Below are 129941 nucleotides of genomic sequence, written 5' to 3' on the forward strand. Positions count from 1 at the left end.
AGTTTGACAAAAAATTCATAGTGATTCAATCATGCATATGTGCTCTAAGGCTGTAAAAAAAAAGTTTATTTAGAATCAATCATGCATATATGTGTTCTAAGTTTGACAAAAAAATTTCATAGTGATTTAATCATGTATATATGTGTTCTAAGGCTGTTAAAAAAATTTTTAGTGATTCGATCATGCATATATGTGTTCCAAGGCTTTCAAAAAAATTTCAAACTTGCACATATGTATTCTAAGGCCCTAAAAAAAATCATAGTGATTCAATCTTGCATATATATGTTCGTAGGTTGTAAAAAAAAACTCATAGTGATTCAATCATGCATATATGTGTTGTAAGTCGGTCAAAAAAAAATTATGTTGATTCAATCATGCATATATGGGTTGTAATGTTGCCAAATAATTTTATAGTGACTCAATCATGCATATATGTGTTCTAACGCTGTCAATATTTTTTTATATTGATTCAATCATGAATATATGTGTTCTAAGCTTGTCAAAAAACATTATAGTGATTCACTCATGCATATATGTGCTCTATTGCTGTCAAAAAAAATATCTTAGACATTGAATCATGCATATATTTGTGATTAAATATATGTGTTCTAAGGTTGTGAAAAAAAATCATAGTGATTCAATCATGCATATATGTGTTCTAAGGCTACCAAAAAAATTTTCATAGTGACTCAATCTTGCATATATGTATTCTAAGGCTCTCATAAAAAAAAATCATAGTGATTCAATCATGCAAAAAAGTGTTATAAGGCTGTCAAAAAAATATCATAGTGGTTCAATATTGAATATATGTGTTCTGAGGTTGTAAAAAAAAAAAAATAATAGTGATTCAATCATGCATAAATATGTTCTAAGCTTTTGAAGAAAAAAAATTATAGTGATTCAATCATGCATATATGTGTTTTACCGCTGTAGAAAAATGTTATAGTGATTTAATTATGCATATATGTGTTCTAAGTTTGTAAAAAAAAATTATAGTGATTGAATCATGCATATATGTGCTCTACGGTTGTCAAAAAAATTCTAGTGATTCAATCTTGCATATATTTGTTCTAATGTTGTCAAAAAAAAATCATAGTGATTCAATCAAGCATATATGTCTTCTAAGGTTGTCAAAAAAAATTCATAGTGATTTAATCATGCATATATATGTTCTAAGTTTGTCAAAAAAACTTCATAGTGATTCAATCATGCATATATGTGAGCTAATGCTTTCAAATAGAGAACTGACAATAATGATCTCAAAAGGCAAGTGGAGGTGTCGGGAACGCGAAAGATTTGCTGGAGAAGAAGTTCACTGGAGGTGTATGGCGATTTGTGGTTATCGTTGAATAACGATTTGTGGCATCGCAGCACAGTGATTGACAGTCCTACGCTGCGATGCCACACATCGCAGCACACTTGAACAATCCTTGCGTTCGGCTTTTCGCATGCCGCCTTTTTTTGATAACCGTCGCCAAATTAAATGCTTGCGTTCGAAGCATTAAAAAATACGTCTTTCCATGCCGCTCATTAAGTTTTAAATATCCAGCGATGGCAACAAATCCTTTCCTTATCTATTGATTATTTGCATCGTTGTAATCAACGATGGCAAACAATCGCTGTATTTGTCTTCGCCAATACTTTGCGCGCTATTCTTTCGAGGCGAAGACAAATACAGCGATTGCGAAGACAAAGATCTCTGTAATAGTAATTTTAATTTTTAATCATTGCATTTTTGGAAAAATGAGAAGCTTGACTTCCGAACAAAGATCTACGTTTACAAACAAATCTTTTCAACTTGTGCACTCGGATTTATGCTGCGATGCCACAGATCGCTGTCCGACTCAAAGCACGAAGTATCCAGCGATGGCAACAAATCCTTTCCTTATCTATTGATTATTTGCATCGCTGTAATCAGCGATGGCAAACAATCGTTGTATTTGTCTTCGCCAATACTTTGCGCGCTATTCTTTCGAGGTGAAGACAAATACAGCGATTGCGAAGACAAAGATCTCTGTAATAGTAATTTCAATTGTAATCATTGCATTTTTGGAAAAATGAGAACCTTGACTTTCGAACAAAGATCTACGTTTACAAACAAATCTTTTCAACTTGTGCACTCGGATTTATGCTGCGATGCCACAGATCGCTGTCCGACTCAAAGCACGAAGTATCCAGCGATGGCAACAAATCCTTTCCTTATCTATTGATTATTTGCATCGCTGTAGTCAGCGATGGCAAACAATCGCTGTATTTGTCTTCGCCAATACTTTGCACGGTATTCTTTCGAGGCGAAGACAAATACAGCGATTGCGAAGACAAAGATCTCTGTAATAGTAATTTCAATTGTAATCATTGCATTTTTGGAAAAATGAGAAGCTTGACTTTCGAACAAAGATCTACGTTTACAAACAAATCTTTTCAACTTGTGCACTCAGATTTATGCTGCGATGCCACAGATCGCTCTCCGACTCAAAGCACGAAGTATCCAGCGATGACAAGAAATCCTTTCCTTATCTATTGATTATTTGCATCGCTGTAATCAGCGATGGCAAACAATCGTTGTATTTGTCTTCGCCAATACTTTGTGCGCTATTCTTTCGAGGCGAAGACACCCGTAGTATCTAAGGGAGGATTAGCTTACTATGTTATTTTTTTTATGATTATTCAAGATTTTGTTGGATATACTACCTTAAACATAAGCATGAAGTCTTTGCATCGTTTAAGACATATCATATGATGATTAAAAATCAATTTAATGATAATTTAAAAATCTTTAGAGTTGATTCCGGAGGAGAGTATCTTTCAAATGATTTTAAAAACTATCTTGAAAACCATAGAATAGTTCATCATAGATCTTTTCCAAAAACATCACAACAAAACAGTCTAGCTGAAAGAAAACACAGGTATATTATTGAAACAACTAGAACTTTACTCATTTCTCAAAACATTCCAAAAAGTTTTTGGGCCGAGGCGGCTCTTACATCCGTTTATCTTATAAATCACATTTCTTCAAAAAATCTAAACAAAACTTCAGCTTTTAAAATTTTATACCAAAAGGAACCCGACTAAAATAGGTTAAGAATCTTTGGATGTAAATGTTTTGTCCTTACCGACAAAAATGACAAACTCTCACCAAAAGTCATTCCTAATGCATTTCTTGGATATTCTGAAACTCAAAAAAGATTTAGATGCTATGATGTTAAGAACGACAAACTATACGTTTCTAGGAATGTGACTTTCTTAGATAACGTTAGTGGTTTTGAGAAGGATGAATCCCATAAAGAGAATATGGATTACTCTTTCTTGTTTAAGTTACTATCTAGAAATGATGATATTTTTATTGATGATGAACTCAATTAGTTTAGTAAAAAAAAAAATATAGATGAAGACAACCATCCTTCTTATCAACCTACTAATCCTCCCATAGAGAAAAGTTTATTTATTACCGAGACCCAAAGTCGGAAAGATGTAATAATAAAGAATTAAAAAGTAAAAGAATTTCACGTTATCGCAACTCATTATACAATTACAACAAATGTATAGCGTGATAAAAAATAAAATCTAGGATTTATTCCGAGTCACTGGACGAATCTGATGAAATTTCATAGACTTGTCTCTCACTTTTTATTGGTGGACCGTCTATCCTGGGTGGCCTCCACGTTGCGACACCTTGCCTAAGAAGACTGGTCATCATGTCTACCACTGCATTCAATTGGGTCACCATAGTACTTACTTCTGTCCTTAATTTCTTATTCTCCCTCTCAATAAGTTCGAACCTTGCGGCAGAGACAGTCTTCTCCTTTGGAGCAAGAGTTCGGTCTTCCTCGTGATTTGTTACTGATGGACTAGTCGTATTAACCTGACCGAGGCGACGTTTTGGTTGTAGAGGCTGGGCTACAACATGAGAAGGGACAGTTGGGAGGCATGGGTTGACAATTTTCTCAATCTTCCGATTTCGCCGCATTGGTTCCCAATAGCTTTCGAAATAGAAGGGATCAAATTATCGCCATTCATGATCATACGGTACGACACAGACACCACCTGAGTTTCAATTCAATAATTCGTCCCTGTACCGATCGCTCCAATTCACGTGCCTGCCTCCACCATTATTCATCTTCCTTCTCACCTCCAAAGGCTTATTTGGGATAGACTGCCCCAAGCCAGATTGTAGGAGAACTCGACTACCTTGCTGCATCTCGGCTTCAAAATTGCAGAATAGCCACAAATCGCGGCCAGACAATCTGGCAGCCTCCGCAACAATGTCTTCATCATCGTCCTCCCCATCTCCATAAGGTCTCCACAAAACCTGTACATTGGTAATTCTTTTTAATAACGAATGACAAATATATTAAAATTTATTTACGCATGATATGGAAACAACGATATGCACTACGGAAGACAATCCTGCAACGATGTATACTTAAGAATGCTGAACATTACAACGACTTATAATACTCAATGGTAAATGCTGACGCGATTGTAAACAATTTTAGAACATTTACCTCGTTTAATTGCAGCCCATCCAAAATGGACTTAGCATTATAAACTGCGACGTTTATTCTGGCCCAGCGACCGATCTTTGGAAAACCACAAATCGGAGGGTCACACCGTGGACGCAATGGGATAATATGTTCCAACGCCCAGGCCTAACAAAAAAAATATTATTAGCAACGCCACAGACTGCAATGAGATTTGTCTACAAATACTAAGTATGTAATCAACAAATACCTGAACAAATGGCCAAAATCCGCCAACTGTTTTCGTACCATTACTCGCACGGTGGAGTTGACTGTACAAGTGTGCGAGCATAGCGGCACCCCAGGCATAGTTGTCGACTTTGTCTAAGTCTGCCAGGTACTGCAGCCACATGGAACTTATTCTCGAACCAGAACAATCGGAAAATAATGTAAGAGCAAAAAAATATAGAAGGAAGCCGCGCAACTCTTGGTCAACTGTTTCAGATGCACAAGTAGCGGAGTGGCCTTCCCATTTATTACGGAAAACTGAGACCTTCATTGATGTGGAATTGCTTCCACCAGAAATACATTGACTTCATTCGTCTATCGACATTCCTAAAAGGGCAGTGCAGTTTTCCCTTGCGTTATAGTTTGAATGCCGTAATAGGACAACACTGTCAGCGCACTTAAGGCCAGTGATCCTCGCCACATCTTCTAGAGTCATGGTGATCTCAAAAGAATCAAACCGGAATGTGTTAGTCTTATCATTCCACTTATTTACCAGGTGAGTCATGGTATTCCAGCAAGTTTCAAAATATTGCTGGTCCAAAAGGCCACCGAAGTGCATATTTCGTAGTCGGTTTTTCTGATATGCACTCAGTTGACCATACCAAGACAGAACTACAGGCCATTGACAGCGACCTCAGAGCTTTTCACCTGGTGCTCTACTTCTCCTGTGACCTCCCTGTAACACAAAATAACATATTATTCCTACAAATTATAAATTACTTCCATTTGTACTTATAAATACTATTCTACTAACCGCTATAAATAATATCGGTTGCAGACATACTATCGCAGTAATCGCTATAAATATCAATACCTAACACAGTAATCGCTATACCAAAATCGCTAAACATATTATTAAATCTTCGCAGACAGGTCAAATATATTTACCTTGGTCGCTATTTTCTGTTGTTCTCGCTCCAACCTGGGACTTTCTGGTGGGTCCACTGCCTCGAACTGGCTTTCAATCTCCATCTCTACCGGCTCTACCGTCGCCTTTCTTTCTCTCGCCTTCCTTTCTCTCGCCTTCCTTTTCTCATCCTCCTTCTGCTTCCTTTCTCTGTCCCTATTCTCCTCCTCCTCCTCCTTCTGCTTCCTTTCTCTCTCCTTTTTCGCCTGCTCCTTCTGATTCCTTTCTCTCTCGTGTTTCTCCTCGTCCTTCCTTTCTCTCTCCCTTTTCTCCTCCTCTTCCTTCCTTTCTCTCTCCCTTTTGTCCTCCTCCTCCTTCTGCTTCCTTTCTCTCTCCCTTTTCTCCTCCTCCTCCTTCTCCTTCCTTTCTCTCTGCCTTTTCTCCTCCTCCTCCTTCTGCTTCCTTTCTCTCTGCCTTTTCTCCTCCTCCTCCTTCTGCTTCCTTTCTCTCTGCCTTTTCTCCTCCTCCTTCTCCTTCCTTTCTCTCTCTCTTTTCTCCTCCTGCATCCTTTCTCTCTCCTTTTTCGCACCCTCCTCCTTCTCCTTCCTTTTTCTCTCCTTTATCTCCTCCTCCTTCTGCTTCTTTTCTCTCTCCTTTTTCTCCTCCTCCTCCTTCTCCTTCATTTCTCTCTCCCTTTTCTCCTCCTCCTCCTTCTGCTTCCTTTCTCTCTGCCTTTTCTCCTCCTCCTTCTCCTTCCTTTCTCTCTCCCTTTTCTCCTCCTCCTCCTTCTGCTTCCTTTCTCTCTGCCTTTTCTCCTCCTCCTTCTCCTTCTTTTCTCTCTCCCTTTTCTCCTCCTGCATCCTTTCTCTCTCCTTTTTCGCATCCTCCTCCTTCTCCTTCCTTTCTCTCTCCTTTATCTCCTCCTTCCTTTCTCTCTGCCTTTTCTCCTCCTCCTTCTGCTTCCTTTGTCTCTCTCTTTTCGCCTCTTCCTCCTGCTTCTTCCTTTCCCTTTCCTTTTCTTCCTCCTCCTTCTCCTTCAGCCGCCTTTCTTTCTCCTCGATTTCTCATTTCCTTCTTTGCAGCAGTTCTTCCACCTGCTTCTTCCTTTCCCTTTCCCTTTCCTTTTCTTCCTCCTTCTCCTTCCGCCGCCTTTCTTTCTCTTGCAGTTGTTGTTTCCTTCTTTCCTGCAATTCTTCCTCCTGCTTCTTCCTTTCTCTTTCCTTCTCTACCTCCTCCTCCATCTCCTTCCGTTGCCTTTCCTTCTTTTCCTCATTCTCCTTCTGCTGCCTTTGCATTTCCTTAGCTTCCTCGAACTCCAACTCCCTCCTTCGCCTTTCCTTTTCTTCCTCAAACTGAGGAATATTCTGTTCCTTCTCTTCCTCCTTATTCATTTGCCTTTGCCTCTCCTCCGCCTCCTTCTGTCGCATTGCTCTACTCTCCAAGTTTCTCCAATGAGCCTCCGCCATCATATTGCTAACATCCATTTCCCACTCCTCCGCATTCTTCTTCCTCTTTTCCCTCGCATGTGCGTCAATCCTCAGCCTTCTTCTCAAATTCTCAGCAATATTTCTTGCCTTTGCCTTCTCTTCGTCATCCTTGTTCTGCATCTTCCGTTCTTCAGAGTTCTTCCTTTGGTCTGCAGCCTCGATATCTGATGGATAATCCTCCGCAAAATATGATTCCAAGGCTTTTTCTCTGTCTTCATCGTTCTTAATCTTAAGTATATTTTGGTATCTTTCAAAAACTTTAGATAGATGGGACTGACGGATCACTTCTCTAATAGACAACCCACAGAACGACGGGGTATCTCTAATCTGATGAGGCGCAGACATTGCTAACCTGCACAACACAATACACAATCATCATCATTAGAAATCGTCGGAATATTTGGGTTCATAATACAAATCCTTGTATAAGAACCAATCTTTAGATTGAAGAAAGAAAACTTACACGAAACTCACCAAAACGATGGGAATTTGGATATTCCAACTGTAGAGTAAGCAACAGTAACAACTAATACGCAACAGAACGTGGCAACGATGCTGCGACTGCGCGTAAGACGGAAACAGATGCTCTGGTAAAAAGGAAAGGATGCTCCGGCAACTCGAGATGAAAGCAAAGAATCTCCGGTAGAGTGCTTAGAGCGGAAAAGGATTTTTTTGAACTATTTGTATCATACAACATAACGCTTGCTACATACGCAAACTATGCGGAACGTTTTCCCGCGATATCGATGGAGGGCAGTTTTGTCATTTTCATGAACCGACGATTCATTTTTCTAGAAAGAGGGCATTTATGTCCGTCCGAGGAAGAGAAACCGACGATTCAGTTTTCTAGAAGAAGGGCATTTATTTCTGTAAATTTTCAGCGATATCTATTGTAATTTCATTCCCCATTTTAACTTCAACGATACATTACAATCACCTGCGGAACGTTTTCCCGCGATATCGATGAAGGGCAGTTTTGTCATTTTCACGAACCGATGATTCAATTTTCTAGAAGGAGGGCATTTATGTCCGTCCGAGGAAGAGGAACCGACGATTCAGTTTTCTAGAAGGAGGGCATTTATTTCTGTAAATTTTCAGCGATATCTATTGTAATTTCATTCTCCATTTTAACTTCAACGACACATTACAACCACCTGCGGAACGTTTTCTCGCGATATCGATGGAGGGCAGTTTTGTCATTTTTACGAACCGACGATTCAGTTTTCTAGAGGGAGGGCATTTATGTCCGTCCGAGGAAGAGGAAGCGAATGGCGGTAAAGGTTACTTGAGTCTTTGCTGCGGCACCAAATTATGATGCAATATGATGGCGACCCACATGGGGATACATGCCGGTCTGCATCTTATACGTGGCCCGGTTTGGAACCCCCGAACATGAGATCTCAGTACCGGCTCTGTAAATAATTCTGCAAATCGCTATAGCGATTTGTAGTGTCTTCCGCAAATCGCTATAGCGATTTGTAGTGTTATTCAGTAAGCAAATCGCTGTAAATCCCGACCCGAATTAGGACCAACTTGTCAGGGCCATATCTCCCTAACCGGAGGTCATATTCCAAATCCGTAAAAAGTGGTGTCTTCGTTATTGAGTCTAGTTTATTTCTGTAAATTTTCAGCGATTTCTATTGTCAGTTCATTCCCCATTTTAACTTCAACGATACATTACAACCACAATCATCAAAAGAAAGATTGCCCAAGCCTTGCCGGATTCTGCACTGTTGCTTTAGAAATTGTTGGGGTCCTCTCGAGCGAGCTCTCCAAGCAATGGGAGTCCCATCATCGCCAAATCTTCCAAGGTGATCGTCATCTCTCCCCACGGAAACACAAAGGTGTTGGTCTCCCAGCACCATGCTTCAAACAGAGCCCTTATCACGTTGGCCTGGCACTTTATGTTCCCTAAGGATGCCTTCAAAGCCCCGTAGATCCCAACCTTGTTCCAACCTCCTCCGAACTTGGGTTCCAGTCGCCGGAACCAGTCGGACAGCCCGGGCAGCGGCCTCATTGAACCTTCTAACCTGCAATTTCCGAACCAATCTGCCCTGCCGGACTTGATTTCGGCTTCGAGGGGTGGCATTTCCATCGACGTCTCAAACGCCGCAACCTCCTCTTCTTCTTCCACCTCTCCAACGATTGGCTGCAACAGTTGGGCTTCACCCTTCCAAACAGCTATGCTCAGAGCAACATGTCAACGTCCCACTGATAGGCAAAACAACATTTCAAAGGTTATTTATCATAATGCCAGCTTTAGTTGAATCTGTTTTGATTGCAATGTTTGAAGCATCTCTTTCTTGCTTTGATTGTTTGTGTTTGTTGCTTGCTGCTTAAGTGCTTCTCAGTAAGCAGAATCTGGCCCTCATGCTCATCTTGATTGGATTACTGAGATTCCACCAGTAAGATCCGTAGTCCTTCTTGCTGCTAACTCTTTACATTTGCAGGTTGTTTCTTCAAATGATTATAATAATGACAAATATGCGAAGGAGTTCAGTATCAGTGTTTCTAATGCGCTTGCTACTTGTCCTGCTCGGGTTTTGCCAACTCCTCATGTGAGTTGATCATATGTAATTTATTGTTTTGTTCATTATTCTGATCAACTCACACGAGGAGTTGGCAAAACCCGAGCAAGACAAGTAGCAAGCGCATTAGAAACACTGATACTGAACTCCTTCGCATATTTGTCATTATTATAATCATTTGAAGAAACAACCTGCAAATGTAAAGAGTTAGTAGCAAGAAGGACTACGGATCTTACTGGTGGAATCTCAACCCTCTCTCGCTCTCTCTCCCTTCTATTTATGCTTCTGTGCACATCCATCAGAAGATCCTACATTGCTCCATCAAGCACCGACTGACCTGCACATTGACTGTTGTGGGTCCTTACTGACGAGCTGCCTCTAAATTTATTCGAATCTGGGTCCTTACTGCACTTGAAGTTGAGTCGTTGTATTTTTTGTTATTCGGTGGGTGGTGAGGCCCTCCTCTACTCTCTCAAGACTTTTAGCTTGGGCAATCTTTCTTTTGATGATTGTGGATAACAATCACAATCATCAAAAGAAAGATTGCCCAAGCTAAGAGTCTTGAGAGAGTAGAGGAGGGCCTCACCACCCACCGAATAACAAAAAATACAACGACTCAACTTAAAGTGCAGTAAGGACCCAGAGTCGAATAAATTTAGAGGCAGCTCATCAGTAAGGACCCACAACAGTCAATGTGCAGGTCAGTTGGTGCTTGATGGAGCAATGTAGGATCTTCTGATGGATGTGCACAGAAGCATAAATAGAAGGGAGAGAGAGCGAGAGAGGGTTGATGAGCCCCCGAACCCCCTCATGTAAGGGCAAAAGGCCATGAACACGCTGGGAGGAGCCCTCAGACCCCCTTTCTGTAAGGGTAAAAGCTCTGAATCAGACTCCATAACTCTTCAAGTTGAATGATGCTACCCACACTGGGAGGAGCTCTCAGACCCCCCTTTCTGTAAGGGTAAAAACTCTAAATCAGACTCCACAACTCTTCAAGTTGAATGATGCTACCCACGCTGAGAGGAGCCCCCAGACCCTCCTCCTGTAAGGGTAAAAACTCTGAATCAGGCTCCACAACAGTAAATGTGCAGGTCAGTCGGTGCTTGATGGAGCAATGTATGATCTTCTAATGGATGTGCACAAAAGCAGAAATAGAAGGGAGAGAGAGAGAGAGAGTTGAATGATGCTACCCACGCTGGGATGAGCCCCCAAACCCTCCTCCTGTAAGGGTAAAAACTTTGAATCAGGCTCCACAACAGTCAATGTGCAGGTCAGTCGGTGCTTGATGGAGCAATGTATGATCTTCTAATGGATGTGCACAGAAGCAGAAATAGAAGGGAGAGAGAGAGAGTGAGAGGGTTGATGGCACTGGTTGGAATGTTTGTGAATCATTGCTTTCTTCCATGATGCCTAACGACAGCAGTAATGAAGAGAAGACACTGGAATGTTTTGTAACACTGGAACGTTGATAATGGGAGCACTGTTACAGCAGATGGCGCAGGCGAACGTCTCCACTTTAAATGGTTAACATCAAACTTTCTGGAATTTCTGCTTTTTTGTCCTTTTCCCCACCCGTCGTTTCACAACTTTTGAATGGAGGATATTTTTGTCATTTCCTCGAACCGTCATTTCAGGGCAAGAAAAGCAAGTAAGGGTGATTAAGTCTTTGCAACATCACCAGAGTCCGATGCAAAGTTATGTCAACATACACGGGAATACGAGCCCCATGTGCTTGTATACGTGGTGCTCATTCAAAGCCCCGAACACAGACGTGGGATTCAGTGAATCATCGGGGGGGGGGGGGGGGGGGGGGGAACATATAACCTGCTTCGGTCATGGGGTGGCGAAATCTGACCCGACCTGCCAACCCACTTCTTAGCTGGGTTAGGGTTTGGCTTAAATGGGTTCATGTCGTAAACGGGTCGACCCGCCTAATCCATTTATTAAACGGGTCGTGTTCGTGTTAGGGGTATGCCAACCTGCCAACCCGTTTGACCTGTTTAATAAACGGGTTAGGCGGGCAGGTCAACCCGTTTACACGAACCCGTCAACCCGCAACCCGTTGGACAGGCGGGCGGGTCAACCAAATTTTTTTTTTGTTTCTAATTGTGTTATTCGGGTTAGACAGGTTATTCGGGTTACTCGGGTCGGTTATCGTGTCTATGTTATCGGGTCGACCCATTTAATAAGCGGGTCGCCATGTCGTGTAATCGTCTTGTGTCGACCCGACCCGTTTATTAAACGGGTTAACCGTGTCATATCGGGTTACCCATTTAATAAATGGGTCGTGTTCGTGTTTGCCACATCCGACCCGTTTAATAAACGGGTCGTGTCCGTGTTGAGGTATTCTGACCCACCAACCTGCCAACCCGACCCGATTGCCACCCCTAGTCATGCTCATCACAATATTCCTTTCTGTTATGAGCTTTATCTTTACATATTGTCACAGATTTCTCTTGATATCTTATTGCCTTAGCTTCTGGGTTCTTCTCTCTTCGTTGTCCTGCTGAACTGTTCGCTTTATCATCATGGATGAGTTGTTAATTGTTTTCTTTATCTTCGTATTGATGCGAACTGGGTTTGGATCCTCTTGATCCACTTGCACTGGTATCAGCTCCATATTCTCTAACAATTATGATCTATATCCGAAAATAATGTGTCAATTTGGGATGTGCCACATTAAAATCTACATCTCAGATCCTTACAATAGGCTAAGAATAATGTGCCTGATTCGAATTAGACCCAATATGTAGAGTTGAATCCAGATCCAAAATATATGTGCTATTGTTGTATTTGGTAAAAAATAATAATTTAGTTTTTTGACATGTAAAAATAATAATAATATCAGATTGAGCTTTGATTAGAATCTGAATTATATCTAACTTAAAATACTGATTTGAAGAAAGAAATTTGATTTAGCTATTCCCGATCCGATCTGAATCTACACTCAGATCTTATCCTAAGGATTTGAATCTAGTCTGAATTTGAAAGAAACTCGCTTTAAATATCTGCACTGGGATCTTATTGTAAGCATCCGAATCCAAGAATAAAGTGTCAAATTCGGATGGTGGTATCCAATTATATCCGATCCATTTGCAGGCTTTTAGTCCTCTAGACACATGTCACAGGGACACGCCATTTTGGTGGTGTGTCTTCAATTTCACAAGCAGACACGCTCAGACACATGGACACGAATACTGACAATGATCAATATTTTAATAATATTTTAGTATTTTTTATGTTTTTCATATTATTATTTTAGTGAAAATAATTTTCAAATATTAAAAATTAGTTTTTTATTGATTAAAAAAATAAAAATTCCGTTTCCTCTTGTCCGACTTAAAAAAAAATCGAATATACGAGTCGAATCCCAGTCACGCGTCCCGTGACATACTCACCCTCCCCATAATAAAATAAATAGTAAGAGAGAGAAAGACAGAGAGAGAGAGAGAGAGAATGGCCGCGTCGGCGATGGTTCTGGATCCGAAGGCGCCGTCGGAGAAGCCGCCGACAGTGCTTTCCGATGGGGCAACGCGGGCGCATGGCGGCCACTCGGGGGAGGGTGGGGAGGAGGACGACCTGTACGCGCGGCTGAAGGCGCTGGATCGGCAGCTGGAGTTCATCGACATACAGGAGGAGTACGTGAAGGACGAGCAGAAGAACCTGAAGCGGGAGCTGCTGCGGGCGCAGGAGGAGGTCAAGCGCATCCAGTCCGTCCCCCTCGTCATCGGCCAGTTCATGGAGATGGTCGACCAGAGCAACGGCATCGTGGGGTCGACCACGGGGTCCAACTACTACGTCCGCATCCTCAGCACCATCAACCGGGAGCTCCTCAAGCCCTCCGCCTCCGTCGCCCTCCACCGCCACTCCAACGCCCTCGTCGACGTCCTCCCGCCCGAGGCAGACTCCTCCATCTCCCTTCTCAGCCAGTCCGAGAAGCCCGACGTCACCTACAACGTAAGCTCCTTCCCCTGCAGAAACCATAATTCCCTTTTCTCTCTGCATCTTCTTGATTCTTGATGGTTTTTTTTTTCCTTTTTGAGCTGCGGTTCTTTTTTGTGGTGTTGGAATTGTGGTTGAAATAGCGAACCCTAGAGTTTTTTGGTGGAGAAGGCTAGGGTTGGTGGGATTTGGTAACCCTAGTTTTTGTTTTCATTTTTTTTACTCTTTGTCTAAAGGAAGGGTGACCGTGTGTCGGTAATCAAATCCGCCTTAATTTTGTTGGGGAATGAGGGGAGAGTTTTTTGAGTTTTAGGGTTTGGAAACATAATTTTGTTGTTCTGAAGATGTCATTGTTGTGTATTTTGCCCTAATTTTTTTCTCTGAAGATTGTCTTTCTGTGAGCTATGAATTGTCATTTTTATTGTTCAATTGATCTGAATTCTAGTAAATGGAGGATTTTTTTTCTTTTTAATGGGGGATTGATAAGATTGGAGATCGCAAAATCTAGATTCATTTTTGGGAGTGTTAGAATGGCGGGAATGAGAAACAATAATTGGTTGTGAAGATCGGAGTGTTAGGGATCACAGAATATATTTATATTGAGATGGAGGTATCAGAAGTTGGAAATTTCGTCTTTGGATGATCATGATGCTAGAAATTGCAGTGTCTAATTTTGTTGTTGGAAAATTTGCAAAATAGGCATTTCGCAGCCCCAGTTTTGTTGTTGGGAAGACTATGAGGATAGAAATCACAAACTCTAATGTGTTGTTGGAGCAACCCAAATGTTAGAAACCACAAGCCTGGATTACTTGCGGGAATTACATGGGAACTCCCTTGTTTTCCTGTCATGATTTTGGGAGGATGCGAGAAATTGCAAATATAAATTTTCTTCTTTAAATGATAACAATGTACGGAAAATTAGAAGCTGAGGGCACTGTCTTCTTATTATTGGGAAGACTAGCGCACTTTGCGATTGCAGGGATCATTGGTAAGAGTAGACTGTTAAAAAGTTGCGAACATAAACTTTGTTGCTGGGAAGACTAGAGAGTTGGAGAGTGCAGCCAGAAACCTTTAATTTTCTTATTCAATAGTAACATTAGGAGTTGTTGTCGTAGCTTTGTTGGAAAAAATATGATGTTTTTAAACTGCATATTGTGTCTTCTTGCTGTCAAGCATTTACTGTAGGAACTGAGACCTTAATTACATATTTGCAGGTATTTATCTTCTGGTTATGTGCAGGTTGGCACAAGGAGGATCTTTGTGTAGTGCCGTCTTTGTATTATTTGTTCAAGAGCCTAGCTACTCTTTATCTCAGATGGTTTTTGTTAGAATGATTTTTTTACTGTTGTGTGGGGGTACTTGAGTTTTCAATATGCTACCTGCTTGTAGTCTGGTCCTAGTGCTTGCAAATATCGTTAGAACCTTATTTGGATTCCTTTTCTGGATTCCGATTCTTGTAACTGTTTAGTGTATGCAAATGTTTGATTTTCTTTTCTTTTCTGGACTTGACAAGGCTTGTTATATTTGTACAGGATATTGGTGGGTATGACATACAAAAGCAAGAAATCCGGGAAGCTGTTGAATTGCCATTGACACACCATGAGTTATATAAGCAAATAGGCATAGATCCTCCTCGAGGTGTCTTGCTGTATGGGCCTCCTGGTACGGGTAAGACTATGCTTGCCAAGGCTGTTGCAAACCACACAACTGCAGCCTTTATACGTATAGTTGGTTCAGAATTTGTTCAGAAGTACTTGGGTGAGGTATGCCTGTTTGTGCTGCTTGTATTTACTCTTTATGTGCTCTTTCTCTCTGAAGTTATAGATTCTGGAATAAATACATTTTGCGTGGAACTACCCTCTGATACTTTCAATTGTTTATCTTACAACTGTGGGGACATGCATTATCTCATAAAGCTATTTGTATCTACCCTGGGTTTTCAATCTAAATGTATTGCAAATAAATTAGACATGCCATCTTTTATGGTTACCTAGCTCATAATTGCAATGCATGTCATGTTTAGAGTGCATTATTATTGTTAAGGAAGCTAATATTTCTTCTTTGTATGTGACCAGGGCAGTCTGTTTTTATTTCCATGTGCATGTCAACACCTTGTGTGACTTGACCCAATGCTCTGCATAATTTTGGTTCATGTATCTCCATATTTTCCTGTTGTTGTATGATTATATCATGGTAAATGAGCTTGGGTTTCACTCTGCAGAATATCTGGCTTGAAATTTCATGTAAAATTATCCCCTCAAGGGAAACTATATTTCAATCTCTTGATCAATATAAATTCAATAACCCGTTAATGTATTTTTCATTTTTCATCAATTCTTTACTGATGTTGCTATTGTATTTAGGGCCCAAGAATGGTCCGTGATGTCTTCCGGCTTGCAAAAGAGAATGCCCCTGCTATTATCTTCATTGATGAGGTGGATGCTATTGCAACTGCCCGGTTTGATGCACAGACGGGGGCTGATAGAGAAGTTCAACGAATTCTTATGGAACTGCTAAATCAGGTGCACCATAGATAAAAAGCTCATATGATATTGGCATGCAAGATATGTTGAAACTGCACTTAACACAACCATAACATATTCATAAATGTGCACTTTGATGATGCTTACATCTGTATATCCATTCATATGTGCGCTTACTCATGTTATGTCTACATTTCGAATGCTGCATGCAACTGGATGTTGCATCTGATTTAAATATTTCTTCAGATGGATGGGTTTGACCAGACAGTGAATGTAAAGGTTATCATGGCAACGAATAGGGCAGATACACTAGATCCAGCCCTTCTTCGTCCTGGCAGGCTTGACCGAAAAATTGAATTCCCTTTGCCCGATAGACGTCAAAAGAGACTTGTTTTCCAGGTCAGTCTTGACTTTTAAATAGATATTGTCTATTGATTGCCTTATTTTTCAGTCAAAACAAGAGGGCTCTGCCTGTCTATCATGTTACCGACATGTTTGTTTTCTCGTGCCATGCTTCTTTTAACTTTGTCATTGGACAACATCTTTGTGTTTTTATTGGTGCAAATATCTTTCTACAATCGTGGAACCCAAGGTTGTAAGTATCGAATCGTTACCCATATCGGTCCGGCCCAAAATAAGATATGTATTGTAAAAAAGCATAAATGTTTAATAATTTTTTTTTTCAAAAATTCTAAAAAATCATGAAAAACAGAAAAATAGCAAAAATTCTAAAAAAATCATTACACATGAAGCAATGGTGAATTGCACAAAATACAACCATAAATTCACATATGAAGCATTTATGACTCTATGAGTTGCATAAGACATCATCAAACATCAACTATCTCATAAGAACAATGCAAATTATTAAATATCTTGCAATTAAGAACATGTCACAAGACTCATACTTTCATATTACATAAAAAAAATATTATGGCAATAGTTGCACTCAATTTTCAATTGGTTTTCATTTGTTACTTGAGTATCCCATTGCCATGCCAGATCATCTGATTTTCAATTGGAAAAGTGTGGAGCGTGCTTTCTACCTTGATATAAATCCCTAATTTCGTGATGAAATTGTTTTGGAGGGTAGTTTTATAATTTTACTTATAATAGAGATTTTTTTTATCTTAGCCCACTTCCTTGAGTGAAAAAATGGTGGAAATTCACTCTGACTTGAGCAAACTGCAAAAACCTTCTTCCTTGCGCGTGGATCGGTCCCCAAATCGCTCTCATGGCTCTTAGGGTGCATGGATACCCCTCTAATGGTCTCTGACTCTATGCACAAATGAGAAAGTGGGCCCTCAAGAGGTCTTTAAAACAAAAAAAAGTTTCGGCCTTTTTTGAAGTATACCTCATAAGATAAGGCATGATAAAGGGTTGTATCGTACGATACATATAATTCGAGTGTGTATCGTATCTCTTTTGCTCATAATAATGATATGTATCATAATGTATCGTACAATACTTACAATATTGGTGGAACCTAAGTGCACACAAATAGTTCTCACAATTTGCAAATTAAAAGCTCATTTGTGTTACTCCTAGGCTATGTCATACAGACACGGCTACCAAGATGACATACCCATGTCGACACGGCCCGACATAGGTACCGGACATGGGACGGGTACGTGCTGGTCCATATTGGGTCGGGTCCAACCATGACCCAACCCATTTTTTTTTTGTTTGACCTCGGGTGAAAGGCAGGCATGAAGAAGAAAATGGAGGAAGAAGTAAGAAAAAGAAGAAGAAAGAAGAAATAAGAAAGAAGAAGAAGAAGAAGAAAGAGGAGAAGGAAAAAGAAGAAAAAAAAAGAAAGAGGAGAAGGAAGAAGAAAGAGGAAGAGGAGGAGAAGGCAGAAGTAGAGAGAGAGGGCATATCGGTTCTTCTTCAACCTTCTCTTCCTCTTCTTCTTCCAATCTGCCTGAGAGAGAGAGAGAGAGAGAGAGAGAGAGAGAGAGAGAGAGAGAGAGAGAGAGAGAGAGAGAGCACCTTTTTATTAAAAAAGAAAATTTTCATTTTCCTCCCCCTTCTTTTCAAAAATTACAGTCAACCCCTTACAGACTTTTTTTAAAACTTTTTATATGGACCCTAATATAAATCCACGCCCGATTCAGACCCTAATATATATATAGCAGTGTCCCCGTACCCTCATTTTTTTAAATTGTCGTGCTGCATCCGTACCTGAACCCATGTGACATAGCTCCTAAGGTTCCCATATGTATAGACATGTTTTTTATATTGTTAGACTCTCATCCACTTAATTACTGCCATCTAAAGATCTTAGATTCTTACTTCATGTTCTGAACTTATGATTGGGTTATGTTAGTGTTCATTATAATTATGAACATTACTTCATGTTCTGAACTTATGATTGGATCATGTTAGCGTTCATTGTAATTATGAACATCCTCTAGTTAAATGAGTTTCTTCTAATAAAATGTTGCTCTTTGTTTGCTCATATGGTTTCATGTGAATGTACTAAAATTTAGAATTTTTCAATACATAACTTACCCTGCATTACTTGACATTGTTATCCAGGTTTGTACAGCTAAGATGAACCTAAGTGATGAGGTTGATTTAGAAGATTATGTTTCTCGGCCAGATAAAATTAGTGCTGCAGAGGTATTCTTCTATATGATAACCTTGTGATTTGAGTAGTAAATTTCTCATATTCTTTGTGTTTGCTTTACCCTGAGAGATGATAAAATTGCATGTAGTTGTAATTACTAATTGGAGTAACAAGAAATTCTGTTATTACTTACATGCGATGTTGCAAAAAGCATATCAGTTGGCATAGCAGGAGGGTCTAAGATATGGGTATAATGAAGCATATAATAACATATTGTAAGATCTGCCTACAAAAGATTTCTTAAATTCAAAGAAATAAAAATATTGAAAAATCAAGAATATAAAAATTCAGAGCACAAAAATACAGACATACATATAATAATAATAATATTGTACACTTATAATGTCATTAAAGTTCATAATTACATAGAGTTTTGTAATCTAACACATTAAGCCTAGAGCCACTAGAAGCCTAGACTTCTTCATTGTAATTATGAATCAAATGATAAATGATATCTAGTGGTGGTGATGTGTTGGCTCGTGTTTGTGCATTTCTTTTATCTTCTACTTTTAGACTGGCAAGAAGCTCACCACACATATTTTCTGGATTACGAGGGTAGAGACATGGTTGTGCAGAGTTGGCTCAACCTAAAATGTGACATTTGATAGATACAATGTTGTGAAAAGCGTTGAGGCGTAGTGAGCGCTCCACCAAAATCTAAGGCGAGGCTTAAAGAGTAAGCCTCAATTTTTTTTTGAAAACTTAAAAAAAACTATAAAAAATATCTAAAATTATAAATAAATAAAAAAAATGCTTTATTGATGAAGCAACAACTAACAAGAAATAAATAATCTCAAATAAATACTGAAAAAATATGAGATTAACATGTAAAAGTAACATTAATGCAACAACTTGATCTACGTATCTAAGAAATAAACTATGAGCATTCATTCAATAAAAAATTAACAATTAACAACCAAATGCATATTAGCATTAACAACATCATGTCATAATTAAAAAATGCATATTAGCATTAACAACCAAATGTTAATATATTTGTCCAAAACTCTTCAAAATGAGAGTGTTAACATTTACAAGTGCAAATGAAAGACCTTAAAAAAACACATAAATGCCTATAACCCTATGATATGAATTAGGGCTTAGGCTCTTCTTGTGTCTCGTCATCATCAATGTCTAAGTCTTCAATGTCATCATCTGAGGAATCCATATAAATAGGTTCTCCTTCATCCTCATTCTTTGACTCTTCATCATCTGCACTTTCTTCTTCCACATCTTCAGTCACTTCTTTCGCTTTCTTTTTTTCTTTAATAAAAAAATATTTATTTTATCTAATTAAAAAAATATATTTATATTCATAGCAAGGTAAAAGAAATATAACTTTACCTGAATCTCTTGAAGACCTGTCTTGCCTAGAACCACTTTGTGAATCATGATGTGAAGTGACTTTTTCAATAGACACATGCTCAATGGTATTTATGTCGAAGTTCAGATCTAACCATGAATCCTCCAACCAATTGGGATCACTAGGCAACACTGGACTTTCCTTCTCTACAATTCACTCATTGTCTGAGTGTATATGATTTAGACATATAGGGTCTTTAGTAGCCCTCCTCCTCATATTTTTCTTTCTTAATTTCATATTTTACATTACAAAAACCAATGCATTCATCTTCTCTTGTAAGTCTATTCTTTCATTTTGTATGCACCTATAATTCCAAATAATTGATAATCAATTATAAAATAATTAAACTTATACAAATGTATTTCAAAAATAAAATACAAAGTCACAAACTAATGAGAAAGTACTTCAATTTCTCTCACAGCCCGATGCACTACACGCCAAACTTAGAATTCAAATTGCAAAATTCATCAATTCAGGATTTTCGTACTCAAATGAACTCCACTAATCAACTACCTTCAAATAAAACAATAAAAAAATGATAAAAACATTAAGAATGTCACAATTGACAAAAAAATAATAAAACATAAACAAAATATTAACAAATAACAACATAATTTTAAACTTACCAGGACTTTTTAATTTTCTTATTGTAACGACTGTCTCTCTACCAAACAACTCATTTGCCTTTTTAAATGCATCGATTTGTGTTGTAATTTTTAACCGAACATTTGCATCAGAAACAAATTTTTTAACACAATCGAAAAGCCACTCATAATTTCTCCATCCGGGGTTAAGTTGTCAGCATAATGAAAATGATGATTTAAATAATAGGCAGTTGAATGCAAGGGCTTATGAAGTTGCAAGTCCCATCGTCTATCAATGATGTCCCAAATAAGTTTATATTTTCTTTCAAGATTGTCAAGGTTTGAAGCAATTTTCTCATTTGCTCTATTCATTGCCTCGTAAAAAAATTTCATAGCAGTCTTATCTGTATCTACTAATCGCAACACTTTCATGAAAGACAATGTAGTTTTAATTGCATATGATATGACAACCCAAAACTTATGATCATTAAGAACAATATAAGAAATGTTCTTAGCATCAGATTTCTTATAGTAATTAGATGATCTAAAATTTGAAGACAAGAACATTGACTTCAACTCTTTTTTGTAACATCTAATACTATGAAGCGTGAGATATGTTGTGGCAAAACGAGTAACGGTTGAACGTAGAAGTTCTTTCTTCTTTGTGAGCTTTCTCATCAAATTTAATACCCATGCATGACTATAGATATAACTTGAATTTTTTTTTACTTTTCTATTGTATTTTTAAAAATTGATATCTTTTCAATATCTTCTAACATCAGATCCAAGCAATGTGCCGCACATGGTGTTCAAAAATATATTTTTTCTATTGTTAACATATTTTCAGCTGCCACATAATTTGTTGCATTATCTGTAATGAATCTCACCACATTCATTTCACCAATTTTTTTAACAACTTCTTCAAATAACTTACACAAATTTGCAACAGTTTTTTTCATAGTTTTTTTCATGTCATTGATGTCAACAAACTTTAAAAATATTGTTCCTGATGAGCTATTTACAAGAAAATTAATTAAATTTCTTTCTTTTCCATCTGTCAAACCATCTGTCATTCCTTTTTAAAATATTTTAAAATTTCATGAGTATAATCTACCTCGTCTTTTAAAATCCACGTTTTGATCTCGTGGTAAAAAGGTGGTTTGAACCCTCGCCCCTAATTTGCAATAGCTTTTACCATTGAATCAAACTATGGACTCTTGCAAAGATTGAATGATAGGGCATTGGAATAAAAAAATCTATAAATGCCACGACTTACATTTTTTTTTTCGCCTCTTTTGAAAGCAGTGTTTATTGTGGTTTTTCATGCCTCTTTGTTCACAACGAGGTCCATGGGACCAATTGTTGTTTTGCAACACTACATGATTCTCTTGTTTCTTTTACTTCTGATCCGTTAGATGATTTTGAAAAAACCTTTTAACATCAAGTGGAATCGCTTCACACAAGCTTACACCATGTTTCGTGTTAGCTAAGTGATGTTTCAGCCTATAGATGCTTCATGTAGTCTCTTTATGACAATAATTGCAAATTATATGTCCTACGAGTTTAGGATCTTTAGTGAGATTTGGAATTTTAGCTTCATGATCCCATCTTACATCTCTTTCCATTGTTTAATTGCAAAAATGCATATAAGAAAATATATATTAACACAAAAATTTATAAAAACTCAAAGAGTTAAAAAAACGGAGACAATGCTTTATATAATCCAATGAATTCATATTCATATTCAATAAGAATCAACATATATAACTTGAAAACTAATTATATAACTTGGAAACTAATTATATAGCTGTGAAAAAAACTGATCATACATATTTTTTATACAAGGGCTACATAAATTCTATATAAGCCATCTAGAAGAACCTATACAAGAATTAAAAGAGTTGAACACCAATTATTCATGCTCGGTTCGGCCACAAATTGATCATGGCTCGGGTCATCAAGCTCGTTTGATGGGTCCAAATGAGCTTCATCCGAGAAACAAATTATATAGCCCAAATGCGCTTCAGTTCGCACAAGCTTGCACCAAGAGAGTTAAACCATGAGCAGGCCGGTTGGATTACCAGCTCTACTTGCTCCAACATGGTATAAGAACCTAAAGCCTCATCTACTTTTCAATTTTCATCAAGTTTTGGATGTTGCAGAATCATCAGATTAACTTTGAGCCAAAAGAACCCAAACATATATATGAAAAATCAGGACACAGGCATACATATTAAAATTTGAATATATGCATATATAGAAAAATATTAAAATCTGAATATTTACCAAGATGCTACATATTAAAATCTATTTGAATTCATACTTTAATAACAAAAATAACAAAAATGAAACAACAAGCCCTTCAAACACTATCCGCTGCTTACAATTTCTTGAGAATAGTTGGAAGAGGATTCACACACACAATACCCATTCAAGAAAAATGCTTCAACATTCACAAAAATAATCAAGAAGCATGAAATTCTTCTTCTTCTTCTTCTTGATGAGAGAGGTGGGAGAGACGAGAGAGGTAGGAGTGATCGAGAGAGACGAGAGAGGTGGGAGTGACTGAGAGAGAAGAGAGAAATGGGAGAGACGAGAGAGACCAAAGAGGTGGGAGAGAGCGAGTGAGAAGACAGAGGGCTCCCAACACTAATTAGGGTCGGGGGACCCTCTAATTCTTCCCTAATTTTTGGTCAAATGAGGGCTTTGACCCCCATTTTACCAAAAAACTTGAAGCGCGTATGCCTCACCTTGAGGTTCACCTCGCCCCGAGGCGTATGCCTCAAAGTGTGTGAGGCGTACGCCTCAGGGCATTTACGTTTTTTTTTGCAGTGCCTCAAGGCACAAAGGTCCTCGCCTTGAGGTGAGGCACGCTTTTTGCGCCTTGAGGCGAGGACCTTTGTGCCTTGAGGCACTGCAAAAAAAGTAAATGCCTGGATAGATATAATCCATCGTGAATTTCACATTTACAAAAATGATATTTCAGTAATTCTCACTGAAAATAGGTTCGTTGTATAGTCACGTTGAGCCATTTTTGTTTTGGTCTATCAATAGATTTAATTGCCGCAAAACAAGGGTTAGCAGAATGAGAAAAAGCTTATTGAAAAGAAAATAAGAGTTGGGACGAGAGAGAGAGAGAGAGATTTAAAAAAAAACTCCTTAAAATATAGTAGATCAAACTTCTTACTTCACACATTTGAGTTTTAGAGCACCCAAGAATTGGATGAAGGTAGGCCTCTCTAGTTTTAGGGTTTGTTTTCTTATAATTGTACAAAAAAACCTCCCTAGCGGGCAGGTGATGGTAGATTTCTCAAAATGACACCTTTTAGGCTTTTTTTTTGTGCAAATCCCTAAATTTTTACGGTGGTCTGAATAAAAAATAGTAGAGGGAAAAGGATTTTGGAGGTTTGGATGTGAAAATTGGGTTGACTCAACCCCTTTTGCCTTAAAAAAAGAACCCCATAAGTGGTTGGGCACCAGTTTTTTTATTTGCATGGAACTTTAATTTCTATGGTACTTGTCATGCAACCCTATGTTTGTTATATTACGTTTCAGGACCCTAAATCGTATCAAGTCAGGGCTCTATACACTAGTACAGTATATTGTATCGTATGATACAACATTCTTTTTACACCATAGATTACATGAGTTTATGTAATATGTGTGCCCATTTCGTTTCTTCTCCTGGGTCATGCATATGTACTACTTATGGGCATTTGCATGCCCACACATTTTCAAATTTAGCTGGTAAACAAGTTTCTCTAGGATCTGAGTACTATTACCAAGTAATGCTCGTTTCACCCTTGCATTCTGGTTAATTAGGGGTTTAAACTTTTCCTTTTGATAATTCTGTGTACACCTTGGGACTCTACCCTCGTTCATATGATTGTTATTCCTTATCTTTAAATAGTAGCCTAAAAGTAACAACCTGAGGTGGGACTGCATATTGCACAAAAAACATTATGATAATCATTGTTATTGGTATTTATAAAACTGATTGGATTTAGTGAGAGATATCCTTGTTGCAACTGAGTGTACAAAAGTGTATCACTGATTCCAGTTCACATCATTTGATTGAGAATGATTTAATGGTTTTTAAACTTCGTCCACGAGGAAAATTAGGCAACTGTTTCTGATGGATGATTTATTGCACTTGATGGAGAGAGAAAGTTGTGTTAATATCAAACCGATGATCAAAGACCAATAAGATCATTTTTTGCTATATATTCTTGTTGGCTTGAAAAGGAACTTGATTATCTCCAATCATATAGTTGCTAGCCCTTTTTAAAGGTTGTGGCTGCTGGAACTTATGTTGTAAAAACTAGTTTTCAAGAGCAGCATGGTATAATGAACTTGTCATTTGGTCTCAACCTGTTATGATCCCGCGCCGATCATTTTATTATATTAGGTGGTTGAACGGCTCCTCACATGCCATGTGAGATAGTAGATTTAGGACTTGGTTTGAAAATCTACTATTAATGGGTTTGGGGAAACAAGAGCACCGTATGGTAGAGTGCCTTTGGTATTAAGAAAGTTGTCTGACCCATTCACATCCTTACTATTAAGAGGAACCATGTGGGGTCATGTTCACTGGGCTTTTTTTCTTTGTTTTAAGTGTCAGCAAATTGGGACAATCTTACTATTATTTTGTTATTTTATTTAATTAATGGAAAGTAGCTCCAAAGTTTGAAGTTCCCCAACCTTAGATCTCTCTCTCTCTCTCTCTCATGTGCAAGGTATTCTTCATGTTTGCTATTTTTTATATAAATTGTCTTGGGATGAACTTATTATTGTTCCAAACCCTAATGAGCCCGTGTCATTTTTATAACTGATGCCCTCGTTTAAAGTCTAGCTGTGATGACCTTTTTGCAAGTTCTGATGTTAAGCATTGATTCCTGTCTTTGCACAGATGATATATGTCAAGTGTGCATGTGCACGTGCACACGCTGGTTTGTGTGTGATTCGGTCGATTGTGGTTATGTGTGTGTAATAGTTAATGTCCAGTGTCTGGTGAACAAGTTAACCGATTAATTCTGCCCTCTAACAATCTCTGAAATGCCGTTGTGTTACCTTTAACTGTTACCTAAAGTCTGCCTGATAATTATTCATAAAGTATAATTTACGTTTAATGGTTGCACTTAGAAATGAGAGAAGTTTTCTCGTTAATGGTGCTTATGTCTTTATATAATTACTACGAAAACCTTGATGTGTCAACCTGAATGGTATCACACAAATCATTGGGAACCAAATAATTTGGTGATTTTATATATCTATTTTTTTATGATTTTATTTACTTATTGCATATTCACTTAATTCTTTTTCTTTTTGCAATGAATTACATTACATTTCAATTTCAATTTACTTTCATTATTTTATGTTCCTAATTATAGTGATGAGAATTGTTATTTTACACATACATACATACATGTGTGTACACCTGTGTCCCCTTGTCCTAATTTATTGAAAAATATCAAAATGTGCCAAGTGAATCTGCATTGTGTCCCACTCTGGGGTGTCTTGGCCGTTTTCAATTGATTTTGATGGCTAATGATCTTGTGAGTTTGCTGCAGATTGCTGCGATCTGTCAGGAAGCTGGAATGCATGCTGTGCGGAAGAACCGGTATGTGATTCTACCAAAGGATTTTGAGAAAGGTTACAGGACAAATGTCAAGAAGCCAGACACGGACTTTGATTTCTATAAGTAGACCGAGGCCTTGGTTTTCTGAAAGAAACAAAAGCAAAACAAAGGCTGAAGGCCTTTAGGATCCCTTTTGAGATAAAATATTCAGGGAATGAAATATTCACTGTAGTCCAAACAATTTGGTCCTGTTTGTTGATATTTGTCATTGCTAATTATTTGTTATAATGCTAGCACTGTACTTCTCTAGATCCTGATCTCTGATTCTCGTTAGGCTTGCATTTGCAGATTCCAAAATTAGAACATTTGCACATTCAAAGGGAATACGATTCTACCTTGCTTAGTGGTAGTGCTGGTAAACGAGCCGAACGAGCTCGCTTTTATGACGAGCCAAGCCAAGTTTGCACTCATAATGAGCCCAAGTTAATCGATGCTTAGAGAAAAAAGACACTGGTTGAGCTGGAATAAATAGGATTACAAAGAAATGAATTGTTTGAGAACCAACATTTATAAGATTTTACCACTGAACCTATGTTTGTAAACCAAATAGCTCAATCATATGATGTAAAATATATTTTTTGCGTAATGAGTTTGTATGAGTCAAGCAGACCTGAGTACCAATTGTTTCATTTTCAGCTTGGCGAGCTTATTTTACTGGCTTGAAAGAGCTCTTTACAAGTGGAACATGAGGCGAGCCAGTTTTCCAGTCTTAGTGATAGAGGGTGGATCAGGTGCCATGTGATTGTATACTTTGAGTGTGCTACTGCACCTAATCACCCACCATACAGCCTGTCAACTGCGGGCCCTAACAGGATTTGCTGGGTGATCAGATACAGCCGCACACCAAAAGTGTGCAATCACATTGCACCGGATCTTTACGGCATGCTATGCCCAATGTAATCAAACTAAAGCGAGTGTTCTTCATTGAAAACAAAAAGAGCCTAAAACGAGTATTGATATCCAATGTGAACGCCGGGAGGCCTTTGATGTGAAGTTGGACAAGCCTCGTGCCCCCCCAACAAAAACCATCCGTTGGTAACCAAATAGCACCCATTCAGCATAAACTAGAAAACCCAAGAAACACCATCAGTTGGTAACCAAGTAGAAACTATTCAGCATAACTACAAAACCATATAATATATGAAGAATTCAACCTATTGCAGTGGGCCTTGTTGGTAGGGGTGTCAATGGGTCGGGTTTGGATCCAGGTTAAACCAGACACAAACCTCATTTGAGATGACAGTACCGGGTCTAATCAGACCCATCATAAGAAAAACCATACCTGCATCCTATAAGGATTACAAGAGCTAGACCCATACCATACCCAGTAAAATAATATAAATGACTGTATTGTACCAGTAATTTGATGTGATTCTCTAAAAACCAAAAAAAAAATTGATATTCACTCGATGTTCAAAATTGCAAATATCCGACATTGTTAGGACATTTTTACTCTTCGCAACTGTGAATTTAGGCATTTTTACGATAAAATTGTACCGCTCGTTGAATATGTTCAACACCCACTTAAATCCATAATCACAAGTTTTTTATGCGAATTTAGACCTCATGAACTCACAAAAAGATATTTGTAAAATCTTGGTGAAACTAAAACCACAAAAATCACAAATATTCTAGTCTTTCGCATATATTTCATATTTTGCATAAATATATTCATGAAACTCTATTTACCACTTACTACTAATTTCTCAAATATCTTACTTTTCACATATAATTTCCAAAATCGCATAAATTTATGTGTGAATCTACACTTACCACTTACAACGAAATTCACAAATAGCTTACTTTTCGCATGTATGACACAATATCATATAAATTTATAACAATGTTCAATTTTGCAAACCCCACTAAATTAATAAATATCTTACTTATTCACATATACTACACGTTCTCGCATAATATAATTTGTGAATCACCTTATATCACAAATATCTTACATAACTATTTGTGAAAGCATGAACATATGCGATATTGCTTATTTGTTGTGAAATATTTTCTTGAATCATATATAAATTTGCTATGTTCCCTAACCTTATTATTTTCACACAATTTAGGGTTCTTTTTTTGTCTTTTGTTCCCAACTAGTGGTCCCCAACATGCTTCCCTTCCGGCAATTATTTTCGTCAAATATTTCTGGCAACTATTTTTTATAACTATTCATTCGAGGTATTTCATCATTGAACCATCGACAACATATTTTTTCGGTAAGCACAGTGTGTTCTTTTGTTTAACGATTTAATCAAATATTGTTCCATTTTGTTTAACAATTGAATCAAACATTGTTTCATTTTATTTAACGGTTGAATGAAACAATGCTCAATTTTGTTTTTTTAAATGCTTTTTGAAACGCAAATATGTTGTTTATTTTTTGCAATGCTTGTTCAATATTTTCTGTATTGTTGTTATAGGGAAATTTGAATATGTTTATTAATACAATATGGCCAATAAGAAGAAGACTGTGTTGAAGGGGACTACACCCATATTATCTAAAAATTTTCAAGCACATTAACAAAAGCCAATGAAGAACTATGAACTAGGTTGTCTTGATAATTTGGAAGCATGACTTAGTATGCATAATTGAATAGAGAGGGAGTCACATCCATTGCCAAAAATGTGGGTTGCCGACGTTTTTCATAAAAAATGCACCATCGATAATCATATACAGTTGCATTCAAGCAGTGATCTTAAAAAAAACTAAATTGTCATACAGAAAGTGACCCGTATCAAAGGCAGAATGTACAAAAAAATTAAGCAGTTATAAGCACAATCTTGTCTCCCATCCAAGAAACATCTAAGGAGGGGGAGGGTGACCCATTGACTGGCTATAAGGTTATTGCTAACCTCAATGCCCAGAAAAATGAAGCTGAAGATGCGGCCACCTATAGTGGCAGTGGTGAAAGGGCAGAGAAAGTACCTGACTAATGGCTTGATGTTAGTGTAGACCCTTCTCAAGAAGTAGATGTGAGGGTCATGTGGCTGGGTCGGATGTGAACAAAGGAGTCCGATGCTGCTCTTTATGCACAAGAGAAAGTGCATGCTCCAAGGAAGAGGTCACAGCGAAAAAGAAGGTTTGGTGCTCGTAAATAGATAAAAATTCATTAATATAATTGTCTGATTTCATTGATTAAATTATATATATATATATTGCTACTATACATGAATGCAATTGATTGGTTTGTCATATATATATGCAAAACCTAAAAATTTATTGAAATTGATTGATTTGAGTAAAATTAATTTGGATTGCAGGATTCTTAGCCAATTGATTCAAAAGAGCTAATATCCTGCATGCATTGGTTCTACTAAAACCAAGCACACCAATGGTTTTTAACACTAACAGAAGAAGCATAAGAGTTGTTGGATCGAATGTATTTTCGTAAATTCTTCAAGATCACATTATGAAACATCAGTCACCTCCTCTTAGAGGTCGTTGTGCAGTTTTAAAATCTGGCAACCAACACATTCTAGTTCAGAGGTCTTAATATGATAATCACGTTGGACGACATGACATGAATAACTGGACTGAAGTGTTCTGGGGAGCCAATTAGTGAACAATGGTAAGAAAATTTTAAGTAGTTATATGATATTTATTTGCAAGTAGATGATGATGCGTTCGAAGCAGATAAGATCAACTTTTCATGGCTTAGGAGCAATTATGATTCCAGTAAGGCGAGGAAGATGAAGGCCTAACTATCGTGTATTGAAGGGAAGGATGGTAGTAGGGTGGACAAGAGGATAAGAGAATTCTTATAATACTTCATTGGCTCATGCTTATTCATCGACACTGATGGAAAGTCGATTCATGCTTCATACATCAAATAGTTGAAAGACCTGGATCACATCGATCAATACGCGTGAGGAGCAACCACACTTGCATACCTGTATGCAAGTTTGAGTAGCACAAGGAGCAAAAAAAAATCTTGTCAGGATGTTGGTGTTGTTGAAAGTATTTATTCCTTCATTATACCTAAACTTTTGTTTTATAGTTATTCCTATACTTACATATTATGCTTTGATACATATTGTGTATTAATAATTGTTATGCACGTTTGGATATGAGAGCACATATCTATTGAAATGCCCCAAATATGTGACGTTACCCATGAATTTTTATGTGCCGTAATGTGAAGTCAGTTATGCAACAAAGAGCGTCATAATCGAAAATTGGTGGGTCCTCGCATGTCACATGCCGACTGCGCTATATCACTTCATAGGCTGACTAGGGAAAATGTAAGTATTGTTGTTAATATTTCATATATTTTTAAATAAATGCATGTTTGTAGACCCAACCATAAAGAAAATGTAGGTAAATTGATGCTCATATGAAGGCATGTTAGAGGAGAAAGAGGAGGAGAATGACAATATGGTTGTGGAGGCAAAGCACATCGCTAGAAAAGATATTTGAATGCACAACATGAATGAAGTTGAACGCCAAATGGTCAGCTGAGTCGTTCAACAATTTGAATTTGTTTAGCAACCAACTAGTCGCCCTCGCGCAATTAACGAATTTCTATTGCATGTATAATACCATGAAGGATCGAACAAAGGATTACTCCACGATATTTCTCTGCGAACTTCAAGACTAGCGTGAGGGCAATGAAGACATTGGCTTGTCGTCGATGAAATGTACCACCAATGAAGATTTTGTAGTTGCCCAGCTGGTTGCATGTTCTTCAATGGCAAAGAGAACCTTACAGAGAGAGAAGAAAGTTGAAGAGAAGGAGAGAAAGACCACAAGTGGATCAGAGGGAGAGTTGACTCTTGCACTTGAAGAAATCTACATGCTAAAGATTATGGTACATCCTTAAAAAGATATGAACGTACTCAAGCTGACCTTATAGAGAATACAAATAAGGTCATTGAGGAGCTACAATCGCGACAATCACATCTTTCTCAACCGTAGAAATTCATTTGATTGTTTTTTGTATATATTTAAAGATCAACATTGTAAGTCATTGAATTACTCATTGATTTGTATATAATGTCATTTGAATGTTTTTATGAGTAAATTTTATATGATGTTTGTTTTTCATTGATTTGTATATAATGTTATTTGACTATTTTTATGAATTAATTTCTATATAAAGTCATTTGTTTGTCATTGATTTGTATATAATGTCGTTGATTGAATGTTTAAATGATTTGAATATAAAACTGAAACCACTGTTGAATGTTTAAATGGTTTTAATGTAAAACTGAAACCATTGTTGAATGTTTAAACTGAAATCACTATTGAATGTTTAAATGATTTGAATATTCAAACTGAAACTGTTGAATGATTTGTATATAATGTCATTTTTTATATGTTTTCAAATTATTTGAATGCTTAAATGATTTGAATATTTATTTGCTTATATTCACTGTTACTTTGTTTTTTATATACGAAAATCCATAGTGGGTTTATACATAATTCAAGAATTTTGTAAAAAATAAAACTTTTTGCATATTTATCATAATTTTGCAAATATATAAGTATGATATTTATGATATCTAGATATTCACAAATAACTTTACGCGAGAGTGTTCAATATATGTGATAAGTGAAATTAGTGGTAGGAGTTTCGTAAATATATTTGTGCAAAATATGAAATATATGCGAAAGAGTAACATATTTGCGATTTTGGTGGTTTCAGTTTCACCAAGATTTTGCAAATATCATTTTGAGAGTTCACGAGGTCTAAATTCACATAAAAAACCTGTGATTCTGGATTTAAAGGTTGATTAGACATATTCGATGGACGATATAATTTTATCATAAAATGCCTAAATTCGCAGATGTGAAGGGTAAAAGTATCCTAATGATGTTGAATATTTGTGATTTTGGACATCGAGAGAATATAAAAAATTTCATAATTTTTAAAGAACCACATCAAATTAACCAAATAGTTCAGTCATTTTCCATTTTTTTTTATCATTTTTACATTGAAAATTTGTGGATCTTAATCAAAACTCCGGTCGGGCCCGGGTCTGGTATCAAATTTCACAAACCATACCCGGATCCATATATTAATTGGACCCTTAGGGTTCGACCCGGATTCTAATGACACTCTATGTTGGGTAGGGATCTCAGCAGTTCACATTCGGGTAGGATGTCCAACCAAATCCAAATCTGATTTTGTTGGTAGGGTTTTCAGCAAATAAAAGAGTATCCAATTAATAATTAGATCTGGATTTTGTTTGAGCTTATGCTTTCAAATCCTAGTCCATATGCAAATCTGATTATGTGTGAAAATCTATCCAATTAGCTATTGTTAGCTAGTCGGATCCAGATTTGGTGCTACCCTTTTCCACCTGAGTTTGTACCCTACTATAAATCCAATTAACCAGAATTTTTGTTTTTTTGATAGGCAAGCTGGGGTTAGGCAGACCTCTATCAGTTATACATCGAGACCATTAGGATTAGAACTTGCAACATCCCAACACAAGGTGACGTGCACTAACTGCTCCTACCAGACAAGCTGAGCGCCCCCAGTCCATTAGTCGGGATCTGACTAGGTTGTATTCAGTACCCTACATCCAAAACCAATCCAACACATTTGCATCCCCATTGTTGAGAAAGGAAAAATATTAAAACCTGTTTTTGGGTATCTATACATTAACTAACAAAGACAAAAACTTGAGTAAAGTGATAAATATAAGCGACCTTTTATTTTCGGTGGATGAATATCAAATGTTGGTTATTTTGTAAGACCAGGAAACGAGATGGGATCAGATGATATTGAAAATCATAAATCATCATTGATGGTGATTTTCAATATCCACCATCCATCCTAGCGGATTAAGGGCTGGATGCCAAATTCTCCATTCAAAAGACTTTTGGGGGATTTGGAAGCGGGTGCAGAACACTTGAAATCAGCATTAATGGTGATTTTCAATATGACCTGATACAAAACCCTTGAAAACAGGGCAATTGTGGGTTTTCTATAACATGGAATCTTTATGGAGTTAGAGTGGGAGGATTAGGTCTTGACTAATATTCAGTCCATGTTAGGGAAGATACCATAGTTACTGAAAGCTTCTTGCTAAGGGAGGGAAACTCGCTTTCCCGGAAGGTCGGTTCTGAAGCGGGGAAACTCTTCGCTGAAAAGGATGGGAAGCTTTGGGAAACCCGCTTCCAAAATATGAGAAACTTGAATCCTTTTAGTGGAAAGCTTGCTTCCTCTTTGTTTCCCAAATTGATTCACTTTCAGTTTCTTAATGCTTTCCTCTGGTTTCTTGTCACTTCTCACTAGCTTATCCCTTATTTTCTGCATTAAACAAGCTTTGTGTGTAGGTTTCCTGCATTAAACAAGCTTTGTGTGAATGGAGGAGAACGATTCATGTGGAAGACCCAGAATGATTTTCTTTGTTGGTTCATATCGCCGACCCCAATTGTTTTGGGATGAAGGCGTAGTAGTTGTTGTTGTTGTTGAAACAAGCTTTGTGTGTAGGTTTTTGTATCTATTTATTTGCATCATTTTTTTTTTTGCTTGCTTCATATTGTTTTCTTTTCTGTGTTTTCTTTTCATTTTTTATGTGCTTGCATAATCACTTCACAACCGTATCCGGCTTCCAGCTTCATACTACTGTTTAGTACTAGTTTTGCTGCTTTAGTTTCAGGCATTGCTTCTGGTATCCATTTTGTTTCCTAGTAACTATGGTCCAGACTTGGGGCATGATGAGATTAGTAAAATATTGTCTATGTTTATATTATCACATTTCATAGTGATAAATTCTTGGTATTAGCTCTTTTTAAATTGCTTAACACATTATGCTTTTCTTCATTTTGTATATTTTCATAATTTTTAAGATTTTCTATGTATGCCGATACTTTTCTGGCATTTTTGTCAAAATAATGTAAATTCATCTCAAGATGCAGAAAAAAAATCCAGATACCAGGACTTGTGAGATCCCTCTAACTTCGAACAGGGCTTCATTCATCCATGCCTCATTATGGTCATTAAATAAGCTTTGAGTCGACTTGGACCCTAAGGTGTCACCGGTGAATAAGTAAACAGAAAAAGAAGAAAGAGTCGCTCTGGACCCTAACCAACCCTCCCTATGTGTTCCTAATCTAGAATGAACATAACTACATAAGGAGACATTAGTGGAAAAAATAAAGACCAAAAGAAAAATAAAATCGAAAACAAAGACCGTTTTTTCTCATATCAGAGCCAGGTTTCGATCCTGGGACCTGTGGGTTATGGGCCCACCACGCTTCCGCTGCGCCACTCTGATTTGTTGCGTAATGTATTCGACGTAAATTTAAAAGTAATAATTACATATGGGTAGCCAACTATGCCCTCGTAAGTAATTACCGGACAAGTGCATCCATACCCTTGCGTAAACTAAACTGTGTTCTCTTCTCCCTGAACTAACCTTATCTCCAGCGTCTAATTGGCACGTGCAGCACACGTGAGAGACATGTAGTAGTGGCATGAATGGGTCGGTTCGGGTTGGATTCTTGGAGACATTGGCCCATTTTGGAAGAGTTTTCAGATTAAACCTGAAGTGAAGTATGTTGATATGGTATGATTTTAGTCTTTAGACCCTTGCAGGTTTCATGTGAGGCAGTAAGAATCATCTTCATAAAAGAATCTGCAAGTCTCCTTCAGGATCCGTATCTTTTTTTTCATATGCTTCTTGAAAATTTTATGATACTTTTTTTTCTTAATTGGATATTTTTTTATGAGGAACCCTCGCCGAAACCCGGGTGGGGTCCCACGACCACCCTGCTACACTCGCCATGCAATCCATAAAATAATCTCACAAGCATAAGGCTACACTCACCAATTCATAAAATAATCTCTACTCTACACATATAGGCTAGGGGTGTGAACGGGTCGGTTTTACATGGACCCGACCCAGACCAAACCCTATAGAGTCCAAGTATGGTGACAAATAAGAAAACCCAATTAAGACTCGGGTCCTGACCCAAAGGTCCGATTAATACATAGACCCAGGTATAATTTGTAAAATCTTATACTAGATCCGGGCCCGACCCGAGTTCCGATTAAGACCTGCAATTTTTCAATGTAAAAATGATAAAAAATATTATTTTACCGGGTCTGAATATGGTTTCTCTTATAGTAGACCCGGGTCTAGACCTGATACCATATCCAAACATCTGGTTCAAGTATGGTCAGAGGCGAAGCAGTTATTTTTTTTTTTAAAGCCCAGTCCTAGCCCAGCCCTGATTCCATATGAAATAGATTTTTATCCATTTTTTTAGCCCAGCCCTGATTCCATATGAAATAGATTTTTATCCATTTTTTTAGCCCAGTCCAGTCCTAGCCCAGCCCTGACTGCAGCAAATAGTTTGATTTGTCCATATGAAATAGTTTTTTATTAATAATTGTAGCCATTTTTTAATTTTTCTCAAAAAAATAAATAAATCGGGGGCGCTGCCCCCGAACTCCCGACTATCACACCATTTTTTTTTGCTACACACCTGTTTGCCCCCCCCCCCCCCTGAATCCTAGCTACGCCACTGAGTATGGTTTCACCTGGGTCCAAACCAAACCCAACCCGTTGACTGCACCCCTACATATAGCTAGCTTTACTACATCATAGTCTTTTTCCACAAGAGGTCGCTAGTAAAACGGGCAGGATAGGCTCCGCGTGGTTGGTTGGAACTGTCAGTGCAGATCTTCTTGTGGTGGGACGTTGCGGATTCAAAACCCAGTGGTACGTTGAATAATAACTGGTGGCGGTCTGCCTAAACTTTAAAAAAAAATGGGCATCGATAATTTGATAAAGGAAGGGGTACTCCTTCCCCAAGCTTATTTATCATAAAAGGAACAGGAAGAGAGAAACAATAGATTCTCCACGGACCGGAAGAGGGATCAAAAGTCGGTCATTTCATCGATTCAATTTGATGTGTTTTTTCTCAAAAAAAAGTCTTGTGGCCGCGCACGGCTCTTTCTTGGATTGAACGGCGTACCATTGGGTTTTGAGCTTGCAACCGTCCCAACACAAGGTGACGTGCACTAGCAGCTCCTACCAAACAAGCAGAGCAGCTTTTTGGTGACTCGGTTCTTTTTTATCTACTTAAATGCTGTGATTTTCTGGTTTTTATGTGTCTGACGGAACCTCTTCATTAGTCGCTTTGTATCTGGTTTATTTTATTTTAATGAATTTCTCATTTGCCTCAAAAATAAAAAGGATACCAATTACAATTTTACTTTTGTGCAGTCAGTGATGGGGTTTTCTCTTGATCTAACAAAAAAAAAAGGATAAATTTAATTCGTTTTCTAACAATAAATGAAAGATATCATATTGTAACAAATGCAGAAAAAACATGATTAAAAAGCTGGTTTCTAGGAAATGGACTATATCGAGCACATCTTTGCCGTCGAATCTTTAGAAAACTATGCATTCAAAGCATGCAATGGAATTAATTAAAATAATATAGTGTAATTATTTTCAAGCTTGGTATCCAAACTCAAGATGGCTTTGAAATCTCCACCACCATTATTTTCAAGCTTATTTTTGACAATGTTCTGCTGCATTATTCTTTCCTTTTTCTACCTTTTCTTTGGCTGGATATATATATATATATATATTTATTTATATATAATATCTTTGTAAATATTTTTACAAGTCCATTGTTATTGTAATGGGTATAGTGTTGGTCGTTCCGCAGAACTTGTTGGGTTTGAATGCCGTCTTTTGTGCCTTTTTTTAGAGAATTTTTAGTATGTATATAATTGTTTTATTGATAATAGAAAATGATGTGTTTTGGCATCACGGTGGGTCACTTGGTTAGCATTAGAGAGTAGGGATGGCAGTGGACGGGGGCGTGGGCGGCGGACAAGGTGTCCACCCTTGTCTCGTTTCAAAATCCGAACCTTCATCCTTGCACGGGGATGAATTTTAACCTCCATCACCGGTCCAAACGGGGGCGGGGCACGTTTCCCCTTAATCTATAGTCATCCCTTAAAGGATTGGGGACGGGGACAAAGCGGGGAAAAGCGTAAGTCCATCCCCGCCTCCATCCCTGTTTCATGCCCTTCATCCCCGGTCCAAATGGGGCGAAGTGGGGTGAAGCCCCGTTGTCCCCCTGTCCACTTCCATCCCTGTTAGAGAGGTTGGGTGATCAAATACAAAAGTGGTTTTTAATAGCTCTTGTTGAAGCTCGAAACCGAGGAATTCGGACAATGCCTAACAAGCTCTGAGCTTGAGAGTCCCTACTCATGTCCAACTCAAAGCCACATTACCTTACATATTATGACTTACCCTTGGATGTTGTTTGCCCATGATTTTCCAGATATTCAATATCCTTATTGCCGATCAATTGTACCTAAATAAGTTTTGGACAGTTGGGGATCCTCCGCATCACAACAGTTTTTTCAAGATTTCCCTGCAGTTAGGGATGGCAGTGGACCTGGGGATAATGGGGCCCCACCCTGCCCCGTTTGGACCGGAGACGAAGGGCATGAAACGGGGGTAGAGGCAGGGATGAAGGTTAAATCCATCCTCATGTGGGGATGGAGGCCGGGATGAACTTATGCTTTCCCCCACCCCGCTCCGTCCCCATCCTGATATCCGCCTTGCCTCACCCCGCCCCATCCCCAATCCTTTTAAGGGATGACAATAGACCGAGGGAAAACATGGCCCCGCCTCGCCCTCGTTTGGACCGGGGATGGAGGACATGAGAGGGGGATGAAGGCAGGGGGTGAAGGTTAAAATCCATCCCCGTGCCGGGATGGAGGTTCGGGTTTTGAGACAGGCAGGGTGGAGACCTTGTCCCCCGCCCCCGTCCATTGCCATCCCTACCTGCAGTTCTCTGCACCCAATGGTATATATGGTTGTATAACTGGTAGGAGTCTGCCTAACCCAGCTTTTTCTGTTGAAAAAAAAAAACAAAAAAACAACTTAGCTGGTTTAACATCATCATATATATTTTAGTATATTCACAGCAAAGTTTAAAAAGAAATCATATTTTTGATAATCATAAAAAATTCTTGCATTAAAAGAAATAATGAAAAATTCTCATGTGCCCTGCTCTCTAGGCCATGCCTTGGGAAAGGGAAAGACAGATTTCTATGAATGGACCAGTCTTATTACAACCCCATGTGACCATGAGTCTGGCCTTTAAAAGATAACAATAAATTCTCAACCATTTTTTTTATATATTAATTATTACATTTCCTTTTCTTGATATAACCTTTTTCCTATTTGAAAGTGTACATTCTTTACCAATAATTTATAAGTTTAGTGGATTCCTTTAATGCCTGTTAACAAACATCTACCTTGTGGTTAAAAATAAAAATTCATTTCAAAGATCAGCAAGGTGACTTCCTTGATAGTTTTTGGTCCCCATCAATTTGATTTGGTAATAATTAAGAGTTTAAAATGGAAAAATAACGGGTGTTTTTTTTCTCTCATGAAAAATCAATATCTTTATTTTTCTCACATTTTTGTTGGCAAAATATGCACAACCAATGTAGTCAGTATCGATGCGAACTGGCCTGAATTGGCTGATTCGTATCGAGTCAGCCCAAAATCCATTCGAAAAGGGCCGATCCAGCCCCCAGCCTATTTTTAATATTTTAAAAATATTTTAATATTTTAGTAAGTTTTTATATTGAAAAAGTAAAAATGATCGATTCTACTCGATTTGGTTAAGAGTCTGAATCAACCGATTCTTTGAATCGATTCAGGTCCGAAACCTAAACTGACAACATTTAAAAATTAAATATTTGTATTAATTTCCACCATTATTTACCATTCCAAACTGCTGGTAAAATATCACTTTTTTTTAGGAAAAATGCCGATATTTGTTATTGAGATATTTTATGTAATGTACCTTTCTAGTCAAAGGGCTGCCTTAAGTGTACAAAAACATCAATGGTTGTGGAATATAGACCCTTTACGTGGATCACAGTTTTGCCAAAGGGGCAGTTATCATAGTGACAAACGTTTTTTTCGGCAAAATCTAGTTTTTCAAAAACTCGCAAGAAATTGAATTTTTTTAATAAATCTCATGTTTTTTCGGCAAAATCTCAGCAATAAAAAATTTAATTAAAAAATATATAAAATATTTTTATAAGAAAATATTAATAAAAATATTAAAAAAAATAAAAATACATGATTTCTTCACAATAAATAGCCGTTTAAAACATAAATATCATGTTTAAATCGTGGTATTTATGTTTTTTTCATAAATCTCACGATGTTTTGAAAATCTTGTGAGAAATTGTCGTTTTAAACTTTCAGGCAATTTCTCGCGATATTTTAAAAATCTTGAGAGAAATTGCAGTTGTAAACTTTCAGGCAATTTCTCACGATATTATCATGACATTTTCATAAATCTCGCGATATTTGTCACTATGGCAGTTATTAACATTTCGAGGCTAGCTGTGAGTTCTTTCACCAAAAAAAGAAAGAAAGAAAGAAAGTCTCCAGTCTGTGAGATATTTTCCATGAGAGTTTGAAGGCTGCATTGGTTGACAAAAGATGCTGCACTTCAAATTCTCCAATAATGAGAGAAGCCACTATGGCTCATAGCGATCCAAATCAGTCAGTTTTGACCCAGGCCGGAACCGGTTCCAGCCAGAATTTTTGATATGGGTACTGTGCACTTCTGAATCTGGGTTGGATTTGGGCTGTCAACGGGTCGGACCTGCTCATATAATTAATGATCGGGTTCGGGTTTTGCTGGGTCACGAAAATGGAATCCCAAACCCAGACCCACATAATTTTACAAATTTATTTTTACTGAAAATACATATAAAATACTCAGTCGGGTACCTGGCAAAAAGCTGGGTCAGGTCGAGCTCCCGGCAAAAATCATAACCCAAACTCAGTCTGCTATCTCTCGTGTCGGCACTTTTCATGTCCATACTCAAGAATTTGGGTCAGGTACCTGGTACAAACCCAACCCATTGATAGCACTAGATTCAGGACATATATGTTCAGTTCTTGTTGGACCCGAGCTTAGAATCCGATAAACACACGTGGTCGGATCTGTGTCGGAATTGGATCTAGCCCAACCCGTTGTGGTTTTCATGATAAAACAAATTGAAATTGAACTTACAGGGTTATTTTATATAATTTATTAAGCAAAAAACATACTTTAGAATTTAGATAATGTACTTTTCATTTTCAGTTGTTCTATGTACAAAGTAGTAGAAAATAAATATTATTTATTAATAATTTAAAACACCATTTCAACTGTGACTTAGTTAAATAAGACATCATTCAAGTTAATGCTTGAAGAAATAAGAGATTATTAAGTTTATGACAGACATACCAAACAACGAGAAGAGATTAGATACAAAGATTTCTAGTATGCTAGCTACATCTAGTTTTCTCTTACAATTTAATGTTTACAGCAGATTAATGCATAAATTAATCATTTCATCTTAATCACTGATACTTAACTCAAAACGACTTGTTCACAACTTCCGTCTGGACATCGAAGGATGATACGCGCTGTTAAAGCGAAACCTCCGCTTCGTTTCCAGTCCAGCTTTTTCTAAATAGTCCGCCAGAAAGAACTGAAAGGCCGATCCGATGTTGTGGGCGGAGGCAAACTACGCATGGACGAAAGAAAGATGAAAGCTATCAAGGATTGGGAGCCGCCCACCAGATTGCCGAATTGCGTTCTTTCCTGGCTAAGCTAATTATTACCGACGTTTTCTCAAGGCGCTATTAAGCCCTAATCACCGCTCCATTGACGAGACACATAATCCCACCTAATCTTATTCTTTATGGAAGAAAAAGGAACATGTTAGAAATAGTAGAATTCAATGAGTCACTTGAGGGGCATTTTTGTTCTCATATTGGTAGACACCATGGACGAAAAGAGAGTTGGCACAGGTGCACGACATTTTCCTAAGCCTATCGACGTCCACAATGAGCCCAAGCTGTTAAATCGATAGTGTGCAGTAAATGAGAGAAAAAGGACCCCTTGGTTGTACTCATCAATCAACTATACCTCTCTATAGACTTCTGAGATAAGCCTGGGAGGTTACCACAATTAATGGTTACTGGTAGACACCATCGATGAAAAAAGTGTTGCCACAGGCAGACATCATGGATGAAAAGAGCATTGGCACCATACTGATAGACACCATGGATGGAAAAAGTGTTGCCATTGGTAGACACCATGGATGAAAAGTAACATGATAGAAATACACATACTAGTAGGCATTATGGATAAAAAGAGCATTGGCACATGTGCACAACGTTCTTCTCTGCTTATCGATGCCCATGATAAGCCCAAGTTGTTAAATCGATAGTGAGCAGGACCTTGAACCTAAATAAGAGAAAGAGGACCCCTTGGTTGTACCTATCAAGCAACTATGCCTCTTTATAGACTTTTAAGATAAGCGTGTAGTGGGAGGTTACCATAATTTATAAGTTATTAATTAAAAGGTTAGCACCAAGATTATCAACATGTAAAGACGATAGATATGTTTAATTCCTTCTAATGTAGGATAATATATTATGGTTATATGTTATCACATTTGTAAAGCTAAATTGATTTTTTATAAAGGATTTCTCGTTTGGATAAAAAGAATAGTAGAATAACAATGTTAAAGGATTAATATAATGAGTTAGGAGCCAACATATTTATAAAGGTAATCTTAATATACTAAAGCACTATAAATGAATTATATTGTAGTGCATGAAAACATGACATTTCATAAAGAGGTGTTCATCTTCATGACTCATATGATTCATTCTTGTGATACCGGATAGCACATGAATCCACATAAAAATTAAATCAAGATAACAATAAAATCATAATGAAGTATTTTTCCATGTCAATGGGTCAAGTAAGAAAATAATGGAATATGAATCAAATCCAACCAAGTGTGACTCAGTTTGACATGGGTACATCATGGGATAACATAACTCACAAGAGTTATAGAACATTTATTGCAAGAGAACATTTATTGCAACTGCCCATATGGGGTAGTCAATGATTGTGATAACTTTCCATTACAACCTCCCACCTACATACTTCTCTTAGAAGCCTATAAAGATGTAGGGTTGCTTGATGAGTGCAACCAAGGGAGTCTTCTTTGTCTCATTCGGGTTTTAGGGTTTCGCTCACCATCGACTTGATGACCTGGGTTCATTGTAGGCGTTGATAGGCTAAGGAGAACGTCGTGCACCTGTGCTAAAATTCTTTTCATCCATGGTGATGGCTAATCTGCATCCTCAAGTAGAAGAGGTTTCATGAAATCATTAAACAGGGAGTACAAAATCATGTTTCACGCAGTAGATGCACAAAAATGCAAAAATCATTCATGTATAACAGTCTATAGATCTATGCCTCATTTTATGTTATCATATATACAAATATTAAGCCTTATGATATTGATAATCTAACATTAAGAAAAAAAAACATTTGTTTTTACTTAAATGCAACTTTAAGGCTTTTGCTTAAAAATGTTCCATTATATATATATATACTACGTGGCATTCATCCAAAATGCAAACAGACGGCCACGATGTTGGCATGAGCAAAAAGCTCAAGCAGATCAGGTCATGCTTAACATGAGCATTCCATCGTGGCCCTCTGTTTGCATTTTGGATGAATGCCATGTGGTTTTGTTGACTTTTGACCTTTTTAAAATGCAAATCGGATGGCCACTATGTCAGCATGAGCAAAAACGCTCATGTTCAGCATGACCTGATCTGCTTCCGATCCTTTCAGGATTTGCTAATCTCTCCCGTCGCTAAATTAGTTAGACAACTTAGAGTTATATTTTTAGCTTTCTGTACAATAATTCTACCAAATCTATACAAAAAAGGCCTTACTTGCTGAGGAATATCGTTGAGCATTGCAGGAGCTCGCACTATGGGCATTGGCTTTATGCGTTCCCCTCGCCGGTAATAATATCGCCGCTAATAAACTGTTGAGTTCCACGATTAACTTACAGCTTGGGTTGATCAATGGGAGCACCTCAGGCCATCCACACCATTCTTTTTCTTCTAAACCTTTGTTCATAGAAAAGCATCCTGCCAAGATGAAGAACCCAGTGTGGTTCATGATGCTATATCCAAAGTGCCACATAGCTTGGAAGAAACCATGGATGCAAACCTGAATCCAATCTCAGTATAGGTGTTTCTCTATGGATCGCTATTTCAAGTATTTTTCCTATCGGACATTTTATGTCCGGATATGGATCAAATAATAAATATTCCTTTTCAGGCGGTTTACTCTATTAGTTATGAAATACCATTAACTCCAAAAATAATTAATTATGACATCATGCATTTCCATTTAAAATAGTTAGGTCGCGTTTGAGTTCCTCGGATCTTAGATCCATGGAATCTGGTTTGGCATGATATCCGCACCAATTAAGAGCAATTCGAACTCGGACACTCGAGTCCTCAATTTTCGAGGACCCAAGGTTCATTTTTTAGGATGTCTGCCGGTATTGGAGAGAAGACGAGAGGGGTGATGGGAGTGGAGAAGAAATGGGTGATGAGGCCGGAGATGTAAACTACATCCTTGTGAAGATGTACTCGAAAATGACCCATCTCCACTCTCAACACCATTCTCATCTCCCAAATCGGGGTTCCTAAACACCTGTGGGGGTAAGTGACATTAATTAATTTCGCACTAAATTCCATCTCCCGGGCCCAAACAGAGCCTTGAAAATTCAGTGATCTTTGGCCGAACTCAGTGGGTGTTTGGGTCAGGTCAGTGAAATGTGAATTTGTAATTCCTTAATTTTAAGAAAACGAGGCATTCAAACGCACCCTTAGGAGCCCATTTCATACGTCAAGACTAGGGGTTTCAATTGGTTCGCACCCAATTGGAACCAGATTTTTGAGTATGGTATCAGGTCCAGAGCTGGGTTTAATCGGGTCTACTATAAAAAAAACCATACCCGGATCCGAGAAGAACTACATGAACCAGACCCGGTAAATAATATTTTTTTATCATTTTTACATTGAAAATTGTGGGTCTTAATCAGAACTCAGGCTGGGTCTGGGTTTGGTATAAAATTTCACAAACTATACCCGGGTCCATATATTAATCGGATCTTTGGGTTCAGACCCAGGTTTTAATCAGGTCTTCTTATTTGTCACCATACCCGAACCCTATAGGGTTTGGTCTGGGTACGGGTTAGGGTAAACCCGGCCCATTGACACCCCTAGTCAGGACCATACCCAGATCTGGGTTCGGTTTGGGCCCATATGGGGTTGAGTCAAATTGACCCTAATCTCTCTCTCTCTCTCTCTCTCTCTCTCTCTCCAGAATCAGATCTAATAGCACCAGGGCTTGGTCTTAGAGCAAAGGGTCTGATTAGCTAATCAGGTCCGAACCAATTACCCAATAGGCTCAAGGGGTCAAGTCAGCTAGGTTAAATTCACTCTTGGATCAGTATTCAGTTAGGGTCTTTTTGGCCTATGTAGAGGTCCAAGTATGACCAACGTACACATTAGCTCAAACCTGGACTGTGCCTAGGGTAGTCAAAACAACATGGATTACTGGGACCTGTTTTAACGGGTCCAGTGAATTTACAAGTTTTTTATCAGCAGGATCCCAGACATGCTTGACCCGGATCTGCCATTCGTAAGCTGGTGCAGATCTGCTCCAAGATCCTACACAGCTCCGATCGACTATGTTATATATCCAAACTAGGGGTGTCACGTGTCTGGTCGTACCCACGCCTCTGTGGCATGGGTTGAAGGTAGGGGTGTCAAGGGGCCTGGTTTACCCCGACCCAAACCAAACCCTATAGGGTCCGGGTATGGTGATAAATAAGAAGTCCTGATTAAGACCGGGGATCGGACCCGAAGGTTCGATTAAAACATGAGCCCAGGTATAGTTTGTGAAATTTTATACCAGACCCGGACCCGACCCAAGTTCTGATTAAGACCCATAAATTTTTAATGTAAAAATGATAAAAAAAATATGATTTTATCGAGTTTGGTTCATGTAGTTCTTATCGGGTCTGGATATGGGTTTTATAGTAAATCTGATTAAACTCGAGTCCAGACCTGATACCATAGCCGAAAAATCTGATCCAAATCTGGTTCCACCTGAGTCCAAACCAAACCCGACCCGTTGTCACCCATCTTCAAGCAACCCCTTCTCGCTCTCACTTTTCCGGTATTTCCACCAAACAGAGGGGTATCCCTGCAATACTGTGAAATATGTTGTCTCTTATAAGTAATTATGAAAAATATCGCCAGCCAAGCAAGTGATTACGTGGATGGCCAGATAAATAAAACAAACACTGCGTCGTCAGTCGTCACTCTGTTGCGAAAAGTGGGCCCACCCATGAGGTGGGGCCCACATGTTGCCACACTGCCAACGGATTGGGCGCTCGCTCGGAAGGGGACGGAGAGTGCGTGACGACGACGCCAACGGAAACCCTAGAAACTGAAAAACAGCCACGGCACGACTCGGTTCCAGTAAAATTAAATGTCCGAAACGAAGTGGCTGATACGGCACGTCTCTGCGTCTCGTTAGGGCAAATTTTACACTTTTCACTATGATGGTCAATTGCGGACATCGGTTCGCGTACCAGACCCGAGATGGACTAGCTTTGGGCTTAGGGATAGGGCAGATAAATGAGCCCAACGAGACGAACAGATTCAAGTTTGGCTCGTTTCTTGTGTCAAGCCGACCTGAGCTTGAGCTCATAAAAACCCCGAGCTAAATGAAGCCTAGCACGAGCAAGCTCTTTTACAAAAATATTATTTTTTTAAAAAACTGAAAACAATAGAATTTGGATCCTAAAGCTAATAAACCGAGCTCAATCTAGTTCATTTACAAAAAAAAAAAAAAAAATTGTTTCAAGCAATAGGATTTGAACTCTAAACTTATTGTTTTCCAGCCAAACACTTCAACCATCTTAATTCTATAATATGAGCTGAGATGAGACAAACATTGGTTGTTCAAGCATGGGCTTGTTGAGCCTATTTCACTAGTTCAAACTGAACATGAGGCGAGTCGCGAGCTGCTCATCTCATTTCCAAACCCTACTTAGAGATGGAGCTTGAAGCCCGATAAATGCGGTCTAACCAGTGTTTTCAGTAGCAACGCGAATTGGAGTGGATTGGTCCATTTGTATCATATCAGCCCAAAATAGATTTGAAAAGAGCTGATTCAACCCTTAGCCTATTTTTTACATTTTTAAAAATGTTTCAATATTTTATAAAATATTTTAACATTTATATATATATAATTAAAAATGCCGAATCAACTCAATTTGGACATTTCTGAAATTAGGTGCAAAAGGTTGGGCCTTAGATAGGGATGCACAATGAGTCGAGCTAACTCAAGCTTGACCGGTTTAAGCTAGTCTCAAGCTCATAAAAAAAATAAATGAGTTGAGCTTGAACAAAGGTTTAGGCTTGGTACATATAAACAAGCAAGCTTGAACATGTAGCCAGATGGCTTAATTAATTAAGCTTGATAAACTTGATTAAGCTCGTTCATATAGTTATATAAAAGAATTAGATTTTATATATGTATATTAAAAAAAAAAAATTGATGTATGCAAAGGAGGTGTTTCCTTAGCCGGTAAGTCTTTTGACTTTTTGAAAGTGGCCTGGGTTCAAATCCCACTGATTACGTTTCTTTCAAAGACTTTTTTTTTGGAAGCCGGCTCGTGTGCATCCCTAGCCCTAGATGAAACTTTTCCCAAAGCATATATACACATGCCCGGACAACTAAAAACATTGATGTAATCTCCATTATAAAATTCAATTTTCTACCGTCCCCAACTTTTCTCTCAATATAAAACTACGGTAGTGTGATCTTTTTAATAGTAGATTAAGTAATGTTACATCATATTAAGGCATAGTTTAATTGTATTTTGGAGCAAATGTGATTTATAGTTTGAGTGGCAGCTGAACCTCTGTAACAAAATATCGCGAGATTTATAAAAAAATATTGCTATAATATCGTGAGAAATTGCCTGAAAGTTTAAAATGGTAATTTTTCGCAAGATTTTCAAAACATGATCAATATCGTGATATTTATGTTTTTAGCAGATATTTATTGCGAGAATTTTTATTTTTAAATGTGTTTTATTTATATTTTCTTATAAAATTTATTTTTTTATATTTTTAATTTATTTTTTATTGCCGAGATTTTGCCAAAAAAATGCAAGATTTATGAAAAGTTTCAAAATCTCCAGAGTTTTTTACTCCCAAGATTTTGACGTTTTTTACTTTTGTCACTATGGGGCCCAAAAAAATTTTAGGGGCCCATTGTTTAGGTAGTTTATATAAATATTTTATACATTTTTATTTAATATAATATAAATATTTGGAATATTATATTTGTTTAATGTGAATACAAATTTTTATTGTTATTTGGATTCTTTAAAAAGAATTTAGAGGCGCTGCCCCCGAACTCCTACTATTAATAGGGGGCCCATTTTTTCCCTCCGCCTCAGGCCCCATAAAACACAGGTACTGCTTAGATGGTATCAAGGCATGAATGAATTGGTAAAATACTTTATACTGAACCGGTCCAGAATACCCCAACAGGGTCCACACCAAATAGGATCCAAGTATCTAACCCAGCTCCACAGATTGGTCTTCTTTATTTATATGAAGAAACGTACTAACGGTTTGTTGACATTTTAGGTTAAAGCTCCAATTGGGATTGTGGTTTGCCTAGGGATGAAATAGTTTGGATATGGGTACAATGTGGCCAATACCAGATCGGACTATTTGTTTATTGTTTAATTGAAGTCGCAGATTCAGATTCTTATGAAGAAAATCTCATATTGAATCTGGTCTTTTTATATGCAATGATATTGGGATATCCATCGGATTTGGTAAATGGAATTCGAAACCGATTATAAACCTGATCCAATCAGGCTTATCAAATCCAATTAGTCGATGTCGACTTCAGTCGGATATCAGATAAAATCTGATCCGTTGACACCCTGAGGCTTGTCACACTGGAATCAATATCCCAAGATGCATCCGAGTGCTCAAGTTCCAGACCGGAACATTCTCCGGGTCAAAGACCCGAAGAATATGGTTCTGCTACAGGTTCGGGCTGGTGACTGGTTACTGCCCATCATCCATGTATTGGAATCCGAAAAGGATCTGAATGCAAGAATCTGAATCCGATCCATATACCCTTTTGGATCTTATGTTAATTACCCACATTAGGAAATGAAGTGTCGGACCGGATCAGATGTCCGACCAAACTAGATCCGTTTGCAACCCCTATTCACCGAGTCTGATACGAATCCCGAGTCGAGTCTTTGGCTGTTTCGCTTACGAATCGGGTGTTGCTGTGCCTACCACTACCTTCAAGTGCAGCACTGAAAAAAAACAGTAATAATTACAAAATTAAAAATATAAATTCAGGACTTTAAAAAACCTTCACTCTTTACTTCTTCAGTCATCACTCTCTCTCTCTCTCTCTCTCTCTCTCTCTCTCTCTCTCTCTCTCTATATATATATATATATATATATATATATATATATGTATATATATCCCTCTCTCTCCGCCTCTTTTTTTCACTCTTTTTTCTTTTTATTTTTCCACAGAAGTGTCTAGAAGCTTCGGTTTTTTCAAAGTACTGAAGCTCCGTCTCCGAGCTTTAATGACGGATCTCGATCTCGATCTCTCGGAGTGGTGATCTCCGTGTTTCCACCTCGAGGATCTAAGAATTCCGGCAGAATTTCTACTCAGGTGTGTGAAATTTCCTCTTCGGCTGGTTCTCTTGGTTTTTTTGGTTGGTTTTTCTTCTTATTTTCTTCATTCCGGAGATTTTAACTCTCTTATCGGTCTAACTGTGAGTTTTTTGAGGTCTAGTGGCCGATTTTAGTGCTAAAAGACAGGAATCTCTTCTGCATTTCGTTTTTCCTCTACAAAATTTCTCGATCTGGAGGTTTTCCTCTGCTGATTTGCATATATTGATGTTTTTAGGCGATATTTGTGTTTCTAGGGCTTTTTTAGCTAAATCGATCTCCGATTCTTGTTGTTCTTTCTCAAGGCTTCGATTTTGAGTGTTCTTCACGGCATCCCGGTGTAACTAGTCGGGTTTTTTCTTCTATTTTCTGAAAATTTTTCTCTCTGGCTTCATGAGTGGCCTTCGATGGCGAATTCTGAGCTTCAGGAAGTGTTATTCGAAAAAAGATCCACTGAAACAACGGGATTCACGGTCAATTTTGTGTCTTTGTGCTTAATCCGGATCTGGAGCATTTTTCACGCAAAAGGCTACTGTTCATTGTTAAATATCGTTGAAGGATTTCTTTTATCCTATTTTTCCTTCTCATAGTTCAGAAATTGCGGGATTCGTGAGAATTTTCTGAGCACGAGGGATTTTCGGCGCAATGTCTCTCGCTGTTCAATCCGAGCTGCATAATGTTGTCACTTTATTCAAACACTCTGCCGCGATTCATTTTCTTCTTTCTTCTAAATTAGGTCAAGCAACGTATGTTCTAAAAAAATTTCTGGTTTTCACTTCATAAATTATAGTAGTTTTGGTTTATACTTCTTTTGTATAAATTGTAGTTTTTTACCCCTTTTGTATAGGAAAATATTGCTTTATTAGCACTCCATTAACGCTTAAAGTTAGTAACTTAATAGTCAAGGGCCTCGAGGCAATCTCTCTCTCTCTCATTTACATAATTACTTTGCTTCTGGTTTAACTCAAAAGAATGCGAACTTTTTGTAGGTTATTATTTAGTTTTGACTTTGTATGTGGATTTGACATTTGATACTATGCGGAAAAAAAACTGGGCGCGTATCAGGTCAGTGTTGGGCATATCATTCGTTCAAGTTTAGATGCCGTTCGTCTTGAGATTAATGGCATTCGAAGGTGCTTTGACGGTATTAGCACACTCTGACCTGATCCCATCTCTAAAAATTTCACCCAGTATGTCTGGTTTTACGCCTACTTTTACGGTTTCTACCTCAGTTGCTCTTTGATGTGATTCTGAAGTGACATTTGATTGCTAAAGACTCTATATCAAATTTCCACCGAATTGGATTGACGGAAATGTCTAATCCTTCCATATTTTCCCGTGAGACATGGCCCTTTTGGTGCGGTCTTCCTCATTAATGGCCGCTCACATGGGAGTTGGGTTATCATTCGTAGTGCTCCAAGTTGCTTCAAATGGTTTTCGACGAAGGGACAGAGGTCACTGTTTTCGTGGTGAATTGGTGGGCCTCTTGGTAATAATTCTGTAGCGAAGGGACGGAGGTCACTGTTTTTTTTTGGAAGTCAATGGAGGTATCTGCCTTGCTACTTTTTTTTTTTTGTCATTTTCGTTCTTTATCTTAAATAGTGCACACGTTTTTTGTATTTATAAGTGGAAGGACCAAAAGCACATAGTCGTGGTCATGCTAATGCTAGCTCATCCTGCCATACCTACTATTGTCGTGCCGGCAGTGTAAAACTCCCCCCGCCGAGGCCTAGGCCTGAGATCATGTCCGTACTACCAAAATGCCCTGATGGTAAAAAAAATGACCTTGAAGGATCTCAAAGGATGGTACTAAAGAGGGTGGCTACTGGAAAAATCACGGTTGGTGGTGATTTTCAATATCACCTGATCTCAACCCCTTCATGGGTAGTGCACGTTACAAGTGAAGTTTATCGAGTATTAACATCGTCACATTTTGGTGAATCTGTTAATTTATTTACCCTTTTCTTTGCCATTTCGCTTCAAAGATAAACACGCGTCCTTTGCTTTTCTGTTATCATGTATTATGCGTCAGCTAGAAGGTTACTTATTCTCCTTCGGCTGCTAAATTTTATAGCCCCTTTTCGGTGGTGTTATATATCTATATATATTGCTCTTCTCATTATATGAGAAAAGACTGGTTGATCTTACAAGATCCGGGTTTTGTTGCAGCTCTGTACTACCGTGATGACCCAGATGGTGCTTCAAATGATGGGTTATAGTGAACCATCTACGGTGGTGTTTTTCAAACGCTTCTCTACTTCTAAACTCAGGTAAATGATTCTGGTTTACAAAACTTAGACTCGTAGTTAGCATGGTCCAATTCCCAAACTCTCTAAGCAGTATCCTAAATATTCCCGAGTTTAAAGAAGGATAGATCAACTCGTATGCGTTTGTCTGCACCAAACTCTGCAAAACAAATTTCACTGCGATTCTCTGCTTAGGAATATTCATGCCATTACTCAATTAAAACATGCATAGATTACAAATTTGTCACCTTGGCGCGGATGAAATTTTTCTTGTGGGGGTGCATATTCGCTACTGTTGATGGTACCATGCTATTGAGCCGGAAATCATGCGTGCAGGTTGTATGAAGTATAAACTCAATCGACCACAGAGATATGTTTAAATTGCCGATTTTTTTTTAGTCAGGAAATTTTAGCACATTGCAGGCCGTTGATTTATTAACCTTTGAAAACCTTTCTTACATGTAGCCCAGACATGATTCAAAACACATTTTCTACCAAGCAAGCCATGTAGACCACTGCACTGTATCCTATGATTTTTAAAAGTTTTATAAAGAAATATGTAAAATTGGTGATTCCTAGTCAATAGTACGGTAGCAAATACTTTGCTTTGTTATTTTTAACCCTTTTATCATTGTGTTTATCGTCGTTGGTTGTGCCATTTATGATGTCAGGTTTGCTGATTTCCCATTGATGGCGATTCCTGAACTTTAAGCATGAAATTTTGTCGGAAATCAGAAAGGTACTGCACAAATGACTAAAGAAACACATCTCCTTTTTTAAGCAAGCCGAACTGTCGAGTAATGAATTCATCTTGAAGGACCCTTGAGGTATATCTTATCTGACACCGTGATTTTTATGGATCTTGGGTCTTTTTTTGAGATGGGAGCACTTTTAGATGCCGTTGATCTCAGGATGAATAACATCTAAAACCTGTACTAATGGGCCATCACTTGGATGGGCCCCACTTTTTTTCTCAATGCAGTTCGTGTTTGGGACGAACGGCATGGAACAATTAAAATGAAACTCACGATGAGCTTATTCACTGTTTTGATGGGTGTGGCTCATTTTTAAGATGACAACGTTCAAGTTCCTCTCTCTTTTCGAGAGAAGGGATATCGGGTCTTATTATGGGTAGGGGGTGTCAACGGGTCAGGTTTACCCAGATTCGACCTGAACCAAACCCTATAGGGTCCGGGTATGGTAATAAATAAGAAGACCCGATTATGACCTGGGTCCGAACCCAAAGGTGTGATTAATACATGGACCGGTTATAGTTTGTGAAATTTTATACTACACTCAGGCCAGACCCAAGTTTCGATTAAGACCCACAATTTTTCAATATAAAAATAATAAACAATATTGTTTTACGGGTATAATCCGGGTCTGGTTCCGGTCTTATGATGTATCCAATTAAACTCGGGTCCAGACTCGATACCATACCCGAAAATCGAAGCCAGAGGTCTGGTTCTACCTGTGTCCTAACCAAACCCGACCAGTTGACGCCCCTAATTACGGGGACATTTAAGGCCGAGATTCATATAATCTGCTGCTTTTTTTGTGGGACAAAAAACAGCTCTTTAATGTGAAAAAAAAGGTGCAAGAAACCGCTAAACAGTGATCTTATAATACTCAAAGTTCCTCAATACCGATAATGCCCTGGAATTATTGAACGGGAGATCATGGTGGGGTCTGGGCCTTCCCAATTTAACGGGTACCTTCGTCTTTTCGTTCTTGTCTTGTCAATTACTAAATTCCATAATTTCATTTTCCACGTGAAATGTTCACCAAAATGACTGCTATTTCGTCTGCATTGTTTGTTGTGAAATATGTGGATGAGAACTGAATGCCAGAACTTAAAAATTTATATGGTTCTATTCGAGAAAAGATCAGGTGATCTGTCAAATCACTTTAAAAAAGTGAATTGACATCTTCGCCGTCCATTATTTCATCCGACGAGGACGTGGACCTCATGGTCCTTGAGTGCTTGTGTACATGGACGGTGAGGATCCCAAATCACTTTGAGATCACTTTCCTAAAGTGATTTGGCAGATCACTTGATCTGCTCTCTTTTTATTCTGTGTCGGTGTGTCCTACGTCATTCCCTCCATTTAGACTCTTGTGGGGTTATCCCCATCTTATCTTTTACAGAAGGCCAAAACCATGTCCGTCTTTTCCTTGTCCACTTTAGAATATGAGTATTTCACTGGTCGTTTTGGACAGAGACTGCATGATTGTCAGTGGACACAGTAACTGTCAGACTAACTGGATTGCCCGGATTGGGATAATATCGTGATATTTTAAAAAATATATTATTTTTTGATAATATCACTCATTTTCTTGAGTGTATAGTTTTATTAGAAAATAATGCCGATATTTACGACTACTTTTCAAGTTTTAGCAATGGGTTCTGGCTTTTGTTCAGACGTAAATTTTTAAAGGTCATGCTTTTAGATTTAGGAGGTTATAAAACTCCATCATCTACCGCGTATTGGCAGGTCTCCTATTGGTAAAATCTTGGAGTTTCTGAATCTTAATTCCATCAAGAGTACGCCCAGCTTTGAATTGGAATCCGGATTTAATGTTACAAAATCTAATTCGATCCTCTTTTTTTTTTATAATTCAAGGAAAAAACTTTATCACCGACCGCACCTTGGCTGGCCTCCGGTTAGTAAAACCCTTAAAGTCCTACTGCGGTAAGGGACACCACCCGTGGTTTCGAACTTGTGGCGTCCCGTTCGGTGACATTCACAAGTCGATCCCTTTTCTTTTTCTAACGTGAAACGGAGATGTGGTCCGAGCATTATTCCTTGCCTTAACTAATGAAGTAGTTTCAATTTCAAAATTCCGATGACTTGCCCCTACCATTACTGATTGCTTCCCATTTGAAGCATCTTGTTCTTAATCTATGTCACGGGGCAGCCATTTTTGTGGCGTCTTCTCGGGGACGCGAGCGGTCATATAGACACTGACATGCATGAATAATATTTTATTATTATTTTAATGTTTTAAAATTTTATTTTAATAAAAATACATTTTAAAATTAAAATATCAAAAAGTAATTTGTATTGATTAAAAAATTAGAAATTCCATTTTTTCAGATAAAAATCAAACTTGCTAGACGAACTCCCGTGCATCCACGTGTCTTTATGACATGGTTCTTAGTAATCGAATTCGCACCGTTCTTGGAGATGGCAATTTGCACACGCAATTATCGCTTTCTAAGGGCTTTTTAGGTAGTTCAATGGTTTGTCCAGTTATTCTTGTTACCATGTCATTGTTGTTTCTCCACTGTTTGGAATCTTTTTAAAAGGTACGATTTCAAGCTGCAAGGTTTCAACCATTTGCCGCCAAATCACGCTGTGCTTTTGGAGTCTGCAAGAGCCTAAACAAAACTGGCTCAAGAACACCCTTGAAGTTGTTGAAAATGCATCTGAGGATTGAGGATGAGGCCTTTCATTCTTTTTTAGTTGTTGGTCAAAGTTTGCTTTATGCTTTTGTTCAAAAAAAATCAATTTTTTTGGGAAAAAGGGTATCAAGAGAGAAGGCGCCGATCGTTTCTGTGAAGATGAGGTAGTTTGCTAGAACAGTAGAATTCCTTTCATTTTCCTTTGTTTTATTTGGTGATTCTTCTGCCAAATAAGTTTTTGGTATGCTGCCAAGAAACGGTTTATTACAGAGAAATGATCAAATTAGAGCTTATGCATTATAGGACCTTACCTTTCAAAGATGCAAGTGGGAGAAATTGATCTTTTTTTCTTTTTGTGGCAGAACAAGCAAAAAGAACCGGTGTTTCTTCCTCTTTTGAAGGTTGCTTCACAAGAGCAGCGCAGATGAAAGGCCCCTCATCTTCAACCTTGTTGTTTTTTCCTGTACTCGTCTTCCTCTCCTTTCTTGTGCTTTCTCCAGTGATTGCTGATCTGAGTTCCGACCAACAAGCCCTTCTAGCCTTTTCCTCTGCTGTTCTCCATGGCCGGAAACTGAACTGGAATCAAGCAACTCCAATCTGTACCTCCTGGATAGGCATCACTTGTGCGCCAGATCGCTCCCATGTACTTAACCTCCGTCTCCCTGGCATTGGCCTCACCGGTCCGATCCCCCCTTCCACACTTGGGAACCTCACTGCTCTGCGCACCCTCAGCCTGCGCTCAAATAGGCTTGCAGGATCGCTCCCTTCTGATCTAGCCTCTCTTCCTTCTCTCCAGTATCTCTACCTCCAGAAAAACAATTTCTCAGGTGATATTCCGGGCTCGCTTTCGTCGAATCTCACCTTCATTGATTTATCATTCAACTCCTTCACTGGCAATATTCCATCATCATTGAACAATCTCACCAAACTCACCGCACTTCACCTCCAGAACAACTCTCTCACTGGGCCTATTCCTGATCTTAACATCATTAGTCTGAGACACCTCAATCTCAGCTACAACAGTCTCAGTGGTACAATTCCAGCCTCATTTCAAAGTTTCCCCAGTTCCTCCTTCTTGGGGAACTCTCTTCTATGCGGTTCACCTCTTCTTCAATGTACTCCAAACCTTCCTTCACCTTCACCTTCCACTCCTACTTCAACAACTGTGGCCTCAAACAGAAAACTCAGCACAGGTGCTATACTTGCCATTGTTATTGGTGGCTCCTCATTGATTTTTCTACTGGCAGTGGCCCTTATAGTGTGTTGCCTGAAGAAGAAGACCGATGGTTCTCGCGATGTTGCTGAATCGACGAAGGGTAAGAAGAGCGGCTCTGACAAACCTAAGGATGAATTTGCGACTGCGGCTCAAGAAGCAGAGAAGAATAAGTTGGTGTTCTTCGAAGGTTGCTCTTATAATTTCGACCTGGAAGATCTGTTGAGAGCTTCGGCAGAAGTGTTGGGGAAGGGGAGTTATGGGACTGCTTATAAGGCAGTGCTGGAGGAAGGGACAACCGTGGTAGTGAAGCGATTGAAGGAGGTGGTGGTTGGAAAGAGGGAGTTTGAGCAGCAAATGGAGATTGTGGGGAGGGTGGGAATGCACCCGAATGTGGTGCCGTTGCGCGCGTATTACTATTCGAAGGACGAGAAACTCCTGGTTTATGACTACATCCCATCTGGGAGTTTGTCTGCACTTCTTCATGGTAAGTGCGTTTGTTTCCCTTATTCAATTCTTGCACAATTTTGATCATTTCCATTGCATTGATGTCTGCATATAATATATGTCTGAGCATTCTCTAACTCAGAATGATATTTGTGTTTTACATTATATTTTCACACCATTGCTGTACTAATGCACGGGTATGATCTTAGTGGAAAACGTTTTCAGATCTTAGTGGTATAGATCCTCATGGTTGACCTGAAAAAGGTTGTTTGGGCACGCGCATCTGTGATTCCTCAGTTGTGATTTCTCAACCTGTGAAAGTTGGTCACACGTTCACACCAGTAACCTTCACAGGTTAGGTGTATAGAATCACACGTAACAATTGCAATCGTATGTTCAACTTTCACATGTTTTGTGTTGTTCTGTGAAAGTTCTGTGATTTGTAATCACAAGAGCTTGAGAAAATCTCACTTTCGTAAGGCATCTGTCTTCATCTATTGCTTAGACACACTGCTGATTTTCTTGATGCTTAAGTACGCACTCCTGGTTATTATATGTTTATGCAATCAGAGCTGCTCACTTGTAAATCTTCTGTAATTCTACAGGGAACAGAGGTGTTGGACGCACGCCCTTAGACTGGGAATCCAGAGTGAAAATCTCGCTTGCGACTGCACGAGGAATCATGCACATTCATTCTGAAGGTGGGGAAAGATTCGCCCATGGAAACATAAAATCCTCCAATGTCTTGCTCACACAGGACTTCACTGCTTGTGTTTCTGATACTGGCCTGGCTCCACTCATGAATGCACCTGTGCCCCCCTCTCGCACGGCCGGATATCGTGCGCCAGAGCTAATTGAGACCCGGAAAGTTACTCAGAAGTCTGATGTTTATGCCTTTGGTGTTCTTCTTCTGGAAATGCTGACCGGGAAATCCCCAATTCAATCTCCCGGAAACGATGAAGTGGTGGATCTCCCTCGGTGGGTTCAGTCTGTGGTGCGAGAGGAGTGGACGGCCGAAGTGTTCGATGTGGAACTTATGAGATATCAAAACATTGAAGAGGAGATGGTGCAGATGTTGCAAATAGCAATGGCGTGCGTGGGAAAGAATCCAGATCAACGGCCGCTAATAGCAGATGTGGTTAAGATGATTGAGGATATCCGGCAACCGGATTCCGGGAACAGGCCATCTTCTGAGGATCAGTCTAAGGACTCTAATGCGCAGACGCCATGACTGTGTAGTTCTGTTCCGGTGTGCATTTGAATATGTATGCATGCACTCACCAAGATTTACATGAGAACTGTGTTCAAAAGCTTTGTTTGTACGTCAGTGTGTCTTCAAGGGAATTGTTTACTGAGTTTTGGATTTAATTTTTATTTTTATTTTTATTTTTATTTTTCATATCGAATTCGTTTATTGCCTTTCATTAAGGATTAAGTGGGCTCAAAACGACTCGTGCACCTGAGCTAACCAAATGACTCAAAACTGCTCGGGAGGTGCTGCCTGAACTCGATTCAAATGACTCTGGCTTCTTTTAAGCTTACTGAACAATTCAAATTCAAACAGAATGTGTACTGCAGCAGCATTTAAGTTAGCAATCTATTGGCATTATTCACCTAAGCCAGTGCAATTTCTAGATTAAGAGCTATCAAAACCTTTTGTTTTATCACATTAAGAAATAATAAATTTTTTATGAAAAGCTTGCATGTTGGTTTCATATCATTTTGTATTTGTGTTTGTGTCCGTATTGCTTTCTCTGTGTTCCTTTTCATTTCATGAGCTTGCATAATCGCTTTACAACCGTGTCCTGCTTCACACTTTATACTTTCTTTACACTCGCTTCCCCGCTTCTGCTTTAGACATGGCTTCTCGTATTCATTTTGTCTCAGGCTAAGTATGCGAAAAACTCAAGTCTTGAGACTTCTTTTCTCACTCATAATGGAGGAGATTTATGAGAATAATTCTTGGCTGCTAAGTTAAAGGAGTGAAGGGTTACAAAAAAACTATACCAACCAGCTAAAAAAATCTCCTAAGATTGTTCAAATTTGGAATAGAATTGGTTCTGTTTAGCCAATCCGCCCTACTTGTACCGAGTTCAGGCCCTGACATTTTGACTTCAAATCCGAATTTTATAGACTTGTAGGTAGCCATTCATCTCAACAAGAAGTAGGTGAGATATATATATATATATATATATAGGATTTATTGGTACCAACCAACAAAAATAAAATGCCAGTGAGTCCTTACACTGCAGGCATCATTATTTGTCTCAACCACCAAAGGTTGGTGCAACTTTTACAAGAGAAAACCTATTGGAATTAAACTTGTGGTTCCTAAGACACCCTCCTCAACAACAAGCAAGACCGTCCAACACAAATGAGGAAAAAAGAGGAAAAACTTGAAAAAAAAATGTGGCATTCCTTATGTTGGAGTAGGTATATATTTGTTACATGCAATTCGATTCTAGATGGAATCTCACGAAGCAAGACATTATTTTACTCGATCTAACATCATGGATTCAACATGACCGATTTAGTAGAAATCAATCTTTGGATCATGTTTTTTCGATAATATGTATCACTACAAGAAAAACGTTAATTAGCGACGAAAATTTGTGATGAAAATAATCTGTCACAAATTTGCAATGGATTAGTTAGAGAAAACTAGCTGTCCCTAAAATTAGAATTAGTTGCGGAATTATCGATGAAAAAATTCTGTCTCCAATCCATCGCTAATTAGCGACGAAAAATTTTCATCTCAAACTCCGTCGCAACTTAGCGACGGATTAGGAGATAAAAAAAATTCTTCGCGAATTCGTCGCTAATTTTCCCGTAAATCCCTAAAGCGAGCCCCTTTCTTTTTCTTTTCCTTTCTTTTTCATTCCTCGCACGTAGTCGCCTCTCGCCGCCCGTCGACTGAGTTCTTTTCTTCTGCCACCCGCCGCTAGGGATGGCAGTGGGGCGGGGCGGGGCGGGGGACAAGGTTTCCACCCCCGCCCCGCCTCAAAATTTTATCCTCCACCCCCGGCCCGCCTTCGCGGCGGGGATGGATTTTATCCTCCACCCCCGCCTTCATCCCCGTTTCATGTCCTCCACCCCCGCCCCGTCCCCGTCCCGTCCCCGTCCCCGTTTGTCAAATTGCATCCCTACTTAGAAATCATTCACGTTAATATTTCAGTTAATGATAAATGAATTCATCCACATGGAAAACAGGATCTCCCCGCCTTCATAGCTCAGACAAAAATTAGATTTTACTTGTGCCTAGTAAACTAATACATAACATCCATGGATCATGCTCTAGAAGATATTGAATGGACTCAGTTCCTCATCCTCCAATTTTTTTTGAACTGGAGAATATTATTTAATAATTAGAAAAATGAATATGCAAATAAGTTGATCTGAAATGTTAAAAAAAATTAAGCCAAATCAAACAACCACTATAAATGAAAAAATTAACCTATTGAAACCTGCTTTATAATCACAGAAAAATGTGTCCACTATATGAGAAGATTTGACAGCACAAGCAAAACCACAGAGTGCAACACAAATTTAAAACATGAAGGTCCAGAAAGAAAGCAGGATGGAAATATTGCCCTTATGCTTCTTCAGAATGTCAAGCAAAACCCTAGTCCAGTAGCCACGATAACTTAGATTACCAAGATCGGAGAGTGATCTCTCAGGTGTCCCAACCTTACCTTCTTTTTTTGATAGTTCGTACGCTGACAAACAAATAATGCATCAGCCATGTCAAAAGTTGTTTTTAAGATCTCAGAAGAAGTCAAACAATACATTAGCCATGGAAGGAGGGAGAGATCGTGTCGGCCAACGGTGGTCGGTGTCGGCAAACGGTGGTCGGCGTCGGCCAACGGTGGTCGGCGACGGCCCAGCTCCAATGATAATGCGGATGGGGAAGGAAGGGGAAGAGGCGACGGCCCGGCTCGGCGGCTCCAGGGTTAGGAAATTAGGGAAGGGAGTTAGGGTTAGTAAACATGTAGAAAAATATAAAGGGTTGTGGGCGGGGATGGGCCGGGGCGGGGCCGGGGCGGGGCGGGGCCGGGGCGGGGATGGGGCGGGGCGGAGCGGGGGAACGTGCTAGTCCATCCCCGCCTCCACCCCCGGACGGGGATGGATTTTAACCTTCGTCCCCGCCTCCATCCCCGTTTCATACCCTCCATCCCCGGTCCAAACGCGGCGAGGCGGGGCGGGGCCCCGCTTTCCCCCGATCCACTGCCATCCCTACCCGCCGCTCGAGTAACTTCTTCCCTCACTCTGTCTCCTTCGCCGTCGTGTGCCGTCGTCGACCACCAACCCTGAACCCTCACTCACCTTTCCAGAAACCTCTCTCCTTCCGCCGATCGTCGTGTGCCACCTCCGCCCACCGACCACCAACCGTCGTGTGCCGCTGTCGATCACTGACCGTCGTGTTACTTCTTTTCTCACTCCATCTCTGTCGTCGTGTGCCACCGTCGACCACCGACCCTGAACCCTCACTCACCTTCCCCGAACCCCCTCTCCTTCCATCAATCACCATGTGCCACCGCCGACCACCGACCGTCGTGTGCCACCGCCGACCACCGTGTTACTTCTTCCCTCACTTACATTGCCGAACCCTCTCCCTTGCTCGACTCTCATAGTCGAACCCTCATTCACCTCTCTAGGTAACCTCTCACCCCCTCTCTTTCTCCTGTGTCTTCATCTTCTTCTTTTGCTTTTGTTTCTTTTCTGTCAACCGACATGAGCTTGTCGTTCTTCCCTGCTGACAAACCATGACCGACTCACAGGGGCTTAAGGCCCTGCCAGTTTTTTCGACAGATCGGTAGGGTAGACACCCCCTGCCGCCTATGAAAAAATTTTCAACAGGGGCTTTGGGCCCTTGCCTTGTTTTTCTTGGTTTTGAGGGAGGGACTCAATCCCTTCCTGTTTCTCCTTCTTGGTAAGTGAGGGGCCGAGACCACCTCCTTGTTGCTTGAGTTACGAGGGAGGGGTTTGACCCCTCTCCCGTACCTTCTTTATTTTCATTCGGTCGGAGGGGCAGAGCCACTTATCCTTGGTTCTTTCAGCCGGCAGGGTGCGAAGCCCCTCCGCCCCCTGTTCACTTTGTTTCTCTGATCGGCTGTTGTCTTTTCTCGTCAGGCAGGGAGGGCGAAGCCCCTACCTGAGTGGTTCTTCTGCCGATAGGAGGAGGAGGCTCTACCCCCTGTCGTGTTCCCCTTTCGTCAGCCAGGGTGTGGCAAAGCTCACTGCCTATGTCTTTGTCTTTGGGTGGCAGTCTTTGTCATTGCAGGTGCATAGCAGAGCAAAATGCGCAATGCTTAATGCTAAGCATCGCATGCAGTTTAAAATGTCATGCAAAAAGAAAGAAGAAAAATACAAATGCAAAAGCATGCAAATCGGGTAAAGACCCATGGTGAGTAAGTGATCCAAGCACATCACAAGTTATTTACTTTCTTGGATACAACACTTTCCTACTCACACACTCACTTAGTTGTGGATATCTAGGATTGTTTTGCTGGAGTTCAGATTCTATGCTAAGCATGGTAGTAGTTAGCGGGATATTGAAGTGTGTTTGTTGCAGGTACATGTTTGACATTATTGTGATATGAATGATTGAATGTATTGCAATGTTTGATGTGACTGTATGCATGCTTGCATGAAATTATTTTGGATTTGATTATGCATTCCATGTGAAATTGTATCATGAAAACATGCTTAAATTGAATGTGTCGCATTTGTGAATGTGATTTCATCTTTCTAAATATCCTTATGATTTGTATAAATACGATGTGATGGTGTTATATACGAAAATATTGAATTATCAATGTTAATATCGATTTGTAATCTATTATGTTGAATTATCGTATATCGATTTATAATATATTATGCTCAATTGTTGTATATCGATTTGTAAGATATTATGTGCTTACTAGGGACAAGTTTTATGATATTTGTAGTATGATTTCTATTATAAAATTACAACAAAGAATTATAACATTACAACAAAGAATTATAGTTTTACAATAAAAAATTATAGAATTACAAGAAAGAATTATAGAATTACAGAATGCTAAACATTACAACGATTTACACTAATGAAAGTTAAATGCTACAACTATTTTGTAGTTGAAGAATCCACACACAATTCCTGTGTTGCGTTGCTCACTTTTGAATTGAATTGAGCCTGTCATTAAATAGAACAATATCAGGCACTATATTAAGTTCAACAAAAAATGCAAACATCCTCCCAAAATTGAAACATACCAAAAGACTTGTCAAACTCATGCCATCGTTCCACTCAAACAAGTTGGGGGGGTTGCAGGTTCTAACGTTGTAATGCACGTTTGTAGGGTATTGCTGCATGTTGGAAATTACACAAGTTAAATATTAATAAGTTGCACGTAATATAATTTATATGGGAAGCAATATATTGTATTACATACATGTTCATGTGAAGGGCTTGGTTGTTTAGGGGTTGGTTGTTTCTGACACATTTTTTTGCAAACCAATTCTAGTGCACCCTTTATCCTCTGACGACTGTGATCAGAGGTAGGTTTCTTTTTTATACCCTTTGCTAAGTGAATATTTCTATCATAATCTACAAGGTTTACTTCTGACTTGTCGAAGATGATGTTGACGCTTCGGCACAACTTATCATAAGGGTCAGGAAAAATATGAATTTCACCTACGTTGTTCGATTATGTTTTCTTAGATTGGTCTTCATGAGCTACAATGGACTCATGGTGAATTAATTGCACTTTTTCAAGTAATTTCCTTGACATTTTTCTAATACATACATAGGCTTCTTCGCTTTTCGATGACAAATCTGTAACATGCATAAGTGACCTACATAGTTGTTGGTAACGGAAGGCTATGTGGCACTTCTCATCAACACCAGATGGACTGTCATTATTTCTATTCAGCAGTTGAATTTTTGTTTGTCCCGTCCATCTTTGCATTATATATGACTCAGGTATTTCTTGTATCTTCTCTTGATTAAGTGCCTTTAATGCATGACGACATAAAATACCTTTGAATTCAAACATTTTTTATGTACATCCAATTGTTTTGTTGTCAACATTGTACGTAACATATGCTTCTTTCTTTTTTGGTTGTTCTTCGAACTCTCAAACTACATGGTATTTATGCATATTCCCATATTGCATATGTCCTTCTATGTTGCAATTCATGACCTGTATAACCTCTTTCTTTGTTCATTCAAATACAATTAGTGTATACAGATATGCAGGTCGTGTCAATATTTTCATGCCCAAAGTTACAGGACGGGTATTAAAGCATTTCACATCTTATTCAAGCTCATTCTGTCTAAGACCGTCTACAAATAATTCATATTGTTCTATGAAGCGAAACATTGTTAAACATGAATACAAGGTTTTTTTCAATGTGGCATTCATAGATTCAACTCTTTGTGTGCTTATCATACTTGCACAAAAGTATTGTCTTCCATATGCCAATGCCCACTTCTCTTTGTCTGCATATAAATTTTGTAACCACACACAATCTTGAAGGTCGTACATTTGAATCATTTTCTCCCAATCAGACAGAAAAGTACTTCATTCATGCTCTCAAGTACACACTTTCTAAACATTTTATCAAACCATGTCTTCTGATTAAAAATGTGTTCTATGTTCTTTGTTGCATTTTGAAAGATATGCCACAAACATAGGCAATAATGTGCATATGGCCATACATGAGACACTGCAACCACAATTGCATGATTATCATCTATAAGTACAGCTCTAGGGTGCTTCCCATTCATTGCCTGTGTAAATACTCTGAACAACCACTCAAAGGTTTCTTTGGTTTGGTCATACAAAAAAGTGTCACCTAATATGTAACTCCGCGAGTGATGGTTCACTCTGACAAACTGCGCAAATTGCCACTGTTCTGTATTAATCTTCACTATCGTATAAAAAAATGAGTACATCATTGAAGCATTCATAATCTACTCTTGACTTTGAATCTTCCCAAAACATATTCACAACATACTCATTTTCATTCAGTTGCATTGCACTAAAGAAACCAGGGTCATTGCTTGAATTCTTTTGTAGGTGATCAACCAAAGAACATATTCCTCCATTCTTCATGTTGTTTGACCTCTTCCTTCTCAAATGGTTTCTTAGATCCATAAGTGTGAATGGTACATTCTTGCGACCACCATCTATGTGTGCGCACAAATTGTATGTCTTCCTTGGTGCAATGCTGGCGCTATCAGCTATTTCAGCAATTGTAGCATGCACTTCAGTTACTTTACGATGTGACCTTAACATAAGAGTCATAAATGAAGGGGCTTCTTATGATCATTGATTAAAGTATGAACTACATATTTCCCATTTGGAAGTCTTCTTAACACTATTCTCGCTGGACAACCACATCTTGAATCTGGCTTGCTCCTTGTTGGATTTCTACTTGACTTCTTCAAACCTTGCTTAGAACAAACATATGCATTTCTCACCACGACACCCTATGCATTTTTTGCCCAAGAATACCTTCTAACATTGAAGCCAAGTTTTAAGGCATAATCATTGTAAAGTTTGCATGCAACTTCCTCATTATTAAACTGCATTCCCTCTATGAGAACAGAGTCAAGTGTACTATCATGCAGACTTGAGGTGCATGCACCTTTGTCAAGTGCAATGTCATGATCGTCTACCTCATTATCGAATTGCATTTCGTCTGATGGAATATCATTATCGAATTGTATTTCGTCTGCTGGAATATTCAAGTCTAGAGTGAATCCAATGCATGTACCCTTCATATCATGTGCATCATTAGTGCACATATTCACTTCTTCAGGTGCGTCGGTAGTATGGATGTTCGTTGCTCTATGACTTTCCAGAGATTAAGACACATCATCTTCACTACAACTAGTTGATATGCTCAACACTGTCATGAGCAAAATATCAATTTGCGTTAGCCAGTGCATACGTTTACAATAATTCAGTATAATATATTACAAATCGATATTAACAAACAAAACAATATTCCACAAATCGACACTGGAAAACAAATAACATCTTATAAATCGATATACGGAAATTCAACATAATATATTACAAATCGAGATTAACAACCAAAACAATATCTCATAAATCGACACTAGAAAATACATAATATCTTACAAATCGATATACGGCAATTTAGCAAAATATATTACAAATCGATATTAACAAACAAAACAATATCTTGCAAATCAACACTAGAAAACACATATCTTACAAATTAATATACGGCAATTCAACATAATATATTACAAATCAATATTAACAAACAAAACAATATCTCACAAATTGATGTTAGAAAACACATAATATCTTACAAATTGATATACAACAATTAAGCATAATATATTACAAATCAAGATTAACAAACAAAACAATATCTCATAAATCGACACTAGAAAATATATAATATGTTACAGATCAATATACGGTAATTCAACATAATATATTACAAATCGATATTAACAAAAAAAAAATCTCACAAATCGACACTGGAAAACACATAACATCTTACAAATCGATATACGACAATTCAGCATAATATATTACAAATCGATATTAATAAACAAAGCAATATCACCAAATTGATACTAGAAAACACATAATATCTTCCAAATCGATATACAGAAATTCAGCATAATATATTATAAATCGATATTAACAATAAAAAAAATATCTCACAAATTGACACTAGAAAATACATAATATCTTATAAATCGATATATGGCAATTCAACATAATATATTACAAATCAATATTAACAAATAAAACAATATCTCACAAATTGACACTAGAAAACACATAATATCTTACCGATCGATATACGACAATTCAACATAATATATTACAAATCGATATTAACAAACAAAACAATATCTCACAAATTGGTCGTATGTTACTACAACCGTGATTTGTGTTACATTGCATATACTGAGTGAATGGACGATACCGGATGGGGTAGAGGCCCTTGCTCGCATATGTAACCAAGCATTCTTGTCAACAGGTCTCAACGTCTTATAAATATCTTCGAGTTTCCAACAGTCGAAAGGATAAAATTTACCTACAATAACAAAACAACACCTTAATGACACTCATGATGTCATACGTTCTTCAACAATAGCATGATGACATGGAAAGGTACTCACCATGCTTTAATGGCACTTGTTGGAATGTTTGTGCGTCATTGTTTTTTTCCATATTGCCTAACGAAAATGAAGAAGAAGAGATAATTGTAAAAAGAAATGACTGACAAATCCCTTTATGATGCCCACCAATGATCGAACCAGTCATTCGATTTATAGTTATCTCGACGAGGTAGGAATAAACCCGAAAACATTTTCTATCTAACACAAGGCAGGAATGAGAAGGCGGTCATGTGTTGTAACACAAGCTAAAAACAAAGGTGGAACGTGCAAATCTATATACGAGGAGCGGGAGGATATTTTCGTCCAACACATATCTATTTTACGGAAGGACATTTTTGTCAAAAGCATATCTACTTTTTTATATGTTATTTTATTATAAAGTCATTGTGGGCAACATTGGCATATGAATTATCACGGGTCTCAAGATATTCTTGAGTACACACTAGAACACGTGAATTTGTATTCCGGGGAGAATACACAACACCCTCCGGCCTAACCCCAGCTTGCTAAAAAAAAAAAAAAAACTGTGATTTTAGCAAATCAACATGATTGTTTGGTATAAGTGCAACGGTTCAACTGATGATTTATCACTACTTCCACTTGTGCAGTTGTTTGAAATGCAGCTGAAAAACTGAAATTATAACTGGGAGAGCATTGGGAACGTCGTTGAAGCTGTCACCGGCGTGGGAACCGGAGAAATTGGTAACTACCACTTCATCCAGGTGGCAAGTGAAACATGGAACTGGAGTCATCAAATACCACCCCAGTTACATTCTTTCCTACAACTGCATCCATCCCAAACGACTTTGGCACTGGGTATTCCCCACTTCCCACTCCGGCTATCTCCGACAGCTAGTTTCCACACAGGGCCTTAAGCTCTGATCGGGAGACAGTGTCGGGAGCAGAGACGGGGATTTTGGAATCCTTGCTCGTCTCCGCCGATTGGTTTGTCATAGTTGGAAGGGGAGAGGGGTTTGGAGAGGAGATCAGAGTGGAGTTTGGGACGCTCTCGTTAAATTTGGCAGAGTTCAACAACACACGTCTGAAGATGTGAACTCCGCTCCCATCTCTGCCAATCCATCACCGTTCTCAGCTCCATTCCTGTATCCCTCTCAACTCCGGCTCCCAAACAGAGCCTTAAAGAGTATTTTGGATTACGATATGACAGGGAATGTGGATTCATTGTTGAATGAACTGTGAATTCACGTGCCACGTTGAAAAAGTGAAAAGGTTTGGGCTCCATTTCAAGAATTCGAGAGACAACAGCAAAAGTCTAATTCTCATGCAAGGAATTACAAACAGAAAAAATATGGAGCCTTGTGAAAATTCTCTATCCCAAGCATTCTTCCCACCTGATTCTTTTGTCATGCTGGATGGGTTTCAGCACGTGAATGGAGCTGCTGGGAGAAAATTTTGAGGGTCAGTCCTAGCCGATGTCCTATTGTTATTGAGCTCTCCAGTCACGACCAGGTCCATCTTATTAATCTACAGTTGGAAGGGAGGGGTAAGATGAACCCAGTACAGTTGCAAAGTTTCATAAAATTGACCTTTTTCTTTTATTTTCACCAAAAAGTGTTTGGATCGGGAACATGGTCCATGAATTTCTTTAATGTGACATAGGGCGTGTTTGAATCACCATCAGGGCACGTCCACAAGATGCACCAAGCGCAGGCCCCGTGCGCATCCGCACGCCCATGCAAACACAGCAGGATGCATGGACGCAATATGGTGCATTCTTCCGACGCTTATTTGGCTTCCGCCACTGCTCCATGCCCCCCCCCTATCAGGTTTGATATATATATTCTCAAGTGCCTTGGTGAAGAAGTCTGTCAATTGATATTCTTATGTAACATAAGGAAGGTCAATGGTTCTTCTTAAATATTCTTCACAAACATAGTGGCAGTCTATCTCGATATGCTTCGTGCGCTCATGAAATGTATGATTTTTGGCAATGTAGATTGCGTTTTTATTATCACAACATAATTTTGTGGGCCCTAGAACTTGAATATTCATATCTTCCAACAAGTTGTGAATCCAAACAATCTTCATGGTGGTAGATGTCATGGCTTTATACTCAGCTTCGGTGGATGAAAGCGATACTTTCTATTGCTTTTTTCATCTCCAAGAAATTAACGATTCTTTTAAAAAATACAAAAACCAGTGGTGGAGTGACGGTTATTTGGGTCACCTCCTCAATCAGAGTCAGTATACACAATTAAACTTAATTCAGAAGAAGATAGAAATACTCTCTTGTTTATTGTGCATTTTATGTATCTGATGATGCGAAGAATGATGCTCATATGCACTGTAGTAGGTGCATGTTGAAATTGACTGGCAACATATACTGCATGAGAAATATCAGGCTTAGTAATATTGAGATACGTTAGGGATCCAACCAATTGCCTGTAAGGTGTGGGATCTTTTAGAAGAATCTTATCATCAATCTTTATCTTCAAACTCACTATTTCAGGAGTTTCACAGACCTTGTCATCTGTGATTCCTGATCTGTCAAGAATCTCACAAGAAAGTTTAGTTTGAGTCAGAAAGTAACCTCTGTGAGAATAAGCAACCTCAATTCTCAAAAAATATGTCAAAAATCCTAAGTCTGACATTTCAAATTTTAAAGTCAAGATAGATTTAATACTTTTGATTCCTTTAGTATCATCTCTTGTTATCAACATATCATCAACATATAACAGTAATATAATAATTCTTGCATCAGATTTCTTAACAAACAATGCAGTGTCAGTTTAGCATGAAGAGAAACCATTTTTAGTCATCACATTGTTAAACCTATTGTGTCAAGCTTTGAGAGCTTGTTTCAAACCATAAAGAGTTTTACGAAGACAAAGAACTTTATTTTTAGGAATTTTTATACCAAGTGGAGCATCCATGTAGACTTCTTCATTAAAATTTCTATTTAAAAAAGTATTTTTGACATTCATTTGATAAATATTTTATTTTCTAATAGAAGCAATGGTGATGAGACATCTGACAGTAACCATACGAGCTACTGGAGCAAATGTCTCTTCATAGTCAATCTTGTATTCTTTACTATACCCTTTAGCTACTATACGAGTTTTATACCTCTCAAGAGATCCATCACTCTTGGTTTTGACTTTGAACACCCATCGGCATCCTATAGATTTCTTTCCAGTGGAAAGTGTTTGAAATTCCCAAGTGTTGGTTTTCCTAAGCGCTTTGAGTCCACTCTCCATGGCTTCTTTCTATTCAATACATCGTTTGGCATCTTAAAAAAAAATTGGTTCAAAATATGAGTGAATGGCACTTAAGCAAGCCTGATATTTAGGATAAAAAGAATCAAAAGATACGAATCTAGAGGCAGATCTAGTTTTTCTGGTTCTTCTAGGATTTGAATCATGTGTTGAGATAGATTCGCTAGGTTCACTATATTGCTCAATAGCACTTCTAAAGGTGTATCTTTCTCTATGATTATAGGTGATAGGGTTTCTAATTATATTTTCTTCTTAAGAGGTAGTAGGATTAATATTATTGTTGATTTCAACCACTTCATTGTCATTGTTATATATTGATTCATCATCACTAGAGATATCATTATCTTTAGATAATAGATAAAAAAGAAAAGAATAGTCAGCATTTTCTAAATGAGATTCATTCTTTTCAAAACCACTATCATTTTTCAAAAACATTACATTCCTTGAGACATATAACTTATCATTCTTAGTATCATAATATTGAAACCCTTTTTGGGTTTCAGAATAGCCAAGAAACGCACAAGAAATGACTTTTGGTGAGAGTTTAACATTTTTATCTATAAGGACAAAACACTTGCAACCAAAAATTCTCAATCTATTATAATCGGGTTCTTTTTCATATAGAGTCTCAAAAGGAGAGATTTTATCTAATTTTTTGGATAGAAGACGATTAATAAGATAAAACAGAAGTAAGAGTCGCCTCGGCCTAAATTTTTTTTGGAATACTTTGGGAAATAAGAATGGTTCTAGTAGTTTCAATGATATGTCTATGCTTCCTTTCGATCAAACCATTTTGTTGTGGGGTCTTAGGACACAGTCTTTGATGGACAATACCATAATCTTCAAGATATTTCTTAAATTCATTAGAGAGATATTCACCTCCGGAATCGGTCTTAAATATCTTTAAATTACTATTAAATTAATTTTTGATCATCATATGATATGATTTAAAAACATGAAAAGACTTCATGCTTATGTTTGAGAAAATGTATCCAACAATATTATGAAAAATCATCCACAAAAATCACATAATAGGCAAAGCCTTCCTTAGATATGATGGGTGTCGGTCCCCAAACATCCGAATGAATAATTTCAAAAGGTTTAGTTGTAAATATAGATCTTTGTTCAAAATGCATACTTCTCATTTTTTCACGAATACAATCATTACAAGAGAAAGTATTTTTACAAAGATTTTTAACAAAGTTCAAATATGACAACTTGGTAATGTTGGAATGACCAAGTCTTTTATGCCAAATATTTATGTATTTATGTTGGGTCACATTATAAAAGGGGGTTTTAGGAATTTGAAGAGAGTCCACATAGTATAAGTCTCCCTTCCTAGAGCCTTTCTCAATCAACCTCTCAGACCGGTGATCCTATATTAAACATTTATTAGATAAGAATTGAATGTCACACCCAAGGTCTGAGAGTTGAGAGATAGAAAGTAAATTTAAATTCAATTTTGGTATAAATCTAATTTTGGGAATAAAAAAGTTTTTGGTTTTAAAATTTTCAATTCCCTTAATTTCAAAAGAAGTGACATCCGCAGTTGAAACAAAAGATGGTGACGAACTTTCAAAATATTTGGAAAGAGAGAAAATGTTTGGAGACATGAAATGAAGCACCCAAATCTAAAAGCCAAGAAGTTTTACCTGAAGGAGAAGGAGTAGACACGGCGGCACCGGAAATAGCTCCCTTAAGAAATTGTTGAAGAGCTTCCATAATTTGATTTAGAGAGAGAGCTCCATTTGTAGATTCTTCTTTTTGTGGTTGAGATGTGGTGGTCATTGCTAGTAATTTCTTTTATTTGGGATAAATGGGTTTGATATGACCCGGCTCTTTGTAAAAGTGACACACAATTTTGCTATAGTCCTGTCTTCCGCCTTGACCACCATTCGTTCCTTGATTTTGGCTTTTAAAATGAGGAGGTTTATATGTCCTCAAGTTGTTCTCGAGCCTAGAAACGACATTTACTTCATCATACTCTTCTTGATTTGTGGACATTGCAAGAACACTTGGATTTGCTTGCTAATGCCCATACGAGTTTCCCCTCCACTTAATTTTATAATTACGTATTCAAGAGAGGGAGAGGTGAAGGAGGATAGGAGAGAATATCTAATTTGCTCAAACTCTGGCTTTAGCCCATTCAAAAAATTGAAAAATCGATCTTCTTCAAGTTGTTTATGATGAAGCTCTATGGTTTCTCCACTCCACTTGGGTTTAAGCATAGCAAGTTCATCTCAAATGAAAGAGAGTTCAACAAAATACTCACTTATAGTCATCTCTCATTGAAGAAGGGTTAGCGCCCTCTTTTGGAGGTAATACTTATGGGACAAGTCCTTAGAAGTGTACATCTTTTCAAGGTACTTTCACGCTTGAGAAGCCTTTTTAAACTTTATAATATTTATGTTAATTCTTGTCTCAACAGAGGAAAAAATTCATGACAAGATCTTGAAGTTCTTCATTTCTCACTCATGTTTTCTACTATACTCCTCAAGAGCCTTAGTTCTTTCATCTCCCTCAACAATTTTGATTTCACCTTTTTTAATCAACGTAATTTTAGGCTCTAATTTCATAATTGATCCTTGAACGTAACCCCAAAGCTTTTTCCCTTTAATCTTCTATATTTTTGGCCCATACGTGATAATTTGAGTCATTTAGCTTGAAACCAAGAGAAAAATGTGAGTCTTTTTCACCCATTAGAGAGGAAAGATGAGAGAAAAGGAGATGTACCACAATAAGATTTTAAATCTTACTTGTTGTAGTAATCTTCTAAAATATTGGATGAAGAGCAGTCTTTACACCAATCACCAAAAAGTTGAAGGCATGCTTTTTGAGGCACTCGATATTGTGAAGAATGGCACAAATTTTTTTTCTCCAAGTGACCTTGCTCTGATACCATGTGAAAATCTCTATAAAAAGAGACTGTGTATAAACACAATGCTAGAAACACGAAGTGTGCACAAAGGAGAACTTTCACAAGTGCACAAAAGCACAGATACATATGCACCAAAGCATAAAAAATAACAACTTCAATATATTGGGTCCCAAAAGGGGCTTTACAAAAGCATAAAAAAGCTAAAGGGGATCACCCCTATTTATAATGCATTGGAGACATGGGGGGCTCCAATACATACGTTGGAGCCCCTCCAACGGTTAGAAATGTAACCATTGGAAGGGGCTCCAACATGTGTATTGTGGGCCCCCTCATGTCACAACAGTCAAAAAGAAAAAAAAATGAAAAATACAAAAAATGAAAAAAATACAATCATATTTTCAAGTGAGAATATGCATAAAATACATGAATTTATATAAATACCCTTATCGGGTTTGATATATATATATATATATATATAAGAGACTACATTTTAACACATTTACCAGTAACAGGTCATTCCACTTCCTTTGGATAATGATTTCACATATAAAAACTTTGGAGAATAGAATGTTGAGGCATTACAAGATATCATATAAACTCTATCTTGCATCATAAATTGTTTATGAGAGGAGCTTACAAGATTCACTGTTCTATATATCTTTCTTTTATTCAGTTGCTTCCAACCTAGTTACTTTTGGTAGTAGAGAATGTCTTGACATATTCCTCTACTTCCATAGCCAAAGTACATTCAAAATTGGTTCTTTTGAAGCACTCACATGACTAACGTTAGAACATTAATAATAAGGAAACTATACAAACTATGAAACAACACTAATAAGGAAACTACACAAACTAGGAAACACGATTTTCTTTTCATATTGGATCTGGGTATTAGATTTAGATCAAATCTGAATGTGTATCCAATATCCAGACCCAACTGACATTATCTCTTGTTAATATATATAATCTATTTTGTTTTAGTTCTTCTATGTCTCTGTGTTAATAGACTCGAGTGGAGTCTCACTCGGATCAGGTCGTTCTCTCAGATCATGACCCAAAAAAGAAAGAAGGCAGAAACTTAAAGTTTTCGAGGCAAAATTTCATATTTGGGGCAAAAATCAAATTCAAAATTCATATTCGGGGCAAAAATTCATATTCGGGGCAAAAATCCAATTTAAGATCCATATTCAAAGTAAAAATCCATATTCGGGGCAAAAATTTATATTTTGGGTAAAAATATAATTCCAAAACCATATTCAGAAAATTCATGATTTTAGACATAATTTCATAATTGGATCCATATACGGGCAAAAAAACATAATAAACTTGTTAAAACATGTAAAATGGTGGATGGATTGGGTCATACGATCATAAACAAAGTAATTCCACCCAATATCCATGACTGTCCAAGTTGTCCTCACATCGTCAACAAACAATGAACATTTAAAACATGGCATTTGAGTACAGTCCAAACAAAAGTTGGACTTGGAACAATTGTTAAAGTTCTGTTCAGTCTTTTTTGTCACCTTCCCTGTCAAAATAGGTTTACACCTCCCCCCAATGGCCAATGGGGCAGCACTCTCCCTCCTGGGCATCCCTCTCGAGAAAGTGGCTTCTGTTGGGTGTGGGTGCAGTATAACACCTCCCAAAAGAGAATCTAAACTATGAGATTTTAGGGTTTTGACAATCTCAAAACAGTGTATCTGTGGCCCGATCCTCTCTTCCCCTCCTCCCAGTTGTGTTGATTCATACTGGTCCTTCATAATATAAATGTGTATTTTATAATCTTTGCCTTTATGGTTGAACTGCAAGTACAGGATCTGAATTCATATTTGTTGGTCCCCTGAAGATCCCAACATTTACAGATCATGAATGCTCGAACCCAAGAGGGAGAAACAAAGAAACAAAAGGAATTGAAATCTATTTGATAATTCAAAAAGGAAGAGGAACACCCTCCCCCTTCTAAAAAAGAATAGCTTAATCAAATGCTATAGAAAGAACATAACAGAATCAACCCGAACCCTTTTTCTGCTTCACCAGATCAGAACCACTAACATATCTAGCCACAAAACCTAAAAACCGGAATGGAGCGCCGATCAGTGGAGCATCGGTCAGTGGGACCTCTTTATCTTCAATAACCAACTCTGCACTTGGTCTTTCATCTTCTCCCACTTCTATTTCAGCTTCTGTATCCTCAACTATCTCTATATTGTCATTGGTGAGAGGTATTTCATCTAACCGGACCCCCAAACTGATATTCATGCTTGGGTGAACATTACTGTTAGTCTCTAGCTGTACTTTGTTAGGCAGATGGCTATTTATGAGAAGTGGAGCATCAGCCTTTTCACTGGATTGTGGTGGGTGATCCATGAAGGGGGAAATTTTGGCTGGGAATGGAGGAGTTTGAATTGTAGTGGTATCAGAATGGGTGAGAGTAGAAACTCTGATTGTAGGACTTTCGGCAGCTTTCATATCGGACATAACAGTTGGAACTTCAATATATTGTGAAGGTTTCAAAACACCTGTTGCACCCAGAAGCACTGGTGAAGAGATTCCCACTGGTGTGCTAGGAGTTTCAGCCATTGATGCACTTTTAAGTTGATCAATCTGTACATGCAATTCGTTGACCTGCAAAGTGTAAATTATAAGCCAGTTGCACAATGTCCTTATCAGGAAGTCATAGAGTACGTTAGTGCATATGCATGAAGTACGTGCATGAGAGAGAGAGAGAGAGATCATATGATTTTCACATGCTCAACATAAAGTTTGTCTACCTAGCTACAAAATGTGGTGAATAATGTCAATATAATAGCCTAACATATAAAATACTGATAATCATGACAGCAAAGAAACATTAGCTTATCCATGTTTTATTACATTTGAGTTGGAAATCAAGATCTTTTCATTTAGCTTAATGTTAAAAACAGCGTTTTCATTTTTTTAACAGGAGCACAGTTTGCATCATACTCAAGGACAGAAGAAATCCTAGCCCTAGCAGTATCTTCACTATCCATACAAGCTACAAGAGAGATTATCTTTACTGATTTTAGTTTAACCCATTTGCACAACAGATATGAGGTGGTAATACCATCCATATTATGCTTCAATTCCATGCCCTATCGCAAATAACTATGTAGAGAAAAAAATTGAAAAGAAAAGAAGAATGCAAGGAAATCCCTGTTTGTGTGTTCATGTTAATATCAACCATATTCAAGCAAAACCTACAAAAATCCAAGCACATGGAAGCACCAGTCTTATGATTTTTCAGCTGATCTTGGATTTTTGTAGATAAGTGGCTTAAAGTTTTATCCTAAAATCCAAATAACTCAATCCAAAGGCATGTTAGAGTATTAGTTATTAAAAGATAATGAGAACCACATTCTATGGGACTGATATACTCTTAATCATCAAAGGAAATTTGATGTGCATTCTCTAGAGCATATGACTATATATTGAGTAGATCGCATGCACGCCTCTTTAACATGTATAGGCATATTCAAGTTATTGATGAATACAGGTTGAATCTTTTATGTGCCTTTATGCTTTCTATTTTCTTGATTGTCTGGATATTCACATGCATGCAATCCTACAAGCCTTTTACAAATACAGCTATTATCCTGGAAGCAATATTGTACTAACCATAGTGACCGTATCTGTGCCATGGTAATATCAGCAAGGGTCTTTATTAGGTGAATTTAAAAATACACATTTTTTCTTGGAAAAAATCCTGGGAAACTTTGAAAATACAAAATAAAATTTCAAAAAGAAAAATATAATGATAATCGTGATCAATATATCTTTGCTATATTTTCATTTTTTAAAATGATTTTCAATTTATTGTGATATTTTGAGATTTTATCAATTAAAAATCTTTAAAAACATGATCAAATGCAAATATTGTGATGCATGGTTCCTATGGCATTTACCTTTTCAAGGCTCACTCAATTTGTACTCATCAGCTATGAGGATGCAATCCTTCTTGTTATGAGACAAAGCCATCTCAAGAGCACAAACACCAACCAAATTGGAAGAATTTCCCTATCTATATGTAGGAGTGTGACTTAAATTAGCACTCAAACTTTTGAAGAGGGTAGTGGCACCCATACAGAATAATTGGGCTAGTAAGCTTTATAATCTACATGCCATATCTCCCTTTAAAAGACAGTCACATTGAACAACAAAAACCATGAATCAAGACAAAGCGGGAAATTTGGGTAGATCACCAACATGGTATCTCATCCTACCTTTTCTATGAGCTCTGCATTTTGAGCCATCAGTTTCACCACAAGTGTGTTAGTTGCTTCTCTCGGAAGGCTGTGGTCTTCATCTTCAGGTATAATCTGCACTTCGTAAATGAAAAAATCAGTCTAACTTATATTGCCAGGTAGGATGTATATTTTAGGGCTATTTTCTAGACAATCTTGTTTTGTACTTATCAAACAGTATCACCAGTTTGGTCTTTGGACAACAATCAAGATAACTGTCAATACCTGCCCCCAAACAAAAAGAAACTTAAACAAGAATCAACAGATACCCACAAGGAGGTACCAAAGTCAACCGATTGTGAAATGGTTTCCTAAAACAACTATGTTCAGGTTAAAGATCAAGATATTAACAGGAGAGCATCAGCCTCCACAGTCATTAGGGAAGGTTTGCATCTATCAAACAAATACACCAGTTTGAACCTTAGAGAACTGTCAAGCAAAATTCCTACCTCAAACAGAAAGAAATTTCAAATACAAGAATCTAAAGATATCCACAAAGAGATACCAAAGATAACTGATTGATAGATAATGATCACAGAACATTGTCCTAAAACCATCATGTGCAGGATAACCATCAAGATATTATCAGGAGAGTGAACCTCCACAGGCATTAGGAGTACCTGAGATGTATTCTCTACCAGAGGAGTATGAGTTGCATCATGCTCCACTGTAGCATGAAGAATAAGATTGCTACTAAGATGCTGTATGTGCAATTCCAAGTCATTGATTTTATTAACCAGCTCTTCTTGCTCTTGTAAGAGCTGATCCTTGGACTCATTCAACTCCTCCACCTGTCAGATTTAGTTATTTAATATTCATATCACAGACCTTGATAAAACCAGCACAGATATACCATGAAGCAATGATGCAAGGAACAGAAACCAGCATCTCAATATTTCATAGAATGTAAAAGCATGTAAAACATGTTAAGTTATATGTATAACTTCATATATATAGTTATATATATTCAAGATATATGTGACTATAATAAATAATGTAATTTGGGTTGCTCATCAGAGTCATTTTGGTTATTTCGTACAAGTTAGAAAATAGGTTTTTATTTATTCTTCTTTTTAATTTTTGCATGTTTTATTTCTTTATGTAAAGGCATTGTTGTATATGCCTCCACATAGTCGTTGGGAGCCTGCCAACGTCTATTTTGGAGGCTCCCTCTTGGCCTCCTCTTGTCTATAAATAAGGGCTTAAGGCCCCTTGTATTCTAAGCTTATTTGAAGCTCCTTGACGAATAAATTCATAAATTTTAAGTGTTGCCTCTCTTTTGATATTGTATGCACTCTTGTGCTTGTGCAAGCCTTAGTGCTTTTTGGATTGTCCCATAGTGGACTTGTGCACATGCACTTTGTGATTGTGTTCTTCATAAGCCCTTAGTGGTTTTTGTGCTTTGGACAATTTGTGGGTGTGATTTGTGTCTCTTGAGTGAGGTGCGTGAAGACTCTTTGTTTCATTACATGGTATCAGGGCGAAGGTGTTCTTAGACCTTTAAAGTGTGATCATCACGTGATCGTGGTACTCGTGTGATCGTGGTGCCCAAGAGGATGTGTTGTCTACATCTTTCTCTCTCTTATAATCTTTCAAGTTAAATAGAAGTACATAATGTGGCTTTGGTATGTATTCTAAAAGCCTTATATATATGATTATTTTTAGTTTTCTACCTTTAAAAAGGGTATTTATATATTTTTGAAAATTTTGTTTGAAATATTATGGTTATTTCTTAATCGGGTAAAATGTGTTTTCTTTAAAAATTAAATTGAAACTAGAGTTTGTGTTTTGACATTAACTCATAAGTAGCATATTGTTGAGCTCTTTATGATAAATCCTTCGTTTTTATTTTTCTACAAAAATATATATTTTCTATGTTCTCGTGTATATCCAATAGTAAATTTGTGTACGTGTTCATTCAAAATACATTCATTTATTTGAAAAATTTTAAACACTTTTATGATTATTGATAATTTCATGCATATGTCAAGGCATGTTCTTTGAAATCTTGGTAATTTCATGCATATTGCATTTGGTGGTAAATGATTTGTTGGTGCTTGAAGGTGTTCAACCCCTTCTTGCATTATTTCATCATCAATAAAATATTACCTTGGGTGGATTTGGTGTGTGAGCTCATTTTGTGGCTTGTGGTGCTTTGGTGGAACTCTTTGAGTGTCCACTTTGTTGATTGGTGAACATCTTTGGAGACTTTCATTTCCTTGCATATTAATTCAAAGTTTATTTTGGGTATATTAGTGTTTTTATGATTATTTGTGCATATTTATATAATATATTAAAATTTATGTTCTAAATTAAGTATTTAGTTTCTTAAGAACTCTAATTATTATGATTATATGTTTTCTATACCTCTTCCTTGTTGAATAAATAAAATTTTTATTTTGAGCCTTTTATGGATGCCCTTTTGTGGGCATTATTGGTGTGCCACTAATGGATACTAATTTTCTTGATTAACGGTTCTTGTCATTTAGAAAATATTAAATATTATAGTGAATTTTTATGTAGCCTTAAATTTATTAGATTATTGGATATGCATGAATTTTAATCTATTTGCGAGTATCCATGATTGGTTGTGCTTGGATATGCTCTTGGTCTTGTGGTTCGTTGACAATCGTTATAAGTTTTGGCCCCTTTTATGTTGTATACCATTGTTGTCTCATAATAGACTAGATTGAATTATCTCTCTATATAGCTTGTTTATATTGGTCATACTTATTCTTCATTGTTATTGATGTAACCTTGAATGTCTTTACTTACAAGGTTTATGAAAAAATTATAAATTAATATTTTGTGTGCATATGATTGCACAAATCTTTATAAGGTTTTTTACCTAACATTATTGGACTTGATTTGAAACTTGATTTTTCAAATCGGATATTTGATATGAAGTCATCTATTTGAAAATTGAATTATATGAGTATGAATTGCCTTTTGTGGCTTTTGGATTGTCCATCACAGAATTTTATATGATGCATCATTCTCTTGGCCTTGTTATTTATTCAAAGATGTTTGTTGAGGTGAGTTGTGTGCACCTCGTTTTATATCAGTTTAGACTGTCAACTTGTGGTTTGGCTCTAACTAACGGTTGATTGATCTCTGGATTTGTGAGTGTATTGCATTACTCATTTATTGATTAGTCATTGTTATTAATATAAATGCTCATAATTATGTTTGTCTGTGATGGCTATCTATTTTTTAAACCATGGTGTTTCGAAAGATTGTTAAAATTGATATTCTTATTGGTGACATTTGTTTGTTTCCATTGCAAAGCCTCTTACCTCGTGTGTCCTCTCCTTTTTATGACTTTTATTTAAGTGTCATTTTATGTAGACAAGAGACGTTTATCAGTGTGGTGCGGTATGTGTGTTAAAATATTATGTCTTTTTCAACTGTAAACTGAAATACCCATCAGGGGTATTTCAGTCCTTTTACTCAATAGGTGTCAGCCACCCTAATGGGCTAACATTTTTACTTTTTCTTTCTTTATTTATTTTTGCCTTTTACACCTTTTTCTTTTTACACTTTTTTTCTTTTTGACTGTTGTGAGAGGGACAGCTCCATATAGTTGTTGGAGCTGCCCCAACAGTCACAAATGTGACCATTGGGTGCAGCTCCATCAGTTATATTGAGTTGCACCCTGTGGCTTCTTTTTGCATTATAAATAGGCCTTAGTGGCCCTTGTAAACATATCCTTTTTTGTGAGTGCATATACAATAACAATGCTTTTGTAAAGCCCCTCTTGGGAACTTATGAATGGAAGTTCATTTTGTTTCATGCTTTTGTGCATGTGTATCCGTGTCTTCGTGCACTTGTGAGTGTTCTCCTTTGTGCCTTTGTGCACTCTTTGTATTTCTTGTATTGTGGTGTTACACACAATCTCTTTTTGTAGAGATTTTTACATGGTATCAGAGCAAGGTTGTTTGGAGAAAGAAATTGGCGTGATTCTTCTCAATATCAAGTGCCTCAGAAAACGTGCCTTCAACTTTTTGGTGATTGGAGTGGAGACTCTTCTTCATTCAATATTTTAGAAGATTACAACAAGAAAAATTTAAAATCTTATTGTAATGCGTATTCTTTTCTTTCTTCTTTCCTCTCTAATGGGTAAGAAAGACTCTCATTTTTCTCTTGGTTTCAAGCTAAATGACTCAAATTATCACGTGTGGGCCGGAAATATGGAAGCTCACATCAAAGGGAAAGGGCTTCGGGGTTACATTCAAGGCTCGATTCCGGAACTAGAGCCTAAAATTACTTTGGTTAAAGAAGGGGAAATCAAAATCCTTGAAAGAGATGAAAGAACTAATGCTCTTGAGGAATATAGTAGGAAACATGAGGAATAGGAAATGAAGAATTTCAAGATCTTGTCTTGGATTTTCTCTTCCGTTGAGACAAGGATTAATGCCAACATTATAAAGTTTAAAAAAGCTTCTCAAGCGTGGGAGTATCTTGAGAAGATGTATACTTCTAGGGACTTGTCCCATAAGTATTATCTTCAAAAGAGAGCGTTAACTCTTGTTCAAGGTGATATGTCTATAAGAGAGTATTTTGCGGAACTCTCTTCAATTTGGGATGAGCTTGCCATGCTTGAACCCAAGTGGAGTGGAGAAGTCATAGAGCTTCGTCATAAGCAATTAGAAGAATACCGATTCTTCAATTTTTTGAATGGGCTAAGGCCCGAGTTTGAGCAAATAAGATATTCTCTCCTATCCTCTTTTACCTCTCCCTCTCTTGAAGATGTCTTAACTAAATTAAGTGGAGAGGAAACCCGTATGAGCATTAGCAAGCAAAATCCTAGTGTGCTTGCAATGTCTACAAATCAAGAAGAATGTGATGGTGTTAATGCTGTTTTTAGACCCGGTAACAATTTAAGAACATATAAACCTCCTCATTTTAAGAATCAAAATCAAGGTAATCAAGGAGGAAGAAGAGATTATAGCAAAATCTCGTCACTTTTGCAAAGAACCGGGTCATATCAAACCGGTTTGCCCAAAATGGAAGAAACTTCTAGCAATGACAACTACATCTCAACCATCCAAAGAGGAATCTTCAAAAGAAGCTCTATCTCTCAATCAAATTGTGGAGGCTCTTCAACCTCTTCTAAAGGGAGCTATTTCCAGTGCCGCCGTATCAACCTTTTCTCCTCCAGATAAAACTTTTTGGCTCTTAGATTCGAGTGCATCCTTTCATATGACCCCAAACATTTCATCTCTTTCCGAGTATTCTTAAAATGTGTCACCTTCTTTTGTTTCGACCGCGGATGGTACTTCTCTCGAAATTAAGAGAATTGGAAATTTTAAAACCCAAAACTTCTTTATTCCAAAAATTAGACTTATACCAAAATTAAATTTAAACTTGTTTTCCGTTTTTCAACTCACGAACCTTGGGTGTAACATTCAATTCTCATCTAATAAATGTTTAATACAGGATCACCGGTCCGGAAGATTGATTGGGGAAGGCTCTAGGAAATGAGACTTATACTATGTGGACTTCAAATTCCTAAAAACACCTTTTGTAATATGGCCCAACATAAAGACATAAATGTTTGGCACAAGAGACTTGGTCATCCCAATATTACCAAGTTATCCTATCTACATTTTGTTAAAGATCTTTGTAAAAATACTTTCTCTTGTAATGATTGTATTCTTGGAAAAATGAAAAGTATACCTTTTGAACCAAGAACTATGTTTAGTATTAAACCTTTTGAAATTATTCACTCGGATGTTTGGGGACCGGCACCTGTCATATCCAAAGGTGGTTTTGCTTACTATGTGATTTTTGTGGATGATTTCTCATGATATTGTTGGATATATTTTCTCAAATATAAGCATGAAGTTTTTTCATGTTTTAAAACATATCATATGATGATTAAAAATCAATTTAATAGTAATTTAAAGATATTTAGGACCGATTCCAGAGGTGAATATCTCTCTAATGAGTTTAAGAAATATCTTGAGGATTGTGGCATTGTCCATCGAAGATCGTGTCCTAAGACCCCACAACAAAATGGTTTGGCTGAAAGAAAACATAGGCATATCATTGAAACCACTAGAACCCTTCTCATTTCTCAAAATATTCCTAAAAATTTTTGGGCCGAAGCGGCTCTTGCTTCCGTCTATCTTATCAACCGACTTCCATCCAAAAATTTAGATAAAATTTCTCCCTTTGAGATTCTATATGAAAAAGAACCCGATTATAATAGGTTGAGAGTTTTTGGTTGTAAGTGTTTTGTTCTTACCGATAAAAATGATAAACTCTCACCAAAAGTCATTCATTGTGCTTTCCTTGGCTATTCGGAAACTCAAAAAGGATTTCGATGTTATGACTCTAAGAATGATAAATTATATGTTTCAAGGAATGTAACTTTTTTGGAAAATGATAGTGGTTTTGAAAAAAATGAATCTCATTTAGAAAATGCCGATTACTCCTTTCTTTTTGACCTTTTATCTAAGGATGATGATATCTCTAGTGATGATGAATCAACATATAATAGTGAAAATGAAATGGTTGTGATCAACAATAACTCTAACCCTTCTACCCCTCAAGAAGAAAATGTATCTAGAGAACCCATCACTTATTCTCATAGAGATAGAAGCACCTTTAGGAGTGCTATTGAACTATATAGTGAACCTAGTGTGAGTCTATTTCCACTCATGATTCTCATCCTAGGAGAACTGAAAGAACTAGAAGGACTCCCTCTAGATTCGTATCTTTTGATTTTTTCTCTCCTAAATATCGAGCTTGTTTGAGTGTCATTCACTCTTATTTTGAACCAAAAAATTTTGGAGAAGCCAAACAATGTACTGAATGGAGAGAAGCCATGGAGAGTGAACTCAAAGCTCTTAAGAAAGCTAACACTTGGGAATTTCAATCTCTTCCCAATGGCAAGAAAACTATAGGATGTCGATGGGTGTTCAAGGTCAAGACTAAGAGTGATGGTTCTCTTGAAAGATATAAGGCTCGTTTTGTAGCTAAAGGGTACAGTCAAGAATATGGGATTGACTATGAAGAGACATTTGCTTCAGTAGCTCGTATGGTTACTGTCAGATGTCTTATCACCATTGCTTTAATTCGAAAATGGAATATTTACCAAATGGATGTCAAAAATGCCTTTTTAAATGGAGATCTTAATGAAGAAGTTTACATGGATGCTCCACCTGGTATGGAAATCCCTAAAAATAAAGTTCTTCGTCTTCGTAAAGCTCTTTATGGACTGAAACAAGCACCCAAGGCTTGGCACGATAGGTTTAACAATATAATGACTGAAAATTGTTTCACTTCATGTTATACTGACACTGCATTGTTTGTTAAGAAATCTAATGCAGGGATTGTTATATTATTGTTATATGTTGATGATATGTTAATAACAGGTGATGATATCAAATGAATCAAGAGCATTAAATCTATTTTGACTTCAAGATTTGAAATGTCAGACTTAGGATTTCTGACATATTTTTTGGGAATTGAGGTTGCCTATTCTCAGAAAGGCTATTTTTTATCTCAAACTAAACTTGCTTGTGAGATTCTTGATAGATCAGGAATCACAGATGACAAGGTCTGCGAAACTCCTGAAATAGTAAGTTCAAAGATGAAGATTGATGATGGGATTCTCCTAAAAGATCTCACACCTTACCGGCAACTGGTTGAATCCCTAACGTATCTCAGCATTACCAGGCCTGATATTTCTCATGCAGTACATGTTGTTAGTCAATTTAAACATGCACCTACTACAGTCCATATGAGCGTCATTCTTCGCATCATCAAATACATAAAGGGTACAGTAAACAAGGGAGTATTTCTATCTTATACGTCTGAATTAAGTTTAATTGCTTATACTGACTCTGATTTGGGAGGTGACACAAATAACTGTCACTCCACCACTGGTTTCGGTATTTTTTTAGGTGAAGCATTAATCTCTTGGAGATGCAAGAAGCAGCAAAAAGTATCGCTTCCATCCACCAAAGCTGAGTATAGAGCCATAGCATCTACTACCATGGAGATTGTTTGGATTCGCAACTTGTTGGAAGATATGAATATTCAAGTTCAAGGGCCCACAAAATTATGTTGTGATAATAAAAGTGCAATCTACATTGCCAAAAAATACACATTTCATGAGCGCACGAAGCATATCGAGATGGACTGCCACTACGTTCGTGAAGAATATTTAAGAAAACCCATTGACCTTCTTTTTGTTACATCAGAATATCAACTGGCAGACTTCTTCACCAAGGCACTGTGTTCTCCAAGATTTAACTTCCTTCTTGGCAAACTTTCGGTCGTGACACCCTAAGTTTGAGGGGGAGTGTTAAAATATTATGACTATTTTAACTGTAAACTGAAATACCCATCAGGGGTATTTCAGTCCTTTTACCTAATGGGCTAACATTTTTACTTTTTCTTTTTTTATTTATTTTTGCCTTTTACACCTTTTTCTTTTTACACTTTTTTTTTTACTGTTGTGAAAGGGACAACTCCATATAGCTGTTGGAGCTGCCCCAACAGTCACAAATGTGACCGTTGGGTGCAACTCCAACAGTCATATTGAGTTGCACCCTGTGGCTTATTTTTGCATTATAAATAGGCCTTAGTGGCCCTTGTAAACATATCCTTTTTTGTGAGTGCATATGCAATAACAATGCTTTTGTAAAGCCCCTCTTGGGAACTTATGAATTGAAGTTCATTTTGTTTCATGCTTTTGTGCATGTGTATCCGTGCCTTCGTGCACTTGTGAGTGTTCTCCTTTGTGCCTTTGTGCACTCTTTGTATTTCTTATATTGTGGTGTTACACACAATCTCTTTTTGTAGAGATTTTCACAATGTGCACTCATTGAAACTCATGTTTATAAGAGATCTTGGATTGTCGGTGTGGTGAGTTATGTGCACCCATTGAAACTAATGGTGTTTACACTTTTACAATCATTTGTAAGGTGAGTTATGTGCACCTCTTGTGGATTATAACTGTTTTGTATTGTTAGAGAACCCTATAGTGTCTGTGCATGGTCACAGAGATGATTGTTTTTGACATTTGTGATTGATCTCTTAATTTGTATTGTCAGGGAGCCCTATATTGCTTGTGCATGGTCATAGAGACTATTGTTGCAGACATTTATAATTGTGCTCTTATTCTAGTAGCTGATACACTTAAATTTTGAGGTTTGGAGGTCTAGTGAGGTGATTTGCTTATGATGGTCAAACTAGTGTTTTGATTTGTAAAATTCATTCATTATGATGTATGAGATTTTTCATAATTTTTTTAAACTCATTTGTTCTTTTATGAGAAATGGTTGTTGAAATATTTTCATACATTTTACATTATATATGCTTTAGTATCATGAGTACTCCATGATTGGTAGTCTTGAATAATTTGCATAAATTTATGCATTTCCTTAGTAAAAATGCTTATGTATATGCCCATAGTGGCCATTATGTGCATTAGATTGCTCATGAGATTATTCTCACTGTGTAACTTTTTTTTGTATTTTTGCCTTTTTATAAGCATGTGCTCTTGAAAGTTTGTTTATTATTATCTCTTAAAATTGGTCAATAAGTGACTTCTTTAGTTGCATGACTTATATTGCTTCTAAAGATGTAATTGATCTTTGTGCATTTGATTTCTCTTAATTAAGTGATGGAAATCATTTTTTGTATCTTCCGCAATGTAAAAATATTTTGGGATTTAAACTCTTTTGTGGGTTATTTCTTCCTGGTATTAATGATTGTTTGAAAATTTCATATTTCAGGTCTATTGTTTTTATTAATGTGATAAATATATGTATGTATTGAATAATGCATGTTTTCATGAATGTTTAAAATAATTAATGAGTTATGAGCTTATCTTTGAGATATTTTGTGCATGCATTTCTCTTTTTTATAATATGCAATTATGTTATCTTATGAATTAAGAACTATGATTTATTTATTTGAAGTGAATCATTTATTCATGATATTAATCAAATCCTATTTCATGTCTTGCATGCATTGATGTACTTTTTCTTGATAAATATATGTGTTAACCTAAAATTAACTTTCTTCTATTTGTTGGCTGTTTCTTAAGTTTTTCACATCTTATGCATGATTGTGAAGTTTTTTTAGTAGGTTTAACTTTCTAATTTTGAGGTATTGGGGTATTATGCATATTTCCATAAATGTTTAAAGTGATTAATGATTTATGAGTATGCCTTCTTCCATAATATCAATATATTTTATGATTCTTTGTTTTTGTGATATATATGTTCTTTTGTATAATTGGGATATTTGGCTTGCTCTATTTACATGTCCCAAGCATTGAAGAGACTATTAGAGCAAATGATTGGCATAAATATTGAAGACTCTGTACACCCTTTAATAGAAGGAACTTATCAAGAAACATGACGAAGGACATGGGTTCTTGTGTATTTGCAAACTTACGATTACATCACCATAAGTTTGAGGCAGGGTTACCGGAAGCGCCTAGCTAAAAGGGGAAGCGCGAAACGTCGCGCTTCGGAAGCGCGAAACGTCGCGCTTCCGAAGCGTGGGGGGAAGTGTCCCCCTTTTTTGGGAAGCGTGCTTCCCTTTAATGGGGGACGTGTTTTCCTTTAATGGGGGACGCGCTTCCCTTTAATGGGAAGCGCGCTTCCCTTTAATGGGAAGTGCGCTTCCCATCACGCTTCCCCCTCGCTTCCCCTGTTTTTTTCAATTTTTTTGTATTTTTTGTTTTTTTCGCTTCCCCCTCGCTTCCGAGACGCTTCCTAGGTCGCTTCTGAGACGCTTCCTAGGTCGCTTCCGAGACACTTCCCGTATCGGTCCTAAGTGGTCCCACGCTTCCCCGCTTCCTAAAATTTTGAAAGTGCCTCGCTTCCCGCTCCCGCTCCCGCTCCCGCTTCCTCAACTGGCAACCATGGTTTGAGGAGGGTTGTTAAGTTATATGTATAACTTCATATATAGTTATATATATTCAAGATATATGTGACTATAATGAATAATGTAATTTGGGTTGTCCATCAAGGTCATTTTGGTTATTTTGTACAAGTTAGAAAATAGGTTTTTATTTATTCTTCTTTTTAATTTTTGCATTTTTTTATTTCTTTATGTAAAGGCATTATTGTATATGCCTCCACATAGTGGTTGGGAGTACTCACAACGGTCATAAATATGACTGTTGGGAGCCTCCCAACGTCTATTTTGGAGGTTCCCTCTTGGCCTCCTCTTGTCTATAAATAAGGGCTTAAGGCCCCTTGTATTCTAAGCTTCTTTGAAGCTCCTTGATGAGTAAATTCATTATTTTTAAGTGTTGTCTCTCTTTTGATATTGTATGCACTCTTGTGCTTGTGTAAGCCTTAATGCTTTTTGGATTGTCCCATAGTGGACTTGCATGTGCACTTTGTTATCGTATTCTTCATAAGCCCTTAGTGGTTTTTGTGTTTACCATTTGTGGGTGTGATTTGTGTCTCTTGAGTGAGGTGCATGAAGACTCCTTGTTTCATTACAAAACAGTGTTAATAACCATTCCTAAGCAGAAAACATGCTAGCAGGGTGTGCATAAAGCAATACGATAAGCAGTCATGCATTTTCTTTATTTATGCCACACAAAGAAGTATAAGTCAGAAAATGTAAGCAAACCAAATGTTAACCAGGCTGCTTGTCTTCAATTGAAGGCATGAATTTTTACAAAATATGATAGGACAAGTATATTTTTGCTGCTGAAAATATGAGGAAGATAGAAAAAAGCATAACTGAGATGCATATGCTAAGGTGTAAGTAGAAAGCAACATAGAATCCATGAATAGGAACACTAGAGGAAATCAAGAGATAGGATTAATGTTACAAGAGGAACTCAAGGAGAAAAGACCAAGATGTGTCAGGCATATCATACACAGATGTGAAACGAGTTCTATGAGTGAAGATGACTTGATGTTTTCAAAAGATGTCCTGTAAAGAGCTCTTTGCAAACCATACTAATGATAGAATGCACAAGAAGGCACCACCAAAGTATTACAATAAATATAAAAAGAAAAGTTTGCGCAACTTATTTGAAGGTAAGCCATTTTTTTAACAAACTGGGATACCTTTTGGTGGTTATCACTGCTACATGGCATCCGCATTGTATTAAATTTAAGAAATATTCAGCTGTTAGCTTACACTAAACCATCTAAGTTAATTATTCCAAACCATCAAGAAGCAAAGAGTAATAACTAAAAGAGCAAAAAATGCAATTGAAAAGGTCAAAAATATATCTACCTTTGTCTGGAGTACAATATTAGTTTCACTTAGTCTTGCAATCATTTCCTTTGATAACATCTGCAAAAGTTCAAAAAATCCAGTGAAAAATACGAAGTGTGGAAGAGATTTTCACCCACACAAGTACCAAACAAACTATATGATCTTAATGAAACAAGCCCATGCACTGGCTAAGGAGCACAAAAGAGAATAAACCTTCAAGTTACACCATGCTGCAATACAGAACAGAATAAGCCTCACAGAAAGAAGTGCAAGTTATCACAATCAAGAATAATGATCAATGTAATGAACAAGTGTATTATTTAATAAAGATTCTTTAAGGCATTCATAGAGAACTACACATTCTATAGCCTTTATCAGTTGACTTATTTCGTTAAGGATGTAAAAATCTGGTTTACTTAATTCAGAAAGAAAAGACAGATTTTTCACTTTATTTCAAATAAAAAATTAAAGGTTATTAACTAATGAAAATAAACCAAGAAGAAAGGCAACAATGATGAGCAATCACCTGACCCAAGAATTCATCATGTTGAAAATTAGCAACCAGATGTCATAAAATCTGACCCAACAACAAAAGTTCCTGACAGATAGAGTGTGACCATAGGTTCTCACTCTATCTAGAATGATCTTCCTGATCGGTAGCACAAAAGCATACACATCTCAAGTCACATCATTAGTATATTCATAACATATTTGCAAGATTGCAATCTTTTTCCTAGTCCTTGTTTCTCTATTTAAGAATTGTCTGCAACTTTTTACTTTCTTTCAAAAGATCCAGGAAAGTGAAGTATCTTTTTCAGTACCAAATCTAAAACAGAAAAGTTTCACACTAAGAAATGTTCCCATTCCCATAAGTGTCCGAGAGAGAGAGAGTGTGTAAACTCCCACTGCCACACCCATGACTTCCCTCATTCCCACTCTTTACAGTGTGATTCTGAAAAAGAAGACCACAATAAGAGACACAACACAAATAGATTGTGGATGACACATAATATCTAGCATTCAAGCAGGGTTTGTGAACTATTGCAATCTTGTGCAACAAGCAACACTGAAAAAATTAATTGTGACACAATAAAAAGATGTAAAATCCCATGAAATAGAACAATAAATATCCAAAACAAAGTTTTTGTTTAGCACCATGAAGTAAAAAATATTACCTCCTCCGCAGTCCAGGATTTCTTTTCATCCTCTAATCTTTTGATTTTTTCTTCTAAGCAAGCCTGAAAATTATTAGGCAACAGTTTTCAGGCATATGAACATTGATTCTTTTTTCTCCTTTTCTTTCCAAGGATCAAAAAGAAATATAAGCATAGGAATTGAGTCTTCTGAAGTCGAGTAATGTAAATTCAGACTAATTCATGTTGACTCAATGAATCCATTAAAAACCAAGTAACATAAGAAAAAACAAGGAATATAAATCAAAGTTAACATTACCTCCTTCTGAAGCCAATACGTTTTTTCTGATTCCAAGCGGGCAATTTCACCCTCAAGCATGGCCTAGAAGGCAAAGGCTTGTGAAAGAAATGAGACATACATATAAAAAGGAAACCATACAAAAATCAATGAAAATATAGAAAAAGGTTACAGTAGCCAGTAGTTACATGGACACAACATGGTCATAAACCAGTTGCCAGTCGGGAAAGCGGGAGCGGGAAGCGATTCGGGAAGCAAAAGCAGAACGTGAGGTACTTCCAAAATTTTAGGAAGCGGGAAGCGCGGGACGACTTAGAAGCAAACCAAGATTCGTCTCAGAAGCGAAAAGAGAAGCCAACCAGAAGAGACTTATGAAGCAAACCGAAAGCTACCTAGGAAGCGAAAAAAGGAAAAAAAAGAAAGAAAAACAAGAAGAAAAAAAACAAAAGAAAAAAAGAGGAGAAAGTGAGGCGAAAGCGTGCTTCCCCTAAGTGGGAAGTGTGCTTTCCCTAAGTGGAAAGAGCGCTTCTCAGCACGTTTCGAAAGCACCACGTTTCGCGCTTTCAAAACGCGCTTCGGAGAAGCGCGCTTCCCCAAGTCCTATGGCACTTCCGGTAACCCTGTCATAAACTAAAGTAGCACACATATATGCAAACTAGAAATGCAAATTCCCAACTTCAGACATTTGATACATGACAACAACGAATGAATGGGAAATAAATATCAGGAATTCATCCAAAATATACTATGCGGAAAGCTATGTCGCATGACAGGTGTGGTATGGGAGGCGGTGCGGGTACGTATGGTATGACGTGGGAATTCTAAAAGTATGGGTACAGCGTACAGCTATGCATATATATGTACATATTATATTTATATTTATATTTGGGTATAGTATGTATGCATGCATGTATAATGTGTGTGCATCATAGTCACAAATGTCGGCATATTTTTTAAAATATTGTGGTTTTATCACAAGATTTTCAAAGGCTGATATAATGCTGAGAAAAATGTGATATTTTCAAAATCTCACTTATTTTGAAAATATCATGTTTTTATCATGATATTATTATCATGATAAAAAAAAGTTTTGGGGTTTTTTATATTATTTATATTTTTATTCATGTTTTTATATGTATTTTGTATATTTTATGCACTCTATATATGCATATATTTCCCTGAGAAAAACCAAAAAATTTAAAATATCGGAAGATTTTCCTCCCCGAAATTTTCCCAAGAACGAGATTTGAGACTATGCTGTGCATCAAACATCATACAAGAATCGATGAAAACAACCTTTTCTGCACCTTAAAAAGGATGCAAATGATCTATAACAGGCAATGGTTTGGGTTTGCATCAGATCAGATCAGAAATTGGTCTAACCCGTACATAATGAAGCACTGAAGTACCAGTACCCATGTCAGGGCACAGGTATGGCACCTTTTGGAAAAAAGCCATGCTACATAGGCAGAAAGCAAAAAGATATTAATAAACACTCCATTTATAATCTTCTGAAAGGCACATAATATGGAAAAACTACGTGAAAAAGTAAAACCTCTAAGAATGTGTTTGTTGCAAGGATCTAGAAGGGCATGGAACGATGCCTTCGCACGAAAGAGAGGGGGGAGTGGAACTGGGAAGGTGTGACATCAATTTCATATGAAACAGAGGGTTTCATGTGAAACAGTGAAGGCCCCACCATACAGATCCTGTCAAGTGTTCTTATACCAGCCTTAACCTTGAAAAAGAGGCCTTTTTTGACAAACAAAATTTCTCCTTGAATTAGAGGGTCTCTTTCTCATGATTTGGGTAAAACAAACACTTCCTAACAGACTTCAAACTTCAAAGCACCCTTCTCTTTCACAATGAGAATGGGAAAACACCAAAAATGTTAAAAAAGAAAAACAGAAAATTTCAGACAACAATAGTTTTGTTTTAAGTGCAAAACAAGAAAAAGAAAAAAATTGGATTGACAAGATGCAAAAGATTAAGTCATAAAATTCTACAGAATAACAGCCAAATCAAGTCCCCAACAAAAAAAAAATTCTAGAGGCATATACTGTACTTGGGTCAGTATATAGCATAGTCACAAGTATCGGTATCGGCTATATCTTGGCGACGCTATTTGTCGCGATATTATAGGTTTGGTGATAAATCTCGGGGCTTAAAAAATAACAAAAATAAGCAAATATCATGTTTAGACAAAAAATACATAAATAACAAAAGGAACAAGTAAAAAATGTAAGAGAAAAAAGAAAAACATATTAAAAATGTAAAAACTAAATAAAAATAGTAAAACTAATTGATAATATTGTGATAATATCGCGATTAGGGGTGGGCATCGGGCTGGTCCGGCCTGCTAATGGACCAGGACGACCAGGCTAACCCATCAATGATGGGTCGGGCCTGGCCCTTTGGGAAAACCCTGGCCCATGGCCCTCCCGTTAGGCCCATGGTATATTATGTTATATATACAATGTATTATAATATAATATATATAATGTATTATAATATATATAATGTATTATGATATATATTATGTTATATATAATGTATTATATATATAATGTATATAATATATATAATAACGGGCTGGAAAGGGCTGGCCTGCGGCCCAGCCCGTGGCGGCCCGCTTCAGGCCGGGCCTGGGTGCCCGGCCCAGTGCCCATCTCTAATCGCGATATTTTCAAAGTGTCACGATATTTTACCTATATTATTGTTTTTTTAATTTACAGCGATAATATCGCAATATTTGAAAATATCGCCGGGTGACTATGGTATGTAGCAAATCACTCATGGGTGGCAGGTTCATGGATGCCTAAGGCAGTAACAGAAAGTCAAAGCTTACTTTATATATATATATATATGAGAATGGGGATTGTGTTGCCCTTTTTAAATTAGTTCACGTTAGGACCCTCTAAAAATCATAGTTTTAGGTGTTTTATGTCATATCTGACCCATTAGATTTGTTTATCATTGTTTATTTATTAAGAAGCAAGTTTTGTTTTGAATTAATTTGATGTAAAAATGTGAATATTTTATCAACAAATTTTAGTACAACATCAACCATTGATTTTTTTACCTCTTTACAATTCACATCTGAGCATAAAGATGCTTAATCAAAAACATGTGAATAAACAATGCTAAACACATTTAATGGTTCAGATCTACCTAAAACTATGATTTTTGGAGGGCCCTAACGTGACCTAACAAAAAAAGGGGGCAGCACAATCCTCTCTCTCTCTCTCTCTCTCTCTCTCTCTCTCTCTCTCTCTCTATATATATATATATATATATATATATATATATATATATATATATATATATATAATTTATATTTATATATATATATATAATTTATATTTATATATATATAATTTATATATATATATATAATTTATATATTTATATATAGAAGGAAATGAGGGGTTGCACATGTCAAAGACAAGCTTGATTCAGTTTGGCGGAGTCCCACATTGAATACTCCCTCTTATGGTCAACTGATTGATCTGGCCTATGATAGATAACAAAGGTGTTTAACCCATTAGAAAAAAGATCTATTTTAATCCCTCAGCAAGCCAGGCAAATTTTCCACAGCATTAACAGGTCATGAATCAGTTCAATCCACCAGTTTATCTCATGTCCCATCAGAGAGCTGTGCAGAAAATAGCATCCATTCATTACCGCAACTGCTCTCATTAATTTTTTCTCAGATAAGCACATAAAATATGATAAATGGCAATATCATAAGGACTAAACATTTTTTACTTTACCACAGCGGAGCAACATATAGCATGTCTCTTTTTCCTTTAGTGTAATGCCCGCTGTTGTTCCAAAAGTTATTTTCAGAGTCCTAAAGAGGAATGTATAGTTGGATTGACAAATTGCTAGAACTTGTTGCACATAGAATCATCTAGGGTTTCCTTATTCTCTCCCCTAATTGAGATATCTTCCCTTTCGACTAAGAAAAGAAAAGAAAAGAAAGGGAAAGATCATGGACATAGATCCTATGTTGCAGATATATAGGGGTGCACACGAGCCGAGCTTAGGCTCAAAAAGCTCGGTTCATTCGAGCCAAGCTTGAATGCACTATGTATAAACTTGGCTCGGCTCGGCTCGGCTCAGCTCAAGCTGAATTAATTTATTTAAAAAAATGGAAAGAGTGTGTAGAGGGCAGGATTTCAACCCTAGACCTCATACACAAAGGACTAACGCACTACTAACTTAAGTGAAACCATTTTTTGTGTTTATCATTCAATAAAAATTCTACATATCCTAGAACTAGCCACTATATGACTCTATTAGCCGAGCTTAATCGGGCTAATCGAACTTAATCAAACTTGAATGCCTGATCATTGATCAAGCTTGGCTCGTTTACTTACTTGAACAAGTCCGAGCTGGGTTAAAACGAGCTGAGCTCTAGCCAGCTCGGCTCATTGTCTATGTAGTAATGTTATTACTTGAGGAATCATAAATTCTCAACAAGCTTGCAGTTTTATTAAGAAAGCAACAGATACAGGTAGAAGGGTTTTTCTGGTCTTTTAACTCCAAAATAGAGGTCCAAAATCTTTCAAAAGTTAATAGCATCATTAGCATCTGATTAAATATTTTTATAGTTGATAGCATCATTAGTATCTGCTTAAATATTTGTATACTTTTTAATAGTTTATGGATCCTATTCTTCCTGATTAAAAGAAAAAGAGCAAAAGAAAACTTTTACATCAGAAAAGCACTAACAGCACATAACGCAACATTTCCAAATGAAGCTATAAAATAAAATTTGCTTTAATGATTTCTTAGGACAGCAAGAATGTAAGGCGCTGACTGTATGTTGGTTTACTTACAAGTGTGTGATGTTTTGTTTCATCAACCTTGTGCTGATCCAGCTTTGCTTCTGATTCTGAATTCCCCGAATTATCTAGGCCTCCATTATTTGAGCTTTGAAGATGAACATTCTGCTCAGGAGCAGCCACATGATTATGCTCCAAATGCGTCGTTACCCCAAGACTAGCAGTGTCTTCTGTACTTTTAGTTTGTTTACTTTTCTTTTTCTTATTCTTTTTCTTCTTGCTGTCGTTCTCCATTGCTCCTTCCACAAACAAGTTAACTCTATGTCCAGATATGGATGTGTAACATCTGTCTAGCGTCTAACCAACAATTTCAACTGATATCCCATTTGTTCGCTCCACTCCCCCATAGATCTAGTTGTTCATGTTACTGCCTCCACCAAAAGCAGAGCTGCATTAGAATTCAAACTTTAAATTTAAAAGCCTGTAAACATTGAAAAGAATATCACATGTATATGTTTTGAATATTTCCAACTAGCTCATAGTTTGCAACTATCAATGGCATGCATTAAAAGTTTTTTGCATGACCAGGACAAACCCAGATAATGAGAAAAAAAAAAGTTTCATGACTCAATAAAATGAAAACTGCAGTTAACATTATCACATCTACATCTAAACATGAAAAATGTTTAAACTAATACATGTTTTCTACTGAATAAAACATAGAGATCACATCTACAGATTTAGATAAAAGGAAAACAGAGTGATAACATACATATATATATGAAAAAACAGAGTGTATATAATATATGTATATATACTCAGTTTCTCTATATCTGAAAAAACATGTAAATATATATATATATATATATATATATATATATATATATATATATATATATGTGTGTGTATACTGTATATACATTTTAAGATGGTCAAATAATAAAAGAAGGGGACAATTTCTATCCCTGCCTAGGACAGACTAGTCAGCAATGGGTCAGCATAGACTCCAACTACTCATGAAGAACCTGGTCTGTTGACTAGGTGCCAAACGTGTAGGCTGCCTAGTGCCTAGTTGGCCGATAGGCACACTTTTAATTGCATAGGTCATCTTAAAAGAAGTGAGAATTCGTGAGAAGCATTTGACTCCCTCTTTCACTATTCTCTTCTTCTCTCCTTGTATTTTTTCTCGTTTCTTCTCTTATTTTGCTGCAGGTACACTAAGAACCATCCAAGTTGTAGGATCAACCTCTCTTAAGAATTGGTATGGCATATATTCATGCTGAAATATGTTTTCAAAATGAATTTCTGTTGTCTGTAGATGTAACCTTCTTTGAGTTAGAAAGAGAAAAAAACAAAGACATGACATGATCTCCAAGAGCCATTTCTTGTTGGTCTTTTGAGAGAACAAACAGCATAATTTGATAGACGACGAGTCTTTGAAAAGGGTCAAAGAAGTTTTACGATAAAGCACACTTCAAAAGTCATTCCATTGGAGAGTTGGTCCATATGAATCATTGACTAAATCTTAAAGTGCCAAAGAGACAAAAGATTGCAGTACGAAATTGATGATAACCATCACTTAGTAGGTTAGTAGGAGGTGTACCCAATAAGTTGACTATTATTTCATTAACGTTTATAGAACATCGAGCATGCCTTCAATCTCCATTAAGGACAAATTTGCTGCCCAGCAATCACCGTTTCTCCTTGCCTTTATTTATCCGAGATAAATAGTCAGATCCCCTAGAGTCCGACTACTTGTCCCCACTTTTGGGGGATAATCGTTCAAAATGGCATGCGAGGAAATAATCCATGATTATTTCTCCAAGTTTGATCGGGACGTGGGGGGCACACAAACACCCCATTCACTCCTCCCACATGGATAAATACCTGTCCTTTACCCATTTTGCAAGCAGAAGCACAGGTTTCCCCTTTCTTCATGATTGGATTTGGGACAGGAAGGCATACAAAGCAGAATCTTGTCAATTTTGTAGGATAAGAAATATGACGCAATGTAAATCAACACCTTTTAAGTTGTAAAACATGTTGCACTTTTATTCTGAAAAAAATAAAGGATCAAAAAAAAAAAAGAGTTCCGCTTTAACAACCGTAGAAGATTATTCGATTGATGGTTTTTCTGCTGCTAAAGACTGTGGTACAACTCACATTTGCTAAAAGAATGACATACCATCATGCTCGTACTTAAAAAGATGGGGCAGCAATCTCTCTTCATCGCGTGCATACTGTTGTTTGCACGAGATTTTTCCTTTTTCCTCGTTTCTTTTGTTTGATGTTCTTACAATGGCTTCCCCAAAACTGCAAACTTCTGACGAACATAAAATTTCTATACCTCACTTCCCTACACTCATCCAAAATTCCCCCATTTTTCTTTTCCCATTGGGTGGATGGCTAGTTCTGTGATCAATATGATCAAAATTCTATCGTCAGTATTGCTAGATATGCGTTAGACTTCTCACGAATTCCTCTGATACCATGAAATTGAATCTTCCTAAGTCTAAATAATAGCTCAAACACAATTCTCGATTGCACAACCTCTCTAAAGTCAAAGCCTTTAAAATCCGTAACCAAACTAGAGACCGACTCAGAATTTCTCTAAAATTCCTGGATTTTACTGCTTAGGCATTTAACAAAAACTAGAATGACTACATGGCACCAGAAATCAACCAAAAGACCAAACGAGACGCAATTTCTCGAGATCTGGAACGCAATTCTCCAGATTCATTCGAGAGAAATCTCGATCGCGTGAACACTCGAAACAAGGGATGATAAAGAAGGAAAATAGAACGAGAGAAGAGAATTCGAGATCGATGCTTACCTCGACGGATCTACAGACGCTCGCCTGAATAAGATTTCCGATACCGGACTCCTTCTCTGCATTGCGAAGTACGGTTACGCAAATCCAAGACGACGCGGACGAGATGGGGAACGGATGGGGGTTGTGTTTCGTCTCTCTGAGTGGAGAGAGAGAGAGAGAGAGAGAGACGCTTCCGCGCTTCGGCGCAAACGGATGGAGGGGAGCACAATTTATAATCCACGATCCACACAAATATGCACCAAGATCACGAATTATGTTGCTCCTATTCTGAACGAGTGCCCATTGCCCCAGCAAAGCAAGTAGGGGTATCAACGGGTCGGGTTTGGTTCGGATTCATGTGAAACCAGACCCAAACCTGACTTAAGATGATGGTGCCGGGTCCGGACCCAAGTCTAATCGCACTCACTATAAGAGAAACTATATCCAGATCCTATAAGGATTACATGAACCAGACCCGGACCATACTCGGTAAAATAATATTTATTATCATTTTTACATTGAAAAGTTGCTGATCTTAATCGAAACTCACGTCGAGGCAAGGTCTGGTATGAAATTTCATAAACCATGCCCGTCTCTATATATTAATCAAACCCTAACCCTAAGGTCGGACTCAGATTCTAATAGGGCCTTTTTATTTATCACTAAACCCTGACCCTGTATGGTTTGGTACAGGTCAGGTATGGGACAAGCCAGACCCATTGACACCCCCCTACTAACAAGGTCGGTAGTAGCTGCTTACCTTAAGAACCTGTTTGCATGTCACGAAACCACTTCATCAAATACAACAAATCAGCAAAGACTTTAAATCCTTTTATTTCTTTTATGCAATGATTACAAATACCCTATTTGTTTAGGGAGATAAAGAGAAAGGGATGTGATTTCTACTATTTGCCTAGGCACCATGAAAATTCCGTTTTATCATGAATATGTAGATCTAGATATGCATTAACATCCAATCCAGATACACTAGATACTCATCTCTCTCTCTCTCAATTTGGGAGGATTTAATTGTCCAGTTGAACAAAGTACAAATCCAAACTTAGTGTTATATATAGGTTTGATCTCCATGGATAATAAGTAACACATTTCATAGGCAGTAACAAAGAGGACACTTTTTTGGGCTGCGGGTTGGGTGGTGGTGGTGAGTTAAGCCAACGGAAATCCCATTTTTCATCAGTCACAACCAGGATGGGTGTGAACCTAGCTGTCAGTGTCAGAATAGTATGGATGGGAAATGGTTCTCTCTCTCTCTCTCTCTCTCTCTCTCTCTCTCTCTCTCTCTCTCTCTCTCTCTCAAATTGAGAGGTGTTGAATATTTTGAGGTTCGAAAGATGAGACTTGGATTTGTTGAAATTGATGAGGACGTTGTTGCAAGCTCCGATTGTCTTTCGCCTGATGGAAAGGTAAAGATGGGGCATGTTTTCTCAATCTTCGTAGCTTGAATAGCACCATTACGAGTTTCAATATGCAAATCAAAAAATATAAATGTATATAAATACCTAATCCAAATATTAAATAAGATTGAAATAAATAGATTAAGGATCTAGGAAAAATACATTTTTCAGACTCTATGAGTCCATTCTATCATTCTAGCTCGCTCTTCTGTTCGTTAGCAGCTTCGAGTAGGTATGTGTATTCTCTAATGACTTTCGGATAACTTACAGGCAGGAATGAAGTAGGCGTGTTTTTGCAAAGCCAATACGCCAGTATAAGATTTTCAGATAATTTTCAAGGTATAGGGGTGAGGCCCTATTTATAGAATTCAGCACACTCGTGTAGAAGAGTTTTTTCCGTATGAAAATTCATCCAAAGAAGAGTTTGCTCATCCTTAAAGATGTGTAGGACAGTTGAAATCAGATAGGGATAAGCTTGGGCTTATCCACACATGTTCAGTACAGCGGACGACAGTCTGATTGTGTTGTCCCCTAGTGGATGGCACTACATGTCCTATCATCTAGCAATGGATGGTGTTCGTGGTACTGCCATCCACGACAATCCTATTCTGCCATCCAATGAGAAGGGTTTTCAATTCTTGTACATACAAACACTTATCTTGAAAAGTATTAGCATTTAGGTATCATAAATTTTGGTGTCTACAGATGCCTCTCTTTGTAATTAATCAATGTGATTCAGTTTATGACAAAGAAATAGATACTCAAGGCTTGGAACATTAGGTCATCAAGACTGAATTCAGTCTGACCCAACAAGGTCGGGCTAGTGTCTAAAAGAAAACTGGATTGTTAAAATTATGATTGGTCTCACCAAACGTGGTCGGTGTTAGCATCCGAAAGGAGGGGTTGAAATATTGAGACCATTATGGGTCTCACCGAACGAGGTCGGATCAGTCCAAGGACAACTAGAATGCCAAGATCATTTGATGGTCTTGTCGAGCGAGGTCGGTGTCAATGCCAGAAAGTGAGCCAGATTTTTAAGACCGTTTGTGGTCTCGCTGAGCGAAGTCACGATGGTTTGAGAAACACTTTATTTAGAAAGAAAAATGTTGGGCATCAAGCAAGGATAGCATAAGAAAAGTACTATAATATCTCATAATCTTTTCATAATTTTTAAGCCCAAAAATATAATTTTAAATTAAATATTTATATTAAATATGGCAAAATCATGAAAAATAATTATTTATGGGATGACGTGCCCACTGACAAGATTTAAATATGTTAAGTAAAAATCTATGAATTTATTTGTTTTTAACATTTAAATTCAAGCAAATTTTGAGTTAAATTCAAGTTAAATTAAGACAAAATTCAGAAGTGAAATTGAGTTAAGACCATAGTTAGATCTGTTTCAGAACATAGATTTCGTAGGAGATCGGTTTTATCGAAATTGAAATACGGTTGGTTCAAAAAATGTTTTTTTCTAAAATGACCTACCTCTATTTTTAGGTCTTTTCAGTTTGGATCGGACTCAACCCGCTTTGTTGGACCAATGTTAATATGGATATGGACCTAAACCAAGATCCATATTGACTAGGACCCAGTCTGGGTTGAGATTCAATTAGATAATATGGATTTGGACCTGAATTCATAATCCATCCATGCCAATTTAAAACTTAAATGAATTTAAAGTCTTAAATACAAATGCCTTAATTTAAATAGTAAGGGTGAGGTAGAGTTCTACCTAGGGTAGAACTCTGCCCCATGTGGCCTTTTAGAAGGGGGTGTCTCCCTAGAATATTCCATAGCATATATAATAATAAAAATATAATATAATAAAAAAATCTCTCAATGATAATTTTTTATGCCCCATGTATCTAGAAGGGGGTGTCACCCCTGTCTTTATTAACATTATAAAAAGGATTGAGAGGCTCTCTCTCTAAAAATCATTTTCTAGAGAGAGAGAGTGAGGGAAAGAAGAGAAAAGGATAAAGAAAGAGAGGATGAAAAGAAAAGAAAAGAAGAAAATTCATGAGAGAGAAGAAAAGAGAGAAGAAAGAAGGAAGAAGAAGAGCTTCGACATTGATTTTTCCTCCTTCCTCTATCTTTTTGTAAAAATAAAAAACCAAGGTACAAGTTTTTATCTAAATCTGAACGAAGAAGGGAGTTAGTGTAGGTTGATTCAAGCATAGGTTTAGAGAAAACAAAAATCCAATCATAAAAATACATATTTTATTATTTTTCAATTTCATGCGCATCAATCTAACATATTTATTTATGCCGATTTGTGTGTATGAATCTATTATACATATTTATTTTTCTTTCCAGTCAACCGACTATGTATGAAATCCGATATATATGTCACTTGATTCATGCTTTTGAATCTTATATATGTATCTTAGTTGATTCATGTTTATGAATCTCACATATATATGTCTGTCGATTCATGTTTATGAATCTGATATATATATGTCAGCATGATTCATGCTTGTGAATCTAATATATATATATATATATATATATATATATATATATATATATATATATATATATATATATGTCAATCAATTCATGCTTATGAATCTAACATATGTATGTTAGCCGATTCATGTTTATGAATCTGATATATATGTCAGTTGATTCCTGCTTGTGAATCTGATATGTCTGTGTGTGTGTGTGTGTGTGTGTGTCGATTCATGCTTGTGAATCTGATATATAGTCTTGACTGTAGGGCCTTGGAACTCATACAAATTTTATTTTTGAGTTAAATTATTTAATCAAATTATGCAGTGAAAGCATGACGAACTATATTTGGGTAGTTCTTTTGTTTTATGCTTATATCAATTTTCGAGGACGAAGTTTTTTTAAGGGGGGTATGATGTAAAACTTGAGATTTTTTTTATAATTAAAATAAATAAATGATAAATTATTGGTGTATTCATGACTATAATTGTGAATTCATGATTTTTTTTCTTGATATTCTTGATTTTCTTGAAATTCTTGATATTCTTGATTTCAATTAATTATGAACCTTTGTCTCAAGTTATGAAAATTATTTTAAGAATAATTAAAAAAGCTAAAATATGTGGATTAAACAATAAATTAAATTATTTATATATTTTTAGATTATAGATTTTGGATTTGAATTTGAATTTAATAAATATGTCTAAAATGTTATAATTAGATTCGAGTTTGATTCAAATCTAAATTAAGACTTAATTGAGTGTTAAATTAAGGTTGAAAAAATATAATAAATTATATTTTTATTGAAATTAAATCTATGGTTTTAAATTTAGTTCAAAAGTCATACATGTGATTCTGTAGGGTATTTTTAATAAATAAATAGTAATTTTTACAAGAAAAAGGCTTTAAAATATAAATTAGCTAGTGGATTTAACTAATGATATTTAAATCAAACCCAATTAAGTTAAATATAATTCATAACATTTAGATCAATTAAAGGATAAATTACATGGGATATAACTCAGGATATCTTGAATCATATATCATTGGATTTGACCCATAGAGTTGGATGCTCCGAAAAAATATTATTTTTGTTTTGACAAAAAAAATAGTCGATCAGTGACTCGTCTATTAAATCAGAGTTGACCTTGATGTTTCTCATTTTAAGGGCATTAAAATAGATTATTTACAAACTCAAATTGGTATTGATTTGAGCATTTTATCAGTGACAGAAGTTCATGCCTACTTATAGGTCCAAAATTAACATTTTTTTTATGTCGACTAAACTTTCTTGTCAATCCACATGCATACAATTAAATCTAAGACTACCATGATGATCTGCATTTTAAGGGTTATCAAATCGACTATTTAAACATTCAATTCTAATAAATCTTTGGGTGTGTAGGCCTCCGAGAAAGTTACCTTGTCATTGGATCCCAAGACAGGGTAAAAAGTCTCCACTTTTCTTTTATAGCTTAAGTAATTTCGAAATTTAATGAATTGGATCTTATAATTTATTAATAAAATAAAGTAATAAATATTAACTTCTTATATTAGAGATGAGACTCTTGTCTAAGCGCATCTATAAATAGAGGCCCTCATGAGGAGGATTAACAAGGTTAGTTCTCTTTTTCTTTCTACTCTTTCCCACGCCCCCTTAGGGTTTTTCTTCTTCTTTATTGGATTCAAGAAAGACCTCTATGTGATTCCAGAGGGTGTATTAGATCATTTTCATGGAAGTAGAAGGTGTGGATTGTCTGGATCGTACAAAAAGACCCGCCAAAATCCTCGAAAAATGTTTTTGCAATAAGAGGTAGGTGATTTATGCTTTTCTTGCAAGAACATAATTCTTGGCCTGGATTTCAATGTTTTTTCATGAGTTTAGACCATAATTAGACTCTCTAACCATGGGTTTGACTCTGATCTAAAGATCCATGGAGAAACATTGCTTTTCTCAAAGGAAAACCCCTTTTAAAATCAGTTTTTTTCATAAAAACTGGTTTCTTAGAAAAGAAATCTATAAAAATTACAAATACTTGAATTATGCTATGATTTTCTTGCAAATATTGATTTGTATTAGTAGGATATGTTATTATAGACCTTCTATAATTTTTTTGTGAATTTTTATGATTGAAATCGTGAGATATAACAATTTTGACAATGTCGGATTTTTTTAAAAAAGAAATCAATAAATTTAGAAAGAATCTAGATTTCGTGGTTAGATTCATGCAATATTTGATGGTTTTTTATATATTATGATTTGGTAGATATTCTATAATTTTTTTATTTTTGTAAAGTTTTCCTTAATATATATTACATGTTTTAGTTAATTTATTATGTATTTTGCCAAAATTCTTCTTGAGAAAATAAAGCATATGCGAGATAGGTATATTTTTCTGGCCAAAAGGCTGAGGAAAAATATAATTTATCTAAGATAGAATATATCATATCTACCTATGTATTTTATTATGGTTTTATTTAAAATATACAAGAAAAATCATAGGTGTACGGATTCGGGTGACTCGGTTTGGTCCAACCCGAATGCTTAGATCCGAAGTTTCAGGTTTCCAACCTGACCTCCGACCAGTAAAATGTTTGTATCTCCCTCATTCAAAAGAGTTTTGATGAACAGTTTATTGCGTTGGAAAGCTAACAAAATTTTGCATCTATTGTGAAACTATGGGCTCTGTTTATGAACTAAGCATGACCCTGTTATAGTCAGAATAGAATATGGCATGTCTGTAGTAAAATGTTCATAACTCCCTCATAAGGAAGAATTTTCGTGAACGGTTTGCAGCTACGGAAAACTAACATTTTTTTTACATACTGTGAAAATATCAGCTTTATTCACTGAACATAAAATTTTCTGTGAGCTCTATAACAGTCTGGCAGAGTTATTAGTTTCATAAATCAAGACCGGTCTTTGAACTGAGGGTCGACCTATGCATAGTTTATATATTTTTGTATAATTTTTTTCATTTCAAATAGCATCCAATATGTGAATAAGTATGCAGGTCTCATCCTATGCAAAAGCTTATATGAATATGCCCATAACCTTAATAGTTAATAAAGCCTACACATTAAGATCAATGATCAAAGGGTCCAATGAATACAAGTTTATGTTTTAAATTATGAATGTGTTGACTGCAAGTATGCTCATGCATTTTATTTCTTAAATGTATTAATTGATGCTCTTTTGTTAAAATTTTAAATTTTGAACATGCAGGATTAGTTGTATAATTATTTCAGTTAATTCCAAATGCTAAACTATGATTTTTTTTTGAAATTCCTGCTTTGAATTTTTGTCTTACAAGCTTAGCATATTTCACCCTACTGAGACATGTTTTGTCTGACCCTATATGGTTTAATATTTTTTAAAAAATGAGGAATAACTTACATGCAAAGGTGGGAGGTTGTGACGGGAACTGAGTCTACCTTTCCTTCGCATTTACAAGATTTTCAGACTCTGGTTTATTATTTGATTTTTATGGCAATGGCCAATTTAATTAATATTTTGCATGATTGTGTAAGAGTAAGATAGAATACATGGAATGTCGGTTTAGTAAGCAACGAAGTAGTGATGGGAGTGTAGTGAAGCTTTGTGAGCAAGAAATACCGGTGTATCATTGTTTCAAATATTTGGAATTTATCATTCATAAGTATGGAGATGTAAATCATAGGATAAAGGTTGGGTGGATGAAATGGAAAAGTGCAACTGGAGTGTTGTGCGATCATAGAATGCCATTGCGGTTGAAGGGAAAGTTTTATAGGACGACTATTAGGTCCGCTTTACTATATGGTACGGAATGTTGGGCTGCCAAGAGACATCATATTAAAAAAATGAGTGTAGCTGAGATGGATGTGTGGAAATACAATAAAAGATAAGATTTGGAATGAGGAGATACGTAAGAAGGCAGGTGTTGCACCCATTGAAAATAAGATAAGAGAGAATTGTTTACGGTGGTTTGGACATATTCGGCGAAGGCCTAATAATGCTCCAGTTAGAAGGATGGAGAAATGGGGAAATATATTAGTTAAAAGAGGTCGAGGTAGGCCTAGAAAGACATGGATGGAGGTGATAGGAAAGGATATGAATGCTTTGAACCTCACCGAGGACATGGCATTTGATAGAAATGATTGGAAGAGAAGGATTCATGTGGAAGACCCAATGATTTTCTTTTTTGGTTCATATCGCCGACCCTAATTGTTTTGGGATGAAGGCGTAGTTGTTGTTGTTTGTGGACATTGATTTATTTTATGCAAGCTGAAATCTATTTATTTTAAGTTTTCACAATCGTATAGTTGTACATGAATTTGAAAAGTAACACACCAACTTTTAGACCTGACGAGTTTTTCTTTCCGCTGTTATTTGCTAAAATATTTAACGGTTTAAAAAAAATCGACCACTTTTTGGGTTATAAAAATTGGGGTGTTACACATTGGACCGACGTGTGCCCATTTAGAGCTTGGTTCATCAGACTTTAAGTGTGGCCCAGCCTCGAGATTGCCCGACTCAGTTTACTAATGGGCCAAGTTTTGACCCAGTTCTTAACAAGCTCGGGTTTGAAGAGCAACCCATGGCTTAGCCCATTGGCCCAACAGGCCAATGTGAAGCCTGTCAAGTTTGACCCAACCCAAATTCATTTGTAAATAGTAATAATTAACAAGTTTCCAACTTTTCATGCACCTAATTAATTAACTTTCTAGTTTACATAAAATTAATGTAACTATTTAGGTAAATAGTAATAGTTACAAGGTTACTATGCAATAGTTCATTAAAAAAAAATATTATTAAAAAATCAATAAATAATTCAAGCCCATAGAACCGGCCCACGTATATAACAGGTTGGGTTTCAACCCGGTACCTAACGGGCCCAAGCCTAAAACCTTGGCCCAAACCTACCCCATGGCGATTCGGGTCAACTTGGCCCATCAGGTCGCCCGACCCGTTCCTCACCCCAACCTACAATTACTATAAGTCTCACTTTTTGCTTAAAAACTAACACAAATAGCGAGAGAGGGAATAACCAATATTTGAAAAGATAAACTCCCAGACTATCACCCATTGACAAAAGGATAATTTTTTGTATATAAATCACAAGTATTGGATCAATGAACATGTAGAGGTATGCCTAACCCTAGTTTGATTATAAAAACACTAACAAATATGTATATCTATGCAAGAAGACCCCAAACATAGTAAACCCTAAACAATAAATTTGGTGCCAGATATTAAATAAACTATAGGATTACATAAATAAAACATTCACAATAGAGAAACATACATAATACATCAACAACAACCAAACAAAAACACTATAAGGCTATTAATTGCTTATATCAATAGAAAAAGAAAAAGAAATTAAAACAATTGTAATCGCCAAAATTAAGCAAAAAACTAACCAGGGAAGTCGATAAACATCAGAATGAAATGAAAAAACTTTCACAAGAATCACTATGAAGGTAAAGAGAAAAAAGGTTAGGGTTCTAGAGAGAAAAGGGTTACCACACTTTTCACGTAAAAAAAAAATGAACACAAATGCCTATATATACAAGTAAATTCGCATGCTAAAACAGAATCTCACATCGCTTAAAGTCAACAACATGCAAAAGTCTTTGAATTTTGTAAACTTTTCATAAATTATGTATCGAAAGTAGACTTTTGCAACCACCAACATGAAACTCTTGATGAAATTCGCAAGGAATTTTTGCAAGCAATGTTGCAAAATTCATAATTCCGCATGGGGTTGTGAACGAAGCGAAGAGGAATTTCACATGAAAGTTATGAGGCAGAGAAGACGTGTGTGTTCATTATGCAAATCTACTTTGTTGGGATATAAAGTAACCATTTTTGCATTGTATATTGTGCAAAATTTGTGATTTCTACGAAAATATCATGCAAAAATCATTTTTAGTGAGATTTAGCGAAATAGAGAGAGCATTACAACATATTGTGCAAAAATAGGGAGATCCACTTGTGCTAAGGGTAAAAAGGTCCTAAAAAACCAATAACCTTCGAAATTGAACATAGAGCGAATTTCAAAATTTGTGATGCATTTAGGGAAACACGTCAAATTTGTCATACAGTACAATAAATTTTCGTTGTTTTTTTCTTTTTCGAACTTATATCATAAAGAATGTGTTTTAAACGGTGTTTGATATCTTTGCGCTTGGGTAGTGAAGTAAAACCTTGCCGCATCAATTGCTGGTTGAAATCGAGTTTTGCGAACTATGACCCAAACCAAGTCGACTCTTTGTTGCCAAATCAAGAAAATGCTGGTTTGAGGCTGGCCTAGTCAAGCCCTTCAGGGGTTGATATGTCTCAGTAGGCTTGGTCAAGACCCAACTAATTGATCCAAACTTGCTTGACTAGGCTTAAGTCAGTGTGTAAGGTCAGCAGGGCATCGAGTGTTGAACCTTGAATATAACCGGAACAAAGTCAACTCGTGGTTGCCTAGCTCCAGTCACATAAATCAATGGTTCAAACTGAAAGCTAGCCCCTTCCAATCTATTCAAGATTCACAAACTTGAATCTCTAGGCCCAATTGATTCAGCACTAGACAATTCATCAAACTCCCTACGCGTGTAGGGTATGGCTGTCATTGGGTCGAGTTTGTATCCTGTACCCAACCAACCTGAATCCAAATTTTTGGGTATGGACCTAAAAAGTGCCGGCCTTAATAATATTCGGGTCAACCCAAAACTGACCCGAGCAATATGCCGGCTGAGTTTGGGTTACAATTTTTGCCGGGTACCCAACCTGACCCGATTTTTTGCGGGATACCTGACCCAACTTGAATGCTTTATATGTATTCTCAGTAAAAATAAAGTGAGATTATGCTGGTCCAGGTTTTGGATTTCATTTTTGTGACCTGGCAAAACCAGAACCTGGAACCAAACCCAAAAATATATTGTTTGGGCGTACAGGACTGGTCAACAGCTCAAGGTGTGGTAGATCTAATTCAGAATTGAGTTTGACATAACCATCTTACATTTTAGGCACAAAAAATAAATAGATTGTGCCCACTTTCACCTAGGGATGCACATGAGCCGGGCTCGAGCAGAGCTTGGCCTGGCTCGACTCGGCTTGTCAAGAAAAATCGAGCCATGACTCAGGATTGGCTCGAGTCAATTTGAACTCATGGCACTTCCAAAGATAATGACCAATGACTTATTCATTAGTGTAAGACCCTTTTTTGTATTAATAATATGAACAAAAAATAAATATATATATATATATATATATATATATATAAATTTAATTTCTTTATAACTATGCAAACTAAGCTTAATCAGACTTGCCAAGTTTAGTCGAGCTGGACTGCCTGTTCAAGCTTGGCTCGTTTACATGTACCAAGCTTAACCCTTGTTCAAACTTGACTCATTTTTTTAACGAGCTTGAAGCCAACTTAAACGGGTCAAGCCCGAGCTGAATCTGCATGTGTTTAGTTGTTCCCGATCCAAACCGTATGCATCCCTACCAAGAGTACAAGACCACAGGCACTACCACAATAACTGGTTCCTGGTTTTCACTGTGCGGTTCCAGTTTGAACCGGACCCATAACCAAACCACTCTTCAAAATGTGAACCAACCTATATCCGAACCGTTCCCAATCCCCTCCCCCTCTCTCTCTCTCTCTGCTGATACTTGGATCTGAGCCGTCCATCACACAGATGTCTTAGGGTTTTTATCTCGTACAAGCTACAAAGCCACCAATCTAAAAGACCGAGCGTCGCGATTCGCGACCACCACTCTGCGTTCGCCTCGCCGGAGAGAGAGAGAGAGAGACTACAAAGAAATGGTACGTAACTCATCCTCTCTTTAGTCTCAGAAACCTTAAGCCTTCTGGGGTTTCCCAGATCTCTAGGATTTTTTCTTCCCCAATAACATCCAGTTGGTATAGCTCCATTTATCCGCTTCCTTTGATCTGCAGTTGTTATTTTTCTTCTCTTCTTTCGTTGTCTGCGATAATTTTGGTCAATATTGCTGCTGTCTGTTGGTTGATTCTGGTGGCGATTCTTGTGGGGTCTTGGTTGTAGCAGAATTAGGGTTTTAGAACACATGCTCTCTTGGCATTTCCTTTTTTATTCTATAATTCTGATATTCATTTTCTGGCATTGTGTGATCTGTAATTTTCACTTTATTTCGCTTTCTTTGTTATACTTTTGGTCGATCGTGTTGCTTTTTGTTGGTTGATTCTGGTGATGATGCCTCTTGGAGTTTAGTTGTTGCAGAGTTAGGGTTTTTAAGGAAACCTATTTTCTTTGTTCCCCACCCCCTCCTTCTTCCATTTTCATTGCTGCGTTGGTATTGAACGGTTTCTTTGTGAGTTTTGTGTTTTCGTCTCGTTGATATTTTATATAGGGTTTGCCGTTCAGACAGATGCTTCTTCATTTGTTTTAAGTATTCCGGTAGCTCTTGATTGGTGAGTCGAAATTTTGTTGTTAGGATATGATGGAAAATAACGTGGAGGGTTTTGACTTTGCGCATTAGAATGATTGAGAGCACCAAGAGTCTGTTTGCTGTGTTTCAAATGCAGCTGCTTTTCTTTTTAAAATCAAGATAACGTGTGCTATTATGCTAGTTTTGGGCTTTCTATTTACCATATGTCCGATTAATCTAAATAAACTGGTTCCTCTGGCCACCCATCTGGAGTTGTTTGTATTCACCCACTTATCCAGATAGATGAGATGATTGGAGACATGGGGTATCATATCATGCTCCATAATGCGAGCTATTTGTTGCTTTTTTGGGTTATTTGCTCATTCAAACACACCAGTAGGGTGTGCATGGATGTCTGGATACACCTTTCTGTTTAGCTGAAATCCATTATGTTGTGCTTCACAATGCAATGCTTCCACATCCAGAGAAAATTGGATTTTTTTCCTTTTTTCTTCTGTAACATCCACAATGAAATATCTTAGTGTATCTTAAGATTTCGGATATGTGGTTGTCTGACATTCCATACATTATTTATGTGTGACAGTTTGCCTAGAAACCCTGATTACTATTTTTAGGTAGTGAGGATATGGCCTTGTTTGTTTCCTAGGATTAATGTGTGGAGGCTAATACGTGGCAGTTTGTAAGTGGTGATTCAACTGTGAATACCAAATAGATGGCAACCAAAACTTGTTGGTTTCTTTGAAATCTAACATGTGTAATTTAAAATTTCATGGCCTTTTAGCAGTAATATTGCCAGTCAGCAACTACAAATACTTTCATGTTATGCAGTCTAATTCCAGAAGTTGCACTCTTGATGTCACTAGTGTGATTGATGTTCACCAGAAGTTGCACTCTTGTTTTTTCAATTGAACACCCAGTTGAATGGTATGATTACTATGTCTTGACTTTATCATGATTTATGGCAATAAACACAAAAAAATGCTAAATTCTTGACAAAATTGCAATATTTTTCTTTTTCCAATGTCCCAACAATTGCACATTTTTTTTCTAAAATTCAATGTGTTAAGAGTTTTTTTCTTTTTAGGAAATCCCAAAACAGAGATTGATGACTATGCTATGCAGGAACTAGTTAAAACAGTGTAACTTTATATTATTAGTGACCTGCCTCCAAGATGGCTTGATGAAGATAACATAATGGTTCTATGAGTCGTAGTTGGAAATTTGATAAATCACTCTTATTCTTACTTCCTGATACCCTGCATTAGTGTTTCTGTATATAAAGGCAGTGAACGTGATTGTCTTAATGACTTCTGCACTGGGTAAAAGGGTTGGCCCCTGTGTGTATGTGGGGGGGTTGGGGGGGTGTGGGAGGCGAGAAGAGAGTGTGGTTGTGAAGGGTGCTGTGGCTAAACTGATTATAGCATTATTGATTCACTGCATTTATTGAGATTATCTTGGAGTTCTGGGAATCCATGATGTGTATAACATGTAAGAGAGAAGTAGCTGCTCCTTGAAGAAAGTGTTCCTGAAATATTAATGGATTGTTAAATGTCTTGTGAAATAGCTGGCATTTAGGGGAAGCAATTGGAGTGTAAGCATGCAAATTTTAACTTTTCATGTCTGACGTTAGCTTTCTGAAATGTTACTTTCAGGCCCCAAAAAGAGGTGGAAAAGCACCAGTCCCTGCCAAGAAGAAGGCGGTAATGACTGCTCATTTGTTTTGGATTAAGCAATTTGATTTATTTTGCAATGGCATTGTTGGATATTTGGTTGGTGAAGACATAGTTTCTTTGTCACACAATCATGGCATTAATTCCACTATACGGCGTTTCATTTGTGAGATATCATTTGGTGATCGTCCAGGTTGTTTTTTTCTCCTGCAGGAAAAAGTTGTGAATCCATTGTTTGAAAAGCGGCCCAAACAATTTGGAATTGGTGGTGCATTACCACCAAAAAGAGATTTGCACAGGTTTGTGAAATGGCCAAAAGTTGTTCGTATTCAAAGGCAACGCAGGATTCTAAAGCAGCGATTGAAGGTTCCTCCTGCTTTGAACCAGTTCACAAAGACGCTTGACAAGAATGTCGGTAAGCTCAGCTTGCATGCGTGGTAGTACTGAACCACATGCATATGTAGTAACAAGTTCTGATGTTTATCTTTCAGTGGTTTGTTTGTGGAGCTCTTTTGAATCTTGAGTTCATTGTGAAGTTAGGCGTCTGGCTCTTGTTTAGTGACATTGTATTATTTGTTAGTTTTGTGTATGTTTAATTCGTCCTGAGACTTGCGAAAAGCTGGGGAACTTGTTTCAGTAGAAATAGTGATTTTTCTTTGTATCTCCCTTCTTTTTGCAAGCTTCCTTTAAGCCTTGCATTTAATGCTTGTGCTGTTAGCTCATGTGCCTCCTTGCTACCGAATATATGGATATTTAAATTGTGATATCAACTATTAAAAACTATGATTCTTTTTTTACTCTGACATTATTGAATTGTAGTTTGGTGCTTTTTTTTTAACAGTATTTCGGAAAACTAAATTCTGTATGTCCTGGTGTACCAATTTCTATCATTTTGCTTTTGCCCAAAGTGGTGCATCTTGTGTATTGATTTCATAATTTCTTCTTCAGAATCTTCTGTTCACATTTTTTTAGCCTTTAATATTGAATCAATGGGTTTTTGTGTTCTGAAATGTGTTTTTTATTTAATTTGTTTAATATCTTTATTTATTACTTACTGAAAATCCTCTGCTTTCCTTTTAGTTGCTAGTCTTGCTTCTTATGACAATATCTTACAACCTCTTTTTTTTTGCAGCAACAAATCTTTTTAAGATGCTGCTTAAATATCGTCCAGAGGACAAAGCTGCCAAGAAGGAAAGGCTTTTGAAAAGGGCTCAGGCGGAGGCTGAAGGGAAGCCTGTGGAGGTCAAGAAACCAATTGTTGTCAAGTATGGTATCAATCACGTGACTTACCTTATTGAGCAGGTAAGCCTATGCTATTTTCCTTTTATTGTTGAGTTGATTTTGCTCCCTGAGATAGTATCTGATTTCCTTTGTTTCTTGTTATTTCATTTGCTCCATAGAACAAGGCCCAGTTGGTGGTTATTGCTCATGATGTGGACCCAATCGAGCTTGTTGTATGGCTACCTGCCTTGTGCCGGAAAATGGAAATCCCTTACTGCATTGTGAAAGGCAAAGCACGTCTTGGAGCGGTAATCCACAAATGCTCTTTACCTTTGTTTTCCATGATATATCTGATGCTTTGGTACATGATCTGTTTTGCATCTTAATACCTGCTTATATGTGTATTTTCCATTTTCAGATTGTTCACAAGAAAACTGCCACAGCCCTCTGTCTTACTTCAGTGAAGAATGAAGACAAGCTGGAGTTCAGCAAGATCATTGAGGCGGTCAAGGTAACTTAGTAGTACGCCATATGGTGATGATGTCTCTAAGGATCTATCTGAAGCCAACTTTAATATGCTTTATCAACTCAATGTTGTGCTGCAGGCCAACTTCAATGACAAATATGATGAGCACAGGAAGAAATGGGGTGGTGGCATTATGGGTTCTAAATCTCAGGCAAAGACTAAGGCCAAAGAAAAGCTTCTGGCTAAGGAAGCCGCACAGAGGATGAGTTGAGAATGAACATGAGCTGACAATTCTAGGAAAATTGGTAGTTGAGCTGTTTTGCTTGTAGGAGAATATAGCTCAAGGGAATTTCCTTTGTCTATTTGTCTTTTTAATGAGTTTTGGTTTGATTTTGTGTTTTGTGAATTGCCCATCTATCTCCCGTTTTTTCTTGTTCTAATAGATTGATAACATTCGTCTCTGTGCTCTTTATCTAGAAGGCACATTTTCTCTGGACCCTTGACACATTGATGCTGAGGATATGATGTTTTCTCATTTATGCTTTTTTTTGCTGGCTTAGTCTTGGGAACAGGAAATCTGATGGGAGGTTTGGAGCCCGACTGCAAGTTTAGCTAATCAGTCATATCTTTGTTTTTAATGCCTTTGTTCTGGTTGCAGTAGGTTTTAGCTTGGAGCTATAGGTATGTGATTAGATAGATGGCCGATTACATGGTTATGGTAACCCATCGGTTGATTGCCTCTACTACTGGGATTGCCAGTTCCCTTTATGTTTCCTATCATGGATTTGGGAAATCACAAAGGGTTTATTTTTTCACTTGGCTGGTTTCAACTTTCAACAAACCTGCGTCTCATTATCTTTATGTTGTATGCCATCAGAGTTGCATAACTAAGGCAATGAGAAAAATCAATTTTACAATTTGGTATGGGTGGCTTGGAATCCTCTTCGTGATGTCTTAGCAATATGGTTCTTTGATTGTTGCCCAACTTCGGCACTGAATTTATCCTGGTGGAATGCATGACTTGGATGTGGTAAAGGTGTTTCTGTCAAACTTTAAGCCATTGTTTTTGACATATTGTATGCGTTGTTTTGGATGATCTCTGTTTGGCTGTAGAACCCTTGGGTATGCTAAGACATGTTGCAATGGCGAATTGTGCATAAACCGAATGTACTGATTGTAGTGTTAAGATTTCATGTTTCAGATGATTTTCTGTTGCAGTAATATGGTTTGTCTGGGAAAATGGGCGGAACAACCAAGGCCAAATTTTAACGAAACTCAATTTTTTTGTGAATGGTGTGCAATGTGGAGTGCAGAAACGATGAAACGATGAAAGGGGCGATTCATGAAACCGGGCCTCACAAATTGTTCTGGTTAGGGTTGGAAGAGGGCGATTTACATTTCTATTCATTATGACGAAGGGACGAGCATGTGGATAACTGATGTTTTATTTGATCTTATTGGTCTAGTTAGAGCTGGACCGTTTAAGTGGGTTTGAGATTCGTAGATATGAAATGTTGATCCAGCTATGGATCTACTTGGATTAGACATGATCGGTACTAGCTTTTTCATGTTTGCCAACTATCTTGTGAGTTTGTAAGCGTTCTGGTTAGGGTATGATCGCTGGAGGATGGCAATGGCTGAGCGGGAGGTCTCTGCTAGAGGAATCTTAATGACACAGCAGAGAGAGAGAGAGAAGAGAGAGATGAAACTCAAAATGCGATCCCAATTGTTTTGGGATGAAGGCGCAGTTGTAGTAGTTGTTGTTGTTTAGAGAGAGACGAAACTCAAAATGCTAAAGGTCTCTTGTTTTGGGGTGTTCTTGATCGCGGAAGGATAGCAATGTCTGCAGCCTGATGAACCCTAATGTCGCAGAGAGAGCAAAACCAGAACACCAAAGGTCAGGATCTACATCTAACAGCCTTACATTCCGCCACTAACCATCTGTTGATCAGGAACTGCTCTGTCATGCATCATTCATCCAGAATCTCATTCAATGGTCAGGATCATTGAATGAGGAAAAACCTCTTTTGACGAATGATTTGATCTAAATCTGCCCTTGTGTTTTCTGGGTATTCAGAAAGAAATTTTTTGCCCCATATTAATGGTATAAAATCAAGTACATAATTTTAAACCTCTTTAAAAATATTTTATATTGTTTATGCTCCAGATTTGGCATTTGATATGACTGAAATTGTTCTTCCTGCAAACGTTCCTCTTCTTTCTTTTTCTCGTAGCCTGTCGGATCACATCAGAGGCAGCTATGACAGTAACACCGTTAGAGCTGCCCTGGATGTGGTTCATCCAAAAAAATGAAAGACACCCATCAAAACAGTGAACAAGTTCACTGTGAGCCGTTCATTTTAAACCACTCGATCTGAAACACGAACGACATCCAAGATAAGAGAGGCTCACCCAAGTGATGGACATCTCATTCATACAGGTTTTGAATGCCGTTCATCTTGAGACCCACATCCAGAAGTGCTCTGATGGAACGATCAGATCCCACTCTGACCTGATCCCGTCTCCAATCTTTCTTTGAACTTCTTACTCTTCTCAAAGCTTTTTTTTTCTACTCAATGGCCTCTCTCCTGACAGAAGTAGCGGACAAGTTATAATTTGAGATCATTGCATTCACCAAAGAATTGTGATACTGCATGATCCATGTAGCATTTCTGAAATTGTTCAATGATTTAAAATGTGTACATAAAGATACCAAAAGAGTAAAACAATGAAGTTTGATTGGACAATAGATGTATTTTTTATAATATTACAATGAAGTTTCAGACCCAGCTGAGACATGAACATCTGTGGTAATCAATCAGCTGAAAATAGGTAAACCGGTTGAATTTTTAACTGAAAAAAGTAAAACAGGTTGGATTAGACTCCATTCTGACCCAGATCTATATGCGCCTATCAGGTTCTTACCTAGATGGGATTTAACTAGATTAAGTTTGTCCACAATTCGGTCAGATTAACACTGTTCAGAATTCAGTCTACATTTGGACAAATAGGTTTCACTCATCCCCTATGTCATCCCTATCTTCACACCCATTCTTGGTATTTCATTGGTGCAAGTTGTTTTTTTATCAAATCAGACTCCACAGATGTGATCTACAACATTTATTTAGTGAAGATCAACATTTATATGCACTAGTTTTTGGTGATTCAAAGTCAATGGTTGACAAAATACAAAATTGTGATTTTAAAAAATCATATTTTTATTGAAAAAATACAATCTAAAAGTTTTTCTATTCTTTTTTCTACAGAGAAAGATGGGGGTTAGGTAGACCCCTTACCAGTTATACAACCATACCATTTGGGATCCCAGCACAAGGTGACGTGCACTAACTGCTCCTGCTAGACAAGTGAAGCCCCTGCTGGTAAAAAAAACAATTTAAAAGTTGGTTCTTATTAAATCGACCATGCTGAATTCATCTATAGCGTTAGATTTGATCAAAACAACTTGCATTATAAGATCTGAGAGAGGTATAAAGATGGGGAATGACATAGGGGATTAGTGAAACCAAACTGATATTTGGATATATTATACCATCTTAATTCGACAATCTAGGTCAAATCTGGTTCGGACTCAGGTCATACCTCCGACATGTCTGCACCCCTTAATTGCTATCTCATAAGCAACTAAAGGGGGGTGTTCTCTCTCTCTCTCTCTCTGCTAAAAACTGCTTAACTGGTCCAACCATTTATGCAACTGGGTCTTGTAGGCTTGCTAGGTTCCTCTAAACAGGGTCAGGTCAAATATCCTACCCAGCACATACTATTGACAATTGCTCTCTCTCTCTCTCTCTTGCTGATAGTTAGATCTGGACTGTCCAATCACACATAAGTGGCTCAAGGTTTTCCTCCCTATACAAAACCCATCAAACTAAAAGGCCGAGATTCGCAAATTCCACTGTGTTTGCCTCTCTAGTCGCTAGAGAGAGTTTACAACAAAGAAACGATATGTAACTCATCCTCTTCTGTAACATCAGAAACGCTACCCTGCTGGGGTTTCCTAGATCTCTAGGATTTCTTCATCCCCAATAACAATGATTCCATATATCTCTATTTCTTTGCTTCCTTTGATCTGTAATTGTTATTGTTTTCTCTTACTTTCGTTGTCTTTGCGACACTTTTGGTTAATCATGTTGCTTTCTGTTGATTGATTTTTGTGTGGTTTTGGTTGTAGCCGTAGGCAAGTCAGGAATTTAAGCTAAGGTGGGCACAAATGCACAGTCAAAAAGAAAAATAATGTTTATGACAATAAACTATATTAGCAAGTGCAAAACAATTTAAAGAACTATACTTCAAAATTTAGCATTGTTTGATATAAAGACCCAAAAAAGTACCTTCCATGAATAATGCCATGTCACTAAGCTCAAGTTTCGATCTTAAAATGCATTCAACAAGACATGACAAAAGAACCCAAATATCCTACAAATAAATAGGAAATTAATTAGTTAATCTTTTAAAAAATTTATAAATGTCAAACATATTTAACATCAAATAGTTATTCTAACAAATATCTTATTTTTTATATTTTAAAAATTATTAATAATTAATTTATTACTAATGATGTCAAATATGACATTGTCTATGCAGGTAACTAAATCATCATTTACCCATTCATCTCCCATTTGAGTACACGATCGAGTCTTGATAATTCATAACTAAATAAGAATTGAATTACTAACAAGTAACAAGTATTTAATAAGTGAATAATAATTGAATTAATTAGAAAAATACATGCTAATTAAAAAAAACTAAAATTTTCATCTATACTAATTGAAACAAAAAAAAAACTCTAAAATTCTAAGTTCTAACCAAAGTCAAATATTAAAAAGAAAAATACATTATACTTTAAAAACATAATTCAAAATTCATATCATTTAGACAAATACAAAATCGAAACCCTAATTCTTGCATCGTCAATTATGCATTAATGCTATTCAAGCATGTAGAATAATATTTAATATTAATTAAAAATACAAAATATCTAAATTAAATATTCATCTTATTTAAAAATAAAATAAGAATCTAATTTCTATTCAAAAAAATAAAAAACTCTAAAACCTAATAAAATAGTCATGCTATTTAAAAAAATACAAAATGAAAACCTCAATCCTAGCAAACATCATTCATAGTTTTCATAATCAACTAATTAAAACAAAAAATAACAAGCCTCCAAATTTTTAACTAAAATAAAACATGTGGATCATGAATAATATTGATTAAAAACTATAAAAATAACTAATTAATATCTATCTCATTAGAAATCTAAATGCTAATTGAAATAAAACACACAAAAGGCCCTAAATCTAAATGTTAATCGAAACTGTAATTCTTACATCATCAATTATGCACTTATACTATTCAAGCATGTAGAATTATGTTTAAAGTTAATTAAAAATACAAAAATACTTAAATTAAATATTTAACTTATTTAAAAACAAAAAAATCTAAATGCTATTCAGAAAAAATATAAAAGACTCTAAAATCTAATTAAATATTCATGTTATTTAAAAAAACTAAATAAAAACCTCAATCCTAGCAAACATCATTCATAGTTTTTATACATAAATTAATTAAAATAAAAAATAAAAAACCCTCCAAATTTCTAACCAAAATCAAGCATAAAGATCATGTATAAAAAATATAAAAAATAACTAATTAATATTCATATCATTAAAAACCTAAATTCTAATTGGGAAAGGAAAACCTAAAAACTTTAAACCTAAATGCTAATCAAAACCCTAATTCTTATATCATCAATTATACATTTATGCCATAAACACAAGAAAGAAAAAGTTGACCTCGTCTTGTGCACTTTGTGTAAGATGGTTGTGCTGGGATCATGCCATCGGGAGGAGGGGGCACACAGAAAGTCGAGAGAGAGAGAGAGGCCATTGAGAGGAGGCAACACGTGCTTCGGAATACTAAATGCGGTTGGGGTACATATTTTCCTTGGTGCAAAATGCATTGGATTGCCTATATGGCACTTGACGTCCTAATAAGAAAGATTATAACGTCAAACCCCTTGAGGACTTATGTTCACCATGGCATGATGGAGGAGAGCATAAAACACAAACTCTCTCTCAGTCAGAGGTGCATACGAAGGAGGAGCCACACCAGAGGAGAGGTGGCCTGACACCGAGAATGATTGCCAGAAGTGTCATTAGAGGCTTAGTCGTGCTCATCTACCACTACCAGGTGAGGAAAAAGATGGCCGATACCACAGAGGCAGTGACAAATTTTTTTAGCGACTAGGAGAAGATGAAGAGGGTGAACACCGGGTATATAACCCACAAATTTTTGATATTTTACGAGAAATAACATTGCCTTTAAGGCTAAAATATTAATTGAGATTAAAATAAAAATTAATTCATAATTCAAACTTTTATTAGGATTCAGAATAAATTTTTAGTCAAGAATTTAATCTGAATCAGGGTTTTGATTTTCAATCGGATTTGAATTTGAATTCGGATTTAATGAATATGTCTTGAATATTATAATTATATTTGAGTTTGATTAGAATCTAAATTAAGACTTAATTGAATGTTAATTCAAGTTTGAAAGATACAATAAATTATATTTTTGTTGAAATTAAATTTAGAATTTTAAATTGAATTCAGAAGTAATACATATAATTTTTTAGAGTATTTTTGATAAATAAAATAATAATTAATAATAAACTTTACAAAAAAAGAAGTATAAAAATATAAATTAGCATAAAATGAATTATAAAAAACATTCTATTAAAAATTAAGGAGATTAAGGAGAGATGAAAAGATTATTTTGATAAGCTATTTAATGGAAGTCATGCTCAGGATCTTGGAGACTTCTCCATTCCTTTTTATGAGATGAATCATGACTTTATGCGCAAGATTCAAAAGAAAGAAATTGCAGAAGCTTTGAAGAAAATGAAATCAAGAAGGGCAGTTGGCCCAGATGGTATACCTATTGAGGGTTGGAAATGCTTGGGTAAGAAAGGTTTAGAATGGTTGACAAATCTTTTTAACAAGATTTTACGGACAAATAAGATGCCTAATGAGTGGAGGAAGAGTACTTTGGTGCCTTTATATAAGAATAAGGGTGATATACAAGATTGCACAAACTATCGTGGTATAAAACTCATGAGCTATGAAACTTTGGGAGAGGGTGATTGAGTATAGGTTGAGGAAGGTTGTCATGATATCAGAGAATCAATTTGATTTTATGCCTGAAAGATCAACTATAGAAGCTATACATCTTCTTAAACAACTTATTGAGAGATATAGAGAGAGGAACAAAGATTTGCGTATGGTTTTTATTGATTTGGAGAAGGCATACGATAGAGTACCTAGGGATGTTCTCTGGTGGACAATAATGAAGAAAGGTGTTTCTCTCAAGTACATTAGTATAATTAAAGATATGTACGAATGAGTAGTAACCAATGTTCGCACTTGTGGAGGGGTGACAACCAATTTTCCTATAACGGTTGGGTTACATCAAGGATCTGCATTAAGCCCTTTCCTATTTGGTATAGTGATGGATGAGCTTACAGGATCAATTCAAGAAAATGTGTCGTGGTGTATGTTGTTTGCTGATGATATTGTTTTGATTGATGAGTCTAGAGTTGGGGTTAATGCTAAGTTAGAATTATGGAGACAAACATTGGAAGCAAGAGATTTTAAGTTGAGTAAGAGCAAGACAGAATATATGGAATGTCGGTTTAGTAAGCAACGAAGTAGTGATGGGAGTGTAATGAAGCTTGGTGAGCAAGAAATACCGGTGGATGACTGTTTCAAATATTTAGGATCTATCATTCAAAAGTATGGAGAAATTGATGGAGATGTAAATCATAGGATAAAGGTTGGGTGGATGAAATGAAAAAGTGTAACTGGAGTGTTGTGCGATCGTAGAATGCCATTGCGGTTGAAGAAAAAGTTTTATAGGGCGACAATTAGGCCCGCTTTACTATATGGTACGAAATGTTGGGCTGCCAAGAGGCATCATATTCAAAAAATGAGTGTAGCTGAGATGCGTATGCTTAGATGGATGTGTGAAAATACAATAAAAGATAAGATTCAAAACGAGGAGATACGTAAGAAGGTAGGCATTGCATCCATTGAAAATAAGATGAGAGAGAATCATTTATGGTGGTTTGGACATATTTGATGAAGGCCTAATGATGCTCCAGTTAGAAGGGTGGAGAAATGGAAAAATATATTAGTTAAAAGAGGTCGGGGTAGGCCTAAGAAGTCTTGGATGGAGATGATAGGAAAGGATATGAATGCTTTAAACCTCACCGAGGACATGGCATTGGATAGAAATGATTGGAGGAGAAGGATTCATGTGGAAGACCTAGAATGATTTTCTTTTTTGGTTCATATCGCCGACCCAATTGTTTTGGGATGAAGGCGTAGTTGTTGTTGTTGTTGTATTCTATTAAAAAATAAAGTTGATTTTAGTGAAATTCATATTCAGAATCAAATTTATGAAGAAGCTAGAATTTAATAAAATAAATGGTAAATTTCATTGAAATAAAGTCAAATAGGATTTCAAACGAATTTATGATAATTTGATATATATATATATATATAATATAAAAATTGAATTTAGTTCATGAGTTTGAGATCTAATTCACAAAAAAATATAATCAAATATTCAAAATGATAATGGGTTATGCCAACCCTGGTGGAAATCGCTTTCGAATTTTATTTTTGAGAAAAATATATTTTTAGAAAAAAATTTAAATAATCTAGATAAATTAAAAATAATAATTCATACTAAGTGATATACCATAGCTCATGAAAGACTTAAAATTTTTTATAAGTGTATGAAATACACCCGCACGCCCAAGGGTCTCATCAACCTTATTGAATTTCATTCCTTTAAAAATTATTTCTGAAGATTTTGAATTAACCTTAGAACAAATATTTATAATAAATAATTGAAATACATGATTTTTTAAATTTTAATAGGTGACATGTAATTGAAATTAAGCCTAATTCAAATTTCACATAATGTCATTTCATTTAATTTCACATTTGAATTTCTAAATAATTAAGTTTAAATTTAAAGTGAATTGATTTGGAATTTTATTTAGTGGAATGAAACTTAAAAATCAATTAGATTTTACAATTATGTAGGAGTTCATAGGTGGGTCATCCCATCCTATGTGGCACTCCAATGTCAAGTTTAAAAAAAAAAAATCAAGCTTTAAATTAAAACTTACCTAATTCCATGGCAACTTTTGAAAAGTCAAAACTTGCCTTATTTCAAGGTAAGGCTCTCTTAGAGAGGGGCGTCCCCTCCTAGGGAATTCTAGAAGGGAAATGGCTGGACCAAGGTAAGAAAAAAAATCAAGAATGAGAAAAAAGAAAGAATGAAAGGAAAAAAAATAGAAAAAAAGCATCAACTTGCTTGACAAGAAAGCAAGTTGCCATTTCAAAAATTATAAAGGAGCTCGACCAGCTCACGAGGCTCATTTAGTATATTTATATAGTATATACAATACATAATATGTAGGAAATAAATCTCATAACCTAAGCTAGCTATATTAAAAAAAATAAAAGGATTTAAAAGAAAGGAAAGTAAAAAAAAAATTGGAGAATGGAAAGTGAGCCCTATATTAAGATCAAGGGTTGGGATCTACTCTAGCTTTGACCTTCCCTAATAGCTATAAAAACAAGGGAGGGGCTCGTGCCCCCCTCCTCATTTGCTTCTTTTGAGATTTTTTTTTTCTTTAGCCTTTTATCTCATTTCCTCCCCCATACAAAAACCTTGGAGTACCCTTCCTTGGCTCACCAAGGAGTGCATCTACATTCATACGATGAGCAAAAGGAGGTCGTTGGTGAGGCCGTTGCTCATGTTGGATGATCGATTCGTGCTAGACGATTGACTTACGAGCATAGGAGTCGATTTTTGCCAAAAAAGTAGGGGGTTCTATGTTCTACACGTAAATTGGAATTCGTAGGTACAAATTCATTCATTTTTTTATAAGGGTAGACCCTAAATCATGACTCCCATATGTGGGTTTAGTTTAGGGCTATCGAATTATGTGATAGAAAAGGGTTGAAAACCCCTAAAAAAACCGATTTCCCTAACAATCAATTTTCTCAAAAATAAAATTTGTAGAAACCATAAAATACATGTGTTACTCATTCATTTTCTACAAATTTTGGTTAGGATTAGTAAATCATATTCATATGGTTGTACTATAAAAATTAGAATAATTTTCATGGTCGTTTTTATAGAAAATTACGTGCTTTATGTTATCAGGTTTTCCAAAAAAAAATTGGTAATTTTAACAAAAAACCATGATATGTCTAATTATTTTCACATAAAATTTAATTGGATATTGTAGTGCACGTACATTGAATACTCTAGAATTATAGCATGATTTTTTTTATTTTTATTCTATAAAAAATTATGAACCTGTCATGCTTTATCATAATTTTACCGAAATTATTTTTGAGGAAATGGGCTTCAGTGAAACAAGCCTATTTTTTGGCCCAACAGTTGCAAAAATAAGATTTGTCCATTATAGTTTAATTTAAAATAGTATAGTTAAGTGTTGACAATTTTTTTTATTAAATTCATATAAGAAAACTTGAAAATATGAATTCGGGTAGCTTGTTTTGCCCCCAACCGAATGCATATGCCCATCAATACGTATTTTTGGCCTAACACCTTATCGGTAAATTATTCTTATCTTCTTCATTCAGAGGATTTTGAACGAGCAGTTTGTTGCATTGGTTAACAAAATTGCGCAATTATTGTAAAATTGTGAGCCATGTTCATGGATTGAGCATTGTTCTATGATAGTTAGAACAAAAAAGTATAGGTCTACACCAAAACATTTATAACTCTTTCATACAGATGAACTTTTATGAACGGTTTGCGGCATCAGAAATCTGACAAAATTTTCTACAAACTATAAAAAAGTAAGCTCTGAAAAAATTTTTGTAGCTTCTATAACAGTCGGTCAAAGTTGGACCTTTCGCAAGCTTAGAATCAGTTTAGGAATCGACCCTCGAACACTTGCGTAAATTATCCATTGATATACGTGCCTTTATGAATGGTTTTCAGCCTGTGTATGCACTGTAAAAATCTATTTTTTTTTTATAAAAAATGATATTCCCAATAATGATGATGATGATGATATAAGTGCATGAATGCATGCAATGTTGAAGAATTTTATCATTTTGTTTATGAATATGCGCATACAATTGACAAGAATAAAGCACGAGCATGTATTTGAATGTAATGGTTTAAGATATGCATCCATTGGCTCTGAAGTGGATGAATCCTCTTAGATTCATATACGGTATTGCATATAAAGCATTTAATATAAGAAGAAAAATATGTAACACTAAAGCAAGGGGTTGTAAGGAGAGAGCAAACGGTACTTACGACTTCGTGAGATTACAAATTGAGCACAGAAGGTTGCTCCTCCTCAATCACGAAGATAGGAAAAACTCTCTGCAATAGATTGCAGCGTAGGGAGAAGAAACTCATGAGTGGAAGTCTGATGCATCAAGATGGTGATATTGGAAGCTTCTCTCGCTCTTGTCGTCCCTCACCCAGTATTGGAGAAACGTGTCCAGTTAGGCTAAAGCCACCCATATTTGAAAATACTACCTGTGCCACAATCCTAATCTAGGTATAAGCCTGTGTTTGTACCCACAAGACTAAGAAGTGAAACCTAAATAAATGTGCATTAAATAGGCATGGCATGCATCATCTAAGAAAGAAAAGTTAATTAAAGGTAAGAATTGGTTCATGCATAAGATTGACTTCTACATTGGTAAGTGCATATATTTTTAACTGTTCATACATTTTTAATTATTTAAGATTAAATGAATGACTGATAAATATTAAATTTTGCAATTGTATGCTTATACAAGATATTTGCAATACATGTTGAACTTTGTTGTATTTGATTTTGTTAAATGCATGAAAATCTAAAGTAATTCCTGCTTATGTATTTCAATTTACATGTTTTGTATAGTTTCACCCTACTAAGACAAGTTTTTTCTGAACCTTTTAATTTTAAATGTTTTCAGGAAGTGAGTGAGCTCATATGCGATGGTGGGAGGTTGCGACGGGGACCGAGCCATGCCTTTCCCAATAAACGTTTTGGATTGAGAGCAATTTTAGTTGCTCAAAAACTTTGATATTTGATTTAATTTGTCTAATGAACATTTATTATTAATTTGGACATGTATGAACTTTTATTCAATTTTTAAATGTTCAATTTCTGAATTTAAGTGTATGTATGGTTTGAATGTAAACTGAGACTGTAACGCACCAAGTTTTTGACCCGTTTAGTTTTTTGCTGTAATTTTATAAAAGTATTTTAAAAGCATTTAAAAAAAATCATAATTTTTGAGACTTAAAAATTTGAGGTGTTACACCAGAAGATGTTTGTGCTTGCACCCCGACAAGAAAAGGATCGACCATGAGGATGACAAGAGCGTCTCAAAGAGCATGAGCTTTGTTTCAAAACCAGAGGATGAGCCACGGGAGCAGAAATCAGGATGCCTCATAACGGTGGATGGCTAGTCGTTGGAGCTAGAGCTCGACTGACTAGACTGATTCCCCTGTATACCCCTCTCCCTGTTATACCGTTAAGATATTTTCTTACGATTTTGTTTCAGTATGTAAGGGAAAAATGAAACAAAATTCTCTCAATTTTTTCCAACCTTAATGCTTTTACACATGGCGAGCTTGTATATGCCATGACATATATCCGCTATGTTCTTGATTCCATGGGTAGGTCTAGGTTCAAGCTTAGGACTGGGTTAGGTTGGACAAAGTATAAATAGGATCATGTTCATTTTGAGTGTGGCGGTTTCTTTGTTGGGTTTTAGTGTGGTGGTTTGTGTTTCATGCTCTCTTTTTTTTCAAGAGTTGTTTCCATGCCATCAAATTGCACACTTTGAGTATGTCGCTGCACTTGTTTGTGAGGCCAAATAAAAGATAAAGAGCAAAGGTGCAGCAGCACACTTAAGTGTGCAATGTGATTGCACTTGATCTACCATCAAGATGGATAGTTGTTAGGCCGGCATGAGATGAAATGGTAAGAGAGAGAGAGAGAGCGAGAGAGAGAGAGCTGAAAATGGTAGTGGGTAGGAGGAAGATGAAGATGGAGGAAACTCTTTTTGCGGTTGCCCATGGGATGAATTTTGATAAAAAAAATTCTTCCATCGGTGGAAGAATTTTTCTTATAAAAAATCACACTTAAAAAAAAACTTTTCATTCAATTTTTTTTCTCATTTAGAATACTTGGAAAAGTTATCATTTTTTTCCTACTTGCATTTTTCCTACCATTTTAGGGCATGTTTGAAAGCAATAAAAATTCTCACAGGAAGAATTTTTTTGCCTATGAGAAGTTTTGATATTATAACTTTTTTAAAGGCACATTTGGAAGTAAGAAAGATATAGAAAAAGTGATACAAGGTGATAAAACCTTATGATTTTTTTCCGAACAAAAGAGACTTTTTTTATAAAAGAGTTTTTCTAAAAAGTATAATTTTTTTCTTTAAGGGAGAGAGGTGAGAGAAGATGGTGATTTATATTCTCCACTGCTTACCATCTCACAACCACCGCTACCACTATCCACCACCACCACTTTCCATCATCACCCACTTGATGAAAAACCACTCTCTAGAATGATTTTTCATCGTTCATCACCACAGTCACGAGTACCACCCACCTCTCGAAAAATTGAACCAAAGAAACTCCAGCAGCACCACCACTCCTCATGATGATTTTCACCATCATCCATCTCACCACTACCACCCACCATCACTCACCTCTCGAAAAAAATGCCCTCCCCACCATTCATCACCACCCACCATCACCCACCTTACAAAAAACAACATAGGAGAAGCTCCTCAGCCACCACCACCACCTCTCACGATGATTTTTCATCATCACCACCTATCTCACCACCACCATCACTTACCTCTCAAAAAAATCACTTTTGAGAAGCTCCACCACTACCACCACCTCTCCTATTTTATTTTTTAAGATTTCTTATTTTATTTTTCGTGTTCTATTCAAACAAGTGAAAATTTTTTATCTAAAAAAAACTCATATCAAAACTTTTCATAAGCAATTTTTTTCGTGAGAGTTTTTCTTGCCTTCAAACATAACCTAAATGAGTTTTTTGATGTAAAATCCAAACTTTATACCTTGAAATTGTTGGGGCTTGTGCCCCATTCAATTTAGAAAATGCCTTGTTACACCACATTAGGGGTGGCAATCGGGTCAGGTTGGCGGGTTAGCATACCTCAACACGAACCCGGCCAGTTTATTAAATGGGTCGGCTGTGGCAAACACGAACCCGACCCATTTATTAAACGGGTAACTCGACATGACAAGGTTAACCCGTTTAATAAATGGGTCGGGTCGGGTAAACGGGTTGGCAGGTTAGCGGGTCGGGTTCAGGTAAGCGGGTTGGCAGGTTGGGTTCGAGTAAACGGGTTGGCGGGTCGGGTTCGGCTAAACAGGTTGACCCACCCGCCTAACCAGTTTATTAAACGGGTCAGCCGGGTTGACATACCCCTAACAAGAACCCGACCTGTTTAATAAATGGGTTAGGTGGATCAACCCGTTTACGACACGAACCCGTTTAAGTCAAACCCGAACTAGGCTAAGAAGCAGGTTGGCGGGTCGTGTCACATTTTGCCACCCCTACTCCTCATGCCTTTAAATGCCTTGAAATTTAGTGCAAAAGAATATAACAAGAATCATAAAACGCTTTAAAATGTTTTCCACCATGGTACGTTTTGTTAAGCTTCACACTTTTAAAAACCTTGATTTTAGTGAATAAGGGTAAAATAAGATTTTTCAAACGTTTGACACTTTTCCACAATTTGTGTGCGAGGGCGGTTAACTCAAGGTCACTTTGACCATTGCCCAAAACAGCTAAGTTTATATCAATAATATAAGAAAAAGTGGACAGTGGCATAGAATTTCAGGTAAATTTGTGAGTTTGTATCAAAAGTTATCCCAAAACCATTGCTTTACCATCAATCATTATTAACCGCCTTAATACTAATTAAATAAGATGCCTTGTCTTGTCTGCCACAGGAAGAATTTTTTTTGCAATGAGAGAAATTTTAATATTATAACTTTTCTAAAGGCACATTTAAAAGCAAGAAAGATACAGAAAAAGTAATGCAAAGTAGACAAGCAGTACGGTTTTTTAGCAAGAGACTTTTTCTCCAAAAGAGTTTTTCTAGAAAGTACAAGAACAGAGCACATGCCATCTCACAACCACCACTACCCACCACCACTTCTCATCATCACCCACTTGATGGAAAACCATTCTTCAAAATGATTTTTCACTGTGGCCACGATCTATCTCACCATCATTAGAATCACCCACCTGAAAAATTGGACTGAAAAAATTTCATCACCACCACCAACCCCATGATGATTTTTCATCACCGTCCATCCCACCACCCACCATCACTCACCTCTTAAAAAAAAATGCCCTTCCCACCATCCATCACCCACCTCACAAAAAACAGCATCGAACAATCTCCTCCACTACCACCACCTCCTACGATGATTTTTCATCATCATCTATCTCACCGCCACATCATTCACCTCTCAAAAAAATCACTTTTGATAAGCTTAACCACTACCCTCCTTCTATTTCATTTTTTAAGATATTTTATTTTAATTTTTTTGGTTCTATTCAAACAAGTAAAAAAAATTTATTTTAAAAAAACTCATATCAAAACTTTTCATAAGCAATTTTTGTGTGGGAGTTTTTCTTGCCTACAAGCAAGACCTAAATGAAATTTTTTATGTGAATCCAAACTTTATACCTTAAAAATGTTGGGGCTTGTGCCCCCATTCAATTTAGAACTCTTTAAAATGTTTTCCACCATGGTAGGTTTTGTTAAGCTTCACACTTTTAAAAACCTTGATTTTAGTGAATATGGGTAAAATAAGAAATTTCAAAAGTTCGACACTTTTCCACAATTTGCGTGCGAGGGAAGTTAACTCAAGGTCACTTTGATCATTGCCTAAAACAACTAAGTTTATATCAAGAATATAAGAAAAAAAGTGGAGAGTGACATAGAATTTTAGGTAAAATGTGGGTTTGTATCAGAAATTATCCCCAAACCATTGCTTTACCATCAATCATTACTAGCCGCCTTAGTACTAGTTAAATAAGATGCCTTGTCTTGTTTCTTATTTATTTAAATATTTAGCACTAATGAAAGTCTATACCTATTTTTTTTGATATTTTCGCACCCAGGTGCAAAGACCTAGCGACACTGGCTTACGATCAATGCCCTTTGACTCCAAGG

The 129941-nt window shown here is 36.8% G+C and overlaps 4 protein-coding genes and 1 non-coding gene across 10 annotated transcripts; 3 read left to right on the forward strand and 2 right to left on the reverse strand.

Moving 5' to 3' along the window:
• Window positions 1-13045: 13045 nt before the first annotated feature.
• Window positions 13046-26501, forward strand: LOC149844000 (26S proteasome regulatory subunit 6B homolog). The gene is made up of 6 exons (XM_090000243.1): window positions 13046-13567; window positions 15085-15315; window positions 15916-16074; window positions 16282-16434; window positions 18577-18660; window positions 26185-26501. Exons 1-6 carry the CDS (start codon window positions 13067-13069, stop codon window positions 26317-26319), a joined length of 1263 nt encoding a protein of 420 aa, XP_089856369.1. The 5' UTR covers window positions 13046-13066; the 3' UTR covers window positions 26320-26501.
• Window positions 26502-34415: 7914 nt separating this feature from the next.
• On the reverse strand, window positions 34416-34487 carry TRNAM-CAU (transfer RNA methionine (anticodon CAU)). The gene has a single exon. It is a non-coding gene; the product is annotated as a tRNA-Met (tRNA).
• A 14221-nt stretch (window positions 34488-48708) lies between these two features.
• On the forward strand, window positions 48709-57589 carry LOC149844002 (putative inactive receptor kinase At5g58300). Of its 2 annotated transcripts, none has more exons than XM_090000229.1 (5): window positions 48709-48894; window positions 51063-51163; window positions 51811-51878; window positions 54908-56245; window positions 56811-57589. In XM_090000229.1, the coding sequence occupies exons 4-5, from the start codon at window positions 54970-54972 to the stop codon at window positions 57434-57436; spliced, it is 1902 nt and encodes a 633-aa protein (XP_089856355.1). In that variant the 5' UTR covers window positions 48709-48894; window positions 51063-51163; window positions 51811-51878; window positions 54908-54969; the 3' UTR covers window positions 57437-57589. The 2 variants fall into 2 exon arrangements, with proteins under 2 accessions (XP_089856355.1, XP_089856354.1); XM_090000228.1 differs by having other exon boundaries at window positions 48714-48894; window positions 51811-51966.
• A 16651-nt stretch (window positions 57590-74240) lies between these two features.
• Window positions 74241-98191, reverse strand: LOC149844003 (uncharacterized). 5 transcript variants are annotated; one of them, XM_090000232.1, is made up of 8 exons: window positions 98011-98191; window positions 95232-95604; window positions 90409-90471; window positions 90132-90194; window positions 88975-89034; window positions 77364-77534; window positions 76723-76818; window positions 74241-75106 (listed from the first exon to the last, which is right to left on the reverse strand). In XM_090000232.1, exons 2-8 carry the CDS (start codon window positions 95469-95471, stop codon window positions 74489-74491), a joined length of 1311 nt encoding a protein of 436 aa, XP_089856358.1. In that variant the 5' UTR covers window positions 95472-95604; window positions 98011-98191; the 3' UTR covers window positions 74241-74488. The 5 variants fall into 5 exon arrangements, with proteins under 5 accessions (XP_089856358.1, XP_089856357.1, XP_089856360.1 ...); XM_090000231.1 differs by having other exon boundaries at window positions 95232-95625; XM_090000234.1 differs by lacking the exon at window positions 90409-90471.
• An 11398-nt stretch (window positions 98192-109589) lies between these two features.
• LOC149844004 (large ribosomal subunit protein eL8y) lies at window positions 109590-114083 on the forward strand. Its single transcript, XM_090000236.1, has 7 exons — window positions 109590-109663; window positions 111918-111965; window positions 112149-112350; window positions 113068-113237; window positions 113336-113464; window positions 113575-113667; window positions 113762-114083. Exons 1-7 carry the CDS (start codon window positions 109661-109663, stop codon window positions 113891-113893), a joined length of 777 nt encoding a protein of 258 aa, XP_089856362.1. The 5' UTR covers window positions 109590-109660; the 3' UTR covers window positions 113894-114083.
• Window positions 114084-129941: the final 15858 nt, after the last annotated feature.

This window comes from Nuphar pumila, chromosome 3, assembly GCF_984573655.1.
Source record: "Nuphar pumila chromosome 3, dmNupPumi1.hap1.1, whole genome shotgun sequence".
NCBI classification, from domain to species: domain Eukaryota; kingdom Viridiplantae; phylum Streptophyta; class Magnoliopsida; order Nymphaeales; family Nymphaeaceae; genus Nuphar; species Nuphar pumila.

Excerpts from the sequence above, each read along its gene's own strand:
- LOC149844000 (XM_090000243.1), top strand. The coding sequence starts at position 13,067 with ATGGCCGCGTCGGCGATGGTTCTGGATCCGAAGGCGCCGTCGGAGAAG. Across the intron at positions 13,568-15,084 it reads AGCCCGACGTCACCTACAAC|GATATTGGTGGGTATGACAT; the intron begins GTAAGCTCCTTC and ends ATATTTGTACAG. Across the intron at positions 16,075-16,281 it reads TTATGGAACTGCTAAATCAG|ATGGATGGGTTTGACCAGAC; the intron begins GTGCACCATAGA and ends ATATTTCTTCAG.
- LOC149844002 (XM_090000229.1), top strand. The coding sequence starts at position 54,970 with ATGAAAGGCCCCTCATCTTCAACCTTGTTGTTTTTTCCTGTACTCGTC. Across the intron at positions 56,246-56,810 it reads TTTGTCTGCACTTCTTCATG|GGAACAGAGGTGTTGGACGC; the intron begins GTAAGTGCGTTT and ends GTAATTCTACAG.
- LOC149844003 (XM_090000232.1), bottom strand. The coding sequence starts at position 95,471 with ATGGAGAACGACAGCAAGAAGAAAAAGAATAAGAAAAAGAAAAGTAAA. Across the intron at positions 90,195-90,408 it reads CGTATTGGCTTCAGAAGGAG|GCTTGCTTAGAAGAAAAAAT; the intron begins GTAATGTTAACT and ends AATAATTTTCAG. Across the intron at positions 89,035-90,131 it reads AATCCTGGACTGCGGAGGAG|ATGTTATCAAAGGAAATGAT; the intron begins GTAATATTTTTT and ends GAACTTTTGCAG.
- LOC149844004 (XM_090000236.1), top strand. Across the intron at positions 111,966-112,148 it reads TCCCTGCCAAGAAGAAGGCG|GAAAAAGTTGTGAATCCATT; the intron begins GTAATGACTGCT and ends TTTCTCCTGCAG. Across the intron at positions 113,238-113,335 it reads TGACTTACCTTATTGAGCAG|AACAAGGCCCAGTTGGTGGT; the intron begins GTAAGCCTATGC and ends TTTGCTCCATAG.